This window comes from Centroberyx affinis, unplaced genomic scaffold (genome assembly GCF_046629955.1).
Source record: "Centroberyx affinis isolate AG114_WGS23_722 - 3 ecotype Tasmania unplaced genomic scaffold, CSIRO-AGI_Caff_v1 ptg002802l_1, whole genome shotgun sequence".
Classification (NCBI taxonomy): domain Eukaryota; kingdom Metazoa; phylum Chordata; class Actinopteri; order Beryciformes; family Berycidae; genus Centroberyx; species Centroberyx affinis.
Genome location: NW_027280948.1, coordinates 10719 through 154897, shown reverse-complemented (window position 1 = coordinate 154897; position 144179 = coordinate 10719). Strand labels below are relative to the sequence as shown.

General features: G+C 42.0%; 5 protein-coding genes across 9 annotated transcripts; 4 read left to right on the top strand and 1 right to left on the bottom strand.

Annotated features, from left to right (window-relative positions):
• The first annotated feature begins 33300 nt into the window (after positions 1-33300).
• gnl2 (G protein nucleolar 2) lies at positions 33301-45590 on the top strand. The gene is made up of 16 exons (XM_071535954.1): positions 33301-33491; positions 33975-34059; positions 34303-34397; positions 34965-35104; positions 37753-37937; positions 38054-38120; positions 38229-38387; positions 38516-38629; positions 40861-40989; positions 42197-42301; positions 42492-42650; positions 43303-43410; positions 43529-44022; positions 44402-44484; positions 44810-44889; positions 45072-45590. The coding sequence occupies exons 1-16, from the start codon at positions 33428-33430 to the stop codon at positions 45213-45215; spliced, it is 2211 nt and encodes a 736-aa protein (XP_071392055.1). The 5' UTR covers positions 33301-33427; the 3' UTR covers positions 45216-45590.
• A 52-nt stretch (positions 45591-45642) lies between these two features.
• On the bottom strand, positions 45643-48162 carry dnali1 (dynein, axonemal, light intermediate chain 1). Its single transcript, XM_071535955.1, has 6 exons — positions 48029-48162; positions 47632-47768; positions 47040-47209; positions 46479-46657; positions 46032-46196; positions 45643-45764 (listed from the first exon to the last, which is right to left on the bottom strand). The coding sequence occupies exons 1-6, from the start codon at positions 48107-48109 to the stop codon at positions 45729-45731; spliced, it is 768 nt and encodes a 255-aa protein (XP_071392056.1). The 5' UTR covers positions 48110-48162; the 3' UTR covers positions 45643-45728.
• A 328-nt stretch (positions 48163-48490) lies between these two features.
• Positions 48491-52598, top strand: snip1 (Smad nuclear interacting protein). Its single transcript, XM_071535962.1, has 4 exons — positions 48491-48784; positions 49068-49197; positions 49662-50212; positions 51012-52598. Exons 1-4 carry the CDS (start codon positions 48618-48620, stop codon positions 51262-51264), a joined length of 1101 nt encoding a protein of 366 aa, XP_071392063.1. The 5' UTR covers positions 48491-48617; the 3' UTR covers positions 51265-52598.
• Positions 52599-53577: 979 nt separating this feature from the next.
• On the top strand, positions 53578-73431 carry LOC139657965 (mitogen-activated protein kinase kinase kinase 5). The gene is made up of 28 exons (XM_071535956.1): positions 53578-53955; positions 54061-54200; positions 54580-54767; positions 55300-55468; positions 55857-55963; positions 56196-56366; positions 56508-56620; positions 56993-57152; positions 57403-57553; positions 57992-58096; positions 58467-58516; positions 59441-59536; positions 60141-60225; positions 61858-61991; positions 63254-63381; positions 64284-64420; positions 64578-64683; positions 64849-65006; positions 65538-65739; positions 66022-66190; positions 66575-66740; positions 67455-67640; positions 67834-67939; positions 68642-68888; positions 69225-69337; positions 70735-70832; positions 71049-71125; positions 71681-73431. The coding sequence occupies exons 1-28, from the start codon at positions 53628-53630 to the stop codon at positions 71775-71777; spliced, it is 3987 nt and encodes a 1328-aa protein (XP_071392057.1). The 5' UTR covers positions 53578-53627; the 3' UTR covers positions 71778-73431.
• Positions 73432-84308: 10877 nt separating this feature from the next.
• Positions 84309-128070, top strand: map7d1a (MAP7 domain containing 1a). Of its 5 annotated transcripts, none has more exons than XM_071535959.1 (19): positions 84309-84667; positions 100194-100394; positions 104131-104199; positions 105079-105099; positions 108338-108501; positions 108720-108831; positions 111517-111621; positions 113297-113419; positions 113549-113694; positions 114187-114317; positions 115991-116235; positions 117233-117515; positions 118416-118596; positions 119692-119796; positions 122380-122430; positions 122520-122580; positions 123899-123980; positions 124372-124553; positions 126962-128070. In XM_071535959.1, exons 1-19 carry the CDS (start codon positions 84601-84603, stop codon positions 126970-126972), a joined length of 2340 nt encoding a protein of 779 aa, XP_071392060.1. In that variant the 5' UTR covers positions 84309-84600; the 3' UTR covers positions 126973-128070. The 5 variants fall into 5 exon arrangements, with proteins under 5 accessions (XP_071392060.1, XP_071392058.1, XP_071392059.1 ...); XM_071535957.1 differs by having other exon boundaries at positions 124372-124607; XM_071535958.1 differs by lacking the exon at positions 105079-105099 and having other exon boundaries at positions 124372-124607.
• Positions 128071-144179: the final 16109 nt, after the last annotated feature.

Below are 144179 nucleotides of genomic sequence, written 5' to 3'. Positions count from 1 at the left end.
ACTATCTTTAACATCAGCAGCTTAGAAGCTTTCCAGCCTCCTGTATGTTCTTCAAAAACTTGGATAATTTATTCAATCGTACACATTCATAAGAAAAATTGGGGGCACATTTTAGTATCAATCTACAGTACATACAAGTAAATTGAAGAAAGTGTGAACTTGAACTTGTGGAGTTCATAAGTAGCAGGCATTTCTGTCTTTCGCTCCAGCAATTCCAGAAATCAGAACATTCAAACCTGGATATCTATCTACAAGTTATGCATACCACAGTGTTTTTGTTGAATGTTAAAAACTGATGACTGCACAGACTCTACTGAGGATCTCTGCTGGAGCAACAGGAGGAATGTTACCACACGTGAAAAGTTAACGCTGCTGTTTTAACATGGGAAGGTAAATGACAAGTAGCACTTAACCATTTTGGATTTCGCCAGCTGGGCCAGGATTCCCAAAGCGCTTTTAAGTCACTGTGACATCCACTGGAATCGGTCTGTAAATGGGAGTGCCACACTTCCTCGGGCCTGCCAAGAGCCGGCCCGGGGGAGCCCTAAAACTGAGCCAGACAGTCTTTTTTGTGTCAGATATAAGATGCTTATGCATGCAAATATCACAAAATAGACTTTATTAAGGTCATAATTTCTGTCATACTCTATAAGCCAAGGGTAGTTAAGGGCAATGTAATACCTCCAGGGTAGACTGCAGAGCAGCCAGTTTAACGAGGGACCTGGGGATTCATGATGCCTAATGATAGGTTTATGACTCCAACATTGGACTGTTCGGAACAGCATGAACGTCCGAATAAAATATATGAGCGTTCTTCAAATCCATCACGCAAAAAGGAAAATAATACCAATCTTCCCCAAAAAAAAAAGGAATCAGAAAGGGTTGATTGTAAAAACCAAATAAAACATTTCTATTGTTCATCATTTAAACCACATAGACTGAAGTTTCTTGTATGTACATGACAGGTTTGGATTTCCTATTAGACATGGCAAACATTAGCAGTACTGACTACACAGAAAACAGATCGGATGGGCTTGTGAATGTTCAAATCCTTTAGAACCAAGATGGAAAAAATATTAGTTCATCCACTCTCTCTTAAACAAAAGGGGGGCTGTGTTTTCATATTTCATACATATAGTATGTGTGACGGCCCTTCCACACTGCTGGCTCTGGTCTGTCCTGCAGGAGCCTGGTGGGCGGGTTCGTCATTGAAACTGATGGATAGCACCTGGGCCCGGTGCACTCCTTGTGCATAAAACGCCTTCCAACTATCAGTCTCTCTCCCTCCTCATCTAGGCACAGCTTTTGTTCTGTTCTTTTGGTTTGATGTAGTTTGTGTTGTTTGTTTACTCCTAGAATTTAGTTAATATCATTGTTTTAACTTTTATTTTGGCGTATGGCTCCCTAATTGTTACTTCCTTGAGCCGAGTTGTAACACATGTCAAATTACTTCAGAAATACTGACAATCTCAAGATGATCTAGGCTGAAACAGAGGGCTTATTCCCTCCTGAAACACTCTGGACTTCAGTAAGGTCTTGTAATCACTCTTGTTGCTTACCATTAATGTGTTTTTAGAAAATTAAAACTGTGCAATGAGTAGCAATGAAGAAACTGGCCTGAGTAGCTTCAGGTCAAAAATATCATAATATCATACAAAGCTGTGGTCGAAAACAGGGATGCACCAGTTGGGATTTTTTTGAACTGATACTGATTTATGAACGTGTGGCAGGCTTAACAACTTGTTTCAGAGGATTTGAGCAGGCTAAGATTTGAACAGCTAACCAAAAGGGTCATAGATAATTTTGGGTGAAAAAAATAAAAATAATTAACTGTTTGAGAATGTACTTGAGACTTGACCGAGGCTCGGGCTGAAACAGTTGACCCAGATTTAGATTAAGTGATTTTTAGTCCTATCCTTGTTGAAAGGTTATGTTTTCTGGGTGTTTTTTTTTTCAAGACTATAACATAGGTTGTTAAAGTTGTAGCCAAAACAAACATCAATATCCTATTGAACTGTGGAGTCAATGAAGTATCTACAGTATCCATGGTAAAAATGGATGCCAACATAAAATCATCCACATATGTACGACTGAGTCCATTATTTTACCCTGTAAGAATAAATTTCAGACTTGGCTTTTCTTGCACGATGTGTCACACTGACTGACTGAAATAGGTATTCACCAGTGTTCGGCTGGTATTTTGTGTGTTTGCCATACTGTGCTATAAAGTCTCAAGGACTCCTTTTCTGACAGTTAAACACTTCTGTACCACATTCAGTTCCTTACTCATGTCTGATCCTCACAGACGAAACCACACTGAGGCTTGCTGCAGAGCCAGCTATCTGCCCAGTCATCTGTGCAGAAATCCTCATGACCCCATGTTATCATATCCAGAGTGCACACAAACTGTAGCTCAGTTTCCATGCTCACTTTGAATTACACGGATGCAGTGCTGATCTAGCTGGATTAGCGTTAACCTCGACATCTCACACTGGCAATGCCATATTAGACAATGTTTTCACTGGGAAGAAGTATTTCTCTCAGATGTAACAGTACTTTGGATTAGGAGTTCCCTGGTAGTTCTGAAACACAAGTAAACTGTAAAGAAAGAAGAAAGAAGCATTCGTATCAATCAATTGGTATGAAATATAGACATACTGTATGTTTAGCTACAATATTGGCACAAACCCTCTCTGGAACACAAACTGTCAGTTTCACATGGACTCATTACAAAAGTAATAAATATCTAGCAACTCTTGTCATTTTAGAGTTTGAGCTCAACTAATTAGCCTACCAGACTTGCCAGGTATATGGCATGGAGGCCCATGTTCTCCCAGGAAGACATTTTTGAACAATGTGTTGAGTGTTATTCATTCTAAATACCACAACATAATTTCAGCAAAAATATATATCTACATAGGTCAGGATAATACACACTAGCAGGGTACACACTCCTCCGTCACTCAACAATTCCCATCCAAATGATGTATTTTTAGATTGATAACCAAATGTAAACGCCTATTATGTGTTTTTGTTAGCCTGTCATGATGTTATTCCTGCTGACCTTTAGATATTTTTAGATATTTTGCTTTCTCCACTATCAATGGACTGTAAAATGGCAAGAATTAATAAATTAATAATAATGTCCGCAGGCATGAAGACAGAATGGTAGCTGTTATTCTTGCAAGTAAGTATACCAGATGGCCTTTGCTTGAAAATTTAACAGTGTCTTAATTCAGAACAGTGAGTCTACTTCACAAATACTGTATCAGAACCAGGTGTTTAAGCCAGGTGTTTAAAAATATAATAGTAACAAAGACCATTTTCACACAAGGGACCTTGAAAAATCTTCACATCGATACAGATTTAAATCAAAGTTGATGTAAATGTGAGTCACTGAGTGTAGGGTGAAGGATTTAAAGTATTGATGATAAATGAAAAGAACTCTACATCTGTTTATATTTAATACTGAGAGTGAAAAGTGAAAAATGAAAAATGTGAGTACAATAAGTTTTATTGTTTGATTTTGTCAACACTTTTGGAAATTTTGGGCTGATGAAACGAAAATGGACAAAGAGTTAAATATTTCAACATATCAGATTTTCATAGTCAAGCCCTTTGTATATGATATAAAACATGTGGTTTTCTTTTCTTGTTTGATTTATTAAGCAAAGAAAAAATGTTGTAATTGACTTTATGGCCCCCAAAGACCTGCCTAATGTTGTTTCTTGTTACATAGCAGAGTTATACATTTTCTAAAATGATAGGATGTGGTCTAGATTTTTGAAAAGTATGGTTTAGCTGTGACACCTGTTGAGGTCCAGTGTGGCTGAGAAGAAGCCTGAGAAATGACTAGAGACATACCAGAGAGGCAACCTCATTTTCTCACGGCTCTAACATGTGCACTGTTTATGGCAAATGGAGGACAAAGATACGTCCAAGAAACTGAGGCTTTAAGCATTCTGGATTTGCATGTATCTTCGGTATCGAGGGAATTATTCTCCAGTGTTAGTGAAAACAGAGAAACGATTTTGAAATACACTGACAAGAATAATTGTGCCGTCTTCAAATATTGAGGGAAATATGTCCCTCCTAATGTATAATTCATTGTCAAAGCTGAACTTGTCATCATCATTGCATTCTTCTGGCAGCCTGAAATCTGAGTGGTACATTATACTGTCCATCTGCAAAACCGACTTGAACAAACAGGAATCAAAAACAATAACTTCTTCAATTCTAAACAACCAGTACCCAACTGTCATATGGCTTAATTTACTGAAATTATGTTCTGGCTAAAATTAAAACTCACACGGGAATACTGTTTTCTATTAAAAAAAAACAATCCAAAATAGCCACAATTTTGGCTGGAATTTTTACCAGTGTGGCTGGGGACGATTGACATAATTGTTCTAGCTTGAATAAAACTCATGGAAGGGCAACGGTAATAATCACAGGCAGCAGACCTTACATGGTAATACTACAGCTGTCTGCAGAAAGTTTAAACAAAATCTAAATGATTATACAGTATATAAGCAATTACATTACACTGTAAGTCAAAGTTAGTGACTATCTAACTTGGTGCTTGGTGTACAGTAATGCCAATGCACGACCAGCATTGGATCTTGATATTCCTTAGACTAGAGGCTACATTAAAACTATCTGAGATGACGTGGTATTGATTGAGAGAAATCCTACTGACTGAATCACTAGTGAGTCAGTGACTAAAAGTCGGTTTGTCAGAGCCGCCACGCACGGGACTGTTTTCACTGTTACTTGGTTGGGTTCCTTCTTCATCCTTTTCTGGATCAACAAGCCATTTCTGTGAAGTCTCTGCATGCTGTCTATTCGTTGTAACACGAAAAAGAACAAAACACAAATAAGTGAGGTTTCACTGCCATCATCTGCTAATCTGACTAATGCAGTAGGTCAGTGTTCGAAAAATCATAAAAGAGGCCATCAAGAGCTTGAGAGAACAATTGTGGGATTCAAAACAAAACCAAAAACACACTGTGTGACAAATGAAAAAACAGTCAGTGGGTTCTGGACTGTCATGAAGCACTAAAATATTATAATTATAGATTACGAAATTTTCTGTGTTTTACAAACAGCAGACGGCAGAGAGCTTTGATGGTGGAATTTGACCCCAAGAAGGATAATTAGCCTACTACTATGCGGACACATTGCAACTTCATTACTGAACAAAGAAAGATATCCTGGGCCGCTTGCTTGTCACTGATTATATGACCACTCCTTCTTGTCTGCTCCCTCCTGGTCAATTGTGCGGCTTTGTACACGAGGGCTGTGAGCCATGATGGTCTCAACAGGGTGTGATGCAGACACAGTAATCCCCCCGGGGGTACAGACATTGTCTACCGTGGCGTTGATATATCAATGGAGGTCTGCAGCATTGGCAAAAACGATAATCTTTTTTTTTTTTGTCACCCACTCTCTCCCTGACTCTCCCCTCCCACCAAAAGATGACTGTTTATCTCTCCATTACCCAATTCAAAGACACTTGGTTATGAAGAGTAGAACCACACCTTAAACATGTTTTACTCACTAAAAGTGGGAGGAGAGGGCAGCTTTCTGATGCTATGCTGCCAGTACTGGTGTCCTCTTGCTGATCTCCATCCTTTTTTATGCCTCAGACGATGAGAGGTGAAAGCTTCCAGTCCAAACTTTATGTCCCAATGTCAGTAAAAAATATTCTTTTTCAGATTCGATTTGATTTCTCACATTTTAATCACATCTCAAGCTCGGCCCTCTTCACAAGATGCACTATTCACCTCATTACATGCCCTAAGAATAACTATAAATATTCTTAAAGCGTGCAAAGGGTCTATTTGCGCTGTAAACTATGACTAACCTTGGTCAGCGTACACAGGATTGAATATTAGGCCTGTGTTTATTTGATGGCAATGCATGTGTTTCAAGTAAGAGCTATGCAACATAATAAGCATTTTGGTGTTTAATTGCAGTCTTTTGTTGCTGCTAATGTTATTGTCATATTTTTTTTATAGATTGATGGCTACACCAATCATTTTTGAATGATGTAGACATAATTGTATGTAGGATTTGTGAAGTGTAATACTTTGTGTGGCTTTAAGCTGCAAAACTAATTGCCCTGTTTGGAGTCTATAAAGTTGAGTGTCAATCTTTACCTTGACTATGATGCTTCTTGGGTCCAGTCCAAGGCATATTTACTACAGAAGGGAAGTCTTCCATATTAGCCACTACAATACATTCATGGCCACCTGAGTAGTCATAAATTCAGTCTGCACAGCAATCTATCATACCAATTTATTCAACATCAACATTTCGATTGAGAAGACTCAAATAAAAGCCATTCTGTCAAGTGAATAGAAGATATACAGTATGTGTAACTCAAATGTTATGGGAAGCTTTTCCTTTGAAACTCTTCCCACAACTTCAAACTACAGATTGATCACATTGGAAACAATGTGCCCAGAACGTCAGCTGCTGCCAACATGTGTTTGCCATATTGGTCCTCAAATGAACAGCCGGAATATCACCTTATTTTTTTACATGCAAGGCATGTGGTTTCATTGAAAGGGTGTGCCATGCCAATTGCATATTGCTCTTTACAAGATACATACATACTGTACACATCTAACTCAAACTTGATACCGTTAAAGCTATAGATTATTCCTTTTCTGCCATCGATGCAGTGTAGCGATATCAATGTTCTACAAGATTTAGCAAGAATCCTGTAAGTTTCTGGCACAGCTGTTTTAACACATTTGTCACTATTGATACACTGGTTCGAGGAAGCTCAGCGTTAAAGTGCAAAACATCTCACTCAAGGTTCTTATGGCAAGCGCTTTAGGATCAGTTTTTGAAAGTGAGTGCATTAGATGCCATTTTATTTGGTCTATAAAAGAATAAACCCTTATTATAGAGGAGAAAGCATTTCCATTTCTCTTAAATTCCCCACTGCTTTTTTTTCTCGGGAGATGTTGAAACATTTTATGTGTTATTCTCAGACAATTTAAACCAGGTGCAATTTAAACCTTAGTGCTGAATGCTCTAAGGTTTCAAACCCACGCAAAACAGTTGAGAGAAAAGACCCAAAGCAAACAAATTTAATTTACTCACTACAAAGGATTCTAAATACTTGCATGCAATTTGATCCCAGCCTGCATCATTTGAATTGAGTTAAAGAAGAGTTTTTATTTTCAGAGGTCTTAGCCAAGGTCAGCTCAGACCAGGTGAAAGACTGTCTAGTGCAGTGAAGAAGTAAGCCATGACAATGGAACAAGTCTTTGAGCCAAAGAATAAAAAAGCCCGGCAAATGTATGAGACACAGAGCTTGACCGCAACAGATGTTTGTCGGACCCAGATGTGAGTTAGACACTGTAGGTACCCTGCTTAACCTTCATAAAACTGGAGTGGCCATGCTGATATTGTTGTTGTGTGCTTTATAGCCTTTGGTTTACGGAAATATGCTTTGTTCTGAGATGGCGAGTTTATGCAGAATATTTGTTATACTTTTCTTTCATCAAAGTATCTATCACATTTGGCATTTTCATATAATGTCTGAAAGAAATGTCATGAAGTGCTTGAGGTCTGTCTGCCTTGTGATACATTTTTACTTAAAACAATGAAGCAGTCCTGTATAATAGAGAAGTATGAAGCAGTGTGAGCTAGCAATACTGGCTGTGTGCCTCTATTTGACTGACACGTTCAAGGCAAGGGCAAAGGTATTTTAAGGTGAGCGTGGCCGTGGAGCTCAGCGCCGTAAACCTGCAGTTTGGCAGCGGCACGACGAGATGATCTATATTAGTTGGTGGAGCATGAAACAATAGTTCTCAGGGTTTTTATGCAAAACTGATGAAGGCAGAGGCAATCGCCAGTTAAAATTTAGACTCCATTGATCATAAAGAGAAACATGCAAAAGGCTGGTGAACCGACAAGTTGGCTGCTGGCTGGTGCCGAGATTCCAAGACGGTCTCATATCACTAAATCCTGTTTTCATTTTAAGATACCATCCAGAAAACAGCGTGAGACAACCCTCCGAGGCACTCTTTTATGAATGTTTATTTTATTTTATGCCTGCCCTTTATTCCTGAGACTCTACTAAAAGGTAAATGTATATCAACTTTGCAACTATCTGAAACTATCTGGTGATGGAGTTGGGTTATCATTTACATAGTTGGCTTCAGATCGTTCTAACTGTGGTATGAGGAAAAGGATCCAGACTCAGATTGCACAGTTGAAACGCATTACACACGTCAGTGCTATGATGATAACATGATGGTATCAGGTTTGCCTGACTGCTGATTTGATATAGACTGTCAAAATGAATTTCAAATATGGTATGTCATGCAATAAGTAACATAGATACCTCTAGGTTTTAAAAACAGATGCACAACATTTGGTCTGATCTTACAATGCAATTTTATTTAAACATAAAACAAATATAGAGATAGACATGTGTCTGTAATGTGAATAAGCATATTGGATGTGGTTTCAGCATCTCTACAATGTCAGCAAAAGGTGTTTTTTGCAGAAGATCAAACTGACAATATTAACATCTGTCAGGTGGCGAGAGAGAGAGAGAGAGAGATGTGCCAATGAAGCACATTGAATTGAAAAGTAATTAATAATAATAATAAACTTTATTTGTATAGCACCTTTCATACGAGAAATGCAGCTCAAAGTGCTTTACAACAAAGAAATTACACACATGAAAATAGACATAGAATGAGCATAACATAAGATGGAAAATAATTGAAAGTAAAGTAGTGATTGTGGACTATTGTGAATATTTTGTTTCTATTTGGTCACAGACAGAGAAATTACAGAATGATTTGGAGATTCAAAGGGGTATTGGTCACTGTGTAAATTTGATGATTTTCCTGAAGTAAGGGTTCGTTTTTCAGTTTCAGAGGTTTTGTCAGTGCTAACATAAAGCTCAACTTGTAAAAGTTCAGACAAGACACATTTAGGAGTATTCTCAGTTTTGCAGATGTGCTTGAAGCATGAAGAATGGCTCATACAGTGTACTAAATATGATCCTTTCAGCCATGAATTGTGGCACTGAATTGCTGTGACAATCATTGGCAGAATAGTGCTATGACCTTAGATACATTTAGCAACCTTCAGCAATGATCATGCTCTCTGTGGCCAAACCTCCAGAAATGAAACGCACTTGGTCCAAAACTATTTATGAAATTGTCTTGAATTATCTTCCATGCATACAATTCATTATACTACTATATACCACATACTACATACTATACGACATCATGTACATACATTTTCAGCCCATTAAAGCTCACAAACTTCAGTTGAGAATTAAAATTACCTAAAATAGTGCTCAAATTTGTGGCACAGTGTATTATGTCCTATCCAATTTGGCACCACAATGCATCAAAATTATATACTAAAGCTACACAAAGAACCTGAAGGTTGTAAAATACCTAAAACTACACAATAAAACTAGTACTCAAAATGGAAGTGTAAATGTAATTTAAGATAAGATTTGTCCTTAATGATCCCTGCAGGGAAACTTTGTTGATGCAGCTGCAAATAGCAATAGTATACAGCAAAGAAAAATAGAATAAAAACAGAAAATAGAATATAATGCAAGAATATAGCAAATGGGTGTTGTTTAAACAACTGAAAACTCACAAGAACATATTAAGCAATAAAAGGATTTGCAGTTTAATGAGCTGTCATTTCTCCTTAGAAGACATAATGGTTATTTATTATTATGTTTAATCGCAAGTATTGGTATAATACATCATGAAATCATGTGTATCTACGACCGCATTCATTACTCAGTCTTACTGAATCAGAACTGGTTTCGTAGAAATTGTTACCAATATCTTTCTGGCCAGACAGACTGTTGGCGTTTCCCCAGAAGTGAAGTTCATGCCAAAGACTGTTATTAGTAGGTGTACCACAAATGACATGCCATGTCAAAAGCTATCCTCTGCTAAGATATTCCCTAATATGTTTACCGAGAAAAAAACTTAATTGGCTGGTTTCACACACATGGATACAGTCTAGTCCGAGCGATGTTTCCAGTGGATACCAGACCTACAGCCTAGAAAACTCCCAGGGATTTGCAACTCCCAAATTTATTGATTTACTTGCTGTCAAAATAACCTATGGCTATCCTCGGTGTTAGAAAAATGCACAAATTACCACAGTGAGAATCCCAGACGCTATGCAAGAAGACATCGGTATCAATATTTTATTCATTAACATGTAAATGATCGTGCTGTCCAAACTAACATATGCCAACTGTGCAATTATTTCACAGGTCGAGCGGAGCGTTAAAACACTGAGACGATTTAAAAGCCATTGAGGGACGCATTAGGAGATGATAACGTTACATATCTCCGTTTTGCCAGAGTACGAGACTATTGAAGTTTCACTCCCCTCTTTTCTCAGTCTTCTCTTTCCTGCTCTCTCCCTAGCTTTCTTTCTCATCCTCTTTCCCTGCATGGTGCATGGATTACACAACTCCAGCCATGCTTCTTCTCTCTGACCAATATTGTTTATGTTTCACTCGACCATGATTCGCCTCCCACAGATGTTCTGGAACTGTCCAGGGTGTTAATCACAAGTAATGTCCTCCGTGGTGTAAAGGAGCCTGGCCTTGTTTCAATCTTCCCCAAAAGCCCTTCCTATAAGGCCGGTGTGTTTTTCTCATCCAGAGGCTAATGAGTTCATTAACACTCTGAACAGACAGGGGCCCTCAAGTATCAAAGCTGACTAGGCAGGAAGATTTTGTGCATCATATGTCAAAGTCCTGGCATCACTCACTTCAACATATTTGTCTGCAGTATTTTTTTGTGTGGAGGCCTGGACTTGCCAGTAGACGGGCTAGGTTAGGTTTGTGAAGATCTTGGGAATTTCTGGGATTTTTATTTCATTTCATTCTACTTTTTTTTATGAGGCCGGCCACTCAAAAAAGGTCTGCATGAAGATGTCAGCAGGTTTAAAACTGTGATATTTCATCAGGCTGGCTTTAATTGTAAATGACTTTCAGCCCAAAGAGACTTAGGGAGTCCATTTGGAAAGCAACTGGTCATTTGTATTTGATGTGAGTGGTGTTATGACTGGAAGGTGTGCTGTCTCACATGCTGCAGCTGAAATTTAGAGACATCTTGTTGTAAATTTTACGATTTCTTTTTTTTTTTTTTAACTTTAGAACCCACTAACCTACAAATTCCAATTTTATGATTTGTTCCCACCCATGCTTTCTAGAACAATTCATTTATCAATCCCCATTGAATGCCCATTTTTTTCATGCTAAAATATGAATTTGAACTTGGTAATGCGGGTAAGTACGCAGTCATAACTGCATGCTGTAAAAGCACACAGAAGTAAAGTAACCTTTCCTGTATTATTTAGCTTAAACTGACACCTTCCTCTCCAGTTTCTTTGTCATATTACCAGTAGAGTTTGCATTATAGTAGAAACAATGTAACAGAGATACAATGGAAAACTCTGATGCAATAATTGCTCAACTTCTCCCCTCTTAAATGCCATACTATTCCTCAAGGGGGAAATGACTGGGCAAATGCAAGGTCAGTGTTGTTGGTTAATTGACACTCATTCTTCGAACCCACTGGAGCATGCAGGCCCATAACAATTCCTAATAAATGACCACAACCCCCTGAAATACAAAATCTATACAAAGCCTATAACTCCTGGTCATTATCCGGTGTTCAATCGCTTCGGGCCATCAGACTGTCGTGTGTGCCACTCGTCAAAGCAAACACTTAACCTGTACTTCTGAGATTTGAGGAGGAAAAATTTAAGCAATTATCTCACTTGCAGTGTTTTCCACTAAGTAAATTGGCTTGTAAGTTTCAGGCAATTAAAAGACACCTGCAGCTGTGAGATTTATGTGGAACTACAGCTTTAAAATATTACTTGACTAGCAGCAGACAAGAAAACAACCGAAGACTGGGAGAAAAAGATTTTGTTTAAAATCCCTAATGGCACGGCCTGGCGATGTCAGCGCAAGGACATTGGATTGCTTTGCGTGACTATACAAAATTGCCGTCAATTATATAACCTCCAACTGTCTGTTAGCTTGAATGGCAACCAGAAGCCACAGGTCTTGTGCTCGCCATGGTTTTGTGAGCCATGTTTGGAGAGCTGTTCTGATTAGGTTTGAACTGTGAGTTGGGAAACATTGAGGACAGAGCTCAACTCAGACATCATGGGTTTGTGAAATGTGGGAAGACACCCTGCAGTTCTGTGCAGTCAGAATGCTAAACGGATCTTCACTGTGACACACATGAGGGGAGAAAGTCCTGCAAAATCAGCTTCTTTGGGATGTGTTTTTCCAGGGAACCCTTTCCAACAGTTGGTTCCATATCCAAGACATATTAATAACTCACTTACCATTTCATTTGAATCAGAAAATGGACAATAATGTGAGGGTTTTGACCGTATGTGGAGAAATTGATCAGCGGATGTCACCCATGATGTCTGATGTTACTGAACGGTAGCGTAACATTGCTAGATGTTTACTAATTACAATCCAGAGAGGTTCAGAGTTTATACTGCATTTCTATTGCAAGCTCTATTGCAATGAGCTGTGCTATTTCACAGCTATTAACACAGTTTATTGTTCACTAGATAAACCATGGCAGCATGTGACTCTTTGAAGTCAGTTGTGGTGCATGTCTCGCACATTTCCACCCATCATCAAATCGTAAAAACTTTTGACACTCAATAACTCGTTTATAGGAGCACATCCAGATGGACCGAATGTGGCTGCTCTTATTCGGAGGCTCCAACATACACCCCATCACACATCGTCAATATCTTCGCTGTCTATCAAATGCTGTCTAATAACAGCACCTGTGGGGAGAGGAGAGAGCGCTGTGCGATGTGTCTTTAAATGTACGTCTTCAATTATTCAATAATAAATCAGTTTGAATGCTGCTTTATAAGGACAAAGAGTATTGGTGGTGGCACAGTCTTCTAGTGCAACTACTACTTACTTGTTCAGTGGGTTTCTGTAGCTACCATTTATCCAGTGAGCTGTATCCTCATGCGACCTCCTTTTTGAGAATGACCCTTGTAAAACAGTCAGTTTAAACCAGAATATCCCACATTTTGTTTTCATCCCATACAAAGTAAGTAACTGCAGAGGGAGCAGCATTGTAATAGAAAATCACTTGTGTCAGCGGCCTTGAGCTTGTTTAGGCTTTGGCAGGGACCCTGGTGGAGTTTCCCATTGGAGTGGAGGCTTATGGTAATCTCTGAACCAGAAATATTTCTTCCCAAAGCACGTCTTGAGTTCCCTTTTCAACACCAGGTATGAAGGTGCCAGTTCTGACTCCCATAATTTACAACAGTGTCTGAAATTGAATGGTATTTCTAAGATAATTTGTTTTTTTGATATTCAGATGTTTCTTTGGACTGAGAGTAGAGGAACTCTGATGCTTGATGTGATCCTCTGATAGTAGCCATACAAAAAAACATAACAATTTGCTCACTACCAAGAGTCATAGAGGTAACCTTAACATTTTACAATTTTGGGTAATATCATCCTTAAGTTGGTGATTGAAGTTGACTTGAGATGATTTGAAAATTGAGGTTACCCGTATGACTTCTGTTGATTTAGCATTAGCAGTGGATAGTTTTTGCCAGAATAAAATCATACATTCCAGCAAACTGGGTCCTCGACCGCTCTCAGGCTAAAGAACATTTTACCGTTATACATAAATGTTATCATTATTTCTAAACTGAACAAAACAAAAGTACTGTCGATTGAGAAAGTGCAAATCTTGTCTGATGGAATATGACATTTTGTAAAAAAAACTGTTTATGGTTCGTGAGAGATTACATTTTAACATTTGTATCTGCTTCATGTTTTTATTGCGAATATTTATCCTTAAGGCAAGGCACTACAAGTTGAAATGTTGATTTATGCTGGATTGGATATTGACATATTACAATAATTTGCTACTGTAGGCCTACCACTTTTACTACATACTATTACACCACGTAGTTTTATGAAACATACAAATCATGCAAAACAACCATAAGTAGCTAATTTATATGATTTATATGTTTTATACCAGCTGCCTCACGTACACCAAGCACAATATTACCTCAAAAACAATTTTAAATAAAACTTTAATGGCCATTTGAAAATGATATATTCACTGTATGTAAAACATGTTTTGTGTTTTGTTTTGTTTTTTCTTAACTTGTAGATATGGCCACCAAATTTAACTTGTTGCTTTTTCACAAAAATAGCTGGCACTTTGCTTAGGCTTTTTTGTCTCTTTTTTTTTTTTTGTCTTTTTGTCATTTCTACTTTATGGGGTATTTTACATGAAAGCATAAAATCTGACCATATTTATCTGTAAATAATTAATCAAAAAACAAAATATTTACAAAGCCCTGTGTAAATTACCAATTATTTTGTTATTCATCAGAATGAAACAGGGATATGCAGTTTGATTTTATCCACTGAAACAAAAAAGTCTGATATCCAAATGTGTACATTTTTATGAAATATTAGCTAATTTGAATATATTAATAACCACATAAATAAAAGTTATAATACACAAACTGAATTTGTGTTAATATTCAACACATCAAATTTCATTCTGATAGCATATAAGGATTGTTTTCATTCCTCTTCATCTGTGGTGCCTCTCCTTAACACTTTTTTTTTTTTTTCTCGAAATGTATATCCAGAGCCATTTCCATTTATATTTCAAGCCGCTAGATACACTGGAACAGGTTTTTGTGCAGAAGGAAACTGTATAATATTTCTTCATTTGTAAACTAAGCTGTTAATCATGGAAAACACTTCCCCCGTACTCCCTTTGTTGATAATGAAGTGCTCAGGAATGAATAATAGTGGAGTTTGGAAAGAGCCTTCTTCATGGAGCAAAGACGTGAAGTGAAGTGCAGCTGTGACTGATACTCATGCCTTACACAGACATGCGGTGTAAATCTAAATCATGGGTTAAATTGCACCTCCGTTGTGGAATAAATTGTACCTTTCCTCTCCACTCCTTTGTTTTCTGTTCAAGTGTACAATCATGCGGAAATCCATTCTTTATCACTGAATGCCACATACGTTCCTTGCTCATACATGCTGGATGAATGGAATATGACATTTTATAGCTTTGAAACGTAACTGTAAGAGTTGTATGTAGTGGCCAGGTACATAAGATACATGTATGGATCGGTGAGCCATGCATAACCTAAGATGTCAAGACTTGTCGTTATTTATACAGCCAAGGCTTATTTCATGTAGCCTAGCTAAACAAAGTTTTCTTAAAAAAAAAAAAAAGCCATTTACAGCAAATAATACAAATGCCTGGCAAACCACGACAGCGCTCTTTATATACCATGAAATGATATATAACTGCCATATGTTTTTATTCTTTGTATTAACATAACATAGTAAGAGAACTGTCACTCAATTTGAGAATGGAAAACAGTTTCCAGTCCCATGTTTGTCTTTCTGTGGTGAGGCTACGCATTTAAGGACCTCTAATTTGCAATAAAATGTGTTGTACAGTACTTTGTGTCTCAGATTGCAATACAAATAAAAACATGTTTCCTATTCTATGCTTGAAATAGTAATCGTGTATTTGAACAGGTCAGAAGGCGGCCTATGCAATTTACCTGCCTATTGCACATACTTGACAACTTGTTAGGATTGGAAAGGCCGTTGAAAACATAATCCAAAATAAACACATTTTTGCAAGTTAAGTTTCTTTCCTTTTTTTTTATTTTCTTGTTTGAGCCAGGAACAGATGTCCAATCTGGCTGATGAATCGAAACCATCTGAAACAACTCCTGCAGTCTTAGTCCAATAAATATACCTTTCAACACATTTACCCAAAAAAGTGTGGAGTGACACCGCAGGATTTCCTTAGGTGGTAACCAGTACCTGTAACCTGTACAGTTAGATTGCTTGCCTACTCATAAATTTGCAATCAGTCTATTGTCTATTCATCACAGTGAAAGACATTGCTGATGTACTGTAGAACATCGGCATGACATTTCCCTGTCTCCAATAAAGCCATATGGCAAAGACGGCAGCAAGAAGAGTTACAGTATTTCCTCGCCAACTGTTAAACAAGAACAGAGTTTCAAGAGTGGTGGTGGTGTTTCCTCGGGCAAGGGAAGTGGGAAAATGAGCGAGAGCCCTCTTTTGTCTTTTATTTGAATTGGTTCACCCTCTTTAGAGTTGTTCACTCGTGCACTCGCTCTGCTGAGCAGGTGTCAGGCAGACATGTCAAACAGACAGTCTCGTTCCCAATGGATCCACTGTGTTTGCGGTGTAAAGACAATGTTTGGAGAGCCAGCACCTTTGGACCAGGCACTTGACATCCTTGAAGCCGCAGTGTCCCCCTACATTCAGACGGAGAGTTATATTTATAGCCGGACTGATGTCTGAGTGAGGTAATTTCTTTTCTTTTGTTATCTGCATGTAAGAAGACAATCTTGGCCCTTAAAACTGATGGATAAAAACCTGCAGATGTGCCGCAATGTAGGCAATATGATTTATTTCATTTCATGTGAGCAGAATATTGTATAAAAATACAAAGGTGGTGTGAAATTACAATAATCTCTCCATTTTGTGGGGGGGGGGGGGCTTAACAGCTGTACCATTCGTATTTGCGTGTGCATGTGAGTGTGTTTTGAAAGAAAATAAATCCTCCACATGCTGCAGACTAGCTCTTTGAACATGCACATGTCTCCCACTCAAAAGATCATTGGTAGCAGAAGTCATTTACGAGAGTTGTATCACATCTGTAGAAATCAAACATAAGAGGAGCTGTGTATTGGAAATGTGAATGTGCTAGTGATTTAGTATGTCACTGTGTAGTAAACATCATGATTCAAATCCCCCTCCCTGCTTAGTAATGCCGCGCAATGTGTGACAAGAAATATGACAGCCTACTGCACAGAAATCAGCACTATAGCTGATCACACGTCTATTGTATATGTGCGCACCCCCAATGGATCCTTAATAAACACATCACATTTTGTCCCAACTAACTGAACCTCAAAGAATGTCTTTGATTTGATTTGTATGTGCGATTGTAAGGACAGGGAAGAGAGGGAACAGGGAAAAAGATTCAGTTTCCTTCAGGGGCATGAGAGTCAGTTAAACTCTCAACAAATTGCTCACAGCCAGACAGACCCTATGGAGGATCGAATAACTGATTACTTAGGAAAAGACTTTAGAAGAAAGTGAGGGTGCCAGTGAAGATTTGTTGAGGAACAAAAAGATCAGTTTGTGTTTCGAAACATGTGTTACACTGTGGAAATTATGATAAGTGAAATCTTATGATTTGGGGTTGAAAGTTTTGTGGGGAGCGTTCAGCATCGATGCCCGCTTTTGCAAATGTAATAAATTCTCTCTGTCTCCTCAGCTCATATTTTATTTTATTTTTTTCCTTGCCTCTCTCTGTTACACAATCATTATATGGTCACAGGAACAGAATATTGTCACTATGGCCTGGACCCTCACACTTCTTACCATTGGTTACTTGGTGATGAAGGAATTTAAGCTTATTTTACTGTCCTACTCCCTCCCTTAGTGTCGGCTAAAATGCTTAAAATGTAAATGTAAATAATTTGTGTTAACATCAGCATGTATAAAACACATAAACTATTCCTAGTCTGGGTCAGGGATTCAACCGTGCAACCTACTGTGTAGCTTCTCTGTGGTGGTTGGGAAATATAAGCCAGAGTGGAAAGATTAGCATCAAATAAGACCTCAAAAATGTCCCAGCAGAGGGGACAAACACTGATTTATCAGGGGCTTTGATTTGGAGATATGTGGTATGGAAGATATTGTGATGACTGAGCAGATACTGAGCAGACAACCAATGCACACTAAGAGAAAGTTACAGAGAGAGAGAGAGAGAGAGAGAGAGAGGGACAGGGACAAGAACAACAAATAGGGCAGTGATCCTGACTTCTCCAAAATTTATCCCAGCTGTCTCACTTGCAGCCACTTTTCTGTTCCTAAAGACAACATTTAATCTCCTGTTACGTGGGTTTGATAGACTGCAGAAGCATTCTTACTTTTCACACAGACAGACCTCCGACTGCGCTTCCCTCAGCATGTAAAGTGGAGTGATGTTATCTGCTGGGTGGTCAGCACGGGTCAGCACCATGGACTCATTACCGTCCACTTTTTACTCATTAAAGGCTCCTCCTCTTTGGACCCGTGACAGTTATGGACCGCTATAAATTTCGCTTTAGCATACATTATTGAATAGACGGACATGGATACCCCCCCTTTGGTTTTCCGATTCCAAATGTGGGAAAAAGTAAATAGAAATGTCTGTGTGCGGTTTGGCGTGCAAGAGATATGAGGCTGAATGGACTTTCTCTCTTTCTATCTCTTTATCTCTCTCTCGCTCTTTCTCTGACATAGGAATTCAAATTAAGACAAGGTGTGTGTTTGTGTGTGCTTGTGTGTGTGTGTGTGTGTGTGTATGTGTGTTAATGTGTTTGTTTTTGTGCTTGACTGTTCACATTGTCCAGTTTGCTCTATACTACAATTACACTATCTTATATCTCCATAATGTACAAACGTTCACATTTTTCTAAATTTTCCTAAATTCAAAATACATCATAAAGAAATAAATCCACTTGATAATCACCATGCAACACATGAATTCACATAAGATTACATGTGAAATCTTACGATCCATCTTTCATGCTGATAACCTTCCCTCTAATCAGTCATATTGAGCTGAAGAGAGATGGGTTTTGAGTGGTCTGAGGGCAGCGGTTCCCAACCTGGGGTCTGGGACCCCGTGGGGGGCTCCAAAGATGTCAGGTGGGGTCTAAGTCTTCAGAGAATTTGACCAGGAACTAATATCAAACCATTTTCATATGTTATTGCTTGTACGATATGCAAAGAAAATGTCATTAAATCCGGCTTTCACTGTCTTTTACTAGTTTAAACTCTCAGATATGCAGAATTCCTCTTGGCCCCTTAGTAAAAAAAAGGGGTCCAGGGGTGGCAGAGCCTAACAAGGAGAGGTGAGCCCTAAAGAAGATGTAAAGTAATGAACTAAATCAAACTAAACCATCAAGGAAAACAAGGAGTGGAGAGAGAGAGGGAGGAAGAGGGAGTGAGGGATGCATGTTCCACAGACTCTCTGAAATGCCACATTCCTGCATTGCAAGCGGGTGTAGTTCACACATCCTATCTGCCCGCTCAATTTAAATATTTTGCCGTGTTTAAAGTGCTTCTTAATTTTTCACAGTCTTCAGCCCTCCCAGCTGATCTCTTCCAGATGTGGTTCAAGTGGTGAGGTGAGGAAGCAGGGGTAAAGACACCCCCCTCCACCCTCCCCCCATCCCACCAACACACACACACACACACACACACAGGCACACACACCTACTCTTTCTCTTACACTTTCTGTCTCCCCCTTACCCGCTGTCTTTATCTAGTCACACTCATAATAATGCTCCCCTTCCCTCCCTCCCTTTCTCTCTCTCCCTCTCTGTCTGGTCAAACACACACACACACACACACACACATGCATGAACATATACACATGCACATACACAAACACACATGCACACACACACACGATAGCAATTCATGCAGTCTCATTTAAAGTCAGGTACCAGTCATAAAGAGTTCAAATAAGATCAGATCAGAGAACAGTGGATGGTTGTGGGAACGGGAAAAAAGTCTGAATTGAGATTCTGGTTTGCTGTGGGTAGATCATTTTGTTCATGTCCAATGTTTTCCTCATAATTCTGTTGGAATCACAGATAAACTTGATAAAAAAAAGTAAATAAAAAAAAAGAACACACACGGCACAAAACTGGAAATGGGAAAAATGCTTCTTGCAGCAATCGACTGACCGCAAACTGCTGGGCCAATCACTGTCAGGATGAATGCAGACATGCCATATCTAGATCAATCACACAAAACTACCAGGCTTATCCACAGCAGGGTTCAAAAACATTTTGTTTCAAATGGTCTTGGAACGAAGGAACGGTGGGATCAACTCCAAAACTTTGTAGAGGAGGTCAGGTCCAGATACTCAGGAACAAAAGGAATGCCCTTGCACACAAAAATAAGTTTTTATAAAGGTTTGGTTGCCATTGTTTTTTTCAATTGGCACTCATTCATAACCATTTGCTTCTGGTAATACCTAGGCCTATTATTGTGTTTACTGGTAAGTAGTGGAACAGCAGAAATTGCGATTAAAAAACTCTGATAAAAACTTCATGACATTTGTATTGGGAATCCAAAATGAATAGTGCAATATAGAGTAGAGCATACATAGAGTGTTATGGTTCCTTAGTGTGTAAACTATGACTAAAGGTCTACATGATTGCATTAACTGCTATATAGCAAAAATAATTAACTTGAAATTCAAATTTTGGAGATAATGTATTTACTTTAAATCCCTAATGTCATATTTCTAAAACCCCAAAGTTGTTTAAACCTCTTCAGCCCTAGGCCTATTTCTCAGGCCTCCTGCCCGAAATGACATGCCCCAAATGAATCAGGAATAGCTCCTCAACCATAAGGCCTATATGCATATTTTTGGTCTCCATTGATAGGTAAGAAGCTAAGGAATATGAATCCAGTGTAAGTAAACCTATATCTATTGCCATTCCAGAGTAAATTGAGATGCAGTAAAGGAAAAAATAATATTTTCATCCTCGCCTAGTATATAATCTAAATTTAAAAGGCAATATCACCATTATAACCAAGATCCCATAGATAATAAGGCAACTGAATGTCTTCTCCTACTCTTTGACTACAACTGTAACTGTAAATTTGATGAAAATACGCTAAAATACAACATTTATGATACAATTTATAAAGATATACTCAGGCGGTCTCCATGTTTTGGCCATGTTTACTGTTTACACGTTGACTGTTTACTGGGAGTTTTACTTCAAAACACTTTATTTCAATATAGCCATGTTACAAATAACATAAATGTCCCAAAAACATTGAAATAGTTATAAAAAACAATGAATATCGAGCAATATTCAATAATTCATATATGGGCCACAGAGCTCCATTCTATACAGGCAGATTTATGCAGAACGCTGGGGTCCTTCCTCATGTGTGACGTATCGCTGTTTTCGTCTGAGTCAGAGGAAGAGAATGGTACAAGGCCAATGGTATACAATACAATGGTAGTTTAATACATCCATGTACAAGGCTCATTGGTGTCTGTCAGTAGCTACTTCGATACAGCCACCAGATGGCGACGAAGAGCCAGAGTTCCCGCCATAGAGCTCCGGCCTGTCTGGACTAAAATGGCCGGTGAAAAGCCCCCGTTCATGGGAGAGACATAGAAACGGTTTCAAATTGACGGCAGAAACGCGAGTAACTAAAATCTGCCATTTTTGGCGAAAATAACATAAGCCTTGGTGAAATATTTCGGCAAGAACATAGATTTTTGTCAGTGTGACTGTAAAATGTGAATTTTGACTGCTACTTTCCCCCGTTAATGGCGGACATGTAGCGTTCCTTTTTGTGGTGCGTTTACGGTCATTGGAAAACTCGGAATTTCTAGTTTCCAGCGATACCAAGCATGTTATTGTAGACTGACGAGAAAATGATCCCCGATCTTTTTTTTTATAGTTTTAAACAGTAATTTATCCTTGATCACTGACTCCTTGATGATAATATCACAACAATTGGCCCCGTTTTTAGTATTTCCTTCCTAAAAGATGCTAACATGTTGGGCCAAAAGAACTAATTTAATGAATTGCACATGAAGGCCAAATGGTTTTACTGGCTAGATTTGGAGCTTGGAGCTTAAACATTTATCACTGCACATTAAAAATGTGTGGGTACAAATGTGTCAGTATATTGCTTGTTAAATGAGACCCAATATCCAAGTCGAAAAAATCACAAAAGGCAAGAACTTAAGTACCACAAGCCAAGATTCATTTAGATGGACCCATACCTTCATCCCAGGAGAAGATGAAATGTCCTGAAGCATCACATTTTTTGTAGATGTTCTAATCCATAGAGCTTCAAGAAAAGACACAGGTGATTCTGTTGGAGTAGATGAAGCCCAAAAATGGAGGATAATGCTGTTGCCTGCAGTATGTGATACTTAAGGTGACTGATACGCCACCGACCTCCTCCCTCCCTCCCCAAAACCTCAGTTGTATTTTTCCTGGTATCCACGCCACCAGGTAGATGCAGTGGATGGACAGCTATATTGAGCTGATACTGCAATAAATGCCCTTATATCTAAATCATCACAGTTTTTGTTGATCTTGTGTTTGCCTGCTAGCATATGACCACAAAGAAGAAACTTTCAAACGTGTCAAAATTGTGTCCAAGATTGGGAGACTGGAAAGAGTGATCTAAGGAATCTCACATCCACCTCCACCAAACTTAATGGTGCACAAATGATGGAATGTTTTAGAAAGTAGGTGAGGCATGAAAGAGCCCATAAATAGGCTACCAGGCCCAGGATTTGGGAGAGGTTCAATGCGACATTACCCCAGTGCAAAACAACTCAGAAGCAAGCTGAGCGTCTTCATCTCTCCTCTTCCTCCAGACAGTCAGAGTAAGGGGAAAGGCAGATCGACCTCAGTAACACCGAAACGCCGCGCAGAATTTATGGGACCCAGCACAGCGAGACAGTCGGGGTGATGCCAAATCCTCTGTTTTTGCCTGCCCAGTTAGAAAACACCATTAGATTGCCTCAGTCAATTCATCAAAATCAGGGGATTTGGGGGAGCTTATCTAATTTACAGGTCCTCAGACTCGCCACGGAGGGAGTGTTGTGGTTGGCTGGGGATGCCACGGCTCCAAAAACCGCAGCCAATGGCAATTCGTTCTCTTCTGTTAAGGTCAGGTCAGACAGAACCCAATAAAGAGGAAGGGCAAAGCAGTAAAAGAACTAAGGTCACGGGAGTTTCTTAAGCACACTTGAGAAATATGGCGTTAGCGAGCGTCTGCAGGCCAACGTAATGGAAACAGATATTTTTACATCCTGCTTGAACCTACGCTGCAGATGCTGAGTCATGTAGTTTATGGACATGAATCTTTAAGGAGCAGAACCTAATTTTCTCAGCTCTGTGGACCCAGGGAGCAGACTCAGGCACAAAGACAAGTGTAAGGAAGGAGAAAGGGGGAGGAGGGCATAAGGACTACATGGGAACTAATAATCCCTTCACAATAGTCTGGGTGTCTGGGGTTCTGATCTGCACTACAGAAGCTCTCTATGGTCTGAAACATTCCTTCAGACTCAGGTTTAGTTCCTCCTGGAGACGGGACGCAGGTCGGCTCTGTTTCCCACTCCCCTGTAGAAGCCAATATTTCAGATCTCATCCTGTTTTCATATAGCACATGGTAGGGGGCCGGCAGACCCACTTCTTACCGTTTTCATAACATTATTGGACCATTATAGTGAGGAGTTCAGCACGGTAAAGAGAATCACACATTTGCCAATTTGTGTGGTTTATTTTACTTGGAGGAGTCTGTTTTTTTCTCAAGATTTCTCCCCATTTTTAATGCAAAAATCAATCTATGCCTAAGGTCCTATAATGTTAAAAGATTGTCATTCTAGTTACCGTCTTGCTAATTCTGTCTTGGTGCCAGAAATTTGTTTCTGGATTTGGCTCCAGAGGCCTTTGCTATATAAATCATTGTTTTTGCATATTTGTGGACATACTCTCAGCTACAGCCAAGCATGCCAAGAAATTGTTTATGATGTTTTACATTACAAGTCAGCCCTCCCTTCCCTGGCTTATTCTGTGAAGAACAGAGGAGTTGTGGCCGCCATGCCTTGGGCCGGATAACATTAAACGCAAGCAAGCTCTCCATAGAATTGCTTCGGTTAGTGCTCATGTGAATTCCATTGAGGCAAAGTGTAAATTTAATTTACAGCAACACGTTCATTGCACATAGTTTCTGGATCCCCACAGAAAGCAGTGCACTCGCCCCCCTTGCTATTAAGAGAACTTTATCACTATTACCTCAGCACTTTAAGGCTAAGCTTTCCTTTGTGCAGTATGAGGCCCATGTGTTCTTGACAGTACTGAAATTCAAAGTCATCTGTGTCTTGTTCTCTAGACTGACTTGAGTGTTTGCACAGTAGACACCAATTATTGAGGGGCTACAGTTTCTATGTATCTTTTAGAAAGTGTTATATTTTGCCTTCTATTCCTAACCCAGCCTGCCACAAAGCAGTGCGTGCTCCCTCAACATTACACACATCTGGCCAAGAAGACACAGAGGAGGTCAAAGAGTACCAAGCATTTTTGGGGGGTGCTGGAGGAGAAATAACAACCTCCCCAATAAATCTTGTTATTTGATCAGCTGGAAGAAGAGGCACTAGAGTGGAATGAGAGAAGAAGACAAAAAAAGGAAGCACTTTTCACAAAGAAGACGCAGGACGAGAGGATGATTTTCTCGTTTTTTTATGACCACCTTTGCTAGGGTCATTAAATGAAGCCAGAACAACAGCATCGTGGTTTGCAGGGCCATGACTGCGCTTATGTAAACATGTCTTAGAGCTATGTAGAAAGGCGCCATCAAAACCTCGCTGCTTTTCCTTCTCTGGCGGAAGGACGTCGCAGGTTAGATACAGAGACCTGCGTCTGGAGAGGTTGGGTGGAAACATGCACCGGCACTCATTCTGCAGCCTAGGCTGCTCTCTCCTTTAAAGGTAACATTTAAACTGTAGTGACACTGTGCTGCTTGCCAAGGACACATGGTTGCAAAGGACCCTATCCAGCAACGATGCGAGACACAGATCATCAAAGACCTGGCCTGATGGAAACAAACATCACCACGTCTGTTTCCATTGGTAACTCATGAGGTTATTAAGCATTTACTTCCGCTGGTGTTAGGTAAGACAAATACCTAGCCAGTCGGCCACTATCTACAAAGTTGTCATGGGTGAAATGGATGGAAACAGAAACAAACAAAACCAGAAGGTCTGAACAATCTGAACAAGTCTGAACAAGAGTTTATGTAAATTGACTTTTTCCTGGATACATGCGTGCAAACTTTCTAGAAATTTTAAACTTGCCACCCCTCTGAGAACATGTCCCACCCTGTCCACCCTCCTTCACTGCCTTTGCCAAGATAATGGTCAGCAGAACATTGTTCAACAAACCTAGAATAATACGGTTACAGTCTCACAGGCCTCTCCCAATTCAAAATTAGATTTGCTTTGATGATTTATTGAGCTTGAGTTTGGATCACGATGAACTCAAGTTCAGGTAAAAGTATGCTAATCTCGAACACATCATGTTTGATTCGATTTGAGAACACAGAAACCCCCCATAGAATATGTCGTTTAGCAGTTTGATACAGCCTTTATAAAGCCAACAAAATTGATTTTTCATGGTCACGTATAGACTTTACCTGCCACAGCATATGTTGAAAATATTGCCTGTCTGCATGCAATATTAGTTTGTGTGTAGACATACTTTTAGACCTCTGGGAACCTCTTGGTCTCACTCTCTCTCATTCCACCTCGTTCTCTTTTTTTTTCCAATATGCAACTTCTATGTAAAGAGATGAACTCGGTCATTTACACAGTCCCACCCTGCGATTCAATACCAAATGTATCCTGTCTTCTCTCTGGCACTGAGTATACATTTGGGTATGTTTGTCATAGGGTAGAAAGAGGGGTAATGTGTCCGCCAAGCCACACTACTGGCCCGTAGATAGGAATTTAGGAACTAAATGGTCCAACATTTCACTCACTCTTGTTATGTCCCTGTGTGATTTTCAGAATTTTTCCATCTTTCTCTCCTTTCATAGCATTTTTATACACTTTGGTAAAATTGCTTTAGTGAAATGCAATTGAATATGCAATGAAATTGGATATGCAAGTATTCTTTACAAGCAGGATTATAAATGGCAAATTTGTAATACTGTAATCATCTACGTAATGAATACATGCTAACACTGTCATTACCTAACACCTTGAAGAGACCTGTAAATAATGAGATGAAAGCTGAGTGGAAGGATAATGTAATGTTTTAGTGTTATATGGGGTTTGTTGAGAAGTTTGTGCTTTGTGCCTGGTAGGTAGGTATACGGGTGCAGTTTGTCCCATTGAAAGTTCTGACTTTCTGGCGTCTTTTCTGTGACTGGCCCTAACAAATTCATCGAACTTTCATGGGGGTCAGGAGGACCTACCAGCATGTGAAGGCCAAAGGAACCAACCGTTTGACTATGCCAACCCACACCGTTCAGACCGAGTCTCCTAGCTGTGCCAGAGTAAAGCAATGGATCAGTGAAGTCAAGCTTTCCATGCTGAGTTTTCTGATTTGTCTTTCAACTGCAGCCATTTCTACTCAATCACTCATCTTCCTCTATTTGAATATGACACTGAACGCTTAAAAAAATCACATTGGAAACAAAGTGGGCTCCTTAATCAAAGAGCCTGTGTTCTCACGAAGATCAGGATGGGAATGAGAGGCACAGTGCTTTTGCGCCTTTTCCCAGACCCTCTCAACCCTCCACAGGCCAAGTCTACTGCCAAGAGAGGTTCCAGGTGGTCTCCAGGCTGTCTTTGATCTTCACCAACTAGGGCCCTTTGGACAGATCAGTCTGTGTAATCACTTGTGTTGCAGATAGCTCAGGGGGAACAGTAGTGCTCCATATCCCTTTCACAGCATGACCTCAGTGGTGGCAGCCATAGCCTTGAGGTGACACAGACCTCTGTCCAAATAGGCTTCTCTGTTGCCCCTATCTAATTGAAAGGGCACCAGATAAATGCTAGAGACAAGCTGCCTGGGTGCGCCGCAGAAAAACAAGTGGAGAGAGGAGAGAGGGGTGGCGGTGCCCACCTCCAGAGAACACTATTTCGATTCAAGTGAAGAAAATTGTTGGCAAGAAGCGCTGTGGCACACGGCCCTCTTTAAACTTACCATGCAGAACTTATTTTTAGCCTCCCCTTCAGGTTTACATCATGGCCTGACTACAATCCAGTTACTGACACTCAAAGTACAGCAGAGGTCCAAGCCGCGTTTGCACGAACACCCTGCGTTGGCAAGGTCATGCCGGTGCTGTGGACCAGATGCACAGACGTGGTGCAAAGAGAGGCCTGAACTCCATGACAGCTCATCGTTGGACTTTGGAGCGAGAGGAGCGTGTTTGTTTTGGACGAACTATAGACAGACCTGCAGCTGCCAGCTTCTTTGAGCAAGTGCTCGGGCAGAAACCAAACAGCTCGCGAAATCGAGATTGCGGGCAGGGAAGCATTTCTGCATTTCACTTCAGATTAGCATTAGGTTTCCGAGAAACTCTTGACACACATATTTTTCTTATCAGAAGGTAATTATTTTATTGTTACTTTAAACACTCCAGGATAGCTTGCATACTTGCCTTCCTTGGTGCATTTTATTTGACATATCAGACCGCAAGGAACAGATGAGATAGTTTCAGTCACATTAAAGAACCGAACAACAAAAGAAGAAGCGGCAACGGGAAGAGACAGGCTTCAACTTTTTTTCTCTCTTGAAGAGTGTGGGAGAGCTCTCAGTTGATGCCTTGTTGCCATAGAAGCTGCAAGACACAAGCCTGTCTCTGTTAGTTCAGTCATGCACCGTGGTTTACAGTTATAGAAGCCCTTAACATTGTTCCATGAAAAATCTTTCAAAGTGTGGTTATTTAGACCTTTTAGGCTTATTTTCCTTTAATTGCTCCCACATGTTTCTTCAAAGATATCAATCTAATCAGGCAAAACGCAAAATAAAAGTGAAAAACAGTTTCGAGCAACCCAAACAAAACTTCTTGTAAAACTCTTACTCCCAATAAACCGCATTCAGTCATCACCTTCATGTTGTCACCTGGGGGTTGGCTATGGGATTGTCGAGGCATAATTTCCTCTTTCCACTTACGTCAGAGGTGATAATTTCAACCTCAAAGCTGTGTGCCAATATTATGAGGGAAGAAGCTATGTGATTTAAAGGATGTAAGTGATTATGCATGGATTCCGGCTTAATGAGAAACGTCCTCTTGAAAAATTGTAAATGTCTGACTAATTTTTATGTTGTGGTTCTCAATGACGTGAGAAGATAGTAGCCGCCTCGCACTTTTACTCCAACACTCGCTGAAAGTTGCTGATTGTACAACTGCAGATCAAACTGCAGGCAGAGGTTCAGCGAGTGTACAGAACTCAACCCCCATTGAAAACGCTGAGACATAAATATTCACCTTATTGTGGCTTATCTGAACCAAAAACGGTTGTTTACATGCCACAGATTAGCACTCATAAACACCATTCATTAAAAGAGAGAGCTCTGAAAACGCCTCCAAAGGGTCCTTGCCAACAGATTATGCTATGATTTATGTGGTGTGAAAATTGTGGCCACGACAAGCCGAGAACTAAATAACTGGAAGATTTAGGTGGGGTGAAAATAAACAGAGAGGATAAAACACATTAGTAAAACATATTCTCTTGAAAAACAACATATGCCATCACTTCATCTCCAGCTGGGCTTTTCCAACATTGGCTTTTCATTTGTTTCAGTGATTCATGGCACTCGCTTCTCATCATTCCCTCTTTTGCCTCCATGAAATTCCAAACCTGTCTAATCCCCTCTCTAAACTGCCAATAGTACGTCCATATATAAATGAGGTGTAGTTGTAGTGAAGACAGAGCAACCTGACCGCAGTGCTTGAGCCTCTTACTTCAGTGTGGACAGATGGGAGATGTGAGAAGGCGCTCGCATGGACCTGGGGACAAAAAATTGTACGATTTGAGGATGTCTTCAGAAGCCAAGCTTATAAAATTACACATTTGGTGGTCAGGGAATCATTTTGGGATGTTGGGGTTTCGATCATCTAAATGGTTTTATTTAGTATTCCATAGCTACTGTTTGTCATTATTTTGTTTTGACCACCCAAAAGGGAAGTCTGGTTCCAATGTGTTCCTGCAGTTATTCGCATCCTTGCTGCAATAGTGACCCCCATCTGAATGCAGCAAAACTGGGGATCTTGATGAAATGGCTCATGAAAAAGCAGTAACTGTCAGCACTTCAGTAGCCCTCCAGTCAAGCCATGAAGCACTCTCTTCAGACGTGTAGGCTCTCTACTGCAAACAGTCTCCACAGTGAGGCTATCGGAGGGAGCGACTCTCAGGCCTTCGTCGATTTGTCTCGTTTTGTTTAGTCAGACCGGACGAAGGCTGTGCTCCATCATCCAGTTGGCGCTCCGATTTTGACTCAAAGCAGAGACTCGGTGAATGAGCCAGGCTGAAATATTATCCACAAACCTACACATTCCTGTGCACAATTATGGGGAGCTTCAATGCACTGCCACTGAATTGTGAAGCAGCATCCGTCACACGAACCCCATTTTGCTTATCCCCCCTCTCACTGCGTATTGTAGATTAAAAAAATTGAGTACCTTTACCCAGTGGGATCGTCTGGTATTTTTCTAGTAGTGGAGGGGAAAGGGGGGGGGGGGGGGGGGGGGGGGTAAAATGTTTTTAAAGCAAATGTTTATAATTCCTGCCACAGCATATTAGCCTAGCTGAGCAACAGTGATGAAGTAATAGCCTAATTGTATTGTTTATGATGGAACCGTGTACTTTTTTAGGTGCTGTGGTTTTACAACTAGCTGTAAATTTGTTACTGTTGTAGCCCTCTTAGATTTTCACTCTTCCCCTTTCAGAAATCCTTCTATAAAACACCTTTTATTGGGGTTTTTTTTAAATTCTCTTTGCTTTGAGCCTCATTTTGCATTTTTTTTTTACTTTTATAGGATTTGCTTTATTTTGACAACAGGATCATGGTCACACCATTCCTAGTTCCTATAGGATTACTGCTTAGTGTTGGTTTTGAATGAGAGCGTCATTAACCTGCTCTTGACCTCGTCACCATATAGCACCAGATTTGGTCCAGTTCCTCTATGTGTCACCCACACACAGCTGGGTACAAACCAGTTACCAGCAGTAACCTACTCCGTTAAGATGCCCATCAGCCTCTACTGTATTCTTCAAGTTAAGTTTCTTTAAGTTAAATTAACCCCTGCAGTTTAAATGTCTTAAATGTCTTCCTCTATCTATTGTTAATGTGGTGTCTGCATGCAAAAGGTAACTATTTTAAGTGATTAAAAGCATCTTTTTCTGTGGAGATATTGATACTGGGGTAAAAGACTACATTTCAAAACTGTCCATTTAGGCGAAAAAATAAATCATTCAATATCTCTAAAAGTTTTTTGTAAAATAACAGTGTGTTGAAGCAAGTCTTATTCTATTGCCAACCACAGATTAAGACATCTACCATCCTTTGAAAAGCAACATTAAAAAAAAACAACAACTTTGTGCCATTAATCAGTTTCTTCAAGTGTCACTTTTTTCAAATGATGGACATCACTGTGGATACTTCATTTTGGAATGAAAGTCTATCAATCTATGTGGGGTCATGCCCTTATTAAAGACAGGTTTCCCAGACAATGCTGAGAAATGCTGTTTGTCTGGACCCAACTTCCCACTCCTGGGATGTCAGTCACGAACAAGCTCTGCGGAGACGGATGGGCTGAACCCGTCCGCGGATTGGACTGAGTGAATACCGACCTGAGAGATGGATTAGTGACCTCGCTTGGCTGGCCCTCCACAGAGTCAGAAATGAAATAAACAAGCTCTCCCTCCCTCCGCATGCTCCACAGCTAGAAGACCAAAGAAGTAGAAGCAGAAGGGCTACATTTTTCAAGTTGTCTGTCAGGTATTCCTCTCTCCAGCACCTTGATGGGAGGCCAAAGAGCGTGGAGTTCTGCTGTTTGCATCCTTTTTGTTATATTGCTCTATAAAATCTAATGTGCAACAGAATTGTGAGTTTTAAAATAAGATTGCTCTCAAGATCTGCTTTTTGTGTGTACTTATTCTGTCTGCCTGATAGAGGGCAGAGACTAAGAAGACTGCTGATGCACTGTGAGTAAACCTGCATGAGCAGTAGAGAATTAATACCGTTAAAGTTGGTAATATAGCAAACATTACTGGGCGTCCTGCTTTCTGGTTTAATGCAAGCAAACAATCAAGAGTTTTTCTTATTTAGGCCGAGCATATACCCTCTCATGAGTTTAATTGGTTTAAATACCTCGTTCTCACAATGGGACATTAAGACTGTAGTGTTTTTGTAATTGCAGAGGTTAACAAGCTTTTTTGTGAGGGAAACTACAATTTCTTCAGGGAAAGAAGTATTCTTACAAAGAGATTAACAGGGATATATATGCATGATGCAGACTGTTGCTTTTGTACAAATCGATAGTTACCATCAGTTCCTCTCTGCTCTATTCATAACTGGTTAGATTTAAATGAAGTGGGCTTGAAATAAAAAAGGTTTGACAATGTTTGCTTCTCTCTCTGCACAAATGTGCTTCGTAATTTGACAGCTGGTAAAAAAAAAAAACTAAAAGATATAAGACTTCAGTTTAGATTGACCCTAAACTGCTCCTTTTTGTCTCTTAAGAGATTTTCTGCTTGGATTTAAATCAATTTTGAGCGGAAAAAAATGCAGCTTTCTGATCTGAAAACATTTAATTTATTTCAGTGTATTGCTGATGCCGTCAGTTCCAATTTCGTCTGTATGAAAATGAACAGGGAACATTCCTTGGTCAGAAACTTTTCCCTGCTGTGTAAACTGGATATTGGAAGGCGCCCCTCCAGACCGGAGTCTGTGCGAATGGGTGCTTACCTACCTTGGCAAAGTTACACTTGTGTAACCTACCAAGCTACACTGGGCAGGCAGCATCATCACAACCAGACAAACTCTAGTATATATATTTTGGTGGCAAAAACTGAAAGCATGCATTGGTGCTGCTGCAATGAAAAGCATTGGTGAAGGTTAGAAAAAAATTATAAGCTGTAAAGCTTCCCTGATAGTATAGTTCTTTTTTCCTTTTACGAATATGTGACTTCAAAGTCAAGGTAAAATCTGTTAAAAGTTCATTTTCAAGCTACTATAAAATGGATATAGAACACCATTATTAACCTAGCTCCACCTGTTTGATCTTGGAAATGTCTGATTGTGCCTTCAATACCATTGTGGCAACGTATAGCTTTTAAGTGCATTGCCCTATATGTAGGCTAAATAAACTTATTATACCACAATATGCAAAACACATTTTTCTTTACATTTTCATGTCCATGTGGCCATATGTGTGTCATATGAACACTGATGAGTCTACCAAAATTGGTTAGTGATATAAAAGTGATATAAAAGATCTAGGCAGCAGCAGGTCAGCCAATGTAGGGTTAAAATCAGAATCACATACTTGGTGATTTGGAGATATTTCCTTAGATATTCAGTAGAGCATAGGATAGGATAGAGCATAGAGAACAGGACAATGTCTCTTATTGTGATGAATACAACTGTGTTGCACCCTCTTCTGGAAAAACAGAGAGTAGCAATGAGTGTAGCTTTATCTTAAAGAGGAATATTGAGGCTCTAGATTCTGTTGGATTAATTATCTATTTCCCAAACAGGCAACATTCGCCATAGATCTGGATTTCAGTGTCACCAGCTACATGAGTTGACGCCTCTATGAAATAACATTTACACTTTTATCTGTCTGCATGTCTATCTATCTATCTATCGATAGATAGATTCTAAATACAGAGCTATAGATATATATCAACAACTACCACTGACGTGCCCTTAAGCAAGGCACTGAACCCCCACCTGCTCCAGTAGAGCTGCTTAGTGCCCTACAGCAGAAGACTGTGGTTGTACTGGGCAGCTCCCAGGTGTGAACAAGGCAACTACAACTTGTAGCCTACAAAATGGTGCTGCAACAGTTTTAACTGGAGCCAAAAAGAGCTCACATCACTCCTGTTTTAACGTTCCTGCTCTGACTACCAGTCAGTTTAAGGATAGATTTTAAGATTTGCTTACCGAAGTAAGCAAATCTTAAAATCTAAGTTTTAAATCAGTCATTTTGCACCTGATTATATAGGCTAAATAGCATGCTGCTAAAACATGTTGGTACTAGAGCTCATCTAATTTCCACCCACAAAACAAGGACTTTGGTGATTTTTAAACAAAAGCTTAAGACCTTTTTGTCTGTTTTTACCTGGGTGAATTCCTATTTTCTTTTCAATCTTGATCTTTGATATTTTTCCTTTTATTGTTGTTCTATCTTCTTCCTTTTATTTTATCTGTAGGGCTATTACCTAAATATTTGTACTATTTATTTTTCTTAAGTTCATTATAAACATGTACGCATTGTTAACAGTTGACAGCTCCTGCACTGTGGCCGTCAGCAGCACGAGCTCTCTGATTGGTTCTTGTCCCTGTCGCTCCTTTGATGACGTTCTTCCTGGTTGCGCAGCTCACAACACGTGTACGGGCTGCAACTGTGAGCTGAGGAAGATAACAGCATAACTTTAGCTCTCGGACACCGGCGTGTGGTTTCTGTGTATTTCTTCTTTTTGAGGGCTTTACCAACTAAACAGCCAACATGGTGAAGCCACAGTTCAAGGGGAAAGGCACGATAAATCCCTCGTCGTCCAGCAGCAACCCTGGTGAGAGAAACTCCATTAGCCACACCGTTTGTTTACAGCTAATGCTAATTGTTGCTAGCTGGGTGAAAACATGAGAAAGTCATTTTGGTGCAATTTTGTTTATAACAGTTACATGTACAGTATCACCACACACACAAAGTGTCAATACCAAATATAAGTTACGATAACCTGAATGAAACATAAGCTTCCTCGAAACATATGGCAGTAGGCCTTTAAATGGCACTGCATGGTAAACCACGGGGTAAGTGCCCGTTTCTAAAGTGTTCGGGCTTGTCATTTGTCAAATCAGGAGTTAGAAGTGGGGCCCTTCATAATACACTGTCAACTGAGTCTGTATGATCGTAGACTTGCCCTACTAGTCTTATCTACACGTGCCTTTCATTTTCTTTAGAATGTAAAAAGTATTTTATGATATCTGATGTGTACATTAGTTGCAAGTCAATACACTTTTGAACAGTGTACATACATATTGAACTTTTACAGATCGAGCCAAGGGCGCTGGTGGGAACAACATGAGGGACCGAGCCACTATCAAGCGTCTGAATATGTACAGACAGAAGCAGAGATGGTAGGCTGAGTGATGATGTGTCCTGGTGTGCCACTTATGTTTATTGCATGTTGACTGTTTTCCATACATGGTGCAGCATGATTGAATTCCGTGTAGGTGACAGTAAAATATAATAGTAAATGTTTTTAGTAATATTAATAAAGGACATATTAGGCTCAGTAAAAACTTCGCAGATTTGGACTAATGAGGTTTTTCCCTGATAACAATGCTATGTTTGTACTTACACTGTTCTACCATTAACAGTAATAATAGAGGAAAAGTCATCAAACCTTTACAGTACCAGTCCACAGTGGCTCCAGGGACTGTAGCCAGAGTTGAACCTAACATCAAATGGTTTGGTGAGTACGCTTACTGTTTATGTTACAGCACTGTCTGCTGTGGTAGCCTTCAATATGTTTTGTTCTCTCTCTCTGTCTCTCTCTGTCTCACTCTCTCTCTCTCTGTCTCTCTCTCTCCGTGTGTATGGGAGAGAATGACACATCAGACTGCAGGCATAAATGTGTCAGTTTAATGTTGCAAGAACATGGACAACTACCAATTAATCTTCATATCAATTTTAAGAGTTGATGTTTTATTGAAATTCGTGCTTGTTCATGGATAATATGTGTGCCAAAATTGTAATTGAAACCTAATGAAAAAGGTCTTGAGGCAACATAACACTGTTTGTTGCCTTGTTTGACTTAATGTCTTTCCCAAGCAGAGAGAATAACACATTGGGGCTGCAGCCACAGTAGACTACAACACTCAAAAGCTTGGGGGTATTTAACACTGAAATTGGTCATCTAGCTTACCAGAGGGGAAGAGCAGAAGCTGGAACTATGGCTGACTTTGGCTGAAATTATAAGGGATGTGACATGGGGCCATAAATGTGACTCACTTTGCTTCTATGTCTCCTCTGTCCTCAGCAAATACCCGGGTGATCAAGCAGTCGTCTCTCCAGAAGTTCCAGGAGGAGATGGGTGCTGTACAGAAAGATCCGTACCGTGTGGTGATGAGACAGAGCAAACTCCCCATGTCCCTCTTGCACGATCGAGTCAAAGCCCATGTGAGTAAGAAAGACAGTATAAACCTCCTGATTAATAAACCTGCTGACCTCCTCAGACTGATTTCTCTGTCCTATCACCTGCTGTTGTCTACCAGATGTTCCTTATGGCTCCGTGTGGCTCTCTGGACAAGAGGGGGGGGATCAATACCTTTTTACAGATGTTATTATGAATGTTCATACTAACAAAAACAGTTCTCTTTTGCCTTGTGATGTAGATCAGAATCGTGGCACTGTTTTCCCCAGTAGCTTGTTTCTTGGGTTTTTATGAGGTGTGATCCACATGAAACGGCAGAAAGTTTCAGCCTCTCGTTCTGCCCCACTGTGACCCGAGTGTACTGGTACGATGTTTGGCACGGGAGAGTTGCGCTCTGCCAGCTTTGGACTTTTCCACCCCATAACCAAAAGCATTCCAAATACCGTCCAGTTCTTGTTCTCTCTCAGCATGTTGGCTCACTTTCAGTCTTCTTCTGTTTTTTTTTTTTTCTAAATGGTTCCATGTGCATGCGAGACATTTCAAAGAGCTTAAAGCGGCTCGAGATGAATTGGCCTCTTCCTTTTATTCCCTCACCTTCATGTCTAACTATTCAATGACAAAATGGTACCTGTTGTGATGTATTGTTTACATTATCTTTTCATTCAGCTAGTATTTCCAATTGTGTTCTTTCCCTTGAAATTATGATGAATACTTTCAGCTGTATGTGTTCAGAGGTGAGAACAGGTCAGTCTAGCATTTATGTGCATTTAGAGCATGACAATTTGTTTTACTCAGTGAAGGCCTCCTCTTCTACTAACTGGGTCATCGTCAAGTCACAGGCTTGGATAATTTTGATAAAGCGCTTATTGAGTCATTAAAAAATAATGCTCTTGAATCCGGACCTCTGACTGGGACCCATTGATTGAGCTTATGTCAAACAGTGGAATGATCTTGTTCCAAGAGAGGAAGAGGAATCAAACCAGAGTCGGTGGTTGGGGAAGGGAAGCATGGTTTCAAAGAACCAGGGAGTCCTGCAGAACATCTTGGCCGATAGTCATGGCAACCTGAAGTCTTAAGCATCATTGTTTCTGACAAAATCTGTAAACTGATTTTTTTTCCCCCCATGGCAGTGTTGCAATAGACGTATGGCTGCATCTTGTGTTTTAAGATAATTCGAAGGCCTAATCAGTACTGGCTCGGGCAAGGCTGTTTTATTGGCTGATTCTTTGCATATTTGGGTGTTCTGTTTACTGTATGTGTTTGTTCTGTGACTCTGTACCGGTGGAACCCTGAAAGGACAGCATCAGTTTGACTGCATCTGAAATTGGTTGTAACACCAACCAAAGCTTTTCCTCATATTGGCCCATCTGTTTCAACACAACATTGCTGTAGTGTGTTTCTTCTCACTATTGTAATCCAACTGTAACCCTTCTGGCCCAAGAAATCCTATTTTATTTTTTTTGTTACCTCAGTGAGCAACAACTAAGACTGCTTTTTGTGTTATTTTGTTATTTTTCATATGTATTAAAGCATATGAAACGCACATTTTAAAGAAAAAACAACTCAATCAACTTTAAAGTTATATGGTTAGTTACACATAGGATATTTGGATATTTCTGATTATTTCATGGTTTGTTTAGTCTGAAATAAGCCTTGTGCTTATAAGCTTTTATCAGAGGTTGGGTTTTAGAATTTAAAGGCAACTTAGCTGTGATATAAACCTTCGATCCCAATTAAAGTAGGGCCCTATGAAACTTCTTTTATCTCCCCCCCCCCCCCATTTCCGGATTTAGCTTTTTATATTTAAGTTCTCCTCCACTGCAAATACCTGTAATAATATGTTTTGTCTTAATGCATCTATACTCCAGAAGCTGTATGACGTTGATGATGTTATTCTTTAAAAATTAATTAATTCAAAACCAATTTGGAACCAAGTCACATAGATAGAATGACAGAAAATTAAGAAAGCCTTTCAAAAAGTATTTGGAAGTGTTGGACTTTATTTTTGGTCAAAACATTTAAGACATTGGAAAGATAAGAATATATAACATTACAACATGTATACAATTTATTAAAGGCAAGTGTCAGACAAACTTGACTGGATGCACACAAATTCCCACATAAATCCTTGCTCACCTCATATGTTGTAGTGGTGTTAAAAACTTTTTTGTGTTCCAAATTAATCTAATCCCAAATATTTTACTATATTTTTGTTCTTCCCCAATACCTTCAAATCTAGTATTATTCCATCTTTTACTAACCCCACTCTGGATAACATAATACAGAATGACTGTAAATCTCCGGCCTCCTGCTTGGTTTGCGGCTTTCTCTGTCAGACAGCTCAGTAAGACTTGCAGACAATTCATGTTGAGAACATTCATGGGGTTTAAATACCCCAAGCCACCGCTGAGATGGCCATAATTGTCCGACTTGAGAGACATTTACTCAAGAACATCAATTACAAGAGTTTTCCTTCATGTCTCCTTCATGCTGTTGATGTGGAAGAGAGCGGAGAACAGTGACTACTTCTGTGGAAAAAAACTGCTCTTTGTCTTGAGAGCAGAATAAAACGTTTCAACTGCTGCTGTCGTGGCTTAGATGGAGAAAGGAGCCAGGGCTGTGATATTAGTCTGATCTTTAAACTTTTTGCTCCTCTTATCTTCCACCACTGCAGAACTCCAAGGTGCACATTCTGGACACAGAGGGCTTTGAGACCACATTTGGGCCCAAGGCTCAGAGGAAGAGGCCCAACCTCATGGTGGGGGATGTGAAGGATCTGGCGGAGCAGGCCGAGGCCTCTGCCCTGAGCTACAGCGCTGACAAGGACCGAGACCTGGTGACCGAGGACACAGGAGTCAGGTGAGGACCGCGACAGATGCCTATACTCACTTAAACTAACTGTTCATGAGGCTGGCTGCCGAATTTTCAGACACAAATATGGGAATATATTGCTATATTTGCAACTTTTGCAACAGGGATGAAGTACGTGAGGAAATCTTCAAGAAGGGTCAGTCCAAGAGGATCTGGGGAGAGCTTTACAAGGTATTGCATCCATCCTCCTCCCTAAGCCTAATTAAAGTTACCTCACTGATAAAGCTTTGAGGATTCATTCTACTTCTGTGTCTCCTGTGTCCCCATTTATTCCCGTAGGTGATTGACTCATCGGATGTCATCATCCAAGTGCTGGATGCCCGTGACCCCATGGGAACTCGCTCCCAGAGCATAGAGACCTACATGAAGAAGGAGAAACCCTGGAAACATCTGATCTTTGTTCTTAACAAGTGTGACCTCATCCCCACCTGGGTTACGGTAAGAGATTTAGAACGACGCATTCTTCTTCGATTCCCGTTCGACTGGGGCGGATTGTGTCACTCAACAACTTCATTGTATGGCCCAAGGAATCTGACTGTCTCTCTCTCCGTTCAATTTTGAACCAGAAACGCTGGGTAGCTGTTCTTTCCCAAGAGTACCCCACCCTGGCTTTCCACGCCAGCCTCACCAATTCCTTTGGCAAGGGCTCCCTCATCCAGCTCCTCAGGCAGTTTGGCAAGGTAAGCAGTGGACCATGAATTCAAAATACTATAATACCTTTGATTTGTCACGGGCCATAAACCAAAATGCATTTCCTGAACCAGGTAGAACAGTTTTTGCTTTGCATGTTCTGTGTTGCTGTGTGGAGTTCTCACATCTGCCGCAGAGCTATTTTTGTCTTTTTGGTTTATGAAATAAGGCCTTGGATACTCAAATAGCAGTTCTGACCCCTTTTTGATTCTTGCCCTTGCTGATTTCTCTGATCTTTTAAGCATACTATTTACCGTTGTAGGAGATTTACGGATTTTCTTATGAAAAACAAGAGTACATGCTATAATTTAAAATATTGGAGGCAAAGAGTCAGGGTTCTCTCGTTTTTGGCCTATCAATCTCCTCTTCTGTAAAAGCCAGAGTTTTAGGATGGTACATACAATATTCATTATCTTGATTTCACTATAATTACAATTTGTTCTACTGTAATATCTGTTAATACTGGAAGATGTCTTTAAATTACATCTTGAATAATTTAAGATGTGCATATGTCCAAACTATATTTAGCTTTTTTCCTTGTACAAACAAACATGCAGAGCAGGACTAGTGTACATTTTATATCATAAACCATCAATAAAACTTTTGCACACCTGCATGTTCCAAAAACTGTCCACTTTTGATTTTATTGGAATAACGTGTTGTTGCCATTAAATTGATTTTATTAGGATCAACGTCTCCTCATTAGGAACACATTGTTCCTAATAAAATCTATTTAATTGCAACAGCACATTGTTCCATTAAAATTGATTGAATTGTAAGTGAAGTGGACATTTCACAGACCATAACCAGTGTTGGGGGGTAATGCATTACAAAGTAATGTGTTACTGTAATCACATTACTTCTACCTCCTGTAACAGAGTAAAGTAAGACATTACTGTTCCAATTGCAGCAATCACATTAAAGTGACTGATCTAACAGATAGGTTGTTACTTGCGTTACATTCTTAAGCTTTTTTATCCTCTTTACTGGCATAGTCTCTATCGAAAGATTCCCCTTGTCTTATCCTGCCTTCAAGTCATGTCGGAAGTATTAGAATTACAGTACAGCCAACAAAGTAGTATATACGATTCGGAAAGTCAGAATGCAATGCTGTAGGCTCTATCTCTGTGTCTGTCATTATTTAGAGCAGGAGTTCTCAACCTTTATGGCTCGTGACCCCTTAAACAAAGCAGTGTCTACTCGCGACCCCCAGAGTTCAACCAAAGAATGATTTTCCCTTTCCCTTTTCAGATCGTTTCATTATCAGAGGAGGCCTAGAGGCTGAAAACGATTCAGTATTTCACAAGGAGAAAAAGCAAAAATTAGAGAAAAATTTGAAGAAAACACGATGAGATGCTTTTTTCCTATCCCATAAGTCATCTTGTAACCCCCGCCACACAGGATTATCTTGCGACCCCCTGGGTGGTCCCGACCCCCAGGTTGAGAACCACTTAGTTCAACTACTGCTGCTGCGGTCTACAATATTTATTGGCCCAATGAACGCAATTAAGCCTAGCACAATCATGTTAGGGTGTAACATGAGTAATATATCGAGTAGTGTAATTTATTACTTTATTCCAGTAACGACCCCAACACTGACCATAACATACAAGGTGAGGTAGTGGTGCTGTGGTTTGGAATGGAACATGCGAGTGTGTGTATAAGGTTTAAAAGATCTGATAGATCAAAAAAACGGAGAGGGCTTTTGATATTCAAAAGGAATGCCTTATTATGCTCAGGCTATAAATTTTAATAACTATTGTGTTTTAAAGAGGCTATTTTTGAGGTTGACGTAGAAACTGTTTCGTGTTTCTTTCCTTGTAAATGTACTATTTTGTTGGCCTCTATTCACAAACATGTCAGGGAGATAACAAGGTGAATAAACCTGTTCCAAAACAGCCTTCAAAGTTTACCTTTTGGGACAAACAGGATGTATAAAAGATATTTGTTTTGACAGGGTTTTGATCTTGTATTTGTTATTTGCCTCCAGTAGCCATTTTTTTTCTTGTTGACATAAAAGTCCTTTTTATTTTTAGATGTCATGCTCTGGTATGTGTTTTGAACAGAGTACATTGTAGTTCTAGGGAGATGACAAGTTTACTTATTTTATTGCTAATGGCAACAGACAGGGCACCATCTAGTTATTTCGCTGAATTGAAGACAGACTGAGCATGTTATTCAGGAAACGGCACACTCTGACTTTATTTTTTGCCTCCCTCAGCTCCACACAGACAAGAAACAGATCAGCGTGGGTTTCATTGGCTACCCCAACGTCGGAAAGAGCTCAGTCATTAACACTTTGAGGTCTAAGAAGGTCTGCAACGTGGCCCCCCTCGCCGGTGAGACCAAGGTATGGTACCAGTCTCCTCTCAACCACCGAAGTTGAATTTGAGCTTGTGAGGATGTGTGGGGAAGCAACATGAGCAATGAAAAATCTTCACGATGAGCAGTGCAGGAGACAATGTCCTCACTGTAGGTACTGAAATTAATGGATTTCTAAAAGAGAATGCTGAATGTGAACACCAAATGAGAGGTGTGTTTCTTTTTACCTTCCTTTAGGCATTCAGCAGTAGAATAGTGAATGGATCAGAGCCAACAATTATATTCCCCTGACCACAGAAAGAAGCAGAAGTACTATGAAAAGCAATAAAATAACAGAAGGAGATAGAAGGGTTGTTTTTTTAAGAACAAATGGAGTGCGTAGATACAATTCAGTTGGGAGGTCATGTCAGGTGAAAAGATGAGTGTTTCTTTCTTAATTCTTAATTTTTGATAGCTGCTATAGCAGAAGTAGTCAGCTCCATCTTTTTAACTACACAACTAAAAATCTAACTGGAGACAGGCCCAAGAGAAAGAACAACAACCATCCTCATCCTTAATTTCCTCTCTCTGGAGCTGTTTATTCTGTTTGGAATCGAACAAGGGTCTGGAAACCCCAATGTCCAAAGCAGGGTCAGGGGGAAAGAAAGTGATAATATCTGACTTGTCTATCCTTGCCAAAGCTGTGAACTTGCACTGCAAGAGAGGGGAGATTTTTTGCACCCCTATCCAATGAATCAGATGGGCGCTTGGCCAGCACACGTTCGTCTCCCACCTTGTCGGTGATTCTCACCAGAGGGTCTTCATTGTTGTCTGGCTGCGGCCAAACAAGGCCCGTGCTCTGCAGCCCTGCGTTGCCCCTCATTTCTCCTTTTTGTTTGAATGGATGTGTATTTTCTTTTGTGTAAAAAGTCCTGTCAAATGCCTCTACTCAATAAACCAAACATAGAGGTGAGTAGTGGTTTTCGGCATGAGTAGAGAGAAGAAAAAAAAGACTGTTATTACTGGTCTGAACCAGATTCAAAAGGGCCCTCTATTTGCTGGGGTGTTTATTTTCCTTCTTTGCTCTTCCAAAAGATAACATTGTTTTACATTTTGCTGCCCCAGTCATCATTTTTGCCTTATGTTTACATATCATTGCCTCATCGTTACATATCTTGGCCAAGATGGCAAGTTTTATGTGCTGAAATTGAAATAATGATTTGACCATACAGATAAGATAATCTCTCACTTTTTAGGTGTGGCAGTACATCACATTAATGAGGCGCATCTTCCTCATTGACTGCCCCGGTGTTGTCTACCCTTCAGAAGACAGCGAATCTGACATTGTCCTGAAAGGAGTGGTAAGTCCTTGTTCCAGGATAAAGTACAGTGTGTATTCAGTGTTTGAGGACTCTTACAGACTTTGTTTTATACACTTAAGGCTTAATATTTATACACTTAAGGTTTGCTGTGTCTGTCATGCAGCAGGGTGGCCTAGTCGTTAGAGCGTGGTTAGGTTCATATTTTAAATCACATCATTTTTTTTTTAAGGTTCAAGTGGAGAAGATCAGGAACCCAGAGGAGCACATTGGGGCGGTACTGGAGCGGGCCAAGCCAGAATACATCCAGAAGACCTACCGCATCCCCACCTGGAGCTCGGCTGAGGACTTCCTTGAGAAGCTGGCATTCCGCACTGGGAAACTCCTGAAGGTCAGTGGGTTGAATATGGCCTATATACTTGCAGGACTACAAATTAAGCCACGAGAGGCCATATTTGAACCCGCGTCGCATCATGCCATAGTGAACTTCCGTGCATAAAGGCTATTAGCTAAGCTAAACGTAGGTTGTCGCCGGTTACCAGTCTCGCTTTGCCAGATCTTTCTCCCGCTGAAGGTTACATGTCCCACAATGACAAGTGAAGAGGTAGGTAGCAAGTTTACTAGTTTAACAGGTTTACTCGCTCGCTTCATCGATTCCGCCATTTAAAATATTTTTTTTCAGGGCTGGGAGGGGGACAGCGACACTGTTAAACAGTGAGGGAGGAGACAAGCTAGTTTTTTAAAAAAAAAATGAAAAGCTACTGGTCGGTCTGAGTTTTGACAACAAGCTTTAGAAAAGAGGTGAAAACAGCAACACAGCTGGCCTGCGTGTGTGGATATTTGTTTATATCATTATGTCTCACGCAAATCTCCACATAGCACACGTTAGTTTCAGGATTTGCTATAGGATCTGAAATTGCTTAGGGCAGGATTAAAACTCATGTGTTAAAGATTTAAACCATTTTCTTTTATTGCGAAGCCTTTCAATTAAAAAAGCAGTTTTGAATCTTGTGCTTGAACAATGTATTCTTGGTATTTTGCAGGGGGGTGAGCCAGACCTTCCTACAGTCTCTAAAATGGTGTTGAACGATTGGCAGAGAGGACGTATCCCCTTCTTTGTGAAACCCCCTGGACCTGAGGGGGATCAAGAGGTAGATTTCAATAAATAGCACGTGCTCTCACCCCAGAACAGAGGTGTGTTTGTTCAGTAGATGCCATTTAGTCCCCACTTTCCCATGTCAATCCTATTTTGTTACATGGTATTTCCAGGGCAAGGAGAGATTGCCAGTCGAAGGACCATCAGAGGTAATTGAGGATGTGCAGGAGGAACAGCCAGAGAAGCAGCCTGAGGATGCCATCTTAGCAGAAAATGAGGCGCAGCAGCAACAGCAGCAGCGACAGAAGGAGCAGGTCCAGAGGATCCTGGCCAATGTCCGACAGAACTTCGGCAAGATCAGTGTAGCACCCGAGTTCAGCGAGGAAGACCTGGTTCCTGTAGAGATGCCTGACCTCGACATCTCTGACTTCTCTGGCTCTGATGGCGAGGATGAGGTCAGCGAGGGAGAGGAGGATGGAGAGGAAGATGAGGCAGACGTTGAACCAGCTGATGGAGGGACTGAGGTCTCTGAGACCGCAATCGCTCAGACTGGCAAGGCAAATGCCAGTAAGAGTTCACGCGAGGTGATCCGTGAACTGGATGAGAAGATTGCAAAGTACAAGCAGTTCCTGGACCGGGCCAAATCCAAGCGCTTCTCCGCAATCCGGTCTGTCTGTTCTCTCCCAAACCTCACTTATGTATTATCTTTGTTATGTATACTTCCTTCATCATTTTGATCCAGTAAAGCTGTCAGGCAATGAGATGCCATGCATTTTGAGGTGATCCATGCTACCCATTCTCTAATCCCCTGGGGATTGGCAGTCGTTGATTTCACTGTCTGATCAATGGCCTGTTTTCCATAACCTTCGCACGTCACTGTGTTCTGCACTCTGCATCTCTTACTTGCACTGAATAATAACGTCAAGTTAGAGTTACTCAGCCTAATTTAATTACACTGTCATTTCAGCAGATTCCAGCAGGGGTAAACTGTCTGGATGTGAGTTGGGTAGGGAGTAACACATGACTCTTTGCTTCTCTCTGGACAGGATTCCCAAGGCACTTTCTGACAAAGTGTTCACAGACATCAAGACTAAACAAGCGGCAGCAGCTAAACAAGCACAAAAGAAAGGTAGTTGATCAAAACATTTTGTCATGACTTATGTATGGAGTTGCATGTAGAAATGATTTACGAAAATAGATTTGTTTACTGGGAAGATTTGATTATGGTCCATCAAGTCTCAATGTCTTCCTCAATTTTAAAAAAAGCACAAAACCACAAAAGCTTGACGAATCATACCAGTAGCTGGTCCTACTGGTAGCTCTTTTCCTACATATTGACAGTGGTTACCTGTAGCAGATTAAATTAATATGGTTAGGTCAGGTTGACAGTGGGATTCAGTCAAGCACTTGCGGCATGTAATCATTCAAATCTGTTAATCTTTGTTTGAATTCAGCTGCAATCCAGAGGAACAAGAAAAGGAAAGCCGAGGAGGAAGAGGTGGCCACCCAGCTGCCCAGAATGACGTCCAAGCAGGTATGCAGTGTTCTCTCTGACGTCAAATGGGCTAATCAATCCGGGTAGACACTTTAGATGAATGGCTATTCCTCTTGCTAATATAACAGGAATGAAGGTGAAAAGCCCTGGTCTTCTTCAGCATAAGATTTCATCAATTTGTCTTCTCTCTCTCTCTACCCTTTTCTCCATCTCTTCCACAGAGAAGAGCGGTGGACCGTGCTAAAAAGGTGAAGAAAGTTGGTGCACGCTATTACGAAACGCACAATGTGAAAAACAAGAACAAGAACCGAAACACCCCAGCGTCAGCCACAGAAGGCAAAAAAGCCAAGCGATCAAAGCACTAGACTGGAGTCAAAACACACAGTGGGACATTTCTAACAAAGCCTTATTTAAATGATCCGATCCAGACAGTGGTTGAAAAGGCCTTGTTGTCTTTATTGAAAATGTGGAGTTGATAGGTGGAACGCTAAGTTAGCGTTAATGGTCTTTATCAAGTGGCCACTTGATGCCTTATCTTGACCTGATTGCCCTCAGTGAAGAGACAGAGGTGGTTTGTATTCTGCCCTCTGAACTTGCTTTTCACTTCGACTCATATGGATTTTCACTACTGAGTGAAAGGGAATGAATGACATTTTCATTCTTCAGTTACCGATGCAATGCTCTTGAAGTTAAAGAGAAATGTAATTATTTTAACTGTACTTGTCATGCTGTTAAAGAAAAATAAAATATTTGATAATTACACCCATATAGTCAAGCATGTTTCATGTTTTTGATGTTGTTTATAAAGAAGACAAAAAGACAACAGAATTATATAATGCTGTATTGGGATATGGCAAATCAGTTCTTAGGCGTGGGAGTTACTTCTTTGGGACAATGATCCCTTCCAGCTGGGCCTGAAAAGAAGAATGAATAGAGATGAATAAGCTGGTAGCAATTTTAAGAGGGGCAACACAGTTGCAGCCAGTGCTAGATCCAGGGAATGTCCTGGTTTCATTAGCCGGTACCATTGGATTGTGAGCTTACAGTTGTGTTTAGTACAACAATGTGAGAAAAGATTGGTCATTAGATACTCATTCAAATTTGGAAAACCTTGGACAGTCCTCTCTCCATTTAAACCTTTAGTTGTGCTTTTTCTTGTATGTAATTATAAAGCACCTTACCTTGAGCTGCTGGTTGGTTCTCTTCAGCAACTGAATGTCCTCTGTGTGCTTCTTCTCTTCTACCTGTCGCCTCTCATTCTCCCTCTTCTCAATAGCCTCACATTTAGCTTTCTGTTCGTTCACCAGCTTCCTCAAGTCCTGTTTCTCATTCTCCAGATCAGAAATCTAGGCACGATAGACACTTGTATTTGGAACAGTTTATTCCAGACAGGGGAGATCTACTGTAAGTAATAGGAGTACTAGGGATTTGCAGCCACCCTGGGTGTACAGTGACTCTTTATTAAGAGAAATAGTGCTCTCTGCTGGACACCCAACTGAAATACACCTAATTGGCTTAAATTAATTCCTCAGGTGTGTGTGTCCATATGGCAAATTTAAAACTGATTTTTGCATTTACGGTATTGATGTGGACATAATTCACATGTGCATCTATCTCAATAACCTTACTATTTTCTCCATGTCAGTCTTGCCATGCCCGGCCTCCAGGGCTTTCCTGATGCCGAAAGCCATGCTGCTCTCATACATTGTCTGGTAGGCGGCTATGGTCATTCGAATCTCATCTCTCACCCGCAACAGCAGCAGACCCCTCTCAGCACAGTTGATGGTCACCTGTCTGATCAGCTCATCTAAAGGAATTCACAGATTAGAAAATTAGGACAAGCAGACCGTTGAGTTTGTGTAGACAGAGTGAATATGAGCCGTCAATAGAATACAGGAACACGGTGACCCATCAGAATGAAAGCCTGATACAGAGGAAAGTCTAGCCAGATGAAGATGCCAAAACGGATCATAACACATTCCCTTTATGTATCAATGTATAGCCTGAGTATAAAGCAGTATGTAGTTTCACCAATGGATATGAACTAGGAGGAGGTGGATGTGTGGCAATGTGGACCTGGATGAAGGATTTGAATTCCTTGTGTAAAATTCATTCATCATCGTAATTCCAATGACCTGAGTGATCAATAGCATGTCTATCCATCTCGCCCCGGTCACCCTCCTCCTCACCAAAGCACTGGGTGTAGAGCTCCCTGCGGACGGGGCAGATGCCTGTCTCTCTGGCCTGCCTTTGCTGTAGCTTCAAGTCCAGCTGCTCCTCCAGGTGCACCACATCCACTCGAGTGCAAGGCGTGCTGGACACTTGCTGCACCCACAGCTGGTTGGCCTCCATCCATTCTCTGCAAGAGCAGAAGCTGAGTTAAATAACAGCAGGGGTTGAACTTAGTAGTTGAATGTAATTGAGGCCTAACCAGGGCAGGAAACAAAATCTTTGTCCACTGGCAAAGTCACAATAGTGAAAGGCGCTTTCACTATTTTGCAGTCAACTAGATTTTTAAGTGATGGTAGGTTACAGAATTACTGGTAGAGTACACAAACGTAGAGCCATAGACAAAATGTAGCAGCATTTGATGTTAGTGTCCACACTGGCCCTAACTTAAGTCCACTCAAGTGAGGCTTGTATCTGTGTGCCTTTTAGGCATGGTGCCCAACACCTGTGATGGATGTAGTGGTGAGTGCAATTCAGTTGGTTGTGAATAGTATAGGAAACAGTGGATATGGTGATGTAGGCCTACCAGTAGTAGATGAGAAAAAGCTATACCTAGGTGGAAGGATGGCATTGAGGATCTCCTCGTTTTGCTGCTTGTTGGCGTCAGCTGAAGCAGATTTTGGTTTGGGAGGTGGAGGAACAGGACCAGTGACCGCAGGCTGCTGAGGGCTCATTCTCAAAGAGCGTGCCTGTAACATTAACACTTATGTAACGCAATTTCTTAGCTTAACTGAAATTTGAAATAATCATTTGACCTTATTTTGTCTATATATGGGCTCCTGGGTACATTGGACGGTGAGTTTCTTTGCATATTGCTTATAAATATGTTGTGAATAATAATTTGGCTAATTGTCATTGGATAGCCTAATAATTTTCTCCTCCTGGGTAACACTCAGTCCTCCTTCCCTGCTCTGACGAAACTCGGCTAACGTTGACTAGGCAAACTCACCTTTGGTGATTTTCTGTCTGTACTTCTGCTCACCAAAACTGGATTGTCGTATTTCAGCAAAGACTCAGCTGGTGGAATCATTGTGTTATTCTGAAAACTGTAAAGCTATACACCAAAACCACAGGTTTCTTCGGTTGGGGTAACGTTGCAGAAATGCCCGTGTTGTTGACAAAAAGTTTGAGTTCAATGTTTGCGTTGTCATGGCAACGACACAACATTCCAGCGTTCCATCTTAGTTTGTCCGAGTTGAATCAATGGTTCGCAAATCTGTTGTTGTAGTGTATAATTTTGCTAATCCTTGTTCCTACTGTAAATAATTTAGAATAAAAGAAATCAACACAACGTCTGTTTCGTTTTAATATAATGGTATAAAGTAGGTACGCAGGGTTAAAGCGGAACCAAAGTGCAAAACAGACTGCCGAGATGCATTCTCAGCGTACTACCGGAAGCGGAAGTGCGTCAATTTGAGGATAATAGTCGAAGTTTCTTCTCGTAGCTTTTTGAGTTTTCCGTCAATTGTGTATGTTTTTGCGTCGACTAGGATGTGTATTTAGTCACTCCACAACTGATTTTGTCGCATTCTTTTAGAATGGATAAAGAAAGGCGACACAGAAGAGGGGAATCTCCCGTGCGTGAGTCCAAAGTTAAGATAAAGCAGGAGAAACTCAGCCCCGCTAGGCCACAGAGATCACGCTGCTCCAGGTCGAGATCCAACGGTAGCTCGAGCCCACCGCCACCGAGGAGAAGAACGAGCAGGTAGCCGGTCGTTATATAACGTAGTTTCTAGTTAACTTCATGAACAAAGGCAGACGTCGAGCAGTTGTGGTTTGCGAGCGTTAGCATGACAGACATGTAGCATTGGCTCGTGAGTCCCTTATTAACTAAATACATGTTTTTGACAACTATAATGCTTTCACATACACAGATAGAGTCCACACGTTGATGTAACTTGCTGCAACTAACGCTAATAATTTATTCGTTAGTAATAAACAGCCTGTGTAAGTTTATCTAACGGTCTGTTTTTGTGTTGTTCATGTAGATCGCCTGCCAGGACGAGGGATCGCTCACCGGGTAGAAGGGAGAGATCTCCCCTCAGGCGAAACAGCAGATCTCCCAGAAATAAGAGGAGTGGAAGTCCCCATCGTGGTGCCGATGTCAAAATAAAGCGGGTGATTCTGTCATAAATTATGAAGAACAAGATGCACTGCAAAAGTATAAGGAGCATTGTGAAAAACTGCTCCTCTGTTCAACTGTCACTGAATATAATAGGCTATTAATGACCATGCACATAGTTGACAATTTTTGTAATAAAATACAAAAACAAAATGATTTGGTATATTATTATATCAAAATCTCATTCCTTTTACTTACTGGAAAAAGGAAAAATCTTTAGTGCTGACTTCAGTGGGTACCAGAAGGCATACATAAAACTTCCTACCAATAAAACCACCAAAGACTTTAGAACAATCCCGCCCATCACATATAACTGCCTTTCTCTTCTTAACTGATATCTCATTGGTTTACACTTTTGGGATGATCCCTCCCCATGTTATGTCCTGCCTCAATATCGAAGATAGTCTCAAAATGAAGTTTCACTGTGACTTTAACTTCTGTTTCACCACTTGTCCCACAGGAGCGTGAGGAGCATCGGGGTGGTGGTGACGAGCGGAGGAGGCGAATTGACCAGCCGGAGGAGAGGCGGAGCAGGTGGGAGTCAGACAGACCGCGGGAGAGAGACCGCGGCGGAGAGAGACACCGCGAACGAGACACCCAAGCCTTCCAAGAACAGCAAGCAGAGAGACAGCAACAGGACGAGCGACGCAGAGAAAACCGCCAGCGGCTCGAGGAAAACCCAGAAGAGCAAGCGTTTGGACGGCCTCAAGAAGGGGGTAAGGGCAGCGATACGCCTCCTGCTGATAAAGAACAGCCCAACTTCGAACTTTCGGGGGCGCTCACGGAAGATACCAACACATTCCGAGGGGTGGTGATCAAGTACAACGAGCCGCCTGAGGCTCGCATCCCCAAACGCAGATGGCGGCTGTACCCCTTCAAAAATGATGAACCTCTTCCAGTCATGTACATTCACAGACAGAGTGCCTATTTGATGGGGCGGCAGAGAAAAATTGCTGACATCCCCATCGACCATCCATCCTGCTCCAAGCAACATGCTGTGTTCCAGTACAGGTAAGAACAACAATCTGCAAGTATGCTCTTTTACTCTATGGTATGTTTTAACACAGTCCTTTGTGGTGGATCGATTACTGTAATATCTACTAATTTAGGTAAGCTCCACCCAACCTGTAGTAATCCCTATCTGACCACTATGTAGGGATGGGACAATAATCGGTATTACTATATATTGCACAAAAAAAAACTGTTATGACACCGGCCCTGATTTTTATTACCGCTCACTTGTTGGGAAGCTGAACAACAACCTCAACCACACAGCACAGCCCCAGGTCTCTCTTGTCTGTCACCGTAGATGTTTTATTTTATTTTTTTTATTTTTAAAAGAGGAAGCCCTCTAATCCTCTGCCACTCGTTGGGAAGTGAACCGCGTCATAGAGGAAGAGAGTAAAGCATAAAAATAGTAATGCAGTGTGTGCAACCCTGAATATTGCACACAGATGAAGGCGTGACCTGAAACATTTGTACTGTTAACTCCCATGTGCTGTTTATTGTTTGTTAAAAGAAGCTGGATTAAAAGAAATTAAAAGAGATTTGGGTGTGCAAACTAGTTTGTATTTACTGGACTTCTGTGATTGTTGATCACACCCCATTTCTTTGTATCTTGGTTGAGCGCAATGATTTTCATCTTATTAATAATTATCGAGATAATATTGTATATTGAGATAATTTTGGCCAAGATAATCGTACTATGAAATTTGCATATCGGCACAGGCCCACCACTATGTTGTACACTTTGATGGTTGTGTTGCCATACAGGTAAAATGCTTGTGCTTTTCTTCCTGTATTCCACCAGACTGGTGGAGTTTACTCGTGCAGATGGCACCAGCGGCCGCAGGGTGAAGCCCTACATCATCGACCTGGGCTCAGGCAACGGCACCTACCTGAACAACCAGCGCATCGAGGCCCAGCGCTACTATGAGCTCAAAGAGAAAGACGTACTCAAGTTTGGCTTCAGCAGCCGTGAGTATGTCCTCCTGCACGAGTTCTCTGACACAACCGAGGTGGACGCCAAGCAGGAAGAGGATGACGAGGGACTCGACGAGTAACCACACCCAGGGTAGAGAACGTCATCATCAACGTCAACGAATCGCTGTTTATACTGCAGTGAACGGAACAATTAACTCAACTGGTAAAGTTGTGGGAATTAATGTCCCAATAAAATGGCATTTTGAGGGCGTAAAACACGGGGAGGGATCATTCAAAAGTACAAATGGAATATCAGTTAGGGAGAGAAAGGCGGTTTGGGAGGGCCGAGATTGTTCAAAAATCTGTGTGTCATTATTGGTTGGAATTTTTATTTACACCTACTGGTACACCATGACGTATCCATTAAAGATACACTGTTTTCCAGGAAGTAAAAGTAATGGGATTTTGATAAAAAAAATACAAGAAAATAAAATTTTGTAATTTCTTTGGCATTTATTGTTAAATAGGTGTATATTATGACATGGGGGGGAAATGGCTAACAAGGTGAAAAAGTCATTTTTCATTTCATTGTGACTAAATAAACAAATCCAAATGGTGGAACAAGGTCGCTATGTATATTCTGTAATCACAAAACTAACTGCTTAAACCTGCCACAAATTTCTCAAAGAAGACTCCCTATTCTCAGGTCGTTTGCATAAGGTCTGTGTGATGGATGACTGTGATCAAAGATAGATTTTCTCACATCTGACAGTGCTTACAAGAAAAAAAGTGCTTAGTGCCAGATGAAAATATCCTTCAAGTACGACAGTTTATTGTAGCCGCTAGCGGCGATTACGTGGTTCAAGCCCTAATGGATTTTAAGCCCAATATGAGCTTAAATGCTGTTGTTTCATAGGCCACACCCACATGCACCAACCCCAACCAAACGCAACATTTTTACTCATGGTAGTGCGTGGACCAGTTGGACCAAATTTTATGAAATTCCGCTCAACAGATGAAGAGATACAGATTTAGGGCGTTTGTGGCGCCCCCCCATAGGACAAATTTGGAATGGTGTTGCAGACATGTTTGATGACCTCTACTGAATGGGCTTGAACCACTAATTATATTTTTGGATCACAGCATTGAGTACAAAGTATAGCTGAAGACTAGCCTCCTGTGTATGTCCAGGCTGTATATGTAAATTTACAGGATATACTGAATGTGAACTCTGGATTCATCATGTTCATCGTTGCTTATTGTCAAAGTATACAGAATTTGTATTTTTGCTTTATTTTGGCTTTTGTAGTGTAGGGGAAATGCAGTCTTTGCTCTTTTTGTGGTTCCCCAGACCATGCAGTGTGTAGTTCATGAATCCTCCCCTATAAAGGTTTTTATTTTTGTCTGTTTTGAAGCCCACCGCATTCATAGTGTAGTTCCTTTTTTGTACTGTAAATAAAGACAATGAAAAATATTGGTTGTTTCTTGCGTTTTATTGTAGCAACCTCCTCAGATTTGTGTTGGTGGTGGAAAAAAGACAAATGTGAAAAGTGACAAAAAAATGTGCTGTAATAGGGGTCATTAGTAAACCAAAGCACATCTGACACCTTCCCATTCACAAATAAGTCATCAAGCAAGAGTTTAAATAAACTGGCTGGAATGGGTGCAAAGAAAAGGTGACTGAAATTGTTTTTAATTGAAAAAGTGATTACATTTGGCAGGACCGATTAAAGGAATAGTTCACCCAAAAACGAAGTTGGCTAGCGCAGCTCTATATAGTCGGCCTTCTCCAAAACAGCAAAAATAACCAGGAACTGGTTCTTTAATTTTACAAAAATGACAATAAAATGACTCCAAACAGATTGTGCAGCACAATCCAAGTGTTCTGAAGCCAAATAATTGCACAGTGGTCCAAAAGTTCAATATTCATCTCATTATGCCCTAGATTTCCCACGTGTTCTGCATCGCCAACCATCACAACAGTAGCAAGAGTGTGCAATTGTAACACACTGTATGTTTTGTAGTTTTTGAGATATGTTTAATATATATTTTGTTGTTTTGTCCTACACACTAATGACTGAATGCTCAGTGAGTGATTACATCAACAGCCATGGACACCTACACGTTAAAAACAAAAAACACATGGCTCACTGTGGAGCTCACACACGCGCACGGGACAAGAGAGACAGATGACGAGGGAAAGAGAGAGAGACAGAGACACATGTACATAATCTAGTCCATGCAGCAGAGGTCATGCGAGAGCCGAGGCTTGGAGGAACAGGCTCTTGTTTCGCTCTTTGAATGCCAGCGGGCCGAGCGGAGCAGAGGGAGGAGAGGAGGGCGTGGCGAAGTGAGAGTACCGGGAATGTCACTGGAGAAGGGGCGCGGAGGAGGAGGCGACGCACCTGGGGAATTACATGAAAACGCAACCGAGCTGTCCGGTGTTCATGGAAGTTGTTCCGACAAGGGACACGCGTTGATTTTCACCGGCGACAAGGAAAACATGTACACGACTGAGCGCAGGCGAATGAGCCTGCATGAGGTGAAGAGGAAAGATCCAGTTTGGGTGTCAGCTGGAAGTTTGTGGCAGGACCCTCTGGCGATAGAGCTGACCAGCTCGAATAAGGTTACTTCTCCACGGAGTCGGACTAGAGCTGTATCTGTGGCATATATTGTCAACGAGGACGCATCGCTGCCGCAGACCGAGGAGAACTTGTCACTGAAATGTCTGAAGGAAGCCTGCGCCGACGTACACGCCGTGTTCAAAACCATTTCATTTGAGAGGATATCCCTCGGGACCACAGACATTCTGGATAGTTTCTACAATGCAGGCAAGTGCAGGCACGCTTTCAGGTAAACTGCATGACAAAAATATGCGCAGCAGTGCGCCAGGTACGCAGACCGGACACGCCCATTTGTGTTTCCCTTCTTTGCAGATGTAGCAGTGGTCGAGATGAGCGACACTTTCTGCCAGCCGTCCCTCTTCTATCACCTTGGCGTGAGGGAAAGTTTCAGCATGACCAATAACATTATTCTGTATTGTTATAAGCAGGATAGTGACCTACAAGCTCTCAAGGTAACTTCAACACAACACTTATTAATCCCTTGCCAGCAGCCCATGGATTTGTAATATTAAAAATAATTAGTAATAGTAATTCAAAAAGATTATCAAAGACTTAAACAGCCTGCTTTTTATGACTGATGAATGCTTTAGCAATCACGGAATTTGTTATTAATCTGAGATATTAGCCATACTTTGTGACCAGAATCATTTCCCCAGTTAAGTGCAAAGAGAAACACTATATGATAACCTCTGATAACCTACAGTATCTGCCTCTTTATCCACACCAAGATTGGCCTCACAAACAAGTGAGGCTTCGGCCCCATTGAGGCCACACACAAGATCTGTGAATGTGAATTTCTCCCTGCATGATGCATGCATTGTCTTCCTGCAGGAACAGTGTGGAAGCTACACGTTCATCCCTTACGTAGTGTCGCCTCAGGGCAAAGTGTTTGCCTGCGATGCTACAATGATGAAGGGTATCAAGGAGCTGATGCAGCCGAGTTTCCAGCTGGAGCCCCTGCTCACCCCACTGGTGGAGAGACTGGTGCATCTGCTGGACAATGTTCATATTCAATCCAGGTCAGACACAGACTGCGAAGCTCCATGAGCTGCCATGCCTTTCAAGAAACAAAAATCATTATCTCAGGTTACCGATTAATTTCCCTGTGTTGTAACTAATAGCTTCCCTATGTTGTAATGTAATTCTGTTAGCTGTAATCTGAAGATAGGAATGTTCTGTATGCTAGTAAACTATATCTGACATGGCAGAAGTGTCCATGACCCAATATCTTCCACTTAGTTGAGTCCAAAATAATGACCTGGAATCTTGGTTTTGCTCCACAACTTCACATTTCAGATTCAGATTGCATTTATTTAGCCTTTTACAGGAATTTGCCTTGCATGCAAAAGCACTGAGTCAGACATTTACCGACAAATATAACATTTAAGACATCAAAACAGACATAAACCACACAACAGGAATGACAGTGTAACATTTCAAGATACAGGTAAGCCAGGTGCTGCAGCAGGTTCGCTTGGCTGATTTGGTGTCATGATAATAAGATCAAGAAAAACTTGGAAAGTTTATGAACTCTGTGTTCTTTACTGACAGCGAGTACTTCCGGGAGTCGATTCGGCACGAGATCCGTACGGCGCGGGAGCGGTTCAGTGGCCAAGCCCTAAGCCAGGAGTTGGGCCGCATCCAGAAACGTCTTGATACTGTAGAGCTGCTCACTCCTGATATAGTCATGAACCTGCTTTTGTCCTACCGGGACGTTCAGGTATGTACTGTATGTGTGTGTGTGTGTGTGTGTGGGTGTCTATGCACGCATGCATTTGTGTGTTCCTGTGTGAGCATGTGTGATTTGCATGGGTGCGTATCGCTGTTGAAATATAAATTGTGTCCGTTTTCCATTACAAAAGCATGACTGAGGAAATTTGATAGTGATGACAATTATGGGAGCCTGCAAGTGTCACGATGAACCAACAAACAGGACCAGATTGTATTTCAAGTGTTCCATATGGGTATGGATAGTGACAAAGTAGGGTAGTAAAATGGCAAGTTTAGGTTTAAAATTATTATTAGTATTGAATGTTGTAAGTCACATATTAAATGGTCATGAGAATGGTGAATAATACATTGTAATTCTGCACTGTGTCGGTTCTCAGGACTACGATGCGATAATCAAACTGGTGCAGACACTGAACAACCTGCCCATGTGTCTGGTAGCAGCACATCAGAATATCAAGTTTCACTACATATTTGCCCTAAACAGGTACCCTGATGTCTCCTATTGCATTCATGTTTTGGTTCACTAACAAAGACAATAAAAAAAAGTACAGGATTTGCAGGATTGTAATCTCTCATATACCAGTGTCTTCTCAATGTTGTCTTGCCATTATCAGCCTGTAGTATTGAATTTAGCTTGTAAGTCTAGTTATGAAAGGATAAGGATTTTGTTTACAGTTTCATCTGCTGCTGATACCACCAAAATCTTCTCCTCCCAGGAGGAATCGCCCTGGCGATCGTCCCAAGGCCTTGGAGCTGATTCTGCCTATCGTGGAGTCGGGGGGCAAAGTGGCGTCAGACGTCTTCTGCCTGTGTGGGCGGATCTACAAAGACATGTTCATGTGCTCTGGATTTGCTGACCACCGCAGCAGGGACCAGGCCTGCTATTGGTACGTCAGAGTCCTGTTTGTATCAGTCACATTTAATTCAACCCATTAGTTGTCTCCACCCAGTAAAAGGCGTCATTTGTCTGTCCTGTTTCTAGGTGTTCTGGTATACTGTGTCAATGATTTCTTTGTATTACTTTTCAGGTATGGCAAAGCTTTTGAAGCAGAGCCAACCCTTCACTCTGGCATCAACAATGTGGTCCTCCTGATGGCAGCTGGCCATGAATTTGACACTTCTATTGAGCTGCGCAAAATAGGTGCTTTATGCTCTCTGCTGATTCTACCTAGGAGAATCTCTATGAGGAAAAATGTGTAGATTTGGCGATTTTTGCCAATACTAGTTTTTCTAGTATTCTAGTAATCCTATTCTAGTCAATATTGTGTCATAAAGTTTACACGATTTACAGCATTACACTTTAGCCATTATCCTGCCAGCCATACATTGCTTACACAAAGGTCTTAACATTTTTGAACATCTATGTTTTGTAAACAGTGACTGACAAGTTATAGGAAGCAATTTCCTTCTGAAATGGACATATAGCCTTTTGGATTGGAACCCTTTATGGTTTATGTTAATTTGCTTATGAATTGTTTCTCACTGTGCTCTGTGTTATTGTGTTGGTGTCTAGGTGTGACCCTAAGCAGCCTGCTTGGTAGGAAGGGGAGCTTGGAGAAGATGAAGGACTACTGGGATGTAGGCTTCTACCTGGGAGCCAGCATCCTAGCTAACGAGCACAAGAAAGTCATCGAGGCATCTGAGAAACTCTACAGGCTCAAGGCCCCTATATGGTGAGCCTTAAGCACCCACTCTAGTTTAGCAGTAATTGATGCTAATTCAAGGTTTTTAGTTTTCTAATCACTTTATCAGATTTAGATTGAATTAGTTGAGCACATTAGTTTAATTTGATTGCTCTGATTTAAAAAATCAAGAATCCTTCTGGATTGGAAGGCATTAGAAGGAAACCTGTCTTATTCATTGTAATAGAGTATTTCCATATTAGATTTGCTTAGATTAGTGCATTTATTTTGTTTCTTCAAGGTATGTGGGCTCCATTATGGAAACGTACATCCTGTACCGTCAGTTTGCCAAACCACCAGAGGTTAGATCTCCTAAACAGGAGACTGTGGACTTCTGGATGGAGCTGCTTCTGCAGGCCTGCAAACCCACCGTGTCCACAGACCGCTGCCCGGTAAGACAAATATTACATATTATTGTAAGCAGGGAATAGCAGCAAATACAGTAAATCACCATCTTCTCTGGTAGTATGTGTCTGTTATATGTGACTCAGCTGCACCCATTTGTACGTCAAACTTGCCATACACAATTTCAATGCAAATTACTTTATGCTGGGATGTGATCAGGAGTACAAAAATCAGGGAGAAAGCAGGAAAACCATGATCTCCCATTAGAAATTAATGGAAGCCATGTGTCCAGAAAACCTGAAATCCTAAAAGGGAAAAAAAAACACTTCCCTGAATATGTGTTAGGTTAGGATTAGGATCAACCCCGCCCTGCAAACCTAGTTCTTTAAATCTGCTGTGTTTGGTCCAACTATAGTTAACATTCTTATTAAAGACACTAATAAGGTAGAGGTAGCAGAATTTGAAGTTGGATTGCTGCTTTTCAGGTGCTCATTCTGGAGCCCAGCAAAGTCTTCCAACCAACAATAGTGTGTGTGAGCGAGGAGGACGAGAGTTGCACAGTTCAGCTGAAACACATCACACTCTTAAAGGTATGTAGACCCTCTGTTCACCCCAGAGCCACTCTCTCATTTGAATACATGTGGTATCTGAATACCTATCCGCACAAGAGAACTTCTGCGGAATAAGACGAAGAAGAACTTTCCTCACGTTGTTATATGGTCTAGTTGGTGTTTAACCAGGGAGGTGTGTGGGTGTTTTCCTTGAGCGTCACTGAGTGGGGAAAAAATATGACTTGGAGTATCTCACTGCCTGAGGGCTATTTACGCTCCGTCTCTTTCATTTGTATGTATGTGCAAATAAACCTGTTTGTATTTGTTTATTCTGCTCAGACGTGTAGTGCAATGTGTTGGCAGTTGTGTACTTTTTCCTGTATTTTAACCACCATCTCTGAATCCACAGAAAGGCTTACACCAGTGGACTTTCCCTGCCTCTGCAATTCGGGGAGTGAGGTACTGTAGAGTACAGCGTGTGCTAACAACTCTGAACTGTCTGCTTACTGCTTTGGGTGTGTTCAAACCTGCAGCAGAGCCAGAGGACCCAAAACACATGGGTTGTCTGGGAAACCTTGGCTATCTGTCAGATTTCTTTCTGTCAATATATTTTCAGGCTTTGTTCTTTGATGTTTGTATTTGTTGATGTCTTTCTGGCTACTGATCAACGTCACAGTGTACTTTAGCCTTGTTTTTCTTGCTGATTTCCCGCTTGGGCAATAGCTGGATTCTTTTTTTTCTTCTTTCAGTTTGTATCTAAAACAGGGTTAGCTAATGGCTCACTCAATGACAGTGTGACAAAAGAATGTTATCAGATTATAATCTGTTGAGGGAAGAAGAGAAACACTTTTTAACATTGGAGCAGGGCATTGCCCCTCATCAACCTGTAGTGAATTAATCCATTTTTCCCTGATTTGTTTACCTAATGCTGATATCCTCTGAAATGCAAACGCTAGCTGTTTGCTTCCCTAGAATAGAAAGGGGTTGATAGATACAGGAATACCTGTATCTACCTAATCGTCAACATCTTGGCCATTCAGCAGCATCCCATTCACATACAGTCAACACTGTCATGCATTTTCCAGTGATCACAAGCAATCATTATATAGTCACTGTTAGTCAACAAAAATAAGCTTAAAGGAATAGTTCACCCAAAAATGAAAATGTTGTCATTATCTACTCACCCTTATGTCAGTTGAAACACTGGTGAAGTTTGTATGTCAATATAACACACAGTGAGTTAGCTAGCACAGCTCTGTAGCAACCAATGACAACATGTACATTTTTGATTCAACTATTCCTTTAAACATTAGCTCACAAGGGATACGACTATTTGAATTTTTCAAACGTGTTCATCGTTTAACTGTTTCTTGACCCCCAAAGTGCCTCAAAGATTGACGAGCGGAGCTGCTTCCTGTATGTCCACTACAACTCGGATGACTTCCAGCTCTGCTTCCCTACCGAGCTGCACTGTAAAGGGTGAGTAACTGACAGGTTGGCAGAGATACAAGAGGACACTCTCAATCTTTTGTGCACGTCTGACCTACTGACTGACCAAATGACTGATTGTCTGAAGATAAACAGGCCACCTGACTGATCGACTTCCAGATAGATTGAGACTGACTAACCAACATGACAGGGTGCAGGAAGCCAGAGAGGCAGACGGAAAAACAGACAAACTAGTAAAGCAAACACAGTCTGGTCAATGGCCTGGAGGAACGTTTGTGATGCAATCACACTATGAATCATACAGTATACTTCCTTTATCCGCCTTCTAGACAATGGCCCGAAGACAGACGGATCCCATTCACTCTCACTTCAGTGAACTCTGTTGATATTACTCACACAGGGGAATTCTTCCATGTACTGTGTGTTTTTCCCTTTTGGGGGAAATTGCTTATGATAAGTCTATAAACATGCAAGATATTGTGCTGCAATATTTTGCGTGGATGTTTAAATACCCCATATGTCTGTCATGCTGTGTGCTTTCATTTGTGTTTTTTTAACCTTTAGTTAACCAGACAGGCCAATTAAGAGCATATTCTTATTTACAATGACGTCTTGTCATTCTGTTCCCCTCTAGTTTCTGCGAGCTGGTAAACTCTCTGCTTCAGCAGGCTGAAGCCCCCGCTCAGGACCCGAGTCATCTCCCTGGAGGAATACTGGAGGTCAGTCACAGTCCGCCCTCCCCCTCCTCCGAAACAGATGACGCTCTATTTTAGATCTCCCTTGCCTTCACCAGTAGAAAGCCAGTCGCAATGGTGGGTGAAGGTCAGAAGTTAACAAGAGCAAAAGTATTCCCATAACATGCTGCCTTCATATTTTCCGCCTGGGGAAAAAAAATCACATTATTCACAGAATCCTGGGCCCTCATTTATCAACATTGCGTAGAAAAGGTTCTAAATTCTCTCTTACGAATACAATTTAGAATGTGCATAAGTACAAAAAAATCGGTATTTATCAAACGTGCGTACGCACACCTGTAAGTAACCTGCCTTGATAAATACCACACGTTCTAAACCACCATCATGCTCGTGCACAGCCACTCATTAACATAAATTTACGCCCCCAATTGACCATATATGGTGACAACCTTCCCTTTAAATGCAGCAGGAAACGTCATTGATATCTCTTCTGTGCTGAACACAGGTCAGACAAAGAACGCAGGAGGAAGAATTTACAGATGCAGACACTGAATTATTAAAATTATTAAAAATAACCGAGGTTGTGGCACCACAAAGTACTTTCTGGAACACTCGATGGTAGATTGATAAACAAGCGAAAACATCCAGCCTGTCAGCAGGTGAGAGCGGCGGCATTAAACATTTTTATCAGCAGAGCAGTGGCAGAAAAAAAAAAAGTTTTGACCTGAATCCAAAATAATCATAGTCAACAACAGGGACATTGCTGCAACAGGCGGAGAACAGACTGAGACCAGCCTGTCCGATGTGGACCGGACACTCCGGACACCGGATTGTGATAGATAATTTTCGTTTGAATATATTTCTCTCAGCCTGCAGGTCCTCCCTGAAGGAGAAGGTGGGGCAGAGGTCCAATAAAACTAAATATACTGAGTCGCCCCTCATCGCTTTCAGTTAAAAAGTTGGTGCGCTCTCTGAGAACGCTCCATGCGCAATGCATAATGCTCCAAATCATCCATCAAAGCAAGATGAGCCATTTTACGTACACAACTATCAATGTCTTATTGTTGCCTTTTATGATTGCCTATACCCTGAATTTCATCACCCATACTAATAATTAAAATGATGATTAATCGATTTAATTCAGTATGCTTAAATGGACTAGATAATATAGTTGAACAATATGCACTGTCGAAATTGTATATGAATGGTATAACATGCACTTTTAGTCTCAACTACTGAAGCCTATGGAATTTTATATTAATAATTATGAAAATGCCTATTCATTTGATTGTCTGTTCCTGTCGTTCTTGGTGGTCTTTCATTTTCAACCGCTTGGTGCTGTGCGTAAGCATGGTCAGAGCTGTGCTTAAATTTACGCACGTTCTCAAGCATAAGTACAAATTGATAAATCCGACTCTTTGCTTAGAAATGGTCGTACGCATGGTTTACACACATATTTGTACTTACGTACTCTTGATAAATGAGGGCCCTGGACTCATTTTGTAAGAAGTCTCTGAATGAATCATCTGTTCTCTCACTTCAACCTGTCACTCTTCCACTGTTTGTGGTTACATGCGAAATTCATCGCAATTCCTCAAACTCCCCCACTTGTCATCATTGCATACTCATACCACTCGTCTTCATTTCATTCTGCAGTACATCTATGAAACCAACGAGAATGGAGACAAGGTGGTTCTGGGTAAAGGGACGTACGGTGTGGTGTATGCTGGGAGGGACCTGAGCAACCAAGTACGCATCGCCATCAAGGAGATTCCTGAGAAGGACAGCACGTATGAGAAAAAAAACAATTTTACTTGCTGTTACTTGTGAAACACTAAGCTACAATATTTCACATCCAGATGTTTTCTTAATAATTCCTTAATGGGAAAGGATTTGGCAGAGATCTCACAGCCATGCTCTGTATCCACAGTGCTCTTTTGGAATCAACTCCCAGAGGAGATGGATGTGTGTTTAGACTTCTCCATTCCATGTTTATGAGTCTTTAATCTCCCCAAAGAGCTTAGCCCCGTAGCACAGTCCTCTATGGAAATAAGGGAATCCATGGAAGGAAATCTAATACCCAAATTACTTTCAAAGCATCTATAAAACTCCTCTTCCCTCCTATCTGTCAGCACAGTTTTTGTCTTCCATTGTTTTTGTAATGCTGCAATCATCAAGCTATATTTTCATCAATAATGAAAAAAATGCCCTTCAAGTTGAGAATTAATGCTTGTCAAAAAAAAGTGATGTTGTGATGAACCAGATGTAAAACAGCAAAAATGGTGACGATATCTTTAACTGAAAAAAAAAAAAACACTTTCAGTGTGGTGCAATAGCAGCTATCATGTGACAATGTAGACAGCTGGTGTCTTGTAAGCTTTACAGAGTAAGAGTGCTGATTTAGCATCAGTTACCAAGTCACCTTCACCATTTCATTTATAATTACTTGTAATATAAACCTAATCCTTATTCTGTCTTTCTACTGTCTTTCTACTAACCCAATGGGAATGGAGGTTGTGTGAGAGAAAGACATGTTCTGTATACTGAAACATTTAAATTAGTGATTCAATCTTAGTCTCTATAAAATTTGCCTGTGCTTGCATGATAAAACGTTCACTCCGATCTTTACAGTTCAAAATGTTTTAGCTGCATGTATCGACAAGGATTTCAATTATTGTGCACAATCAAGAGAATCCATTTATTGCATCTCCCACATGTTTTATTCTTTATGTCCATTTGTAGACTGGTTGATTTGGAAATCTGGGGTTTGAGTAAACCAGGTTCTCCTTATACATTGTTACATCCTGTGTATATATAGATGTGTTTTTCTGTGTGTCCATCCACCAAGATTTCTCCATGTCACTATTCAATTGCTCTTTGGCAACATAGGTAAAAAACTCACATGTGGGATGTTGCATTGCTGACTTGTTCAAATTAAAAACACCTCTGTCTTTTGTTTTCTCGAATCCCTCTCGAATCATTAAGAAATATATGTGAAATTAGCACGATGTAATGTAGACTGTTTTTTTTCCTTTGTTTCTGTTTCTCCCAGGTACTCCCAGCCCCTCCATGAGGAGATAGCCCTCCACAGGAGGCTCAAACACAGGAACATTGTCCAGTACCTGGGCTCCGTCAGCCAGGACGGTTTCATCAAGATCTTCATGGAGGAGGTACCTGGAGGTATGGATCCTAAACTGTATGCTCTCATCATTTCGTCTATTTCTATTTCATTCTTATATCTACCTTTCATTCATTCACAAATGCATATGCACAAACTGATACCTTTTTACCTTTATTTGACACAGACAGCAAAACTTCTGATAAATCTATATTGATAAATCTGTATTGCTTGTCTGCACTCCCTTTTCCTCACTAATGATTATGTTATACACTATGGACTCATTAATATTATGTCATTAGTTTGGAAGCTACTCTGTGAAACTTTAAGTGGAAATGAAGGAATGACTTCAGTACTAAAAAGTAATAAAGGACTTCAGTAGAATTTATACTTTGTTTTCCTAGAAAGCAACAGGAGTCAGCCCTGCAACTGCTTTCAAGTCTGTATTTTTGTAATAAGAGTATGGTGCTAGGGCCTTATTGCAAGTTGATTAAAATTTGTATGTGCATGTGTGTCATTGCATAACTGGATGTTAGCGTAAGATCTGCTGGCCGGCAGTTATTAGGAAGTGGGTGGTTCCAATGAAATCCTGCTAGCCAGGAAAAAATGCCTTAAGGTTAATGAAATGAGAGAGCTGTACTCTTGAAGAATTATTTTGAAAAAAATAACTTTTTAAGACATTTTCAATTCCAATCCATAACTTGATTTGATATTACAAGATACACTGATCACAAGATCACATAAAACTGTGTCAAATTCACAATTTTCAATGTTTGTAACTGTTGAGAAATAACCCATTTAATTTGTTCTCCAGTGTGATCATAACAACAGAAATTATGTTTACTACTCACCTGTCTGCCTTCCACAAACAAGAACATTTGAGAAATCATATTTTAACAACAGAGTGCCTCCATAAGCTGTTAAGAAATAGACCTTCTGATGTCTTGTCTTTTGCTGCGGACAGGAAGTTTGTCATCTCTCCTGCGCTCCAAATGGGGTCCTCTGAAAGACAACGAAGCCACCATCATCTTCTACACTAAGCAGATCCTTGAAGGGCTCAAATATCTCCACGACAACCAGATAGTCCACAGAGACATCAAGGTGAGCACAGAACTGCTGGACTCTGCGTATAACATGGCAAATAATAATGTCCTCTTCTCGAGAATAATTCGACCTTAGTTTTTAAGGCATAAGTACAATGATAATGCTACTGAAATATCTTAAAGTATATGTCTGTCCGAAATATGTCTGTCCGCAGGGTGACAACGTACTGATCAACACCTATAGTGGAGTGTTGAAGATCTCAGACTTTGGCACCTCCAAACGGCTAGCAGGGATCAATCCCTGTACTGAGACCTTTGCTGGTAAGATGTCTCTGATTATGTGTGTCTGAAAACATATATGACGCTGCTTTGGTTTCATGCATGGCATATGGTGCTATGTGAATGCCATTGACAGCATTAACTATATAGATAGTGGATTGATTACAGTAGTTGCATTGTAATCACTGCCATGATGTTTTTCAATAGGAACTCTCCAGTACATGGCCCCAGAGATTATAGACCAGGGCCCTCGGGGCTATGGGAAGCCAGCTGATATCTGGTCCCTAGGGTGTACTATCATAGAGATGGCAACAGGGAAAACACCCTTCCATGAGCTGGGAAGTCCTCAGGCTGCCATGTTCAAGGTAAGGAATGTTTATGCAAATTAGTAGTATTGCTGTGCGAATATGTGGTATTTCCAAGAGGGCTGTATCTTCAAAGATCCATGTTGACAATGATACATGCAGATATTGGTGTGTATCTTAATGGGATAGTTCAGGTTTTGGCAAGCATGGCTGATTTATCATAAACTGGGAGTCTTTTCAGTCAATCCAGAAAGCAATCGCACCAGTGTTTTGGTTATTTATTTTACCAGGTTATTTAGTTAATTGGAGCAGAAAATATTAGTAGTTGTTAGTAATATTAATGCACATCAGTGGGGCTTCAAATTAAAATAAAATGTAAGTCGTTCTTTCTAGTAAATCGCATTGTAAACTGTCTGGCAGGTGCTGAATTTGATTTTTCAGATAAATGGGTTTTAACTCCACTAACAGTTCATATATCTTAAAGCTCAAGGTACTGAGGAAAGGGCTTTTTGAATGAACTCAAAACAATTCCCTCTGAATAATAAATCAGATAATCTTCTTCACACCTAACCCTTAAACTATCCCTTCCAGGTGGGCATGTTCAAGATCCACCCCAAGGTTCCAGAGTGCATGTCGGATGAGGCGAAGGGCTTCATCATGAGCTGCTTTGAACCGGACCCAGACAACAGAGCCACGGCCTCAGAGCTGCTGAAGGACGGCTTCCTCAGGTCCTCCTCCAGGAAGAGGGCCAAGGCTCCACAGGAACCAGAAACTAAAGACCTACTGAGTGCTGGTGAGGCTTCAGCATGTTTCACATTTACAACCTGTTTCATCTAAATTACCATTGAAATCATTATGATGTTTTCCATTTCCATTACAAAATGCCATTAAATTTAGTCATCCTCATCCTTAGCATCATCATCAGATTTCTTATTAAACCTCATGCTCCTACCTGATACACTAACAGTCATTTTACAGTAACTGTGTTATTATGTATTCTGATGAAACAGGAAGATAATGCATCACTGATATGCAACACTGATATGTCTAACCACAATCTTACTGTGTTTTGCAGCTGACTACCATCGCAGCCTGTCTGTCCCTATCTCCATCTTCGTGGAAGACACCGATTCCTACTCAGATATGATCGACCTGTCCTGTTCCCTGGACCTCCGGAGGCCCATGTCCGCCCTCAGAGCAGACGACATCTCAGAGAGCCCACCCAGCACCAGCAGCTTCCTGGTGTGAGTTAGATTATACCCCATATTATGAATAGATAGCAGCATTACAATCTCATATTATCACACATGATTCTACACGATCTCACCGTCGGTGGCAAGCCACAGTGAGATTTCAGTAGATGGTGTGGTTAGGCTACATCCTGTGTAGTTATCAAAAGGGTGTAATGCCACAGTGTACAGATAGTGATACATATTTATTATTAATAATATAACTTGTAACTCACATGTGCATTATTGTCAAGTGGCACCAGGACTGTAATCTCCCATAGCGCCATATTTACATTTCTTTTCTTCTGTAATTTCCATTGCAGTGATGTTACATTACGTATTGTTTTCATTCCACAACCATTGATCTAATATGTCTCTCTGTCGCCCCCTGCTGGTCAGGCTCCCTGAGGACTCTCCAGGGGACATGTGCAGTCCGGCCACAACAGGGGAGAACATGGGTCTGTTTCTGCTGAGGAAGGACAGTGAGAGAAGAGCCACGCTGCACCAAGTCCTCACTGACTACATCAACCATGTCGTCTCGAATATACAGGCCTCTGTGCCTCAGGTGGGTAAAGAAGTTTCACAACCACCGATCACAAGGTCATGTTGAAAAATCTGTCTTTTCAGGTGTTGATCTATTACATATAACCCATGTACGATTTTCTCTATATGATTATAAAAGAAACTGGGGGGGAAAATGGCTGTTGGTGTTATGTTATAGTCCCTGCAAGCTCCTGGAATTATTTTCCATTCCACTGCTTTTGATGCATAACTTAAAAGTCTAGTATGTGGCAGAAAAGATTTTCACAGGGAATCAAAAATTTGACTTATTTCAAGCACAAGCAGAGGAACCTGCACATCCAATCCTCTTAGTACAGGTGCATAGGAATAAATGCCAAGGCTTGTGCAATTATAGAATGAAGTGCAGTTCGATCCTATATGGACCTTAGGATCGAAACGTTAGCTTTCAATAAATAATTGTCTGTACTGCAAGAGCAGTACAGTTCATTCTATAATTATACCAATTGAAAGCACAAAGCATATCTTTGCTTTGCTACAGTTCGTATCGGCCACAGGTGTGTTTTTTGGTAGCATGTTTCGTATCATTACAACAAATATATTACTCTGAAAATCGTATACATAGCATCTTAAACTATTTATTATCCAAAGGCATAGCACTGTTTTTAGTTAAAGAAGTGTTAAAGTGCCTCCCTAGAGAGTATAAAGGAAGTACTACTCTCACCGCTTTTGTAAGTATTCTTTCTGACTCTCTTAAAAGCATGGCGAAGGACTGTCACTCACTGCAGAGCATATCACAGAGCTCATAAGTTGCTTGCGAGAGAACATCCGCTCTCCCGACAGGAAGCAGCTGACCAGTAGCCTCCTGGAGCTTCGAGCTGCTCTGCTGGCCGCCGCAGTACCTCTCAACAGCCTGCAGGCGGTGCTGTTCAGCTTCCAAGATGCAGTAGGTTACTTTAGAGTCAATATATAGATTTTCCTGCTCCTTAGTCTTGGCTCTGTTTGCAAGATTTGACACATTGCCAAGGCAGGGAGGAAGGAGCTATATATAATGCATTCTTTTAGTTGGAATATCCCCAAAGTGTCTCTTCCCTCATTCTCTCCTTACATTCATTTTACGCTATCTGCTGTATATGTAGGTGAAGAAGGTGTTGAGGCAACAGCAGGTGAAACCTCACTGGATGTTTGCTCTGGACAATCTGCTGAGACAGGCGGTACAGGAGGCCATCACTGTGCTCCTACCAGGTAGAGCTGGCTCATCCCACTGAGCAATTTTACGATTAAAAAAACGATTAGACGTTTAAAACACGTCTAAATGGCCCATAGCTGTCTAGGCTAAATTAAGTTTAAATGGGGTTGAAAAGTGAAAGTTAGATGTCTATACATAGACAAAATTATCCTAGGTTATATGAGAGCTACGCATAGACGCAATGTTGAAATTACTTCTTGTGCTCAGATAATTATCTTGTAGGCTAGTCTACAGGACTTCTCTGGTGCATATTTTTGGTATTTACAGATGTTTATTCATTGTAATAATGTATTTACTGCTTGGTCTAAAATAGGTCTATACATAGCCGTGATCCTGGGCTATATGAGAGCTAAAGCATAGAAGCGACGTTGAAATCACGTCTTTTGCTCAGTGGGATATATCATTCTGCTTCCTTTAGTTCAGTACTTTGGGCTGAATCTTGTTGGGGGGGTGAAAGAGGACAACTGACAAAACACACAATCCAGAGCATTGTGTATTTGGAAGTAACCACATCAAATGTTTACAACTGCCTGTGATTTTGTCTCTTTCCCGCTTCATAGATCTGATTTTTCAGTTTTTGTTCTTTTGGGATGTACAACTCCCATTCACTTCTATCCTTGCTGGTTTTTGTCATCCTTTTCTCATTCCTTGTCCATGCTTCCTCCATCCCCCCCCCCCCCCCCCCCCCCCTCTCTCAGAGCTGAAACTCCAGCTGCAGTCCTCATTTGAGATTGAGGACAGCACTCCAGAGGAGCAGCCCGGTGAATCAGAGGCTCCTGTAGTTCCCCCTTCTGACCAGCTGGTGGTGCCAACAGATACACAACAGACAGAACCTATAAATGAGGTTCCAGCTACAGCCAGGGCCAGCTCCCCTGAAGACCTCACCCTCATCAACAACTGTTCCCTCAGTGATGAACTGAGAGACCTGCGACTAGAAACCAGAAGGTAGCATTTAGTCATCTTCGTCCTCATGAAGCTTTCATATCATGCTACATCTCCTTTCATGGCTTTGAAAAAGAACACCTTCCTTTTGAGAAATTTTGTGATCAACAAACCACTAATTTTTTATCCGTATAACCATATTTATGCCTGTGAATTTTTTCTTTTTTTACGCTACAGTTGCTTTCATGGTTTCATAGAATATGAGATTTGGATTTTGAAACATTTTGGGGTGAAAGAATTTGCTGAATATCACTAACAGTGCCACCACTAGTGGGTAGTACACAATCATTGATAGGAATTTCTTCTGCTGAGTGATGATGACTGTTTGTACTGTTTCAGACTGCTGAGCCAGCTGAGTGAGAAGGAGAGAGAATACCAGGAGCTGCTGAGAAACTCTGTCCAGAGGAAACAGGAACAGATTGATACACTGAGGAAAACATCAATCACTACAGGTGATGTGTTCACCCCACAGTTTGTTAAATACATCTATTAGCCTGTAGTTTTACCAAAGTTATTACCTTGCGAGGCAGCTGGATTCGCGAGATCATGATCACACGAGAATCCATCTTGCCAGGCTTCAAGTTATGCGTCCTATGAGGGCAGCTACGGGCGTGGTGTAGGTGTGGCAACACAATGTCACAACAATGGCGGCTCCTAAAGAGGCTAGCGTAGATGCTGCTATAACATCAGTTATTTCTGAACTGGAGAGTATTTCTTCACTGAAAGAAGAGCAAAGAATGGCACTGAAGGCTTTCCTGGATGGAAAAGATGTTTTTGCTCTTCGGCAAGAGTTTGTTTATATGGTTTGTTGATCTGATTGGTTGAAGTTAGCCCGTGATAGACGGTGATAGACAGATGGTTCATCCAATCACCTGCCAAGTATTTTTTGAAAGAGCCTGCCCTTTTCCAAACAGTTTCCAAGGACGACTTCCCAGATGGTTCTGTGTAACAAACCATCTGGCAAGTCAGGTTACCAAAGTTATAGTGTCATCATCCAAATTTGAGTTGGATAGTGTTTGGAACCAAGTCTCGGCATGTTTTTTTTCCCAGTCTTGGAGTACCAGGCTTACTGAATCAAGACAATTCAGATGGTGTCACATAAACTTTCTGTCATGGAGAAGTAATCCTAAATTGAGTTCAAATAGTCTGCCACTCTCTCTGGCATTGTTTCTATGTGTCAGACCCCGCCCATCCGGTTCTCCAAGCAGGTTAAAACAAACATTCAGATATATTTGCATATTCTGTTTGATCCGGGTCTGGCGTTGTCATCAAAACTAAAAGTAAATTAGCCTATTTATTATGTGGTTCTCTCCTCCTCATAATATGTGGTAAGGAAAATATGCCAAACCAAAAAATTTATATTAGGATGAATCATGCGTTATTGGGATCACATGTAAAAAGATGTTTTCCAGTCACCGTAGAAGCTAGCATGGTCTAACAATTGGTGAAAGCTCAGCCCATAGTCCTATGATGAACCACACAAGCTGCAGCGTGTCCCCTGTTAGAGCAAGAAGCCAAGCCCTCTTGAGAAACCTGGGGTTTATCAGTACACTGTGATTCTCATTACTGTTTCTTAACACTTGCTCCATTCACTCCCTGCCACACCTCAGCCTCAGGCTCTGGATTTCTGCCCGACTGGTTTCTGTCGGAGGTGTGGACCGCTGGATCACCAGCTAATGTGTTCAAACCTGACTTGTCACTTTGGATAATGATTAAGAGTCTGGCTGAGGAAGCATGATAACTGTTTTTGCTGTGTGGTTAACATCAGCACCGTGAGATATGCCTGTATGTGGCACCAAGTACCAGCTCAGGCAACCTAGCAATAGCTGTCATCTTTTACACTTTTTAGATGATGGGTGGTCCCCACAGAGAAGCTCTAATCCAGAGGTCAAGGCCTTGGTCCGCTGGCTCAAGGCTGTCCCAGTAGATCAAGACACTATTGATAAGGTAAAGATCCAACTGTACAAACTGAGAGCATATCAGGTTTAGAGCTGCACCCCATGCATTATACTCAGCTGAAGCTCAGCTCCTTGAAAAATGTTTTTTTCCTTATCCTCATTTAGGCTGATTGGCATCGGTTACTGTTGCTGTCAATCTGTCGGTTTGCTTCTTTATTACTGATGCTGATGTTTCATTTCACGCTTGTGTGATCCTGTTTCCTAGCTGCTTTCTCACGAGTTCACCTTGGACTCTCTCCTCTGCATAGCCTGCAGGGATGACTTGATGTACAGTGGTATAAGGTGAGCTGCCTCCACACATCACCCTCACACATCCTCTCATGCACAAACACAGGAAGTGCTCATCCGCTGAGCTGCCAGTAGAGAAAAAGATGCAGTCTACATTATCAGTGTTGGAAGTGCAGTGTCTTGTTGACCAAAAACACTGTGCCTCAGTTCAATTTATGGACTGAAGTATCTTGATAATTATGATCTTAGATGATTAAATACCTATTAAAAACAAGTGTAACATGTCCACCCCATGGAACAATCAGTAAGATTTGTCATCCCTCCAAAATCAGACTGGTGGTGTAGAAGTTATGGAAATTTTGACCTTTAATTATAGCACCTCCATTAGACCAATCAGTGTATTTTTTTAAACTACAGACTACAGTGCCAAGATGCATCACCCCTCGAAGTTTCATCAAAATCAGTCCAGTGGGGTCTGAGAAATCACCAGATGAATCCCATTTGGCAGACAGACGCACACAGCTGTAATTCTCATAGTGTATTTAAATCTGTTTCTACTGCAGTATCTTGAGTTTCTGTGTGGTTAAGTGTCCCTTACTGCCTTTGCAGAGGTGGCATGCTGTGTCGTATCTGGGCAGCCATCACCACTCGCAGGAAGACCCAGCTCAGCACACACACGGAGGAGAGTGAGGACACGGTTCTTTAATGGGCGAGAATCCGCCGAGCTGCTGATACTGTACATCCAAGGACAGATTTATTGATAGGCCGGTCCTATGTCGCCTGGAGGAAGTGAGTGGAACAGAACTGACTGTGCGGGGGATTGATGTAACCCAAGGCACGGATTCTCTGTGCCTTGTCAGGGCCACTGAACTGCGAATGTGTTTTTTAGGGGTTTTGGAGAACAAACATTTACCCCTGGATGTAGTGTAAGCCAAATTTACTAAGATAATGTTTGTTTGTTTTTTTGTCAACGTTAGAGATACTGACCATTTCTCTGCCAGTTTTCATGTATTATGTGTGGTAGAAAGCAGAAATCTTGCCATCAGTTTATGCATTTTCTCAGGGGTTCGGCAAGAAGGGGATGTTTGAGGACCATAACTAACATATTTATCCAAAATGTACACTATAATATTGATATGTTTTGTCTGCAAACAAACAAGTTTAGTACTATTTCAGTGGTGCCTTTTTTTTTTAATGATGCAATTTGATTTTACTGAAAACTTAGCAGGACCTAAGTTATAAAAGGGATATTTAAGCTGAATGTTTCTGCATTCAGGGGGGAAAAAATAATGTATATCATGGCTGGTTTGCACTGTTGCATATTTTGTTAAAACTCATTCAAATAAATAGGAATGTTAAATCTCTTAGACTGTGCTGTCTGTGTGCATGCAGCCATTTGTCTGTAACAGGGAGGGGGGGTTTTGTGAGGTTGTGATGTAGACTGGAAGAAGTGATGAAGTGGTGAACAGTCTTTAAATTCCACACATGCTTCCCCATCTGTTTTCATACTGTTGACATCACCTTGGAGACAACTGGGCTTTGTGTGTGTGTGTGTGTGTTTTCTTGTTTTGCTGTCATTTTGAGAACAAGTCTGAGTTTTAGACCTGCAGATTGAGGACTTTTTTTGTGAAGATCCAGTTCTTGTTTTTATCAAGGGACTAGTTGAGGGTTAGGACTTGGGTTTAGGGTTAAGGTTAGACACTGGATTAGATTTAGGTTAGGTAAGGGTTAATGTTACAAATGTAGAGGAGCAGGGTTAAGTTGGGGATCTTAGATTAGGGAAAGAGTGTAGTCAGTGGAAGATAAATGTGTGTGTGTGTGTGTGTTTGTGCTCATGTTTCACTTTGTTTCATTTATTCCAATATGGCATTATTCCCTTGTATTCTCAGTGGTCCTGTGTGAGATGTAACAGTGGATGAAGTCAGTAATTTTTTATAATCTGAATAGGTGTTTTCAGACGCTTGTTAGATACAGCACGTATGACTCAGCTCCAGTTCTGCGTCATAAGGGATATTACTTCAATGGGTTTGGTTCCTAATGACCGTGACTCTCACTGAGGATATTACTAATGTCTTTTTGTCAGAATTTTGTTTTGAACACCTGCCCGTAGGTCTATAAAATCAATACTTACATCTTGGATATGGGTATGTTCAGGGTTGTGTTCATATTCCATTCACAATGCCTATTTGAGTTTAATAATGTGCCACCAAATAAGAGAAAATGGGTACTTGAAATATCATAATTTGAGACCCTTTTGAAATGTCTTTTTTTGTTGTTGTGGATTTCAGGGAAAACATTGATTTTTCATTTGGAATAAATGTGCCTCCTCCATTGTATTATTGTAGTATCTATTGTATTGGTATTTTTATTAGTCTTTGGAGAGGATTTGCTGTTCATACAGATACAAAGCACAGGCAAACAAAAGTGATTTGGCATCGGTAATATTTGGGAATTGCAGAACCTTTAACATGTCATGTCTCATGTTTGATACGGGTTGAAACATGAGACATGACTATAAATCGGAAATCGGAACACTATATTCACCATTTTGCCATCATCCAACCTTTTACCACCATTTAACCTGGTGGTAACTGGTTGTAAATAGGAGCAAAGTGTAGGATACATTACATTTTTCAAGGTCACTCTGGATAAGATATCTACAAGGTAAACAAATGATAATGATAGCTGTCAGATTTTGTTTTTTAACGTTTTATTTCCCATATTGGGTCGGTTGTTCATATAGTCTGTTTCTGCCCTAATGCCCTGAAATGCTTGTTCTTTACTGTATGCCTCTCGGGTTTCTGTCTCCTCTCTCTCTTACCCTGTGTCTTTCTGTCTCTCTCACACACACACACAGAGGCTTTAACTTGCTCAGCCTTTCCCTCTCCCACACAAGCAGTCTAGCCATACTGTATCTCTCTCTTAAATCAAAATCAGCTGCAGTGTGTGGCAGCCCCTATACAGCAGCAACTGCTGCTATAATACTAAACTGACGTTTACACATTTCCCTTCCCCGTGTTTATAGATTTATAACTTCATCTTTTTTTTCCAAAAACTGATTAAGCCTCCCGCTGTGGAGATGGTAGGCTTTGATTTACCTCTGCAATAACTCAGAATGCTGAACACATCAGATGGTAGACGGCCTGTAAATCCAGGTTTCTTCCTCTTGTGTCCTTGGATGGTGTCAAAAAAAAGAATGATTACTGATTAAATTTGGATTACAGATTTAATTTGGCATCTTGCGGTCTCCTCACTCCGCTCCCCTGCTTCCCTATCTTTTCATAAATTCATAATTTAATTAGGAAACAAAGAATCGTCCCCTTTATGATCAGAATAGTGTTCAAACATACAAAGAGTTTTGTTCCAAAATGAGATTTCCACCATTTGAAAAAAACTGACAACTGCTCTTAAAAAGTTATATCACATAACTAAAAGAAAGTATGCTTATTTTTAACTGTATAGTAATTAACTTTGTCAATGGTTGACAAAATAATTATGTTTTTACAGACTGAATCATCTATATTTTAGAGCTGGTGAGCCACAGATAATGATGGTTTTTCCCAAATTATTGTAGAGTTGTAGTCTCCATGTGCCACTGAGAGCCGTGTGTATGCAGGTTTTCATTCCAACTACAAACTACAGCAGATCATTTCACTGATTAGTTCCTCCTCTCTGATGAAGGTGCTAATCAGTGAAATGAGCTGCTATAGCGTTTGGTTGGAATGAAAACCTCCTTAAGAACTCTTCAACTGATTTCTTCATTAAGAAACAAACATCCACTTCTTGACAATCAGTGTACTGTTCAAACACAGATTTCCTCCGTATAAATTGACATGTAGGACTTGTCACGTTTCACATGTTCACTGTCCCAGCTAATATGCTACTATGGCTGTGAGTCACAGTGCCTTACAGCTGCAATACAGGCTACAGCTGCCACCTCAAAGTAATTTGTTATTACAGCTAATCGAACATAATGTGAATGCATCCCCCAAAGTCTCCCTTACTGTAATAAGCTTTATACCACAATGGCATTAGGATAGTCCGTCTAATAGGATGCAAACTGTTTGCTTTGATCAGACATAATGGCGCACAGACTCTGTGTCAATTGTCTTTGATTTCTCTGTGCAACATTAGAGTGAGCAATCTGATGAGATAGGAACTCATTTGGCTCATGGAGGAGGACTGTGATCTATTTAGAATGGACAGTGAGTAAACAGTCAAGGTTACAGTGTTTGCTGCAGTGACAAAAGTGGATAGTGGACAGAACAATTGATTCGCTCTGCTGTTCTGCAGGATATGGCTCTTGGTCACAGACATCTTACATTCATTTTATTTCCATTTCCATGATACATTTATAATTGCTAGTCATATTCGGTAGACTTAAGTATATGTCAGGCGAGCCAAGGGCAATAACAAAATCCTGTTGCCTATAGCTCACTTCATCCCCCTTTTCCTCTGCTCTTCATCCTGCAGTCTAAATCCCTCTGTCTGGAGGTGGAGCTAAGCCATTGATAGGCGAATAATGAGGAGCGCTGTCAGGAGGATTTCGTCAGGGTCTGGGGGGGGGGGATTGAGGACGCCACACTGGGAGGCCCTGCACCTCAGGGATTACTGAGCTCACCCCCTTCCTCTCCGGCACCCACAGGACAGGACACCCCACTGTCCTGGACTCAACCACTGCCAGCAGCCGCGGGGGGGGGGATTAGGCATGGTGGATCACTCCAAGCTCAATTTGACCTTTTCTTGCATGTTTTGCAGAGGACACAGGGGATGCAGCATTAATCTGGGTTTTCCTTTTTAATTTTCTGTTTTGAAATGTAGCTTTCATATGCAAACTTTAAAGCATCGTTACCATGTGTGTGGTCTTAAAAGCACTACTACTTCAAGAGCTTGTAAATTACCAATACATAATTTTTCATATATTAACTACAGAGGGTAAAACTCACTAACAAGCTGTCTGAGGTGCTATTACTGATGTCTTTGAGTGTATTTGAGGCAAGCACTCGCATGGTTGCATGCCCGTACATACTCACATGCTCATTTACCACACACCAGGTCAGGGCCATCCTCCTCATTATTTCCCTCCTAATGAGATAGCTAGTATCCTAAATTGGCACCCCCCCTCCTATTACAGTGTGAGTTGTGTGTGTGTGTGTGTGTATGTATGCGCATGTGCAGTGGAAATGTGCAGCAAGATCATATGACAGCAGAGTGTGAGCACATTCATTGCACTGTTGTCACTCCCTTGTGTACTGATAAGACTCTGTGTTGGGACCTTGGCCTGTATCTAAATAGTTTGATTGAGTCTCAGTTGACTTCACACAGGAAATGTGACTGTAAATATCCATTCGCATACAGTAGTTATCATTCACAGATCTGATGGAATACACAGAGGGAGCTCTTGCAGAAATCCCACTTCTTACTGCATGCAACTGATTCCTGCTTCACTGTTCCTTTCCCCCAGAGCATAATGCAGCAAAAGATTTGTTCTGTTTATGGGCATCACAAAGTGCAAGGAATGATCTGACAAGCAATTAACTGAGAGACACGATTATCACTTCATTTCTGTTCTGTTCTTCTCTATAACATTTGAGAAAGAGTATAGATGAAATATAGCAGCTGGTACAGTATTAGTGCAGGATAGATGTAGCACTTTTTCTCAGTGGTTCTGGCGCAGATAGAATTAATTCTGGCTGTAATCCAGACAGATGAATTAAAACAACTAATCGTGTGTGTGTGTGTGCATGTGTGTGTGTGAGACAAAGCTTCACTACGGCTTGACCTCCAGACCTTTCACCCTTTGTTTATCTCCGTTGTGCATGTGTCACTCTGACAGCCACCCAACCATGTGACATTAAATCAATGATTTCTATCACATGGACTGACCTTGTGACCCTCTAGTCTTAGCCAAACCTTTCCACAGGTGGCAAAGGAAACACATTTGTACCCATGTTTTAAAAGTAGTTCACCTATTCTCTCTGAATTATTCCTGCAGGCAGATGAAATGTAATTTGCAATTTGTAGTAACTTCTAATTGGAAAAATGAAATTTACTCCTAGCTAATAAATGGGGTCAATTCTGACTCTAGAGCTTTTTCCCTCCTCTTCCAGCTTTGAAGCATAGATACGCCTTATATGATGACCAACGCTGCTGCTGGAGCTCTCTTGATTGGCCAGTTTAACCTCACTGAAGCTCATGCTGTTGTAGTGAAGGTTTCCCTCCTTTCAAATGGAACCAGAGGTCAAGGGAAGACACTCCCACCCTCTCATTCACGTTTTCCCTGCCTCTGCCTTTTTTTCCCCCCTCTCCCTCTCTCCTCTCACTATGGGTTGTCATGGAAATGAAAGCACTGGGGGAGACTCCTATTATTGAAGTGGTTCTGGGGATGGTGGTGGTGTGGGTGTGTGTGTGTGTGTGTGTGTGTGTGTGTGGGGGGGGGGGGGGTATAGTGAAATGGAGCGATGCATGCACTCATAAACAGGGAGTTCGGTGGAGCAGAAGGGAGGTGGAGGGACAGGGTGAGAGAGAGAGATGAGGAGAAGGAGAATAGCGAGGGGCCCCGGGGCGAGCGAAGAGGAGCCAGGCCCCACGTGTTCTGGTCCCGCTTCTAACAGACGGCACGTTTTAGGCTATTACGTCATCGTCTGCCAAGCTCGGTCTCAGTGGTGTTTGAGACATATTGCTGTGGCATCACATTCCTCATGGAAGACGGCGAAATGAAACCCCTCGTAACGCCACCTGTTGTTTAAAGAGGCCAGGAAGACGGCAAGGCAGTGCAATTGGCTTGAGGTTTTCTGCTGTGTTTGCTGCCATTTGTATTATAAATTCAAGCGCGTCTCTCTCTGTGTGATATGGAGAATGGATTAAAGTAGTTTAACTTCAAAGAATGGACTTTGCAGCAATGAATGAACAATGAATGACTGTGTTATTTATTTGTCGGCCTTGAAATTATAAGGTTCCATCTGAAATTTTTGTCAAAAATGAGGTATTAAAGCTGCAAATTGGTGATTCCAAATGTCAGAAAAGTAACTGTTTGAAAAATGTGAACTTCAATACCCAGAAATCATGTAACGTGACGTCAGTAAACTGCACACAGCACGCTCATGTTTACCAACCCGGCAGGTCTGTGATGCTTTATACCAAATGATACCAAAGGGCAAGAGAGGCAAAAGATCTAACTTTGGTGAGTCCAGCCTTCTCTGGACAGAGTGCTGGCTCATCAAGTGTCCATACCCAACACGAAGAATTTCATTTGGGCACACAGGTCACATCTATCCTCAATAAAGAAAGGATGGGATGCTCTTCTATGTTGCAGCCCCACTATGTGATTTAGACTGACAAAACAGTCTAAATCTCTATCTGATAAGATACATGTTTTATGGGCATTTTTTGCCCTTATTTTGAGGGGGGTGACACACTGGTATGCACCTTAGCCAACTGAGCCACCAGGACGCACAAGAAGGGGGCATTTTTACATGCCTGGTGCAGCTTTAATACAATGTATTTCTATAACCAGGTCTTCATATGTGGCTGAAGTTTAATAGGTAAAACATGTAAATTAAAGGTTCTCAAAACTTCCCAACCCAACTCAAATTCCCATCTCATGATGAGAGGGAGACTGAATTCAGATGATTCAGACCAAACAGTGTTCCTCGGTTCCTTCCCCAGCACCCAGCAGAGAAACACAAAGAAACAGAGAACTCTCCCACACTCTATCTCTCTCTACCTCTCAGGCTGAGCTTACACACTCATTTCTACAGCGTGACGTGTGATGTAGTGCCTGATTAAATCACACTACAGGCAACAAAAGACAACATGATCGTAAATTAGATGAATCTGCAGGCCCCCTACAGGTGAAGATGACCTTTGACCCCCCTGCGGCGAGACAGTGATTTACCAAACAGAAAACACAGGGCAACATGTGGTAAGGAAAATCATGTCGCTTCCTGAAAATCCACTGCAAGCCCAGCTCTAGTGAGTGAAATATAATTGCTGTAGTGCACATTTTGGCTCAATATTCATATGAAAACCAAACAAAGGCACCATTTATAAAACTGTAGGCTTACCAAATGAGCAAAATTTCTAGCTTGCATCACGTTATACAAGTGCAAGCAGACATATTTCAGCAGCAGATCCATCATAGATAATTAGCCTCATATCCACACTTCCCTTATGCTATCCCACCCCTGCTGCTTAAAAAGCTACCATTTGCCAAAGATAGAGACAGTGCATTCAGCAGTCTATAGCATAGGCTGGGTGTATGTTCTCCAGGGACATTCTGAACATTCCTACTATTGTTGTTTCATTACGGGGCCGAGGGCGAAACCCGGCCCATTCACAGCAGCTGACCTCTAGACTCATTGTGGCGGCGACCATGCTCCTTGGAATAGAAACCACGAGAGATGCGGGCGCTTCCCGCTGCAAAAAGGCGAACAGTTCACATAGCTTTTTTAGTGGTTACCAAGCTGTTCAGGTCTCTTGGGGGTTCACATGGGTGTTTGTTTGTTTTTTTTTCCGCCATTGTTGGCTTGTATCTCGTCCCCATCAGGAGCAGGAGCAGGAGCAGGAGCAGGAGCAGGAGCAGGAGCAACACCCGTGGTTCCTGCTCAGACAGCACAATGCTCACAGAGGCACAAAGAGAGAGACACATCAGGCCACAGAGAGAGCTATCTTTCCCCCAGATAAGCTATCGTCAGTGGCTCTCTTTTCTTCTGTGGTATCAGTTGTCTCGTACGCTCTCTGGTGCAGGACTGGCTTTCTTATTCTAACTCCCTCTTCCTCTACCTTCGAGCATTTCCTGTGATTTCCTATCTCCTCAATCGGTGCCCCTGTTTCTGTTGTGTATTTACTGATACAATCACATCCTCTCAGTGGCAATGACTTGTGTTTACTTGTTTACTATTCCCAATGTCCTTTATTAACTGCCATTTCCTCGGCATGAACTACTTAAAGCAATCAGTGGCAATTAAATGAGCTGTGCGTGTGTGTGTGTGTGTGTGTGTGTGTGTGTGTTTGTGAGAGAGAGAGGGTCTATTTTTCTATCACTCTATGTGTTATGTGAGGTGCTTAGTGAGGAGTGCAGCTGCAGCTCCAAAATCAAGTCCTTTCTTGAGCAGGGAGGGAGTGGGGAGGGAGTGGGGAGGGGAGGGAGGGTGTCTCTTCCTGTGTTCAGTTTCTGGCTGATGGAGATGACACAGGTTCACAGGTTTGCCTACACAACCTCTCAGAAAGTCTCCCATGAATGTGAAGCCATGAGAAGAGAGTGGAATGTGAGAGTAGAAAGACAGTTGAACACATAGAATGCAGTTGTGTGTATCTTCTTCATCCACTAGTGTTTCGGTCTGCAGACCTTTCTCAAGACATGCAACATTTCAACACATCTAAGAGTTAATGGCAACTGGGCTATTTCCCCCCATTTGCCTCCACCTTGCTTTGAATGGCTCATTAGCACAGCATGGTACAGTGATGTGTGATAAATGAACACACGTCTCCTGACTATGAGGTATGCCTTTGTGCTGAGCCCTTTAATTTTCCTATCAGACTGTTGGCTCAAGCACCAGGTCTACTGCCTAGTGTGTCCTCAGCAGGGTTGGGTCGTAACTGAATACTTACGTAATGCATTATAAATACAAAACATGTTACCAAGGAAAATAATGTTTTCCGATTACAGATACAGAATATTACTTCTGGGAATACTTTTAAGTGAAAATTAGAAACTCCAAGAAGGCCATTCATTTAAAAAGTGGCAGGTGTTCACAAAACAGAAGAAATTACTTTTTCTTATCTGTACCTAAAATATGGCATAATGTGAAAGTAACGTGAAAGTAATCAGAATACATTAGTCTCTGGGATTATTTCACTGGTTACAATTTTGATGAGTTAGCTAATAACTGCCATGGAATATATTTTTTAAAACAACCCTGATCCTCAGCACATATGACATACTGTGTCTACACTGAATCATTCACTAACATACAGACTTTACTGTCCAAACAGCTATTTACAATGTTATAGTGCTTGAAATTAACACTAGCCTCCAGTCAAATACTGGTAAATTATAACTGTAACTGACAAGTCTGTCAATACTAACTGCATTGGCAGGCAGCCAGACTGTGTTAGATCAGTCTTTTCTGTTGTACCTATGACGGCTAAGACATCAAATTGGCGGGTGGAATTGTTAATATAATGTTTTCACCCAGGCTTAGAGATGAAAACTTCTGTTGAAAATTACTTTTACATCTGGGGAGTATGTTGTGGTTTTATCATCTTGCAGACAGTAAGTGTTGTATGTATTTGTCACTTATGTATTTTTGGAGGTCAGTGCTGTAGGTGAAGTTACTGTCTCCTGTGTGCAACATGCAACAAAGGGCTCGTCATACTCCGAACCTGTGTGTGTGTGTGTGTGTGTGTGTGTGCATAAGTGTGGTGGCTGGAGAGGGGGAGTAGGGGGTAGAACAGCTAAGGGTAGAGGTGAGATGAAAGGATGAAAGGATTGGAGGGATTTCAATGCACTGGCTGGAGAGGGGGCACAAAAGAGAGAAAACGGTGCATCTGCAGGACACTTGAAATGTCGGCTGAAGAAAGAGGGTGCTCAACATGGAGAGTTCAGCTGCATTTTCTTTACTTAACCACATTTTACAGGGCAAAATGCATAACTAGAAGCTATAAAAAAAAAAAAAAAAAAGCCTTCATCTATGTCCAAAATTAATCATTTCAGCATTTGTATTGCTTTGTATTTCTCTCTGACAGAAATAGAGCACAATATGAAGCAAAGATAATGTGATTTTCGTTGTTTTCTTCTTATACTGAGAGCTGAGAGGGTTGTGTACATGTCTGATAGAAATGGATCCACTTTGCACTCAGAGATTGGCAGGACGTGAACAAGAAAAACACACTGTTCCCCTCTATTGCTAAACATCTCAGTATTCTGGCCCTCTCATCTCTAGCTTCATTTGTTTGAACTGTGCTTGTATTTATTTGCAGTACAACAGAATAATTCAAGGATGTCTGAATGTTTCTGTTGAATACAATAGAATAAAAAGCTTGTTAGTTGTTCAATTATTCACATTCTTCCTCAAAAATCCCGTTTTGCCACAGATTCTCCAATTATAGGCAGAACTTGTACTATGAAATGGATGAGCTTAATGAAAAAGCTCATTAAACTTATAGGGCATGTGACTTTTGGTTGGAAACCAATCTTTGGGAGAAAAGCAAAGTTGATAAAGTGGCAGCAAGTGCTGAGTTACTGCAACAAAGCAAAGCATGGAAGTCAGGAGCTTCATTTTTCAAAGCAATCAAAATATGTGTAATATATTCTTGACAAAACTTTATATTCTTTGGCTAACACCACATTTGAATCAAAAGGATAAGACCCCATTGATCTGTGATCAGCACTTTCAAGCATTTCCTGCTCTTTCCCAATCCTTCCTTGACTTGAAAGACATGGAAAATGAAATCTTGAGAAAATTGAACGCCATGCTTATCTCTGATCCAATTAAAAATGCTTCTTAACTTGAGAAATCTTAATGTCTTTAAGTGGGATGTCTTTAATTGGGATCTTTGACAACAGAAAATATCAGTGAAATCTGGAGAAAATTAAAAGAAAAAAATGTGTGATTAAAGATTCAAGTACAATCCCTGAGCCATACTATATGGTCAGCACAGTACAATCTTTTGATTTGAATTTTGCAACAACCAATCAACCAACCACACACACACACACACACACACTCACTCTCACTCACACATTACCACATGGGCCTACCCAACCCCCATCTCCTTCAGCACCCCCTTTCCAGTTGCAGTGACAGGTGGCTCTTGGGGGTTTGCGCTAACACGACTCAACAGCTGCACAAAGGAGCCCCACTGGGGTCTTTTTAGGGTGAAGGGATGTTCCCTCTCAAGCGTGCCGCTCAGCCCCCGGCCCAGCCCCCACCTGGCAGATGCTCTGTGAGATCCACAGGTGGTAGATGGTGTGGACTGGAGAGGACACTGTGGAGAAGTTAAAATGTTACATAACTTCTGTTTTCTTGAGAGAAACAAATTTTTATTTTGAATTGAAAAGGTTGTGTTTCTACTTAAGAGTGACTTGTTTAACACAACGTGGCAGATACACATCAATCAAACATCCATCAAATCAAACAAAAGAGCAGTTAGGCTGACAGGAAAGCCTGGTGTTCTGTGTACACTGTAATTACGTAATTATGTACAACTTAGGCAGCAAATTGTTAACATTGTGTGTTACGGTTTAGTTGTAGCCAGTGAGAAGAATGTCTCAGCTTAATCTGAAAAAGTGCTGACATAGACCATGAGGTACAACCATATTATTATCTTTTGTTAATGTTGCACCTTCTCCTCTCAATACAATGCATGCACTTTCATTCCCTGGATTACCATAATTCCTAGAAGATGGAGAACTGCCCACTTCAGTCTTCTTTTTAAAATTGTGATGAAGATCCTCATTAAAGTGAGCATGCCTCCCTCTCCCAGGGTCAAAACTCAAAAGATTTAGGGGTTAGGTTTTCTGGCTCCCCTATTGCTATGGTCAGGTCAGGCCTCCTGAGATGGACATACTTACACAGATACTGGACGGAAATACTGAATAATAAATGCTTACTGCTTGTATTCTATTTTTCCATAAAATTGATGCATAGGCTACTAATGTATTTTGCCTGCTGTGGATGATTACAGCGATTTGAAATGATCTGTTTATCATAATATCATAATAGGCTACTGCTACTACTAATAATAATGATAATAATCTTTACTTATATTGCACTTTTCAAAACAGAAGTTACAGTACAAAATGCTTCACAAACAGACAATAAAAAGAATATAACAGAAAATAAGGCATGCAGGTCAAATGCATGTTTCCTAAGGACAGATTTGGAACAAGCAACTTTATATTGAATGTGACCTGTGAACTGCCTGAGCATTGTATTTTTGAAGGCAGGTGAACCACTAAAAACGCGGGGGGCAACATTGTGGCACATCATGTAATCTATTTTTCTGTGTCTTCCTTGTCATACGATTGTAATAGCGCTACAGTCAAATGTGACAAGTTGCTGTATCTATTTGCTACAACACTTACCACAAGATAATATGTGACAACAGATATCATAGCCACAATAACAGCCGCACCCCCCTGCTGGTAAATGGTACAGTCCGATCCGGAGGCCAGCGAGGGACCATCCGCGCGACGAGCAGAGCATCAGCTGTTGTATGTCGGAGTGAGAAACTTCCCTCACTCCTCCCCCACTTTCTTATTCCCAAATTCCCCCGGACACCATATCTAACTTCTTCCAGGAGTAGCCGCAGGCACCGGTACCGGGTTCTGCCAACAGGTACACGGTGTTTGTTTTTTTTCAATTTCGGCCGATTTGAAACCTCTGGCCGCTCACAGAGGGTTTCCAGCTCGACTGGTTTTGGGAATTGGGTACAACTGGAGTGACTCAACCAAGTTTCCCCCCCGTTCTGCCTGAGGAATGAGAGGACTGTCGGAGAGGAAGAGCCGAAAACCGCATGTTTGAATGAACAAAATGGAAAGCAAGGATATTGACGCCGATCTGGAGGGAAATACTCTGCCAGGAGCAACATGTAAGTCTTTATTGATTGGAGTCCGCGTCTACTTTAGAGCTATTTACACGAACCTGTCTTGTTGGCGTTAAGTGCTTTAACGTTACGTCTTTTGCCACATTGTAGCAAAACGTTCTTAAAGCATTGTCTCGAGAGTGTTAACTTTACAGTCCATACAGATGATTGAGAAATAATGTCGCAATTAGGCTAAATAAGTAGGCAGGATAGACCGAAATAAATATCCGACGCATGTGTCTAGAGATTTATGAATAAATCATTAGGAGGTGCGAATAGAGGCAGTCCACGAATCATAAGGCCAACGCTACCTAACAAGATGCTGTACACAGGCTTAACATCTCAGCACCCATCAGGCCAAATTTTAATCTGTATGACAACAAAAGAGGGCTTACTTATTTGCAGAGCTTTTGATGATGAAAAACAAAACATTCAGGATAATGATCAACTGACTGCTGATGAGTGCCTCTTAAAGATTGTTTACCCTCCTTTATTCACCCTCAGAGAAATATAAATTCACTCCGACACCAGGATAATAATAACACAAATTGCGCTAGATGAGGTAATCTGACTGGTCCCATCCCCCTCCTTATGTTTAGCCCACGACTAACTAACGTGATGCAGTCAGTCACCGGGCGGTCTGACATCCCGTCTCCTCTTTGCTGCTGCTCTGCCAAACGATGAACGATGTTTTCCTAATAGAGGGAATAGTTGTTTTATGCACAGGTGCCGTCACGCTTATTTTGAACTGGTGCAGAGGTGCGCCAATGATTCCATGTAATCAGGAAACCCTTTAAACGAGAAGCTCAACCTGGAGCCAAAGTTGAGGGCGCGGAGTCAATCTCACCATCAGGCCAGATCGACTTATTTACTGTGGAGGCGGTAAAGCTTCATATGTGCAATTTCAAGCCATGCGATCACAGGACCATGCAGTTCAAGGGCAATGTCAAGCTCGTTCATTCAACCATGCCATATGGCTGAATACAGAGATGTTATGCATCTCCTTTTGAGACCAAGTGAAATGTCTGTGGTGCACATCTGCAAATGGAAAGATGTGTTCTTGCGAGACATCACGTGACCTTGCTATTATAAGGTTCTATCTGACCTTTTTGTCAAAACTGAGTTAGTCACTAACCTATTCTATGAGTGCCTGTTGACATATGTGTGGTGTTATTTTTTGAAAATAATGATTTTTGAGTCTGTAATTTCTAAAACAAAATGACCCATCTCCATTTAACTCAATGGATGCTGAAAACTTTGAAGCTCAATATCTCAGAACGTTCCTGAAGGCAGATAGAACCTTATAATTCTAAGCTCATTTGACGGTCCATGCCAAAGCATTGTGTATTGACGTACCGCTTGGTTCTGTAAATAGAAGGGGACACACATTGTGAGCTCCTCCTGGGGACAACAGAAAACTTCCTTCCTGCTGACAGGGGGCTTGAGGGCGGGAGGCCGGCTTGTTTTGGCTCCGCATCAAGGAGGAGGAGAGCAGAGCTCCACCCTGGCCGTGGGAATCTTGACCAGTGGACTAGAGCCATTTTTCTGGACATTATACATAGTCATAAGCCCAGGAGCGACTGTCATCATATAGGTTTGTGACTCAAGATAGAAGTACTGACGTCAGGCATCTTGTTTCCCATGAAGAATGTCAACCAGAGCATTAAGCCTCCCACCCTTACCGAAAATGATCAGAAGCTGTTTCTGCAGCTGGATGTGATAACTCGGAGTCACCAGAGCCACAGCTTTAACAAAGAAGTTAAAGATCAGTCTTGCATAACTTTAGCATGGAGGGCAACATTTTTGTCAAGCTTGATGTTACTCTGTAATTACATGCATGTTTTTCCACATCTGAACAGCTGTGTCTGATGAGGATTAAAGCCACAATGTTTCCATTGAGGGGAATTATGCCTCTCGATACATTAACTGGACACGATGCTCTGTTAGGAAAGGGAGGAAAGACTGTCCATCATGATAAGACCTGTGTTTCCTGCCTTATCAGCTTACTAGAGTTAAGTGTGATAGTCGCCTACATGAAGCATCCTAGAGCAAGACATTTAAACCCCACCTCCTCCAGGTGTGCTGCTCCTGGCTGATCCTGCACTCTGATCTTTCAGGTGGAATGTATACACATATTTGTGCATGAGAGGAATATGCAAAGAAACACATTTCCAGTTACAGTGTGTCTAATATGGTGATTGTGTGTCCTAAATTTCTAAAATCCAATTCCCAGGATATTTGGATATTGTTTCATTTCAAAACACTTGGAAACACCTTGCCAATTCTCTCCAACAATCTCCTTCTTTTGTTGAAACAGGAGTAAAAACAGTTCACTGGATCTGTCCTGGTTGTGAACCAGAGGCCCTTGGAGTGGAGTAGTAGAGAGTCTGGCCAGAAATCTGCTCTGAAGAACATCTTCTAATCCTTCTTTTCTTTAGATTCGTATTCAGGCATTCTCCTGTCTGAGCTCATTCCATGCCCTTGGAGCCGGCACTGTTCGGTCTTCCTCTTTAATCTTCTCTCTGTCCACCTGAAAATCTAAGCCTGGCTGACTGAGATTAATAAAAGCCCCTTTTTCCTCTAAGATTTGCCATTTCTGACACACTCCCAGCCATCTCAGAGGAGTGTAACTGCTCATCTCTCGAAAATAGTTACTGTGTACATTTGACAGACATGGATTGCTTGCTTAGAAATGGAGCTCATGCCACCAGCCTCTGAAGACCTTGTCTGGGTATCTAGCAGGAACAGGATGAATAGAAGCTAAAGTGACAGGTGAAAGCAAGGCTCAGAGCATTTAAATATGGGTGTGTGGTTATGATGCCTTGTTTTTAAATCTCATTTGCATAGCTCTATGTTCAGTTTAATTAACCTCTTCATTAGAATAGCACATTAATAGCATAACAATCCCTTAGCTATTGAGTGCTGTTCTCTAGCTGATGCAACAGAATGAACAACAGACCAAGACTTTAGCTCATGCCAAATGCTCTTAGTCTAAATTGAGAAATGCACTAATCAATATCAAATGTGATGTGACTAGAAGTCAAATCAGCAAAATGCATTGTGAGGTTTGCTAGGTGAACTTATCTCACTTTAAGCCCTAGGTCATGGTTCACCATTCCTCATGCGGTTATCAAGCCATTATGCAAACTTTGTTTTAACCAACCGAGGCAAGCTGCTTCACCACGGCATAGCCTGCAGAAGCACAGCCATATTGAGGATAAAGAGCCTTAGCAGACTGGCAGGGAGACAAATCATAGTGTAGTCCTCATCTATTGTGTAACACGGTGAGACTCCACCAACCCTGGCTGTCAGGCATGCAGTGAGCGGGATCAGTCAGCTACACATCTTCAGCCGCAGGAGTTCTTACGTAATCGGGGGGGAAAATGTGCTCCTGCGTCCCATTTTTGGAGCGAAAGCTGCATTAGTGTCATTGTAAATTAGCAGCAGGCATGAACCCAGGGCCCTCCTAGATTCACTGTCTAAAAGAAGCATGGGTGCCTGATCACAGAGGGAAAACATTGTTTTTGTTGATAAATTGTGAACGATGTAGTGGTGATGTATCTCTGTCATAATGAGATGTTTTCAGGCTCTGCAGGAGATGTAAATATGAGAGGTTGGCCACCATCTCATCATAATTAAAATAGGGCTAACTTGAAGCATCAATGCAAAGTATCAGCCTCATTCTCCATTACTGTTATAAAAATACCATAGAACATTTGTGAATATGAACATAGAAATTTACTTCCATGGTTGTATTCTCTCTATATGTATCTTACTGTATAGATTAAACAGTCAGCCTAGTTTCAAGATCAAAGCTGCCCTAGAAATGCGCTCTTCCTGTATGTTGAGCTTGCAAATGAGAAAATTAAACCTTCAAGCGATCAAGTCATTTGTACAGTGAAATTAAAAATCTGAGTTTCTGGGGCGCCCCGGTGGCTCATCGAGTAGAGTGCGTACCATATAAGGCTCAGTCCTTCCCGCAGCGACCCAGGTTCGAATCTGGCCCCTGTCATTTGCTGCATGTCCTCCCCTCTCTCTCTCTCCCCCATACCTTCCTGTCTATCTCTCACACTGTTTCTATGTAATAAAGGATAAAAATGCCTAAAAAAATAAATCTGAATTTCTCTTCTCTCTGCTGGAGGGAGGGAAAAATGACAAGAAATTGCCTTATTCATTACATAATCTTATTTGTCATTTTACCCCACTGTTTTTAATCTCATTTATATATTACTGGGTATTGTACAGAAAGAGGACCAACTGATGGGTAGGTTCTATCCTGCGTAATCCATTTAATTTGGTGTATATGGTTGCAACTGCAGATTACTTTGTCAATCAAATGCCTTTTTCTTTGCATATAATCCTGTTTATCTTTTTGGAAGAATTGACAAACTGCTTGTGTGGCCAAAAGGATTATAGGCAAATCCTAAATCCTCCAAAATATTATAATCATAAGAATAAGGAGAAAGCTCAACTATACTTTGCCATCCTTTTTTACAAGATCGCACTTTTCTGTTGGTATGTAGTTTCATTCATTATTCCTCTCAGTGTAATGCTCTCCCCATATACTAAACTTGTTAGTTCAGGCAGTGTGGGTGTTGTGAGGGAATGGGGGCTTCCCAGCTCCCACATGTTCAGATATGTTCAAAGCCCACATTCAACAGATTGTATAGTGGGACTGGGGCATTGAATGAAGTTTGGATAGAAAAAGACAAAGTGGGAAAGATCTGAGTCACACACGGAACTGACAGAAGTCGTGCCAGCACTGTGGTGTTGGAGTCTAGTCTTATATAGCAATATGCAGGTATGCTGTTGGAGCAGCTAATGTTCTCCCTGTGCTAACAATGAGTGGGAGGTATTTTCTCTCTCTATTGTTGTACAGACCCTTTATGCATTATCGATATATTTGCAAGCTTTTGTATGTGTGTGTGTGGGGGTGCAGGTGTGTGTATGTGTCGATGGGCAAGAATAAAGAATCAAGCATTATTTTAGGCCTCCTTTGAGTTCTATCTTCCTACCAGTGTAAGATAGGGAGATATAAGAAAGCCAAACAAGAGATGGGATTGAGCAAAGACAGAAGTAGAGATGTGGAGAGGAAGATGAGATGAGATCCAAAGAGGGAGGAAAGGCTGATTGAGAGTTTAACTCCCCACATAGAGCCAGCATCACGTCAGCGCCGGTCCACTCTGCAGCACCCAGATGGTATAAATCACAGCGCCCAGACACTGACCTCTCATAGGGGAATGGAGGTAACGCTCTATCCCAACACTCTGGAAAGACAAATAAGGTGGAAAACCTGCCCATTAACCAGCACTCAAACTGTGCAAACTTTCAGCTTCTGCAGTATTTTCCCAGGATATGGATACTGAAAGGGGCGGTCAGTGCGTGAATGTGGGAACAGTTCATTCATGTTGGACCAAACACTTGAAAAGTTTTGGGGGAAAAAAGCCTCAACAAATACAATGTTTAGTCTGAAAACATATTTGAACTTGCCCACCTTTGAACCACCTTACCTAAACAGGATCAGCAGTCTGACCTTCACCATACCTAAACCCACTAGCTGGTTCAAATTTCACAGTCATGTTGTTTGTGTCTGTTTGTGTGGTCTCCCCTTATAAATAATTGGTCTACTTGTCTAAAGTCTTGGATAATTGCTTAAATCAAATGTTTTTTGAGATTCTATGAAGCAAGACATTGATAAAAGCTCTTAATCTTTTCACGCCCATTGTACTGATGAGCGTAGTAATTCACTTACTTTCCACAGCCCCATTACTTGTGTTATTAGTCATACTTTTAAAAGTGTGTGGGAGATAGGCTAGAGTTCTGGTAGATAAGTCTCTGAAAGGGACTTATGTCGTCGCATTTTGAATATAGCTTTGGGTTTTGGAGAATGTACTTTTGAAGAATGGCTTTTTTGACATGTAGCTTAGCTTCACCTCTTCAGTTCCTTTGGTCTTTTCCTAATAACATCAGCCTTTGATATATGATACAGTTGATCATTCAGAGAGAGCTATGATTTCGCAAGGACCACCTGTAGTTATTTTGAGCTGAAAGGACTATGAATTAAAGCTTGTAGCAGAGCTAAAAATTTGTCTTCTTAGTATAGGTGTATTAAGAAATGTGCATTATGGCATACGGTAATATGATTTGGTACAAAACAACTTAATTAGGCCACTCCCCAAATAGGTCAAATTGTTTTAGGGCACTATTACCATAGCTAAGAATAGGCAAATCACATCAAATCACATGCATCAGTGCACATGCATCTTGGTTCAAGTCCTTGGACCAAGGCTGGTGGAGCCTCCACCTGGGTGCTGCACAGCTGCTTAAATGCAACCTGGTAGTGAGAGAGTGACTGAATGCCAAAGCCACATGCTGCTTCACAACTGACCCCTCACTTTAAAAACACAAGAGGCCCCAAAACATACACATCCGCTATTTGGAAAGCATCCCCTTCTCCCAGCCCCCGTCCCTCTTTCAGTCTCCCTTTTGACTTCCGAATCCTTCAGAGGCCCATTCTGCAGTGGTGTGCCCTAATTTTATTATCGAGCAGCTGTGCCGCCCTTCTCACTGGGACACCAGAGCAAGGACAAGGGGAGGGAATCCTTGCTCTGGGCTCTGTAGCTGCTTCCTACCACTTCCACCAAGTCTGAAAATAAACCCAGACAGGCTGCTCTCTGGTCCTGTGAAAGCCCCGGTCACCAGACCGATCTGCTAATATTAGACCAGACCCTGTTCAGCTAAAGGGCATGGTTCTTATAAGCACACCTTGATCTTCATGCACTCTCCTTGCCAGGAGGACCATGCCTCAACCAGTGGCATCATTTGACTGTGTCCATATTTGGTAATTCTCTTGGTTGAGGATCACAACTAGTCTTGTGCCTGCTTTCTAGGAAATGTCTTTATTCATAAACTTGGTAAACTGGGCCAAACACTGCCACTGCAGTAGATACTCAAGTCAGTGCAGTTTCACTTCCCATGTTGTTGTTGATGGAAGTTGTTTAACCTGGTCACTGAGGGAGCAGGATTGATCATTTGTGTTGTTGTACAGTTAACTGTGTGCCAGTGTAACCTATAATTGTATCTCTTGCCAGCAGAGGATTTCTGGGTTTTTGGGTGGGAGAGTCAAAATCCAGAGACTAAGACTAATGAGGACTGTTGGACTTAATTGTATGTTGAACGTTCAAAAGATTACTGCTCAGGTCTGATTTTTGCTCAGAGTAATGGTTAAGAAAATGACCATGTTGGAACAAAATGACAAACATCAACTCTGTGCGCCTCGTCATACAAAGACACACACAGTCTCAGCTACTGCAAAATGTCAACAACGCCATGCTGAGGTAAAATGTCACCAATTGAGTTCGCTGTATCTATTGATTGTCGGTCTCAGTGATGCTTCAGGAGCGGAGGATGATTCCTCCTCCAGATGTGTTTCCGCTGAAACAGAGTGCACCACGTAGTTTATTGTTGTTTTTTTCTGCTGGTTCCAACAAAGAGTGAGTTGAGTTTGAAATTCTATCCTATGAAACAAGGGGAAATTTGACTGACTCACACAGACAGGATATTCATAGAGGGGGCTTTCAGATATCTGAGATGTTCAAAGTGGTTTTAATGACCAACCAGTCAGACACAGCTGTGTGATTGGCATCTGACCAGCCAGAGGTCATTACTGAAGCCCATTGTATGAATCTAACCTAATATCAGTACTGCAGTGTAAGCCCCCGGTTAGTCATAGATACATCACACACATTTCCTACTCCCTGAACCCACTGGTTTGGGATCAAGCTAGTTAATAGAATCCATTAGAGTGATACATCTTGCCCCAAATTGCTCTTGAAGGTTCTATTAAGTATTGTTCTTCCAATGAAGGGTCTTCTGACATAATGTTATTATTTTAGATGGGGTGGGGGGTCACAGAAAAGTGAATTATGAAAGATCAGCCTCTCCCAAACCATTATAAATGACTCCCATTCCTTTCCAACTAACACTGGTCCCACACTGTGACAGGGGACCATGCAGCCCCTTCATTGAGACCAGTGAGGATTAGATCACACCGTCGCTCCCCAACCCCCCTAAAGGGATGTGGAGCAGGTTGCCAGGGGCGACGGGTCGGCATGCCGATAGAGCACTCCCACTTATGAATGGCAGCCTGTTCGGCCCAGATATCTCTCCTGCTCCGCTGATGTCACTGAGAGTGTCTTGAGTGTGGCGACCCCCGTCACTCAGGGTGTCTTATGGTTGCTGCTATGTGTGTGTTTTTGTGTGTGTTTGTGTATGTGAGAGCATGTTGGTGGACGCAGGGTACTCAGGGTAGATAAGAGATAAGCAGAGCGTTTCATCACCATGGTGGCTTTGAAACGTACGACAGTGCCGGAGAGAGCAGCAGCCTAAATGCCTGGCATTGTCCCCGGCCTGGGCCAGGTGACAGGATGAAAGCTGTGGCAGCCACTAACAGAGACATTACTATTCACTGGCCAATTGATATGCCATGTAGGAATGCTATCTTTTGAAGTGTCTTCAGCCCCCGTTGTCGGTATGCAAAACCGCTATTCTCTTCATCAGGCAGACAACATCATTATCTTTGGCCAGTTACTTTTTGTGTTATTCAGGTTTTTTTTTTCCCTCAGTTGTAACACAGTTACAACTGGGGGAACAAGCTATTACATTATCTGCAGTTAAAAAGTAACCAACTATGTTCTCCTGGTGGTATTTAAGTGCAGTTTGTACGCATGATTTAATGATGATGTTTCTCTCGCTTCCCAATAAAAATCATATTGCTCAGTTGCGAGGACATGCAAAAACTGTTAATAAAAACTTTGGGACCCTGGAGTTCTAAGTAAACACACACACACACACACACATACAGGGCCTGGCGTGGAGTCAGTGGTTGTTGTTTACACTGCGCTTCCAGTGTGTCTCGGCCCCATCGGCCTCTTACATCACCCCATCCGGGGCGAGAGGGTGAAGGGGCGACGGGTTAGGGGGGTAACCGATGAGGTAGTTCATTAGTTCCCTGGCCCATCCCAAATGAGATGCAGATCCATTCTCTTTGTGTTTCCCAAGTTCCTCTTTTCTTTTTTGGGTTGCCGCCCTTTTCCCTTTCCAGTCTTTTGATTTCACGGCTTGCACTCAATGCTATTTCCTAGCCTCTTGTTTGCCTCATTTCCATTTTTACAAGAGAATGTACTGCATTTCCACCCCGTTTACCAAGTGCTCAGTTTTTGCCAAGTTAGTTTGAGTAATTTTTTAAAGTGATTTTGCAATCATTCAATCATTCATCTTGCATTTTAAGCCTTTACTTATTCCTGGTACTTTTCTAACTTTGCCGGCACGCCTCTTTTTTATTTTATCTCATTTGGCAGGAGAGGGAATGGGTTGTGCTTGAGAGTGCAGTTCTTGGCTTCATAAATATTCCATGCCTTGGCCTATATTTTCATTCCTCTTAGTGTCTTGGCAAAGCCTTGGCAGTGCTGTGGATGTTGCAGTGGAAATGAGTGACCAGCTGTGAGTTGTATCCAGTCTGACTGGTCACTATCATGTGACCAAGATCATTTTTTAAAGCCTTCCATTACTCTTATGCATTCGCTTTGCACTGTGCATGTCTGTGTCTTTTTGTGTCGGGTAGTTTCACATTCCTATTGCTTTTTACAGCTGTTCTCCAGAGTATCGTTATTGAGCAAGCACCGTCATAAAAATGTTTTGTCATACTTTTCTGATTCTGTCATACAGTGTGTGTTGTGTTGTGGAGGAAACAGCCTTTTCTTGCTTGGTTTCTCAATGCCCTTATGAGGTTAAAGAACAGGTAGAAAACAGAGGTGTGGTCCGATGTCTAGAGCCCCTACTTAGCAGAGCTGCCAGTCAGATCCTTTGGGGCTTGGGCCTGTTTCTCTACATGAGCTGTATTGAGATATTAAAGAGCTTGCATTCTAACGTGGGCACATGCTGTTTCAAGGACATATCGTCTTCCGCTTCACAAACTGCATTTTTAAATATTTTATTATGGGATGCTTACGGCTCGCTTGGGCTCAAGACTTCACACTCTGACTGTTGTTACTAAAATCAATTAAACATGTGAGGAGCTCTTGTTTTTGTGAGTTTTTATATCCGTGTAATACTGGGACAGCACATCATGAAGAAGCAGGATTTCCAGGGTGGATATGAGCTGCTCTAACAAACTAATATGCTGTGAAATTGGATTTCTGCTAAATCACATTTTCTGTGGCGGTATTACCAGTTGTCCCAGTTTCAACTTGACTCTTTGCTCACATTGTCATGAGCACAACTGCAATGGATTAAATTCCTTTTAAACTGTGCTTTGGAAGAAGAGAACAGATTGAATTTTGAATGAGCTCTGCTGCTCTGAGCCTATGCTACATTTTCTGACCCAGCATTTTAAGCTAGAACAGACCTCTGAAGTTGCACACATATTTTTGACCAACATGACATGCAGTCCTCTCCTCCTGACAGGGAAATGGCACTGAGTTTGTGCTAATTACCTGCTGATTCTCAACCTGCCATTCTGTTGCCACACTGTGCTCGTGCATGCGTGCATACATTCACTTCTGCAGGGGTTCCTTCACTATGATATTTCTGCTGACTTTTGGAGATACCTAATTTCTTTGTAGCTTTTAAATGGGTTCAGTTGAGTGCCTCAGGCTTTGTTTGACACCTGCAGCTAGAGAGGCCCCATAGGGAGACATGATGGGGCCAATTGGGTTGTGGAGTGCGGAGCAGCCTGACGGTGTGATGATCAACGTGGTGAACAGGCACAGCATGCCACAGATTCCTCACCCTCCTCTGACCCACTTTCTAGGGTCTCATCGCTGCCCCCATACCCATTTGATACTCAAGAGGAGAACAAAGCAATGAAATTATGCATGTCCCTCTTCAAAAAGGATTGACAATTGATTTAAGTGAAGAAACACAGCACATTTTTAGATGCCTTAATAAGTGGCTAAGTTATTACCACCAAATGTGACATTTCGGCTTCAGGTGTATATCAGATAGTTGCAAGCTGGTGCTATTAATAATATTAATAATAAGTGATATTTAGGGCTGGGTATCGCTACTCGATACCTTTTAAGGTATCGACCGAAATAACCCAGTACCAAGTAGTATCAAAACTTCTCCAGTCAAACGATACCTGCATTTGATACTTTTTGTACACAGATCTAGAAAAAATGACTATTTGTATGGTTTTGCTCGCAACCAATCACCACAAGCGTTCTTCGATTTAATGCGACGTGTGCTTGGCCCACTGCCGCAGCAGCTACAGCCCATACAGTCTGTGGTGGTGAAGTCGAACGCGGTGTATGTGACGGAGTTGGCAGTTCAGCGTGCCAAGATGCCACCAAAACGTTAAAAAAAAGGTATCGAATGAAGTACTATATTGGTATCGGTATCACTTTATTGGTACTGGTATCGTAATTTTTTAAACGATACCCAGCCCTAGTGATATTTCATTGATCCCTGTAGGGACATTTTCCTGTTGCTTTTGGATTATTGAGTCTTCTATAGCACTCTTAAAAATGGCTAGTGGTGCATCCCAAAACCCGAAATGAATCTAAGAGTCCATGTTATCAAGCATGGCAAATGCTGATCAAATGTTTGTCTAGTGCATCTTTCTTCCTCGCTTCCCAACAATAGGCTGTGCCAAAGTGATTTTCCATGTTCAGGGAGGATGGAGACTTGAGTATCTCAGTGGAAGTTGGTGTGGATTGATTTATGCATATGAATAATGTAAATGATGAGTGCCATGTCTCCAGCATGTGGTCTAATGGCTTTTGACTGTAGTTGTCCCCTGAGTGTAATGCCTCTGGGAAGCTGTAGTGTGAATATAGTGAAAGAAGCAGTGGCTCAAGTGATGCAAGCAACCTTTACCGAGCCCTCTGTTATAGATTGTTTTGGATGATGTGACAAAATAATGGTGAAATTTGTATTTGTGAAATTTGTGATTTCACACCATTAGAGAATAGAGCTTAACAATTCATGAAAAAAAAATGAAATTGCAATATGAATTTATGCAATTTCCAAATCACAGAGGCTGCAATTAATTGCTTAAGAGAGCGGCAAGTTTTTTTTTTTAGAGCTCCAGGTAATCTTTGGTCCATGAAGGTACAGTATTGGTGAAAACCTTTCATCATACTCAAACTCAGTAAATCCTCTATCTATTTTCTTTAACAAAATCACCTTTCTTTATACAATTTTAAAGTTCTAAAGCAATTTATGACAAGAAAAACTTGTGATGACATGAATCACAGTTTAAATCGCAAATGCAGCCCCAGATAATTCGATTAGCTTTATTTGAGTCACATCTTTGCCTGTGACAGCTGAAGCCGCTGAGGCCGGTCAGAACGCAGAGTTCACTGATTTGCTGAACAGACTTTGAAATTGCATTTAGAACATCTGTGCAAATATTACATTAGCATCCTACTTTTTAAAGCACCGCATGAGTGTGTCGCAATCTTGTTTGCAGTAAGGGGTCACCGCGTAGAGATTAGTATTCCTGTTACTCTTGTGCCCATCACTATGCCAGTAACAGGCCAGACCAGGTGAAAGTCCCTGAATTAGCTGGTTTGCAGGCCAAGTTCTATATGGAAATGTTTTGTATCTTAAAGATGGCTTTGCAATAGAACTGTGGTTCGATTTTGTTTGCGATATTTATTTATTCTGTGGCTTTTTCCATTAACTCAACTATCATTCACTGTGTTTTTCCTGTTGTCTGATTGCCAGTCGCAGCATTGCATCAATCACAGCCCTTGTTTCAGTCTCTTGCTAAGCAGCAACACTCCTCTCCCTGTCCCCATCCCTAGTCCTGTTCCTCTCCTCTCCTTTCCCCTCTATTTCTCCCTCTCCCTTTCTCCCATCCCATTTTCCTCTCGGGAGTTTCAGGTTTCATCAGTATTCAGTGACGGTGCCACCTGCATACCAGGGGATCCTGCATTCTCACTCTCTCTATCAGTGACAATATAGATCATACTGATTGTGTGAGCAGTCGCCCACAGTCCTGTCAGCCAGCTAGTGCTTTATGGCCCCAGTTCCCCAGGTGCTCGGGACTGTACTGGATATGAGGCAAGACAATGGCCATCTTTCAGAGTTGCACTTGCTCCTCTCACCTTTGGGACCCTGCTTGTCATATCTACCCCGAGGGGTTTTGTGCAATTGTGAGAAAATGATACAATATGATAAAGACAGACAAGAGGATTTTATGATTCTTAACCCCCCCTCCTCCACTAGTCACAATAGTGTGATCCCTGGGGATGTACAGCTTTATTTATTTGTAAGACAAGTGTAGGGATCAGGTTGATCATTACAATATTTTAAATTGTAGGTCTCCTGTGTGACCTATTTTCCCCACAATAATAACATGGAAGAGAGGAGGAGAAAATCCAGGATCGGTCAGTAAGTGGTTTATACTTAGTGGCTACTGTTCTACTTGGCTTTAGACAAAGTTAGTCACAAACCCTGTGAGTTATGTTGTTTTAGGTATAGCTTTCACTATATGCAACTATATGCAATCCTACCTTCATTAAATGCAATACTGGCTGATTCTCCCTGTCTGTTTTTACAACTGCCTTTCTGAGTTTACTTCCAAAATTTCACTGAAATTACCCAACAACAGCAGATTTCAGTATTCATCCTTGACTTTCAGTTTATCTCTCTACCACCCACCCCTCAGACCCCCATTCCCCCTCTCTCGTCATTGCAGTGTTTTGGCTGCAGTCCCGTTGCCATGCAGAGACCACAACAATGGCCCCTCTCTCTCGGAGCACATCCATGCCGGAGGAATGCTTATTTAATAGTGGCGTGCTTTGACAGGGGAACCACAATGTCTTGTCTCTCAGCTGAGCTCTTTCATACACTCAGCTCAGTTCATACCGCCTGTCTGTCTGTCTGTCTCTCTCTCTGTCCTTCTCTCTCTCTCTGTGTCTCTCTCTCATCTCTCTTCTTTCACCTCTCTGGCCATGGCGCCCTGTCCAACTAAGGGTCATCACAGTAACTGCCTCCATTTCCCAGACTGATGACATAGCTTTTGCATGTGCCTAGCTGAGCTCAGGCAAACTTGTCCATATGGTCTGATATCTGACTGAGTACTAAGCATCAGTAGTTGCAGTGGTGAGAAGTTTGCTTGGCTTTACTTTATTGGACTGACTGCTATTCATGCAGACCTTTGTCCAGCAGGTGTCTTTGTGCCTCTGTGACTGGGGTTTAACAGCCATCTGAGTGTTACTCACGTGAGAGCAGTAGGCTTGCAAAAAATTACTACACGGCATGGTTTAGAGGAGACATTTATGGCTTAAGAAGCATACAGTTACAGCATACAGCCTACACTATACAAAGCTGTAACTAATTCTCTCAATTTTTAAGTTGCACAGCATCGGCCTCTCCTCATTGGTGCTCTTCCATGCAATCCTACTGAAACTATTGAATAGCACAGCACTCGTATAGTAAATCTTCACTTCACGCACTGTCTCTCTGTGACAGCCCCCTACTGTCTGTGTTGTTTTTAGCCCATGTCTGAATAATTTAGAGCGTGTTGCCCCAGTGTTTACCCTCAGAGACTATGAAGAAGAAACTATGCCCCAACACGGTTTCATAGGGAATGCAGAGGTACAGTGCTGAGTGGACAAAGCCAAATATCCCCCCTGCGAGGGTCTTTGTTTGGCCGCCAAAGCCTGGGCAAACTTATGTTTGAGCAGGAGATTCAAGTTCAGCAGCCTGCCAAATGTGAGTCATGGTGCTCTGAGTGAAGCTGCTGTCCCAAGAAAGCCAGTCCGGCTGCTCCTTTATCAAGAAGCTTTTAAAATCTCTGGGAGTCCAAATGAGTGTTGAGCCTATTTCAGTAGGCTCAAGCGATTAAACCGGCTGCTATTATGAGTAGTTTTCATCAGAAAGAAGTTTGGCTACTTCTGGGCAGATGATCACTCTGACGCTGTTTTCCTAAGCAATTCATTCCACCTCGATGGAATCATCAAGAGGCCAAAAAGCAATTACTGTGTTTTGTTCTGCCAGGCAGTCAGGCCATTTGCTCAGGCCTGGCTGTCGATAAATCAGTCGCCGCTGTGGAGAAGTGGTTTTAGGCGCAGAGATCGAGGGGCAGGCTTAAGACCTGTTATCTAGTGCTACTGAGCAACGGGTGTAATCTCATTTTGTACAGTAGATAATATCGCTGAACCGTAGGAAAAATAAAATCATTGTACAGAAGCACGGATTGTTTCTTTGGCGGTGCTCTATTTAATTGTTTTGCTACAGCATTGAAATTTGAGTGACCACTTTAGTCTGAATTATAAAATTGAACAATTCCCCTTTGAGGAGAGGATAGTCTTCTCTTTATAGCCACCGACTCGCTCCGCCCCTCACACTTGATACATGAAACTCAGGTTGCAGTATACGTCATCCAGACTGAGGTGCATAGGCCCAGCAGTGAAAGGAATGAAGACAAACTGGTTGGGTTCCATCTCTGTGCCTGTGTTTCATCTTACCTCGTCATTTTCTCACTTGTTTTCATTCTCTGTCTCTCTCTCTCTCTGACCAGCTCCCCATCCAGAACTGAACACAAACCCCACACGGCCGGACCCGGAGGGGGAGAGCTGCCCCCCCAAGACAGACACAACCCAGAGAATGGAGTCCCCCACTAAGAAAGACACAGCCCGGAGATTGGCTACCCCCACAAAACCTGACATCATCCCCCGATCACCTGCTTCACCGGCATCACCTGTCCCCAGGTCGAAAAGAGGTAAAGCAAAAGTTTCTGCTGTAATGCGTTAATGTAACTTGTATAGAATTCAGTGGCTTAAAGGCAAAACATATAATGGAAGTTCAGTTAGACCTGACTCGACTAGAAGATCTAAAGCAGTGCTGATAATGGAGCAATTACTTCTGCACTTCAGTGGACTCGGGTCAGCTCTCTAGAGGCAAGGTAATGCTTCGGTATCAGAGTAATAGTGACCACATGCTTTCAGGAGTGAAGCTAAATCCAATAGAGCTGCTGCAGTTTATCTTTGTTTGTCGGTACTAAGTGTGGAACACAGCCCCATTGAGGAAATAGAGATAGCTTCAGGCGGAATTGAATTCCTGCAGAAAATATCCCCGTAATATATGGACAGATGATCCTTGTCGGTAAGTGGGTTTTCTAATGCTAGTCGCTGCCAGGCTCTCGTGTGGGGGTTTGTAATCACCTCCGGTCCCTAATGAAAGGTGGGCAGAAGGAACCTGAATAGGCATCCTATTTCAGTGAGTGATGCCAAGAGGGCATTAAGTTTGACCTGGCAGTTGCGCCATAGCTGAGTCCACAATGCCGCTGCTTGTCCTGCTCACAGGCGCTGGCTAACAGCACATGCGAACTCCAAGGAACATGTTTGGGTTTTCTTGGAGTGTAAGCCTCTTTTCTCTCTCCCCTTTATCCATTAATCCATTGACTGTGGTCATGGTCTTTATTCCCATAGCATGAGGTGACAGGGATAAACCCCGAAGTCCCAAATTGCTCCCAAAACCGTAACGATACTGTCACTTCGAATACCTTGCTATGACCTCGGCCACATCAGTCATATCAAGGGTTTTTTGGTATTCTTAGTTCAGCTATCATGCTGGCTCTATTTTAGAGAAATATGTGGTTCATTCCCAGTCTCCTGATTCCAGAAATGACCCTCACTTCCCTTTTGCCCTCCAAGTTCCTTTTCCGCTGGTTCCGTAAAGCTCATTATTTGTGAGGTTTTGCACGACCCAGAGGCGTATGACGAGGACGAGAAGCACTCCACGGCTCTTAATTAGTGAAATGAAATAGTGAGGCTTGTAGCTCAGTTGGGAACCACTGCTTCTCGTAATGGTCTGCTTAATTAAATTTTGGCACATCTCAACCATTTCCCTATGACAGCGGAGATGGCACTTGGCTACTGTCCACCAGCTCCCCCCCTGGAAGGTGGTGTCAAGGATTGTTCCACACTGTCACTGTCAGGGGCGTCCTGCTGCTTCAGTTCACCCATGCTTGATTATAATCTGTTGCTGTGGAGTGGCTGTAAAAGCATAGGACGTTCTGTCTGATTTTTGTCTGAAACAATAGTGAGTAGATGGATAGAAAATGTACAGACACATTGGGATTCTTTCTTGTTCTAGTGTGTCCAATGGCTTTGCTCAGTGGGGCCTGTTTTGGCCGGCACATCACTCTATACAGTATGTCCCACACTCCTCCTCTTTTACCCCCATTCAGAGGCATAGAGAATCACACAGAGCCGGGATTTTGAAAAGATGCCAGAGTGTGTTCTCACACTCTGGAGCCCTAACACTGCACCCAGCAGTATTTTCTGGGCCAGTCTGTTTTGGTCTCCGAAGCCTGTGCATGTGACATATGATCAACATGGTGGTGAGCTGCAAACAGCAGCACACATCAAACCCAACAGCATCGTGCACTTGAGCTTTCCATATTCCTATAAATACCAAAGTGGGTCAGAGGTTTTTCTTAGGGGAGGCTGCACGACAGATTGTTTTCATGTGTTATGATTAACGCCTCACCCTATTAGACTCTGCCGAAGGATGAGTTCCTTTGTCTCTGGTGTGGAACATATGGTCTGTTTGGACTGAGGGGGTGATGTGGCATGAAGACTAGGTGCTTAGGAAAGATCAAGATTGTAGCCTACATAGAACTCCATTTCAGAAAACAGGAGTTCTAAAATAGGAATAACACATTTTGGATTATGGCCAAAAGTTCCAAATTATCTAGTCCAGCTGTGATTCTGTGTTATGAATTAGGCTATTACGCTGCAATTTTCTCAGAGGATGGATTAATTTGGCTGTAATCATATAATCATGTAATAAAATGCATTCATCTATAAATTCTTCAGAGTCGGTACAAGAGCAATTTGTGCTTTATTAGCAAGTCAACATGAGTCAAGTACAATATTTTCCCAGGAAGCTGCAGCAGCTATCATGAAAGGATGCAGTTGGAATTCCTGAGATGGCTGAGCTCTGTGTTTGCATGGGCTGCTCTGCCCCAAGGGTTACTCCTACTGAGTGGTACTGCAAAGGTATTTCGGGGTAATGGTATGTGTGACCGAACGTCAGAGATGTCACAGAGAGAGGGGGATATGGAAGCACCCCCCTCTAGTCATAACACACACACACTCACGCGTACATAAACACACACACGTCCAGATGGCACGTGAGATTTAGTGTGCCTGCTACATACTGCAGCTCTTATCTGAAGACGACTGGCTTGCCTCAAGACTTCTCTTTGAACATTTGTTCTTTGGTCATACGCACAGGCATCTGCCATTCGTATAGCACTGGTGTTGAAATATTGACGTTGCCAGTTTCCTGTCATTGTCTTGTGGCATGCATTTCCTTGTGGTGAGATTTTAAAAAGTTAAAAGCCCCCGCCACTGTGACTTAGCAGCACAGAAGAGAACGTTTACCCATATAATCATGTTTAAGAGAAGGAACGTGCATCATTACTGCCCCTCCACGATGTTCAGTTGAAGGGAGGCGGGAATGACAACTACTCTGACAAAATGATTGATGGCAAAGAAATAATTATACTAGAAATAATGGTACTTTTAAAGGATTTGGTACCTAAAGGATCTTGGAGGAAGACAGGTAATTAAAGTCCTTGGTTGACACAGGGTCCTCTTTATTGTAGAGATATTGAATGATAAGGTACAGGTTATATCTGTTATTAGTATTATTATTTTTTTTTAGTGTTCAAGTGTTCTTAACTCTTAAATTATATGTTCTCTTCACTACTCACTACACGACTGACTAACCAGCTTTAGTTGACAATCTGAATTAGGGGTTTTCCATCTTGCTTGTACACCTGCAGAAGGAATGGGCAATCATGGGCCATGGAGGGCCGAGAGTCTGCTTGTTTTCATTCCAACCAAACACTACACCAGCTGATCTCACTGACTGGCACACCTTCAACCAGAGAGGAGGAACTAATGAGTGAAATCACCTGGTGTAGCCTTTGGTTGGCATGAAAACCCGCAGACTCTCAGCCCTTCATCACACATGATTGCCCATTCCTTCTGCAGATGTACAAGCAAGATGGAAAACCTCTAATTTAGATTGTCAACAAAAAGCTGGTTAGTCAGTCTCACCTTAACTGGAATCATTGGCTGGAGAGAGATCGAGTAGGATGTACAGGGAAGTGGGTTGTGAATCCAGTTTCTCAGATTCTCACTGCCAGGGTTTGTCGGTGTTGCAGATCTGGGTCAAATGAGTATATGCAAATAATTCTTAGCTTTTGTTTTTATCTGCTTGAAAACAGAAGCAAATGCCAACTACCATTTGGCCCAGGTCTGAACATGGAAATAGCCTATTATATTATCTGATTCCCACTGCCAGCTTTCCTTGGGGTTTATCTCTCCAACTGTGCAGATGTGGCTGAATGGATTGGACTTACTGATCTGAGTGTACAATGACCTCTCTCATTCACACACCCTCTCCCTCTTTCTCTCCCTTTTCTCTCATTCTCACCCCAGACTTAGTCAAGTCAGAGGACAGGCAGAAGCTTGCCAAGGAGCGGCGGGAGGAGAAGGCCAAATATCTGGGTAAGTCGAGGCAAGAGGTGGGAGGACGAGCCCTTTACATGGGAAGAGAGTTCCCCCTAGTGTTGGGGGTGAGAAGAGGTTGCTGTTTTGGGTTTGAGATTGTGTCACCATTGGGTTGGCTCTCGGCTACAGATGGCTTGCACATGTAGCACAGAAACTTGAAGATTAAAGAATAGTTTTGGCTTGTGCACAACAACAGCTGAAATAGGCAAAAACCAAGCCAACGTTTTACTAAAGACTGTTAAGAAGCATTCATTTTCTGCTTGCATGCTCAAATACTCATGAGCAGTTTCAGAACAATCGCTTATTGTCTGTTGTTTTGCGTTGGCTCACCGCAGCACTAAAATTTATGTTAGTTAAAAAAGTCTGACAGATTCTGCGTACTGCCAACAATCTAGCCAAAATCATCAATCTATTAACACAAATGCATATGCCCCTTTTCTTCCCTTTTTTTTTTTTTTTTTTGATGCACTTGCACTTTTAAGTTTCTTGGCAAGATTTTTGTTTAGATTTTGGCTAGATTTTTGTCCAGTTAAGTTTTGGCAGTGTGCAGAATGTCTGTCTTCATCTGAGCTTTGTTCCATGCACCTGCAACTTCAGAGCATTCTTCTACATTTTAACCAAACTTTAATTGACATAGTTTGATCAAATGATACGACACTTCTCAATGCCTTTGCTCACAATTTCTCCAGGGGCTTTAAAACAATTTCCATGGCTGTATTTTTCTGTCGGTTGTGATGGCATCCCACTGCTTGAGTGTTTATTTGTTTAACACATGGCTGTCACGCTGTCACCCGGCTAGAGTGACATACTGGCGGCGCACTGCTTTGCATGATTGACAGTTGCCTTTGTCTTCTCTCTTGCCCCTCCCCTCTGCAGAAGAGCTCAGCCAGTTACAAGGTAAGCCACTCACCTATGTGTATGTGGTGGTGGTGGTGATGGTGGTGGTGAAGACCTTTCTCAGTCATTCTGTTTGAGTTGGATGTATCAATTTAATACATCTGAGTAGTTTTAATCGTGTCACTCATATAATCATCTTTTAAAAAAAACATAATTATTGTGTGTGTTCCTTTTGTCGTGGCTGTCTTTCTTTCTTCTTTCCCATGAGAGATTATCATTATTTTTTAACCTTTTCTCTCTCTGAATTACATTTAAGCCTTCTTAGATGTGTGTTTTAATCAATTCATGTAGCCATAGACTGATCACTTAACCAATCATTTTTGTATAAGTGACTGTCATTATTGGCTGACATTATTGGATGTTGTGTGCCTGGAGTTTGAACTTTGTGTCCCAACTGCAGCTCCACGCCGCTCCTTAGATTTCACATTTGAAGATAACATGTTAGAATCACACACCACAAAACCACTCTGATTACAATCTTACTATAGAAATTAGAGGGTTTTAGAAACGCTCGCGGCCAGATTTAGCTTGGCTGTGAATTTACATCTCAACACGTTTGCGTTGCCAAATGAAAATCAGACTGTTAGAAACAATAAAAAAAGGGATATTTGGAGAAATAGGGAAAGCTGTGAATTCACATAGCCTTGTTTAGATGCAAAGTTGAGTGAACCTCTCTTTTCAGAGTTCTGTGCAATTTTTGGTGTTAGTGTGTGACTGTGTCACATTGCTTGCGTGGACATTTTTGTCTCTGGGATGTGGGAGTCTCTGAGTCTCGCAGGGTAATAATAGTTTTACACTTTAGATACTGTCATTCTATCTAAACCCAGAGCAGTATCATGAGAACAATCTGCATGTTTCTGGAAATTCTTTTATTATTTTTACAATGTGCCTGATTTTCATTGGTGATATAGATATTAAGTATGATATCTTATCTTGGCCTCACTTTTGGCAAAGCTGTACTAGTCTATAGTAAAAGCTGCAGGCCATATTATGTAGGTCAGAATGGAAAGATTATCTGCATAAAATAATAGAGAATGAATTCACAATTGCGCCCTGCATTCTCCCGTGACTCATTTCTATTGTAAAACTCAACGCAATCCTACTTGTACTTTCAGTAATGCCCAGTTGTTAATCCAACCATGTATTCAAGTGCAGTAAGATGAGGGCGGCACATTTCCTACCATGGATCAGTCTAATTGGGAGACCAGTAAGACCAGATGGTATGGCCCTGATCTAATACCCTCATTCAGACTGGGATAAGGATAAGATCCAACCAAAGCTTTTGTTTACAATATCAGCTTGAAAACGATCTTGGCTAGGAAGACTTTGCTTATGAAATATCACCCATAGTATTTATATCAGTAATTAAGTTGTAATAGAAGATCCCTACATTTCCTGCTTCCTTCATATTCCAGCTGATATCTCATTAAAATACTCCTCATCACGTTGAAGTGAAGCTGACTAATGCATGTATGTTCACTGATCTTTGAGAGAGCTGCATCATCAGAGTTTTGGCTGTGTGACCGCGCAGAAGCTACTCTCCTGTCTTGTCTGTCTGCGGTTGGATAATATGAATACTTAATGTGCGCAGGGTGGGAGCAGCACTCTGCTAATGATTATTTAATGACCTTGCTATAGAAAGCTCAGATGTTGGGTGTTAATGCTGATCACCGTCAGGAGAGTTGAGGGACTTATTTAAGGAATATCTACTTAAGATATTTAGGAGTAGTCATCTTTTGGGCCCTTAAATCCACACTCCACTACATCACTGAGATGATGGCAGATGGTGAATGAGTCTGAGAATACTGAAAATTGGATGTGTTAATTATGAGTGGAAAGCGTTCAGAATAACTTTCTCTTGGTACAGTATAACCATGAAGCCCCCCAGTCAATTCCCAACTCATTTTTCCTACATAGTCTGGAAAACCGTGGCCATTGCAGTGCTGCGGTTGCATGAGCCAAATTCAAATATGCAATCAGTGAGTGTCACACACTGTCACACACTCAATTTGCTTGGGAAGGGTGAGTGCAGTCTCGTTACTGTTTGGTTTCCTTTGATGCAGCAGAGAGGAGGTGGAGGGAAAGTTATGGATGTGGAAAATGGTAAAATATCTCAGCCAGCAAGCCTTAAATGTTGCCTTTGTGGGCACTTGAGGCTGTTTCCTCCTCCTCCTGCTCTGATCACAGCACAACAAATCCTGAAACCAGGGCGGATTTTCGTACAAATTCCCACTGCTGGGGTCTGCTTACTAGCCCCTAAAGCTTTGTATCACTAGAGGTTAATGATGTGGCTTCTCTCAAATCAAACTGTCATTATTAAAAGCCATCAAGCTGAGCTGAGCTGAAATACGCACTGCAGCCGGTAATACACAGGGACATATTTCTTTGCTGCGAGGTGCTGGCATGCTGTGCCTCGGTATAACTCAGCTTTTTGTTCCCCTCTAAGATAAAAGGCCAGCTCTGTGCCTCCCAATAAATCTCCAGCACTGTAGCCCCCAACATTGCTGCAATGCCCCTTGGCCATAATCTGATAACCACAACTAGTTGCTTTTGTTGCATCGAGTGCTTTGGAGAACTAAGCCTCGCCTCCTCGCAGAAGCTGATTCTTCATGGAGGTTTTACTTTGTAGCTGTAAAGAAATATGGTGGCTTGTGTACACAGGGAGGCAGCCGCAGAAGGCTTCTTTATACCCTCTTTGAATGGCTCAGGGGAGACGATTACCATATCAAAGTGCGGGGTTTATTGAAGCTGACGTGGAGGCTTGATGCGATTAGTCTGGTAAAGTGTCAGTTCAGAACTATCTGTCTAACTTGGCATAATCCAGTATTCTGTGGAAAAGTCAAGTAATTGAATTTATTTTTCCAAAGAAGCTGGGGATAGAGGTAAAAGGCAACACATTTCTTCAAAGAAGGCTTTAGATCTGAAGTGAACATCAGAGAGGCTTGACTTTTTGGAGAATTTCCTCAAGTTGCATGAGTTCAAAAAGGATTTTACTTGAATACCATCAACCTATCAAAAGAAGCTTTTATATGTCAGATAGTGCCTTTCAACAGATATCACACACTTTAGAGTCAGAACTGATAAAGACCTCCTTTCAAAGAATGGATTTTTGAAAGAGGATGCGTACCAAGGATACTATACCCATCTAGAGGGCATAGGAGAGAGAGAGGGGGCTCCATTTTCCAGTATCCTCATCATCTAACACTCCTGACCCTATCTTCCCTCTTGCTCCCCATAGCTACTAAAAAGACCCAGTGGCTGGAGAAGGAGGAGAAGGCGCGGCAGCTGAGGGAGCAGCAGCTGGACGAGCGGCGCAGGAAGCTGGAGGGGCAGCGGATCAAGGCGGAGAAACGTCGGGCCGCCCTGGAGGAGAGACAGAAACAGAAGCTGGAGAAGAACAAAGTACGATGGGGATAGAACAGGGGCTCGGAAATAATGCATTCAATATGTGATGCTTTAGAAGCTTAATAACACTAATCCTGTCAAAGATGGCACTGATTTGTAAGTGGATTCTGACCTTGGGTGTTGCAAACAGCATTTCATCTCTACAGGTCACACATACCTTCATCACACACTAGGTGGTTTAAATGACTGATTCCTCTTCTCTCTTGCCCCTGCAGGAACGCTATGAGGCAGCCATCCAGAGGTCCACCAAGAAGACCTGGGCAGAGATCCGCCAGCAGAGGTGGTCCTGGGCCGGGGCCCTCAGCCAGAACTCCAGCCAGAAAGAAAGTGAGTGTACTTGTCCAGCAGGAACCCAGATACACATCATCACAAAACCATGCTGTATGAAAAGGATTCGTTCTTTGTCAAAGCCTAAAGGTTAACTGCCTCACATAGCAATTCAGTCAATTTATGTCAATCACCTTGCCAGAATACACACTGCAGAAATTGTCCATCTTAGCAAGCCGTTTGATCTCATGTTGAGTCTTAAAATATATTTCTTCTTAAAACAATGAGGAATTCTGTCAATGGGGTGAGGTAATTCTACTTGTTTCCAATCAAGTCTCAGGAATTTGCTAGAAACAAGTGATATCTGGCAACAAGGCAGAATAAGGAAGACCACTCCACTCCAAGAAAATGTCACTTGATTCAAGAAAATTGTTGAAACAAGTTGATTTGCATTGGAAACAAGTGGAATGGTCTCATCCTACTGGCAGATTTTTACACTTCTTTTAAGAAAAATAATTAAGACTCGACACAAAACAAAATGGCTTGTTAAGATGGATTTTTTTTGCAGTGCAGCGTATGAGCACTTTACTGGCTATAGACTCAAATCTGTCAAGGTTTTCCATGTCATTACTGACTCTTGAACTTCAGTGCCATTAACCTGTCAAGTCCATTAGAAGAAAATAGTTTTAGCATCAATCAGCCTTCACACAGCTCCCTCGTTCCTTATAAGCTCATCGAAGATACAGCCTTATCTCTGATTTAACCACTCTGTGGTTAAAAATACACTCTCACTGAATCAGATGCGTCATTATTTGCTCTCTCAATGATGTTCTGCTACACCAGTCCAATTTCCTTGCAGAGGTAATTTGTTCTTTAGAGAGATAAGGCTAGCCTGTTAGCCATGCTCTCACAGATCCCTATAGATGTTCCATTGAGGCGCTTGGTGTAAACAGACACTACAGCAAATTGTCTTACAGATTCAAAAACAAATGGCACTCTTTCATCTACAATTGCACCATGTAGGTTGGTTTGAAGCGCTGAAGCTTAGGATGGGAGTTTATTTTAATTATACCAGACGTGAGGTAGACGCCTGCTCCTTATTCTCCACAGCAAAGTGAATGGGTTAGGTGTACATCATGCATAATGCTAGGGTTGGCATATGATGCTGGCAGATCTGTAGTCAGTAATGCAGCCTAAACAGATTTTTACGTTTTTGGCTGAGTTCTGTTTTTGTTTATATCTGATGTGCATTTACTGTATCAGTCATAGTGCTCATCTTAGCTGACCACTTCCTCTGATGTTAGCTAGTTCAGGCTGTTTGCCTCTTAAACATTACTTCAGGGTCATTAGCCCCTGGACACGACCAGACACTATTGATCGCACACTGTGATTATGTATTCAGCTGCTTTAGTGCAGCCGTTGCAGTAAGCGGGGATCTATCGACCAGCAGCAAACAGAATACGTTGTTCGTTAATGTTTAGTTGGCATTGATTAATGTCCTGACTTGTCAGCGGACTCTGAGATCAGAGTCTGCAATGGCTGCGGTGCCTGAGTATTACTGTAGAAACTGTGGGGAGGAACGCAGCTTGATGGATGCGTTGCTCGTGTCCCTATGTGCCATCCTACACACTCGCAGCTCTAAATCTGAAGAGTCCTGAGTTCCGTCTTATGTCCTTTAATCACCGCTGCCATATGCCAAGGGAATTATTGACACTCAAATCAATCTCTCCCTTCCTTCCTCCCTCACCAGCTTGCCGTCTGTCAGATGATGAAAGTAAACAAGCGTAAACAGGCTGCAGCGGACGAGCTGAGGGTTCAGGGAGTTGTTTAGGAAATGCTGCAGAGTAACCGTCTTGGCCTGCGGACCAAAAGAGCATTCTGCCTCCTCCATCAGCCCTGTGTATTGGAATGGAGACATTTAGGCTTGGCCTGCCTTAATACCTCCATTACAGTAATGTCCTCTGAATCATGTCTGGTGGCATTTTGGGGAAAGAGCAGCTTGTTCACTTGATTGGAGTGTATTAAAGGGATATAGAACTGGCAATAGATGCAAGAATTTCAGATGGATGCAATGAAAATGCATGACAGTATTGAGATTCAAGGTTTTCCTCGCGTCTGAAGTGTCAGTCCACATTGTCAACCTTGAAATGAATAATGCATTGCCTGCCAGCCTCTTTCCAATACTTGTTTGGTTGTTTTTTGGTTATTTCGATGTGTCTTCCCCTGTTCATTGGGCTTGGTGGTATTTATTTATTTATTTATTATTATTTTGTTTTTGCTGAAGGTTCTTCTTGAGTGTAGCCTTTTTTTTTTATGTGCTGTTTGCATTGGTATTGTTTTGAAAAAGGCATGTCCTCATTTGCATTATGCTTTGCATGTAGAATATAGAGGAGAACCTTAAAGTCTATAGTTTTCGAGGCATTCAGAAACATAAAATGTCATTTTTTTTAAGCACTTGTCTTGTACCATGGATGTCTGCCTGCACGCCTAAAGGCCAGCTGAAGTGAACCGCACGTGTACATGTGTGTGTGTGTGTGTTGTTATATATGCAGCCAGCCCACATGTATGTACTTTAGTGGGGGTGGGTGACATTACAAGCATGCTGTTATTGCTTGTGGCTGTGCAGTATGTGGGTGTATGTTTATCGGGGCCTTATTTAACCGTAACACGCCACAGAAGTTCCCCTCTGCCTCTGAACCATGTGACCTGTGTGAACATCTGTGTGGCGCTCTCTTGGCTTCTTAGGCAGATGCTCTGTGTCGGCGGTCAACCTGCCCAAACACGTGGACTCGGTTATAAACAAGCGACTCTCCAAGTCCTCCGCCACCCTCTGGAACTCCCCCAGCAGAAGTAAGGCAACGTCTGGGAGCGCCCCCCCCCCCCGCCTCCCGTTTCACTGTGTCCATCACTCTGCCGCCGTCGACACCTCCGAACCCTTCCATCGTCCACTATTTTTCCAGTTATTTTCCCCCCTTCCTGTGTTCAGTCCCTCTCCTGTGCTTGATGGTTGACCTCCGATTCATTTCCATCTTCCAAATTAGTTCTTTTTTTTTTATTTTCCAAAATTTGGTTTGTGGGGGTGACTTTTGACTCGTTTCCTCTGTGTTTTTCCCAATCTCATGCTCATATTTTAATATATGAGTTTATGTACTGTGCTCATATTTTGTTCTTCTGCCTTTTTTTTGTCTTTAGGTTGGTTCATTTTGTGGTGATGGTCATTTCATTCCTGATGTGTTTCTGTTGTCAGTCGGGTCCTTCTTTACTTATTTGTGTCTTTGACGATGTCTTAAGTGCTTTATTGATTGAATGTATGGAGGTGAGTGTGATTCTGTATGACTTTTCAAAGATGAATGATTTCCTTTTGTGATCGACTCACATTCAGAACTATCCACAAGTCAACCCTTCGTGCTTTAGATAAGTGCAGCTGCAGTCTTTTTTTAGTATGAAGTTAACCAGGTCATGGTGTACTCTTGCAAAAAAAAAAAAAGAGAAACTTCGGAGTTTGAAAAAGTAAAGTCAGGCACCAGGTTGTGAGTCAGCATTTTTTAGGAGATAATACATTCTGAACACTCCCCGAAGCACTGACTGTGCCTTTGTGCTGCTGGAAAATATACAAAGGTGAAGCTCACCTCTTAGCCTCCATCCACCGCTCCTCATTCCATCCTCTCTCCTCATCTTTTTAACTCTGTGCCTCTCTCTCTCTCTGTCTCTTACTCTCTTGCTTTCTTTCTCCTTTCTTGACATCCCTTACCTAATCCCTCCCTTGTCAAAAAACTTTGAATCCAACTCTTTTCACCCCTCTACCTGTCCCGTCTCTCATATCTCCGCTATATATCCTTGTGAACAGTCAGTGCAGGGTGTCAGCGCTGCATTTCTCGTCACTAGACCTTAAATCCAAATAAGAAAGTTGTGGCCCCAAATAAATGCTGATGAGGCTCCACAGAACAGTTACTTCTTTGCCTGTATGCTCAAGGCTACGGTTATAAATACTCGACTCGCTGTCTAGACAAGCATTTCAAATAATTCTGTCTCTTGGGTGGGACCAGTACAGCCCAAGGCTAGAGTAGACACATTTATCCAGCTCATTTTGTACCTTGCCAATGTCTCATAATCTCTTTGGGTGTCATTAAGGTGTTTTATTGGGGTTTTTGTGTATTTTTTTTCTTTAGAGGAATAGCTTAGGCGTCCTGAGTGTCTTTGTGGCTTGTAGACAAATTGCCATTTGTGTGCCATAACCTGATCAACTATGGAATTTCTTTTCTTTCCTCATCTGGTGATGAGTTTAAGATTTCAGTTAATCTTGAGTACTGTCTCCACTGTCTGGATAATCAGGGGGAACATGTCTGCAATGATTGATTTTTAATGCGTGCACGTTTCTCTAATGTGGATGCAGGTGGTGACGGTTTGGAGCAAATATACTCGTAACAGAGCTGTGATTCAAAATGCCGGCGTGCATTTTAAGCGGTATCTTTGAAGCTAATAGAAAGACTTATACAGTTTTCGGTCTGTTTATCCATACCTGCAGCCCGAACCCTTGCACTGAGTCCATGGGAGAGCAGTATAGTGGACCGGCTGATGACGCCCACCCTGTCCTTCCTCGCCCGCAGCCGCAGTGCTGCCAGTGTCCTCAGCAACGGCAAAGATGCCCGTAAGTATACAACAGAATGGGCTCATGTTCGTATAATATCTGTCTCATAGCAAAATAAAAGCATTTGCTGATGTGTGAAGTAAAAGTGGGCGCGTGTATGAAGATATTGTTTGTCTCTCTCCTCCCCAGAATCCCCCCTCTGCCCCCGTTCGGCCTCGGCCAGCCCCCTGACGCTGTGCGCCCACCGGCCCCACCACCGCTGCTCCGACCGCTGGAGGGTGACGTCCAGCACGCCAGACATCACCCAGCGCCAGCACAGACGGAGCTCCACACCCGTACGTCTGCCAAATTCGTTTTTTTTTTTGCCCTGACGCTAAATGTATCGTTAACAAATTGGTCACTCGGAGCCAAGCCCAGTCGCAATCCACTGGAATGCAGAAAAGGCAGGAAAGAGAACCTGGCAGTGTCTAGAGCCTCATAATGTAACTGTTTTTCCACAATACCAGCAAAGCTAAAACGCCATGAAATTTAATACAGCTGCTTCTGTTGCTACCAGTGGGTCTGTCATTCACCTGGCCTTGAATGAAAATTTAATGGCGAGATTGTTGGACTTGAGAAACTATTTACAAGAGAGCAAAAAATGCCCTGTGACCAGAATCCCTCTTTCTTGCAGAGTTGGTACTTTCTGTATAACAACTCATAATTTATTGTGCTGTATTTTCTGTTTTTATAATCATGTTGTAATTTTAGAAATCTAGATGTAGCTATGTATCTTGTATAGACAGATTGACATCGGTTCACCTTCTCTGCTCCTTTGTGTTTTACAGATGGATAAAAATAAGAAAGAAAAGAAAGACAAGGAACGGGAAAACGAGAAAGAGAAAAGTGCCCTCACTAAAGAGAAGGTGCTAAAGAAGAGACAGTCTCTACCCAGTATGAGATACAGACCCGATCCAAGGTAAAACGTTTGTTTCTTTTTTTTTTTTTTTACCTCAGATACCTACAGACTAGGGATGGGGTCAGTTCACTTTGGAGTTTGTCTATTGAAAAGCGGATTTTATTCATAATTTATAAACTGGAAAAGCATTGCAATTATCTCTCTCTCCTTTCTGCCTTATATCTAAAGATTTGCAGTTTCAATTTATGTTTTGAATTGAGTGAAGTGAATTGACCCCAACTCTGATACTGATTATGATTACATGTACCAGTAATCAGTTTACTGTCAGAACTCTAATTATGAGAATAATTTGATTTAAGCTGTTTACACACATTAAAAAAATCATGCTCCATTTGGTTTTCCAATCTTAGGCAATCTTGAATAGTGAAAATATTGTTTGAATAGTAAATTACCTTTTCCCCTATGGACGACAACCACAAGCAAGGCCAGTCATTTTCCTCCTGCTGTGAACTGCAGTCAAATTGCTCCCATGTTTATTTCATGTTGCTCCCATGTAACTTTCCCATGTTATTCAATGCCATGAGTCAAAAGAAGCATGAAGGATGGATGTAATCAAAGATGCTAGGTGTGAACATTAACAACTCAACACCTTGAATATATGCTAGGCAAGTGTGGTACCTTGTGAAAACCATGCAAACATTGTCACTTAAATCTTCCTATGAGTATTAAGTGGGTTATCCTTAGATCCCCTTGTCCCGCAGCTTGTTTAAGGCCATCGACAGGGTTAGGCAGGGTGACCGTGTTTACGTCTGTGTGGCGCCGACTGCATATTTCACGCACTAATTGAGCCTAGGCAAGGAGTTAAAGATCCCAGGCGGAGTGGATATTTCCTCTGTAAGCTTCAGGCTATAGAAATGAATGACATCCATGATAGAATGAAGGGAATGGGAGAAAAAAATAAAGCCTTTGACTCAACAAAAAACGCAACAAAGGGCTCAGCAGAGCTGTCAGTGCCAGAGGCATAGAGGAAAAGCCTCTTCCCTATTATAATGGATGTTTCCTATCCCAAGTGTTGCATTGCCTGACTAATGCTGGGAAACTGACCCATAATGCACTTTGAGGGATGATGCAATGTTTGAGTGCTTTGTCTGCTTTGAACCTGTTGGGTGAAGTCAAGTTTCTTCAGGGATTTCTAAGGACAAGAGGGAACTGAGCTGCCTCCGCTAAGAATGAGATTTGATACACATATTGGACTGATTAATGTTGCGGTTGTCTCCAGGAGTGTTTTTCAGGATATGTTTAACTTTAAACAGTCCACATAAAACACAGTGGGGAAAGGTCTTCCAAGGTAGCCTAAAGATATATAAAAAAAGAAAAACAGATCGGTAGCTTGAATGTAAAAAGTATGTTTATTAATGCTCCATATAAGCGCACAAATGAAGAAAAAAACCCAGAAAAAAGTGAATAAGTGTGCAAGGGACGAACAAAACAAAAAATAACAAAAAAGGCTTATATATATGCAGCTATGCAACGCTGCCTGATAAACTTACTTTTTGCATTCAAGGTCCTTCTTATCAGTTTTTTTTTTTTTTTTACTTGAAACTAATAAAACATTTAAGCCTGAGCCTATGATAAGAGTAATGTGCTCAAATTGCTTTGAATGTAGCAGACAATAATTGTCCAGATAATTTCACCTCACTCTTCACCCCTCTGTGTGTTTTCTTTCCCTCCAGCCCAAGTCCTTTATCCAGACAACGGCCCTCATCCCCAGCCACTCCTAAGGGCAGAACTGCCTCTCCCAGCCCCGCCGCCTCCCCAAGCCCCAAGCCACCATCCGCCCGCAGCAGCCCCTCCACTCCCAAGGCCCGGCCAAAGAGAGCCAGGACCCCTGCCAGGATAGACCACCGCACCTCCTCCCCCGTCCCCCTGGAGAGAGTTAAGGAGCCTCGCAGGTCTGCCACCCCTGAGGAGAGGAAGAGTGAGTACAGGAGAAAGAGAAAACTGATGATAGTGGTTTTACAAGCCAATTGTCACAGAACTATATTGAAATGTATTGTGACAATCTGTCAAGATTTTGCTGTTTATCGTTATAATGAAACTAAACACTACAAATTATGTCCTGTGGTTATGCCAAGGTTTTCTCAAAGTTAGACTGTTTAACACAGTGGCCATCAATCATCATTGGCTTTTCCTCCAGCAGACTAGCTTGGTAGTTATATACATGGGTTTGGATAATTTCTAGGCAACACTGCAGAATAGAGCAGTACACTATACACTTTTCCTTCCATTTTTAGTCTACACATGGAACAACACGCCCCCACATAAGATACATTAGACTTGTATGTCTCTTTGTTTCCCTCCTTGGCTGAGTCATACTTTTTTTATATGCTGGGAGTTCTTATATGTCTGGCTCAGCCTCTTCCCATGACTGAGGAAGAATGGATCTGAGACCTCCAGATGGAAAAAGTGAATGAGCCTCTGGAAAATCTGTGGGGTTTTTTTTTGTTTTTTTTCTAAGAGCAGTAGCATTGGAGCCAGCAAAGATTACCATCGGTCTTAATTAGGCATGCAAACAAAGGCAGCTCGCTGAGTGAAACACACACAGCTCCTTGGTCTGTGTCTCTTCACACACAGTGCTAAGAGGCTGCGCTAATCAGCCTTAATTATGTAATTACCAGGCTTGAAGCTCTTAGGCTGAAGCTATGGCTATTGTTTATAATTTCCAACTGCTGGGAACAGAATGTTTCACAGTGCATGTGGGGTGCAGGGTGCAGTTGAAATGGTTGTCAGTCTTATTTAAGAAAAACTTGATATGCACCCCTATGAGAAAGGGGTATTTTAACAGTGATTATTTGTTGGGAAATGGAAATAGTCACATTGAAAGGCTACTTCTGTTAAAGTCGCAATCTGCCCCCACAGATATATATACGTTATTCTCTTTCTTTGTGTATTTACACTCCTTTTTCCTGTTTTAGGTTCCCCTGTGGTCCCTGCCATCGTTGTATCCTCAGCCCCTGTCACGCCCCCTTCGCTGAGTACACCAATCACAACGACTGCCACCGCCTCAGCAACGCAGCAGGTCCAATCAGCTCCCAGCGTCCCTGCGGCCTCACCTGCACCTTCTCCGTCAGCCAAGCCCATGGCCGGCACCAACGACCCAGAGGAGGCGGGCCGCATCCTGGCTGAGAAAAGACGGCAGGCCCGTGAGCAGAGGGAGAGGGAGGAGCAGGAGCGCCACGAGCAGGAGGAGAAGGAGAGGTCAGAGGAGTGCAGCATGCCTCAACACACACACACACACACACACACACACACACACACACACACACACACACACATACTCAAAGAGGGTCAGCACAGTGTTGATCTTGCCCAGTCAAAAAGCTGTCAAGCTCAAACTGCAGATGAAAGGAATTTTACCCATGACAGGAATTCCCAAGCTCTGTTCCCACACTTGGTTTGTGGAAATTTTGTCTTTTAACCAGGACTTACTCATTGCGTCAGCCATCACTTAGCTGAACAGACTGTTGGCCACAGCTGGGATGTGAACAACGCTTAAAAAATGCACTTTGTAATGTGACCTTCACACAATAATATGAGATTAGTTCTGATGCTGAACAGTATGCAGTTTATCTTGAGTGATGCTGTGTTTTTTGGTGCACAACAAATTGCCTCATGGAGGACATTTACATTTTTCTAATCTAATAAATGAAGAAGAAGACATCAGTATATTGTGTATCACCTAAGCTCCATGCAGTATCATAGCACATGTACAGTATATCTGAATGAGACCTCACTCAGCACTGGCCCTGATATGTGCAAGCTTGTAGGAATGGCTATTGTGGCTAGCCTATTGTGCCATTCGGACCACAGCAAGCCACTATTTATAGCTTGGCAGCAACTTGGTCTCTTGTTGCCGCTCTCCATGTCATCATCGCGCAGTTCCTGCCAAGTGTTTCCATTTCCTTAAATAGTTTGGTTTCCTGATGGTTGCCTGTGTTTCATGATAAACTGTCAACTCAGCAGAGCTGCTGTGGCCTGTCAGTAAATGGATTTACATTACTGTTTGCTGCATTTAATGAGTTTGGTATCTTTGAAACTGGAACATTATTTTGGCAAAAATGCTCATGCTCAGCTTTGCCTAATGCCCCGTCTATTTAGGATCCTAAGAGAGGAACGAATAGCGAGGGAGGCAGAGGAGAGGCAACGCAGGGAGGAGGAGGCCCGCGCCATGGCCGAGGAGCAGCGGAGGAGGGACGAAGCCCAGCGCCTGCAGGACGAGAAGGAGGCAGAGGAGAGAGCCAAGGCCGAGGAGGAGGAGAACCAGCGCCTGCAGAAACAGGTAAACTGACTCTCCAACTCCCAGAATGCAGAGGGAGCTCTCTGAAGTACCTCAAATCAAGCCACATCACACTCAATGTAATTCTCAAGTTCTCAGCCAGGTATCAGGAGAATACGAAAGACGTTAATGAACCTGGTCCAGGGAGGTCTGGTTAGTCAGATAAGGGTGAAAGGGAATTGCAAGTCATTTTGCCTCATGGCAGTGACAAGGACATTCAGGCACCTCTGTGACAGTTGTTACTGCCTGTCAAGACACACACACACACACACACACACGCACTGCACCCTCACATCATCCCCAGGCACTTAACCATCACACCTTGTCCACTCTCAATATCACCTTGTCCACTCTCTTATCTTCAACACAAAACCTGTTTGTGAGTCACATGGCGTTTGACATCACCCACTTTCACATGTAGTGCCTTAGCTCAGCTGGTCATCTCACTCTGACCTCATTTGATAACACACTTCTCCAAAAACACAGTCCAGTATTTTTCTACATCAGTGTGATTTGTTGTCATTGATGGCAAATATTAATCCAAACTGGCCCATTCACTGTGAATTTTTACTTTGACTTCTACTATCGACTCACAACTGGTAACCTCCTGTGTTTGTGGATGTTGCCGAGGAGCAGCTTAGGGGAATTATCGTCCCCTTAACAGGAACTGATTTCCATTGAACCACAAAATGGGGCCATTCATTGAAGTGTTTGTTTATCCTGTAAACCTATGACAGGAGCATCTGCTGGGCCTTTCTTATCTCTGTATGTGTCTTGTCCATCACCTACCCATTGCCACCCCCTTGTGGTCTTTCAGAGAAATGGCATTTGTGGTTAAATGTGGTCCAGTATAATTATGCTGAGGCCCAAGTATTGTATTTCACTTTGAATTGTCCTCATGAGGCTATAATTGTTGAAAATAGACACTTTGGGCCTAAAGGTACAGGAAAATAACCCTTTTGTGGTTGTAAACAATAATTGCAGAGAACAGCCACACCCATGTTATGCAAGAGCCATGTTTATTTTGGCCAAGACTTTTTTCCCTCCCCTTTCTGCCGACATTAAAATTGTTGTTGGATTCTCGCCTGTGTGTTTCAGAAAGAAGAGGCTGAGGCTAAAGCCCGGGAGGAGGCGGAGAAGCAGCGTCTGGAGAGGGAGAAACACTTCCAGAAGGAGGAGCAGGAGAGGCTGGAGAGGAAAAGGGTAGGGCAATTCATCTGGCCTTCCATCATTGTTCTCTCAACCAGGTTTTACATTCACCCAATTCAAAATGGAAATTACGATTTCCATAGTTATAAGTAGAAGTTTCATTCTCAGTCCTTTCTTATTTGACCACAAATAAGACCAAATTTATGGCAAAAGTTTTCCAGTTTTTTATTTTTTTCCCCTCTCTGAATCCTCCCATCCTGCTCCCAGCTGCCTCCGATGCAGATGAACAGATCTCAGAGCACAGAATGAATCCTATTTAGTCAGTTCACAATTAAAAAAAAAGCTTTCCTCCCTCACTGGAGATTTATTCTAGGACACGTTTACTATGAACCGCTTGACATCGACATGACAGAAGCACGCTTGAAAGTTGAGTCCCTGAAGCCGAGATGAATGATGTTTTTGGCTTATCCTGGATAGCCTGTCTGCATGCCATGATTTAATAGGGCTTACTGTGTGTATATGTGTGTGAGTGAGAGAGTGAGTGAGAAGCTATATATAAACGCCAATAATGGAGGCCTTGCTGGGTCAGTCATCTGTGTGTGAATAAGTGTGTGGATGTGTGCAGATGTTTGTATATGCGTGCCGATACGTGTGTAAGCGCACGTGCATGTACTGTATGTGAGTGACCGGTGCCATCTATTCACAGTGCAGCACCCACAGTAAGCTCATGCCACTGTAGACTAGCTAAGCCTTTCTTTCCCTCTCCTCATCTTCTCTCCATGTGTGAAAGGCTCTTATCTAGGCCTGCCAGGTCTGGCTCAGCCAGCCGAAGCCTGGCTCCGCTGGAATTAGCCCACAAGAACAGCATGTCCTCCGCCCCAAAAACTCCCTGCTTAGTCACAGCGTACAGCACACCATTGCTCACTGTGTTCTACCTGAATTGATCGACCCGCACTTATTACCTCAACAAGTCTGTTTTATATTTATGTATCTGTGAAGACAAATGTGTTTTGAACTGAGATAATATGAATATTAGATCCGTATGAAAAGGTGGTTTGAAGAATCCCAAAAGGGCATGTGAACAGACCACCACCTTATTTTTAAAAGCATCTCAATCAATCACCAAATCTTGGTCCTAAAGTCCAACAAGTAGCGCAGCCAAACTAAATGCCAAAGCCATGAGCTGTGATTTGTCCATGGATGGCCGTGGGGTATAAAAATGCTTCACTTTTATGAGTGGCAGCTGCAATTGACTGCAACTGCTGTTATGGTCTAGCTGTCTCATGCTAACTCTGTGTCCTCAGAAGGAGGTCGCATATTGGATCAATTTTGCTGTGTTCCATGCATACAAATGAACCAGGCTGAGAGTGCTGTCTTTTAGAGAAATAGTCAGTTCAGGCTGTGCATAGGATTTGCCTTTTTTCTCCTGAACAGAGTGTATTCTCTGTCCCTCTCTCTCTTTGTATTCTACTGTTCAATGTTTGGCCATCCTACGCTATTGTTCCAGCTGCAAGCACAAGTGCTGCTTCATCATTGACATCATTGACAGGCCTCTCCGCCTTGGGACACTAGAGCCTCTGCAAGACCCTCTGCATCCACTTCAAGAATAAAGCCCTTCTCAGACTAGTAGATGCAAAAGAGACAGGAACACCTTTGTTCAGTGATGAAGGGAAACAATGAACAAGGAAATGTGAAACCTCAGTTTCTAGCAAAAAAGTAATTTGATTATGGCAGATGGCAAAGCAGTCAAAACACAAGTAATTCATGTCAGACGAGGTGTGTGAACTCAGTCTGGCCAACCAAACCTAACCCTAACCACATTTTTAAACTGTAAAATTGACAACTAGATCTCACTAATTCTTGAAATTTTCTGGATGTTGTATTAATTTCTGCCATATTGAATCGCTGTTGATCAAAACTGTATGATTTAATTTAGTCCGTATTCACTTTAAGGATGTCTCCACTGCTCCCTCACTGTGCTGGTATCTGCTGCATTACAGGACAAAATGTACAAGAATTTAGATTTTTTTTCTAATTTTTGAAAGAGGATTAGACCTTGGCCGTAATTGGGGATCCATTCACACTGGGCCGGACTTTAATTTTATGGCTCGTTGATACCTCAATCAATTAGGTCGTCCTCGGACGAGCCCTCCAGCAGCGTTTCCAGTCATCTCGATCCTACATGCATCTGGCTAGCTCACCAGTACTTTCCACCCCTGCATCTTTCTTTAGTACATCCACGTATGTTGGTGTGGGACGCCCTCGTGATCGATGCCCGTGTGTTGGCTCCCACAGCACCAGCTTGCTGGCTGGGAGCTCCCGGTATCTCTGGCAGTGACCGGCTAGCCTCATTCTCCTGGATGCTATCTTCTCACTCAACCTTGGTAACCCCCCATACAGATGCTTGTTGGTAACCTGCTCGTTCTGGTCGATGTTTAGTACTGCTCGTAGCATTCTGGTGTAGCACCCATCCAGGGACTTCTGCAGGGTGGGCTTCAGGGTCCAGCATTCACAGCCATATAGGAGAACGGACTCTACTGTCGCAGAGAAGAAGCTGAGCTTGATATGTCGGGGGAGGTTGGAGTTCCACACACTGGCCAAAAACCAGGCTTATGCCTTTCTGTCTTCTTTCCCCAGCGTCTGGAGGAGATCATGAAGAGGACACGGAAGACAGATGGAGGGGACAAGGTAGATTTGTTGTTAAGTTGTAACAAAAACATCATGCCAAGACTTAACATTCCATTAAGAATGACTGGAATCCTCTCTCATCTGTACAGAAAGAGACCAAGTCCTGCCCAACCACCCAGGTCAATGGCAAAGAGGCAGAAAGCAGCAAAGGTAAGCAGATAATCACTCTGGGCTGTGTTCCTCTTGTGCAATACATCCTCAAGTGTCACAGGAAAATCATTACCCACTACAATCAGTAAATCTCAAGGAATTGTTTGGGGTAATTGTCTTAATTGATCTCCCATTAATGTGATTTCCGGTAAGGGATCTAAAACAAAGCCTGTGCTTTGTAACCAGTTGTTTTCCAGATTGCATTTAGTGGATTTCTAACTCTTACCATAGGTTGTTTCAATTGGCAAATCCACAGGATCTGATTGATTTTGGACAGTGTCTGACTTAATTGTTCCGATAGCAGTCGACTCGAGCCACATATTGTAGAGGAACACTCTACATCGATATTTAATGACACATACTGCACTCTGTCTCCTCTAAATTTAATTTTTTGCTAGCTTTGCATCTTTACTATATTAGAATAACCGGAACCACGGATATTTGTTGTGTTTTTGTTTTCAGTTCCCGTCTGAGTCAGATTCACATTGGAGCATTCAATATAAAAGTGTTATTAGATTTTATCTCTGCCTCATATCCTGTACAGCTGCAGTTTAAGTTCTTCTTCTCCGTGCAATAGGACCCATGTGTGCTTGCTTGTTGTCCAAATCCTGGGGCTGAGGGACTGGAGAGGAAGAGTAGGCTCATGCCAGTATCAATGTAGTAGCCTGCATCAATTATGAAACATAATCTGTATTTATGTGTGGTACTAGAAATATAATTAGGACTCTCCCTGATATCACACAGCCCTCGCCTCCACCCATATCCACCCTCCACAGAACTTCCAATTACAGAATAATTATATTCTTCACCCAAACAAACTAGGAATCATACAGTTTGCACACCCTCCCTGTTTGAGCTTCCACATCATGTAGATGAGGAAGATGAGGGGGATCAGCATGGATCAATGTGGTCTGGGAGATATGCTGCTGCTTGTGGCCAAGTTCCCCAGCGCAGGAAGACATTAGCCTACCACTGATGTGGTCGGAGGTCCGGGGGCAGCTGGCAGGCACGCCTCCATTCTAGTCAAGGGTGTGGACAACTGTCTCAACCACAGCCCCGTCCCCAGCAGTTGTTGGAGTTGAGGGGGAGGATGTGAACCACAGAGGAAGGATGCCCCAGGAAGATTGAGCTTGGCATCCCTTCCCTGCATATTGAGTTCACTATGACTCATCTCCAGGGTGGTCATCAACATCTCACCACTGGCAATGGTGTTAGTCACACTTGGTGGTTGATTGTGCATGGTAGAGTGGGATGACGTGCGTGCGCGAGCATGTCCGTGTGCGCTGGTTTAATGATCGTTTTGCTCTGCTTCCTCTAGCATCTGCCGAGTATCAGCCAAGGCCAGAGGTCAACCTGTCCAATAGCAACACAGAAAACGGACAGACCAGTGTGAGAGAAAGGTAAAACTAAAGCTGCCCCTTTATCAATTTTGAAAGTTTCCCTGTGCTCCTGTTGATGCAAGACCACCATGAACAGCATAAAACTCGTATGCCAGAAAACCAAGCCGCGAGTTGACTGGTAATCAAGGCTGCAGGAGAGCTGTGTGCTTTCAAACCTCAAAGGAAAACACAGGGAGCCACACGATTTAGGCCCACAGTAAACAGTTTCAATGCTGAGAGAATGTTTTGCTTTTGCGAAATGTTTACTCTCTGTATTTGAACATGCTTCTGGGGGTAGATTTTGAAAAGACTCCCACAATTGGATCTTAGTGTTATGACTCATACTTTCATGAATCACTTTCAGACCCATTTTAACCAAAACCATGTTCTGCTCTGCATCTCCCCTCTTCAGCCCCTCGGTCCAAGTGGTCAATGGAGTGCAGCCCACCAGACACGAGAATGGTCTGTCCACTAAGGGAGACACTGCCCACTTTGAAGAGATCATCCAGCTAGCCAATCATGGCAACAGCACCAACGGAGGGCGGGACAAGTCTGAGACCAGCATGCCCGCCGAGCCAATCCTCGCTTTTGAAAGTGAGGAGCCGTTCATGAAAAAAGCAGGCCCCATAAAGCCTCAGCATGTTGCAGGTACATGGAGTAGTGAGAGAGGGGAAATGTAAGAGAACTGTGATGTCTCAGTGTGTCATCATATCCCTAGAAAAACTTGCAGCATATCTCATATCAATGGCAGAGTTCACAGTGCACTGTAAATATTGCTTGCCTGGGTTCAGCGCCCATGAATCACAGTCTTTAGCACTTTTTGAATTTGCATGGCGATTCATAGAGGTCTGGACGCAAGCTGGCAGTTATTTCGGATAGATACTGTCCAACATACCTGATTGGATGGTCGATGTAGGCGGGACAAACGTACTTATGACAAGTGTTACAGAGCGCGACAACTACCAAAATGGCAGCGCTGGCAAAGGAATTGGGTGATAGCAATTTCGTCAGTCCGTAAAAAACTTAATGGCATTGATGAATTAAAACAGGAACAGTGTTTAAAATGTTTAAAAGTGAATGCTGCCATGATTATTGTTAGCTCTGAAATTTTCCAGATTATGTCAGTCTGCTTTGCTACTGTGATTGGTCAAAGATTGACAACTAACACCAACCAATCGGTTGGGCCAAGAAATTACGTCAGTGAATCAGTCGTCGATAGCCTTACGTCCAGACTGCTATGAATCGCCCTGCAAATTCAAAAAAGTGCTAAAGACTGTGATTCATGGGGGCTGGACACCAGGCAAAAAAGATTGCAGCACAAGGCGCCATTGGTTACTGCTGCTGTCTTTGGCATGAAGGCACCACAAATCTGACCTCTCAGCTTGTCTAATGTGCAGGTCATCACCCGGGTGTGTGCTAATACTCCCTGGGGAGAGGGATGGTGTGGCAAGGAGACTCCGCCAACACTCCCATGGGGGCGTACGTGGGAAATGGAAGAAACGGTGTAGGGAAGGGTGAAGAGGGTATCTTTATACTGATGACAGCTTTTATTCAGCAGCACCACTGACTTGGGCCCGCGTCCAGTGTCAAATTCCTAGAGTGGCAGAGGCGGCGAGGAGACCGTATCCACAAGTGCTGTACTGCCAGGGGTTAGAAACTGGACCCCTTTGCAGTTATGCGTCCCATCACCCCTCGCTTGTCCCCCTCCCGACGGCAACGTCAGCAGTACTGCTTCCACCCTACTCTCTCCCTTCTTGCCAGACTTAAACCTTCACCTGCTGGCTTGAAGACAAGCCACTGAATATATCCAAAGCAAACAGAGGAGGATTAGCTTCGCTGGCCCTCGACCATCTTCGCTAAAATGTCTCATTTTAAGGAACGATTAATTTCCCTCATCTCACCTCCACCACCTGTAGCTGTTGTCTCAGTCACTCAAAACGTCAACATGCCAACTGCTCATATTCAGTCGTATATGTCTGGACACTTAAGTCTCCTCGGACATGACAGAGTATTTATGACGAGGGCTATGATTGGGAAGATTAATGTACGTGAGACTGATTGAATGTTACGATGTAATTCCATAGAGGGAGGGCAATTTATTTTCAAGCATACCGCCGGGGCTAATTTGAATGTTCATACTTATGAGCATTGACCCTCCATGGCCTCACATGTGCTGTTGTCAGTCAAATGATCAGTGTTGCATCAATCACTCACCGATTCACCATGCTGATTGCATTTTCTCACTGCAGCCATGTGTCTGTAAGAAGTCAGGGTTCCACACAGAGTATCTGTTGTTTAGTCCCCTGGCCTTTTCCTTTGCCTACGTAAACAAGCCAATAAAGGTTTATGGGTTCATGCCCCCTGCAACATGTGCCAGTGGCCTTTTGCACTCAGTATTGTGACCAGGTCAGAGGTTTACAGACCTCGCCATTACTCAGATCAACAAGGGTGGCTCTTATGAGATCAGGTACATTACCCCTTGCTATTGAAACTGGACGATACAACAACACTCCAGAGGAAGAGCGACTATGTTCACTCTGCGGCTTAAATTGATAATGAAATTCACTTTGTTTTATTGCCCTTTATATAATAATTTGAGAATTAAGTTGTTCGAGAAGCTACTGCCCAATATATCTCTAAGGTGTGGGAAAGAAGGAAGGAGGAATTTATTTTGAATTCTGAATGAGTTATTGGATACCACAATACTGAAATTCAATGTAATGTAATTTGAAAGTGAATAGTAGGTGGACAACGTGCATTCTATGTTTTCAGCATTTGTTCGATCACGTTGTTTCACAGTGTCTTGTAAGTCCATGTGGGCTGGGCACCAGTATGGTGTATGACACTATAATGAAATGAAATCAATCAATCAATCAATCAATCGATAACTCAACAGCATCGGACTCCATTTTGTGTGTGTTACTCAGTGCTGATTAGTCCTCGTTATTGACGGGTGCTGTCCCTTCTGACCCTCAACCCTCTGCTCTGTGTCTCCCTCCCAGAAGTCCTGTGAGATGTGCCGGTGTTGAAGTGCTCATCGCCTTAGTCTGCTGACCATCCCCAGCCCAGCCACTGCTCGCATGGGGAGACCGACACCCTCTTTGACAGAGCACAGCCCCGTGACCTGTGCCAAACAATCACCGACTGCTTTCTAGGCCCCCCAAAAAAAACAAAAATAAACTTCTCTCTGAAGATAACGGGGCCAGAGAATACGACGAAGAAGAAGCAACTCTGCAAATCTGCATCAAGACACAAGCAAAACACAAAACAGGATGAAAGATGTTGCCACGTGCCGCCATATAAGGTGCATCAGTGTTAACATTTGTAAAGATCTTCATGGCACCAATTCCATGCACCTTAATACTTGACAGTATCATCATTGTACATTACAGTACAGCTGAGTAATTGTTATTATGACGAGCTGGAAAAAGAGAAGCGAGTTTGCTTTTTTGTTCTTATGTTTAGTTATTTAACTCGAAGAGAAATGTAAGACTGGGTACAATTTTATGTGAATAATGTAAATGAAATTTTGCGTGTTGGACAAAGGAGGGAGGGGGTCTGTGGAATAAAGTTGTATGAAAGGGAGTCGACATTTACGCAACTCTGCTCTGAAAAGGCCTTTAAGTCAAACCCAGGTGTTGTATACATTGATTACATCCTGGTCCGTGTAAAGCTACCTGTAACTTTTTTTTTTTTTTTCAATGGATTGTTACTGTATGTAAACACGTTCTCAGTTCAAACTTAACCCTCCTCAAATTGTGATTGATTGTATCCAGAACTGGATGTAATGACGAGTGAGTAAGTTTGACAGAAAATCAAAGGGGAAATTTAAAACCAGGATTCATAAATCTAAGGTCAAATCAGAGATCCAGTCATGCATTGGGGTTGGAAATGGAATGTAAACTAGGGGTTTGCCCCACCATTTAACCGTTCATGCAGTTTTTTTTAAACATGTGCAAGCATGACTCAGTTTTCTCTCATTTGCATTGAGATTCCACAGACTCATATGTATTTGAAATGCTGGTGCGTGTATATGCTATAAATATATTTTGATGTGTGTTTAAAGGTCAGTGGGAGTATCTAAGTCTTATTAAAGACAAGCTGTCCAGTCTGTGGTCTCATCATCTATTTGTCCTGAATAAATATGGATCGATGGATTGGGGGATAATCTGTAGGAAGAGAGAAGAGGATGCATATGTTCTGAATAGGATCTTAATGCTGAACATGCTTTCTCATCCTCGGGATCTAGTCATTTATCTGAAACAGGCAAAGAAATTGAGCATCACGCATGACTCATTTGAGTCAAGTGGGACAGTGTGGGAATGCTTTGTACTTCAGTTTGAATGTTGACTTAATGTCCTCAGAGTATTTAGATTGTCCCATTGACAGTCACAAAGGACAGAGTGCAACTTAACCGCAGGAAAACTGATATAGAGATGGTTCCAAAGGGCCTTACTTTCTAGATGTACCAGGCATGCGACTTGGCTCAGCTGTCCTTTTCAGTTTGGGTCTCATTTTCCAAAATCCCTGCAGGGGGTACATGCCACTCAATCTGCTGCCCCACTGTGACCACATACTGGTGGCCAGTGGGAGGCCTGGCACATGCACGAAGAGTTTCTTGCCATTCATCCTTCCAAGCAGCTGTGCTCCATTACAAAAACAATTTATGCCCCCCTTCTCTCAAAAGCAAAAGCATACTGCACTGATCATCGCATGTAACTCTTGATTTAAATGACTTATAGCCGCCCCTCTAGTGTGACTAATATGACTTCCAGTGGAATGAGGTGCTGGATGACTTACTACCTGTAGTGCTCGGATGTCCTCTTCCTCTCAGTGGGCTGCATTGCATACCATGCAGTGGAAGCCTCTGAGCAATGCTAGCAAACTACATTTTAACTAACTAATTTTCAGATGCAGAAACCTTTTCGCCAAAGGGTGACAGAGCCCCAAGAAGAAAAACAACAGGATAAAATTCACAATGCCAAAGTATCCTTTTGATCTTGTAAAACCATCAGGGCTTGTTTCATTGGGGAGTGCCAACATGTGTGTGCAAAAGACTTCAAGTCAGTGAGAATTGTAGTCTTTGGACTCACTGATGTATTGTAGCTTGGCAGTTTTCATTAGTAACCATGCTAGTACTACAGTTCTGCTCCATGGATGCTGCTAGGTGATTGTATGCGGGATGGGAAATAATCCCCCAGCCACCAGCCAAATGCTAATCCCTTAATTTAAGATGTGGATAGAGCATCAGTCTACTTTACTGACTGCTTTTGCAGATAACCAACCATCAAAGTTTAGAATAGTTTTTATTCATCGTGAAATAATGGGGCAACATGACCTAGTGGTTACAAACACCATCCCATAGCCAAAATCAATCTCTGCAACAGCCAGTTGTGTTTCCTTGAGCAAGACACCAAACCCCTACCTGCTCACTAATTGTAAGTTGCTCTAGATAAGATGGCCAGCTACATCTAAAATATAAATGTACCTCACCGGTTTAGCATGCGGCTACCTCAGTTGCCCACACTAGAATAGCCTTCTGTTGAAAGCTGTATTCATCCACCCCACCAGAGGGTGCAGCACTGCAGCATTGAGGTGTTACACCACATATCAAATTTCCTTGGACTCAAGCCTGTTCTTAAGCCCAATGAAGATGGTGTGTCAAACACTGAGATTTCTCCCATACAAATCTATATGTCCTCAGAATAGAACTGCATATATATATTTTTTTTACTTCATAATCCATCTGTAGTTTTTGACCCGGTTGATCTGCTAGTCAGAGCCTTGTTATGTGTAGTACTTCCCAGAGGGGACTTGAGGATTAGTGGACACTATTTTTAGGAAGGTGTCAGCAGGGCAATGCGCAATAGCAGGGTGAGCACTGCCAAGTTGCTGAATTAATTCACACAGAATGAGGAGTGAAAAAAACAAAGGAGGAGGAGTAGAATTAGGGGTTGGAGAGTGGGAGTTTTACAAACAATTAACGACATGGTTGAGAATAAAGGTCCTGCCAGTCAAAGTTTGTGGCTGTCAATCAGACAGTCCTGGAATAGCCAGGCTAGCTGGCATGGTAGCGCCCCTGTGTTCACGTCACTGTGATTGATGGATGTATTATCTCTTCAGTGACAGTCTGCAAGCGTGCTGATAGGTGTGTTGGAGGTGTTGCCATCCCAACTCTATTCTTGGCTTACTCTCGTCCCCACTGGGTGAGGAAAGATAAGTTCTTCTTGTTGAGGTTCGCAGTAAAAAAAGAACTGGAAACATCCTGCCATGTGTGAGGACTTTATGGGCGCGTAGCCGTACATATGTGTTAAAGCGACTCTTGTCTTACAATGTGCAAAGTCCACCGCCAGGCTAGTTTTGGACATACACCCACTGTTGTTTCAGTCGTAAAGCCCTGCACATCAGGACCGCATGGAATCTTGCAAATGTTGTGGAATGGCAAGAGTGCCGTCTGGGCCGTCATTTTTAACGAGATACAGGGGTCAGCGTGGGGTCAGCGGCGGGGTCACACCGCAGACTGAGACCACCACTGCAACAGATATGCAGCCATCAAAGCCCAAGAGACCAACCTCTGTTTAGTGTTTACGCTCACACACTCCCCCCCTCACATTGAGCTGTCTTTATCTGCTCAGCAACAGGGCCTCTTAACACAGCTGCTCACTGGCAAAACATTAATGAGTGCCCACAGAATGACAGGCACTCAGAGCAGAGTCTGTTTCTTGATCCCTGTCAGAGCTGTCAGAGTGGGCCAACCTCTCAACTGTTCCGACGGGAGATGCAAGATTTAAGAGCCGCCCCCGGTCGCCCGGCCCGCACCCCCCTGCAGGGCCTCTGTCCCACGGAGCTGCGCTGTGAAGTGGCAGAGAGCACCCAAGGCCTCTCCTCTCCGTCAAAGGGTGGCCGCCCCGGGACGAACAGCAGCTGAGTCTTAATAGGCAGCTGCTGGAACCATTGTCAGAACCTTTCAGATATCCATGTAGACCCCCTCTATGATGAGATCCCTCCTGAGTGTATGATGTTCCATGAAACCTCAAGTATTTCAGGAGTCTGACATCAGTGTTGCCCTCTGCATTCACATTATTGTGAGCTGAGGGCACGCAGTGTTTCCTTTGGGTACTTGTGAATAAAAGCATGCAGAGGGTAAGTGGGAACAGATTTATTGGGTGACTAGGCATTTTCTTTATGGGTGCATCTGCTCCGCTGTTGACTGGTGCGGAGATTCCTTTGTTAATGGCTATTATCAAAATGGAGACTCGAGAGATGGTGACTGAATGTCTGAGTCTCTAACGAACTTGCTTTGATTATTTTGGACTTGCACCAGGTCAATGACATTGATATCATAGTATAAACTGAACAGAGTAATTTACTATTCTTCTCTGCTACTTGCTTCTTACTTCTTATCAACCTCTTAGAAAACAACAGCCATGGTTTGGTGAAATCCCGGCCAGAGTAATATGGAAAGAATGAACAGGAAAGCAGATATAATTCAGTGAAAACCGGTGTGGAGATATGAAACGGGTGAGAATGTCCAGTAATTTTTGAGACCAGCATCTTGAGGAAACAAAATGGAGGTCCGTGTGCGGATCAGGTGTCAAATCATGTCACCACCACACAGTAAACTGTGGTATAACAACACCCAATACCACGGTGTTCAGAGGTTTCACATTCAGACAGTGACACAGGCTTGATTTGCTGGATGTGTTGTCTCTTCATCTTGGAGCTGACAGTAGAAGTGTTTTACAGCATCGCCCCCGGGCAGCACAGAGGACAGCGGCTTCAATTTTGCCAGCTTGCAAGCTCGGTTATTTTCAGTTCAAGGGATAGCTGAGGATTAATCCCTGGTGCATGGCAGTTGCCAGCTACAGTAGAGGCCCTTGGGTCTTCTTTTTGTTCCATTTGGAAGGAAAATACTGAAAAGAGGGACCGTGAGGAGTAACGGCAACAGCCAGATGCGTGTAAAGTAGAAAGGGGATCCTCTGCGGTGTAGGCCTGTGTTGTTATTGGCTAGGTGAGGTAGGCCCACCTTACAGTAGCTGTAATTCATGGAGGTAAAAGAAACAGACTTCCCTCTCTGTTTTACAGGCAACACCTGTAGTGTGTATTTTCTCTGCGAAGCATATCCTCACTCCACTAACACGTTGTCTCGGTTGCTGCGACACCATGGAACATCTCAACCGCAGGAATAATCAGCGAAAGACACACTGAATCACATCTTTTCCATTTGGAATTGCTGCCTGTCAGATTTAATAGCTGTGAGATATTTTCCAATATAAAACCCCTCTTTGGAGTTAAAATGTGTCTTCTCACATCGTCTGTATCTCTGTAAACCTTATGACCCCATTACAAGAGCAATTTTTCAAATTGGTTTGAAAATGATCACCCGACACTTAGCAGGCTTCAGCCGGTTTAGTTCGTTGCTAAGGCTCTAACTCCTGTTGTTCTTTATTTATCTTGCCAGGAAGAACTACATGGAAAGATTGCCATTTTAAGATTGCCTTCATTTATTCCCAAGGGGTTAATAAGGTCTGTGTGTTTGTGTGTGTGTGTGTGTGTCTGTGTGTGTGTGTGTGTGTGTGTGTGTGTGTGTGTGTGTGTGTGTGTGCGTGCGCGTGCATGTGTGTGAGTGTGTATGTGTGTGATTTATGTATGCATGGATGTGTTTGCTTAAGTGGGAGAGTGTGTGTGTGTGTGTGTGTGTGTGTGTGTGTGTGTGTGTGTGTGAGACAGAGAGAGAGAGTAAGCAAGCGAGTGTGTTTGCATGACACATGAGAACAGCCGTCCTGGGACCTTGGAGAGCATGAGAGAGTAGCAGGGGGGGCCGAAACTACCGTCCGCCCAGCGACAGTGGCCCCGAGTTGTCAACACTGTCACGGTGAAAGCATTTGGGTACTGGGACGAAAGAAGAAAGAAAAAAAACGAAAAAAAACAAGTGTGACACATATTTCTGGTTCACACCATACCAGGCCCAGGAACTAAGAGTTGAGGGTGAAAAAGAGATTGAAAATCAAATTATATTTGCATAAGTTGCCATAAAACCGCAGGTGAGCATTCACTGATCTTGAAAAAAGAAAAAAAAAATCTAATCCAAAGCACCTGCACTGAGACTTGAAGGTTGTTTTTAATGAGCCATGTATTTAATGAGCCAATATCAAAATTCTTTCTGGACATTTTTCTTCCTCTGTGGTGTTCTCTCTACATGCTGTGATTGTTGGCTTCTCATTAGTTTTCTCAGTCTGTTCTCACAGACAGAAAAATGGTCTTCAGTCTAGAGCTCTTGTGGAAGCATTGTAATGAAAAGTCAGAGTGAAAAGCCTTTTCAGGAGAACTGAAATATTTTAAGAAGTACTGCTACCTCAGTAAGAAAATGCTCATGTAAAAGAATAGCTCACCAAAAATATTCAGGTACTATGAAGATATGGTCATGTTCCAAAAGCTTCCTCCCCCAAAATTGACAAAATCTGTTTTGTCTGCAAATTCCTCTGCCCAAAAAATGTAATTTATAGTAGGCTATACCCAAGTAGATGAGAAGAGCAGTGTTACTAGCGCAAGTCACCGGAGTAGCTCCTGTCTTCTCATCTCTGCTTTCATGTTTTCTAAACCTCTGGGATTGACCTGCACTCTGACCTGCGCTTTTACACAACTGATCTTCATTGCCCTTTTGCTCTAAAAATTTAAGTGACACTCTACAGTAAATCATTCAGAGATTTGTTTTACGATCTCTGCATGGGGGGGAAAGGTTAAGGAGCTCAGTAGGTATGGCTGAGGTTATTGATATTTTCCTTTATTCTTCACTGAGCTGTCTGCTAAACACACAGAGCAGTTCCAGCTGTGTCGCTGTGAGGCTAACATGAAAGAGTGTGAGTGTGTGTGTGTGTGTGTGTGTGTGTGTGTGTGTGCATATATGGTCCTACTGCAGCCATTAGAGAGTGAAAACAAGAAAAACAGACAGGAGATATAGCGTGACAAATGTGTAAAACAAAAAACAGAAGTTTACTTTTTTGAGAGAATGTCTGAATTTCCTCCTATCAGCACATGAAACACATTTCAACAATGCATCACAGTTAAAGAAAAGTAGAATCAGGCTACATCCTTCCTCTGTCCTTTTCCTCCACCGATCCGCAGAGAAGTCCCTAATTATCATTGTCTCTCCTCTCTCCTGATTTACATTTTCTCTCTCCGTTTTCCCAATGGGGGAGTCAGGCACAGATGGTTTTCACTCTGAGAAGTGGAAAGTCCCCTCTGCATCATTGTGCTCATCCCTTTTCTCAGTTTCTTGCTCTTTCCTTTCTCACATGTGAGAGGAAGCCAGCGCGCCGGTGGATTCGACTGTCTGGGTTCTTCGGTATGATGCTGGGGCTGCCGGGTGTGACGTGGCCGGGCCTTTTTACATTTGTCTCTCTCCAGATGACTGAAGATGACTGATGCCGTCTGGAGGTGTCTGTCACTGACTGGCTGCCATATTGTTGTCAGTGGCTTCTCTCAGAAGGACAGACAATTGGGGAAACGGTTTGTTATACAGTAATATCTCATATGTGTGTCTCAAGAAGCATTTTTCTTCTTTATTTTTAACTTACCGGTATAACTGTTACATCTTGGTGCTGATGTATCTGATGTATTTTTAGATCTTTTTATGTACTGTTATCCTGTCTACTAGTCTGTGCCCATATAGTGAATTGAAAACAGATGCTTGCATTCATCCTGCCCTGTGGCCCCTCACTGTCCCCGCATGTCTTTGCCTCAGGCAGAGAAGGGGGGAAGATCCAGATAAAAGAAGATATACTTTGAGGCTTAAACTAAGCATGTCTTTGAACAAGGAAGCAACCTTAACATCAACAAAGTCCTTTAGTTCCCTACATGCCATCAGTACAGATGGACACAATAATGTAGCTCTGTCCTCATGGTGCTGACTGGAATGGCATACCTGCATACACACAGACACATGGTGGCTGCGGTCAAAATGTTCTCCCATCTATCTTTCATTAGCCCAGCTGAATGTACTCATCACGTAAACCACTGGTCCAGAAATCTAAACATTTTGCCTTGCATAGCTATTTATCAGCTGCCCATTGAAGAGGCCCATCCACACCGAACTCCCTCCGAGCGACACTTCAGGCCGTTTTTCTCCTCCATCCTGGCAGGCCAGCGTTAATTAAAAATAAACAGCAGCTGCCTGCAGGACACCCACCAGGCTGATGATTCCTGGGGCCATGAGATCGGTTTCTACCATCGTGGAGACAAAAATGCCTGCACCCTGCCTTTGCATTTGCAAGTATATATGGGTAGAAGCCGGTGTTTTCAGAGAAATGTCACAAGTACTCCCACTGCAGGGTTCTGACCCCGGGCCATCTATTTTACTCTCCTCCTCTGTCAGCACCCTTGCCCACTTTCCTATGTTCTCTGATTCCCATTTTGGAGGTGTTCCTTCAGCAATGTGGCAGCTGACCTAAAGTCAGCAGCAACTTCTCCTGCATAACAAAGTTTGAGGCATCAGACTCCATTTTGAGTGATGAAGTGGTATCAGGTTGTATAACCACTCCAAGTGGCTCCAGACGCCTTGGTTTTAAAGCTGATATGTGCGTAAGTTTTGTTCTACCGCTGATATTGCCAAACTAGGAAATAGCTGCCGATGGTTGGCATTATTAAAGTGGTGGGGTTGGCATGGGGCAGAGTAAGCTGGTCCTGGTTACTTGCAATTGCTTTGGACTTGATTTAATCCATGAACTTGCATAACTCATATCCAAAAACAGTGGTGCAGCCAAGATTGGTTACAAAGTGCCAGTCTGTAGCTGGTGCCTGGGTGTGCATGCAGAGAGACATTCTCATACATACACACACACACACACACACACACAAACATAGATGTTCTCATGTAGGCCATGTTGGTAGCGCTGCATCTGTCAGTTAAAAACTTGTCAGAATATCAGACTTTCTGCTGAAGAAGCAGTAGATTGCAGTAGTTTCCATGTGAGTTTCCATGTGTATCTGATTCTCCTTACACAACAAACACAAAATGACTTATGTAACTGGAGGAGGCTGATTATAGGTTATGGGAACTTGTAGCGTTTTCTTCGCTGGGTTCAGCTTGCATTGTTGGAAGACAGTCGTGCAACAAATAAATTGCTGTGTAATACAATTGGCAATGCTTCCTGGTGACAATTGCTTTGTGGGTGCAGATTGCACATTAAGGTCAGAGCAACAATATTGTCCAGGAGAAATGAAGGCCATTATTCCTTCTAAAGCACCAAGCTAAGCCAAACATTACCAAGTGAAACACCTCACACGTCAAACACAACAGTGCTTGATCAAGTTCATGAGGCAGACCTTCTGAGAAGCCTGTTGAATTTCTTAGGAACTAGTCCAAACAAACTAATTGATGTTTATTTATTCCTTGTTAAAAAATGGCCATGAGGAAGTTTCACCTTCTGTACAAAAGAGGATTGTTCTGTCCTCTGTTTGTCTTTTTCCATCCCCAAAAACAAAAAAAAGACATGGGAAACAGGAAAACCGGAATTGAAAGTCCTCTACATGTGTTCTTCATCTGGTGTGAAAATGGCACTAAATCAGCCTTCTGTAGAGAGGATGAACTAGGCTTTGAGACTTGAGGGAAAATGAAAAAACTTGATGAGAACAGTTGGATGAGGATGGGAATTGAGATCTGCAGGTCCAATGCCAGGGCAGTTCCTCCCTCCATTATAGTGTTTCCCCGCAAACCCAAGCATCTCTGCACACAGTGATCATAAAATGACATTTGCCTTGCGTAAAGACCGGTCCTGAATAAAGACACGTTTGTTAGGCCACAGTGGAGATGTCCAACATTTGCGCAACATTTTGCATTTCATTGGTATCAAGGGATCTGAGTGAAAGTTTGAGAACTGGAGGGAGACCAGACTCATGTGGATCTCAGACTCTGCATCTTCTAACAAAGCCAGATCTCTCAGATATACTCAGATTGACAAATTAATAGTATAGTATTAATTGTCAAGTTGCACAAGGCAGATGTCCATTGCATGTGTAGGCCACTTTAAGCTAGAGTGTGATTTCACAAATACTGTTGCGCAATATAATAATAAAAAAAAAAAAAAAATCATAAAGATTGTCTGGCTTTTGATATAGACTCATTACACCAATATTGTACCAATGGGGTCTATGAATCGGATATTATGGAGATGAAAGTTGAAAAAAAGAAAGCATTTAATAGGTGTAGGTGTGAGAAAATGTAGGAAGAGGTAAAGTATGTGCCCTTCGATTGAACCTGATACGATTTCGTCATTCAGAGCTTTAGGTTGTTTATGAGAGGAACAATTTCAGAGTGCCCTGCGAGTTTACAGCGGTGTTGCATGTCGCCATTGCTATTCCTGAAAGCCAAAAGCTCTCTGAGCCCCGCAGACTTGGATGTGATGTTGACAGACAGCTTGCCCTCTCCCTCTGCCCCTCAACAGTCCCTCCTCCCAGCACAGGCAGGGAGGAAACTGTGAATTCCTCTGTTGGCTTGAACGTGTCAAAAAAAATATGTGTTTGTGAGCTGGTAGGCAGTGTGTGCGTCAGTGTGAGTGAGAGACTGAGAAAACACTGTCTATGTTATGTTATCTAGAGACTATGTGGCTGCTCTTTGCATTATGTGTATAAGAGAGTGTGTGTGTACAGATCGTGCGTGTGTCTGCAGCAAAGATCAGAGGAGGAGAGGGGGAATGGGGGGAACACTGCTTAACTGAACTTTGGACTGGAACCAAAAACCACAAAAGTAGCTCTGGATACAGCATCCCCGAGTCCTGTTGAGACGTCGAGCAGGACAGAACAGAGCAGAACAGTGCTTCTATTCAAACCAAACCATTTTTCCCTGGCACCACTCTGGACGGGTATAAAATGAGATCACTCTTTTTTTTTTTTGCGTGTACAGAGACGTCAAAAAAATAAGAAAACGGAAAATAAAGTATTTTTCCGCCTTCCAAAACAGCTGAGGCTGTTGTGTCTTGCAGTTTGAAAGTAATACAGCTATACAGTATAGGTATGAAGGTTGCAGAAAAAGAAACAAACATTAGTTTGGGTTGTATATATAGATGTTAGGTGGAACCTGATGTGGCCTCATTCTTTCCTGGTTGGGTCGTTTCTTTTCGGAAGTGGAGGAGACAGGAAATGTTTCCAGAGAGGGCAGCAGAAGAATAAATTCTCATTGCTATAAGTTACGATTCCACTTTGATCCTCTGCCTTCCTTCCGTCACGCCTGTTCTTCACATGCCTCACGCCTCTCTGGGCAGTGTGTTAGCAAGAAGGTTAGACTTATCTTGCAACTAGAGGATTGTTGGTTCTCTCTGACTCACTGGGAAAAGTAGTTTGAGCACAGACATACACACATCTCAGTGGGTGGAGAGTGAAAAAAAAAATAGTCTCCCCTCCTCAAAAACCACTGTGGAAGCGTAACAAGCACACTTGCCTGATTAAATTGACCCCATGAGAGAAAACAGGATCTTGTTGATCATGGTGGCCTGGCTCATCACAAGTTCACTTACTGAATGATCTCAACAGACAACCACAAGCTAGCTTTCCTTCCAAGTATTTTAAGCTAATTATGATATATTGAATTTGGAGGCTCAATAAATGGCAAATTTCAATTTGATTTCCTCATCAATTGCAAGCGTTTTTGTGCTCGCTTGAGATGGAAAAGTTTTTGTTAGAGAAGAAATTATGCAATTAATAGTGATGGAAATGCATTTGTTGAATGAAAAATTGCATATAGGCTTGGCCTGATTGGCTTGGTGAATGCTTTAATCTCATTGCACAACAGTTCCAAACAGGCTTTGGACTGTCTGAAGTGCTGCAGCCAAAGGCTTTTTGTAAAAATATCTCTCCACCACAACTTCTGGAAGTGTTACATGTTGTTTCTCCCATGAATAAGGTGCCCATTGTGGATATATTAGTGGTGCAATAGAACATTGCCAGTTGTATTTCCTTTTGTCTTTGGATGAAATTTGACAAGAACAACTTGCCCAATACTAATCAATTCTTGAAAGGCTTTTCTCATTCACATTTCAAGTGAATGGGTTTTCTGATCTAGATATGTTCTGAAGCCTACTTACTTGTTTCAACCCATTACCTAACCTAACACACCTAAGATTTTTGCCATGTTGCAAAAGTTTGCATGGAAACATAGCAACAAAAGAGTCTGATTGCTGTCTGTGAACATCCAGTAACAACAGCTCCATCATTACAGAACACAGCTGCCAAATGAGGTGTTAATTAGTCTCAAGCCAATTTATGGTGGCAGAGGAATAAGGAATGTTAATTTGACCAAATCAGGATTTGTAATTACACTAAATCTGACAGGAATAATTTTTTTTTTTGTATTATGTACTCTCAGTTTAAGCTGTAGATCTATGGGAAATGATTATTCTCAGTTAAATAACCAAATGTGGGGAAGAATCAAATCCAGATGGGATTCTCTGGCACTTGACTGAGGATGGGAGCGACTCCAGGAAAAGAACCGATCACCAAACTGAATACTTGGGGTTCCTTCACTGCATCTCTTAGATGTTTGTCTGGTTCTAATTAAACAGAGCTTCTACCAGTGACTTTACAATAAGGTACACAAACACGTGCGTAGTTACCAAGGAACGAGTAAGGAACAAATCAGGAACGAACTGCTAGTTAACGAATAGTTAACAGGGAGTTCCTGAATGACTCTGAATCAAGTACTTACTTGAGGGGACACAGAAATGGTAACTAATGGTAAGATAATCATTAAGTAATGATGCATACCCGTGAACAAATCAGTAGTTATTTGTCGGTTTGGAAGGGTAATGCTCAACTTTACCTGAGGGGACACAAAAATGGTAAGTAATGGTAAGATAATCATGAAGAAATAATGCATTCCCTAATAACAACTCAGTATGATGCTCTACTTTACTTGAGGGGACACAAAAACAGTAACTAAGGATAATATAATCAGAAAATAATTATGCATTCTTAGTACCAACTCAGTATGATGCAATACTTTACTTGGGGGGACACAAAAATAGTAACTAATATGGGGGTAATAAGGAAGTAATGATTTGTTATTTTTTACATGCCATTTAGTACCTTATTCAGAGCTAATCAGGAGCGATACATTAAGTAAGTGGTCATTATGTGCATTCAGAGATATCCAGGAACTAATCATTAGATACTGGTTCATTAACATGGTATCTAATAGTCTGTTCTTAAGTAACTTGTCATAGTACTTGATTCAGAGTCATTCAGGAACTCCCTGTTAACTATTCGTTAACTAGCAGTTCGTTCCTGATTTGTTCCTTACTCATTCCTTGGTAACTACGCACGTTTTTGTGTACCTTATGGTAAAGTGTTACCAGCTCCTGAAGTGCTGGGATACAGAAACATGTTTTGATGTTTTGCCTCAGTGCAGTTGTGTTTATTTCACATGATACAATGATTATGAAGTTAAAGTAGGCTACACACAGTCTGCTGTAATGTAATGAGTATTTTTCATTCATACTGGAGGAAGAGATCTAGACTGTTTTTGTGCATGGTGTTTCACCATAAATCTCCTTTCTCAACGTACTTTATTCATATTTTGATATCAGTCTCGATCTTTGGGAGTTCTTCCAGTCAACAATACAACCTCGTTGCATTTCAGCATTTCCTCATGAGAATTAAGCTATGGACTACACACTGCTCTAAGCTGCTCTGGGATGGTATCAAATGCATGGAGAGATAAACAAGTAAACAAGAATCTGAGATGTCAGACTCAAACCAGCATGAATCTCTTCCCCAGTCATTTGTTGTAGAGCCATAGAGTTCCATGGAGTGGGCTGTGAAGTTTCAAATTCATGCAGTCAACAAGGAAATTGGTCAAGTGACTGAATGTGAGAATGCTTTTCACATTCTGGCAAAGCCACAAAGTAAAACATCTGTGTATCTATACAAAATTGATGATAAAAAAACATTTTTCCACACACTTAAGGTTTGGCATAAAGCCTCCAGTGAGGTTAAATTTAGGGTCAGGGTTAGGGTTATAAACAACTTTTTAGGTGGAAAAAATATATTTTATAACAATAGCAAAGGTGCAACGTGGTGAGACAAGAGCAAAGCTCAACTATGAGAGTGGGACCCCAACATCAAAACATATTTCTCTTTCTTGATAATTTTGGTGCACGCAAGATTTTAAGTTTAAAACACAGACGTCTACAAGATACAAATACATCCAGGAAGACATATCTCAGTCATATGTGGCAGTGGTAGATGAGTGTGTGTGTGTGTGTGTGTGTGTGTGTGTGTGTGTGTGTGTGTGCGTGTGCGTGCGTGCGTGTGTGTGTATTCACAATGATGATTTCCCCTCAGACTTCACTCATTAAATGTCTTCTGGGGTTAAACGCACTGCAAAACAAAAGCAAGTCCAATCAGCTTATTTTAGTAGCATGTTGGATATCTGGTAAGTGTTTCAGCTGATGGTTTGGAACAGTGGATGTTAAATATTGCATTACAAGTAAGGGTTTCACATCCTTCCTGTAATTGCCATTCCTTATCTCCGAATTTAGCTTTCACTCCAACAGCCCTATGTTTTTGGAATGTGTACAATATAGCCAGCATGATCATCGGTCAACTATGCCTATAATATTACGCCAATAAAGATTTCCAACTGACAGATGCTGTTCCTTGGAAATCCTGTGATGAGGCAAATCCTTATCTTAAATCAAATCATCTTGAATATTATTCGCTACACCTTCAGTCAAAGCCACACACTGCCGGCTCTTCCGCAGTCCCACTCAGCCATGTGAAGTTAATTAAAGTATTTGTTTTCCTTGTGTTAATAGCAAACCACAACAAGTGTCTTGTCTATCATTTCTGTCCTCAGCAGCCAGCAGAAGCGTATGTGCAGCAGAGAATGAATGAGAGGCCGATGCTCCAGGAAACAATATAATCCTTATTGTGAATATACATCGGCTCCTACCAGCTGACTTGACAAAGTGTCAGAATTGCAAAATGCATTACGTCCCGGCAACGCAAAAGTTTGGCTTTTCATTCCTATTCAGCTATCTTGGCTAAAAAAAACATGGGAACGCTATTGGAGTCCCTCTTCCAAGGGTATTATTCATACCAGATCTTCTGTTCATTGCAGGCTAAAACGGCTCTTTGAAGATCAGAATTTTTGTTGACTTGGATCAGTCTTCATCTACAATAAAGTTACTAAGTTGACAGAAGTACAGACAGTTGTTTAGGTCTTGTGAAACTCGGCACTTGTGCAATACTGGGTATTCTGCAAGACCCAGTAGTACAGTTCACTCTGCCTGCAGCGGTATATATCAGCAGATATCTGAGATGAGACTTATTGAATACTAAACAATACTTCAGGGGATGCTGGGGTAACTACAACTGTCACCATTCAAGTTCAAATGTATTATTATAAAGCACCATACGAAATATGAAATTAGATGCTTTTTACAATTGAATGCAGCCAGCATGTAGCTTAATACTGCAGGATTACATACACAGAAAGAGAGAGAGACAGAGAGAGAGAGAGAGAGACAGAGAGAGAGAGAGAGAAAGCTGTCAGTTCCCACATGGTGCCTGTGCAGCACACTGCATGAGAAGCCTGAGGCCAACACAGTAAACAATTCCAGTCAGCTGAGACTAATGTCTCCTTGGTTGCAGTTGCAAGTTGTGCTCTGGCATATCCGTGCAAATCACACAGCATCCCATTCAGGCCTAACAGACAGAGAAGTCGGCTTGTGACCAGCTGGTCACTGGTTTTAATCTCCAAACTGGCAGTGAAAATCTGGGCAGGAAAGCAATTGAGTAATACTCTTTGCTCATTCAACAGCTACCGTTGACACGCCCTTGAGCAAGGCACTTAGCTGCACCAGGGGAGCTGGTCAGTAGACAGCAGTGAAAAGGTGCGGTTGCTGGACAGTTCCCCAGTGTGAATGTGTGTAACTGTATGAATGTGGAGCGGGATATTTCTTGAAAAGAGCTTGTGTGCTGAGCAAACCTTCCTTACGTAAATAAATGTTAAAAATAATAATGGTAAAAAAAAAGTTCCTCTCACTGCATGTGATATGAGGATGTTCATGTCACTTTTAGAAGATCTCATAACACCATTCATCAACTGTGAGGCACTCCCCCTCTATAGGAGCAGATGTAAAAAGGTGCTGTGGAAACATACTTTGACTATGTGGCAAAAACATCACGTGTGAGTTTCTACTGAGTTTCAGCATAAGTTGGCAAATGTATTGCTATTCATGCCTACTTTATTTTGGCTGCGAATTAGGTCCTGAGCTCTGCTGGTGAAACAAGCCTCTGTTATATTGTCAGGTCACAGCCTGTCCTCTGCAGAGGCCACATGCAACATCCTTATAGCCAAAATAAATGGAACAGCTACACCAAAGAGTATTAATGAGGATGGAAAAAAATCCAAATGAGCATGGGCTAAGAAGCTCTAATGCACACCTTCACAAATACAGTAACTTTATAGATGTTCTCTGATACAAAGTGCAATGTTGAAGTCAAGCTTAAAATCAAAAGGCTTAATTTATAACTGCATACCCTAACTGTTGTGGGATTAGCCTTTCAGTCTCGTCTGGGACAGAAAGTATTTGCAAGTTGAGTAATTTTTGGCCTCCCTGTAGCATTTTGAGACCTGGCTCAACTCACGTTGGCACAATCATGGCTAAGGCATGCTGAGGCTTTGGTCTGACCTCCTTCATCCACCCATTTCATGTTGAGAGGGAATAATTTCGCCCCTGTTAGTAGTCTGTAAAGGTCTTCAGTCCAGCATTCTTATAGCCGCTGGGCCAGTGAGAGGCATCTTGTGTCCAGACAGTGGAGAAGAAACACAGTGTGCCTTGTGAAGCAAAGTGGTGTTCTGGCCACAAGTATTATGACCATTTTAGCCACAGGCTAAATGGATCCACCCGGATCTCTGTATCTCTGTAGACAAGTAGTATAGCTAGGACCTGAAAGTGTCTCTGGTTGATATGCCAAACATCAGTATCTTTAAGTACACATATTCAAATTATGGTGAAAAGTATAGGTTTGAAGCATGGCACAATAAGAGACATGTGTGATTTTATCATTTCCCTATTTCTGGTGTTGTGGTGGCGTTGGAGGGACTTTTTGACCAGAAGTGACTCATTGTGGTCTTCCAAAAGTATTCCTCTGTTGCCTTGCATCTCCTGAAGGGAAGTACTTTCTTTTTCTTTTTGAAAAGCTGCTAGCTGTAGAAGAACG

Excerpts from the sequence above, each read along its gene's own strand:
- gnl2 (XM_071535954.1), top strand. The coding sequence starts at position 33,428 with ATGGTGAAGCCACAGTTCAAGGGGAAAGGCACGATAAATCCCTCGTCG. Across the intron at positions 34,060-34,302 it reads TACAGACAGAAGCAGAGATG|TAATAATAGAGGAAAAGTCA; the intron begins GTAGGCTGAGTG and ends TACCATTAACAG. Across the intron at positions 40,990-42,196 it reads CCCTCGCCGGTGAGACCAAG|GTGTGGCAGTACATCACATT; the intron begins GTATGGTACCAG and ends CTCACTTTTTAG.
- dnali1 (XM_071535955.1), bottom strand. The coding sequence starts at position 48,109 with ATGATTCCACCAGCTGAGTCTTTGCTGAAATACGACAATCCAGTTTTG. Across the intron at positions 46,658-47,039 it reads GCTCTACACCCAGTGCTTTG|ATGAGCTGATCAGACAGGTG; the intron begins GTGAGGAGGAGG and ends GAATTCCTTTAG. Across the intron at positions 45,765-46,031 it reads GAACCAACCAGCAGCTCAAG|GCCCAGCTGGAAGGGATCAT; the intron begins GTAAGGTGCTTT and ends TCTTCTTTTCAG.
- snip1 (XM_071535962.1), top strand. The coding sequence starts at position 48,618 with ATGGATAAAGAAAGGCGACACAGAAGAGGGGAATCTCCCGTGCGTGAG. Across the intron at positions 49,198-49,661 it reads CCGATGTCAAAATAAAGCGG|GAGCGTGAGGAGCATCGGGG; the intron begins GTGATTCTGTCA and ends CTTGTCCCACAG. Across the intron at positions 50,213-51,011 it reads CATGCTGTGTTCCAGTACAG|ACTGGTGGAGTTTACTCGTG; the intron begins GTAAGAACAACA and ends GTATTCCACCAG.
- LOC139657965 (XM_071535956.1), top strand. The coding sequence starts at position 53,628 with ATGTACACGACTGAGCGCAGGCGAATGAGCCTGCATGAGGTGAAGAGG. Across the intron at positions 53,956-54,060 it reads GGATAGTTTCTACAATGCAG|ATGTAGCAGTGGTCGAGATG; the intron begins GCAAGTGCAGGC and ends CCTTCTTTGCAG. Across the intron at positions 56,621-56,992 it reads TATTGAGCTGCGCAAAATAG|GTGTGACCCTAAGCAGCCTG; the intron begins GTGCTTTATGCT and ends GTTGGTGTCTAG.
- map7d1a (XM_071535957.1), top strand. The coding sequence starts at position 84,601 with ATGAACAAAATGGAAAGCAAGGATATTGACGCCGATCTGGAGGGAAAT. Across the intron at positions 104,200-105,078 it reads GGAGAAGGCCAAATATCTGG|AAGAGCTCAGCCAGTTACAA; the intron begins GTAAGTCGAGGC and ends TCCCCTCTGCAG. Across the intron at positions 111,622-113,296 it reads CTGGAACTCCCCCAGCAGAA|CCCGAACCCTTGCACTGAGT; the intron begins GTAAGGCAACGT and ends CCATACCTGCAG.